Source organism: Pelodiscus sinensis, chromosome 12 (assembly GCF_052426305.1).
Source record: "Pelodiscus sinensis isolate ZL-2025 chromosome 12, ASM5242630v1, whole genome shotgun sequence".
Classification (NCBI taxonomy): Eukaryota; Metazoa; Chordata; order Testudines; family Trionychidae; genus Pelodiscus; species Pelodiscus sinensis.
Window position 1 is genome coordinate 51,859,039 of NC_143063.1, and position 134,134 is coordinate 51,993,172.

The 134,134-nt window shown below is 75.0% G+C and overlaps 4 protein-coding genes across 11 annotated transcripts; 1 reads left to right on the forward strand and 3 right to left on the reverse strand.

Annotated features, from left to right (window-relative positions):
* The first annotated feature begins 6,206 nt into the window (after positions 1-6,206).
* PMFBP1 (polyamine modulated factor 1 binding protein 1) lies at positions 6,207-28,669 on the forward strand. 2 transcript variants are annotated; one of them, XM_089781578.1, is made up of 21 exons: positions 6,207-6,294; positions 7,277-7,430; positions 12,822-13,064; positions 13,615-13,845; positions 14,176-14,355; positions 16,800-16,922; positions 17,363-17,489; positions 17,798-17,934; positions 18,007-18,253; positions 18,685-18,853; positions 18,962-19,115; positions 19,231-19,398; positions 19,534-19,701; positions 19,770-19,937; positions 20,228-20,383; positions 20,463-20,633; positions 20,783-20,845; positions 20,954-21,063; positions 28,137-28,211; positions 28,395-28,452; positions 28,531-28,669. In XM_089781578.1, exons 2-21 carry the CDS (start codon positions 7,380-7,382, stop codon positions 28,594-28,596), a joined length of 2,865 nt encoding a protein of 954 aa, XP_089637704.1. In that variant the 5' UTR covers positions 6,207-6,294; positions 7,277-7,379; the 3' UTR covers positions 28,597-28,669. The 2 variants fall into 2 exon arrangements, with proteins under 2 accessions (XP_089637704.1, XP_089637705.1); XM_089781579.1 differs by having other exon boundaries at positions 20,466-20,633.
* A 1,160-nt stretch (positions 28,670-29,829) lies between these two features.
* On the reverse strand, positions 29,830-86,398 carry DHX38 (DEAH-box helicase 38). 2 transcript variants are annotated; one of them, XM_089781577.1, is made up of 28 exons: positions 86,249-86,338; positions 82,495-82,561; positions 81,370-81,719; positions 80,279-80,466; positions 80,083-80,193; positions 76,443-76,614; positions 69,763-69,881; positions 69,594-69,670; positions 68,981-69,136; positions 63,479-63,640; positions 63,287-63,394; positions 57,120-57,232; positions 56,903-57,040; positions 56,594-56,780; positions 56,336-56,521; positions 39,378-39,518; positions 39,184-39,294; positions 37,006-37,122; positions 36,775-36,882; positions 36,586-36,698; positions 35,466-35,674; positions 34,049-34,203; positions 32,740-32,895; positions 32,536-32,670; positions 30,654-30,779; positions 30,458-30,553; positions 30,230-30,351; positions 29,830-30,046 (listed from the first exon to the last, which is right to left on the reverse strand). In XM_089781577.1, exons 3-28 carry the CDS (start codon positions 81,690-81,692, stop codon positions 29,962-29,964), a joined length of 3,714 nt encoding a protein of 1,237 aa, XP_089637703.1. In that variant the 5' UTR covers positions 81,693-81,719; positions 82,495-82,561; positions 86,249-86,338; the 3' UTR covers positions 29,830-29,961. The 2 variants fall into 2 exon arrangements, with proteins under 2 accessions (XP_089637703.1, XP_089637702.1); XM_089781576.1 differs by lacking the exon at positions 82,495-82,561 and having other exon boundaries at positions 86,249-86,398.
* Positions 86,399-92,370: 5,972 nt separating this feature from the next.
* On the reverse strand, positions 92,371-113,870 carry LOC149523756 (haptoglobin-like). 3 transcript variants are annotated; one of them, XM_089781580.1, is made up of 5 exons: positions 113,722-113,866; positions 106,953-107,023; positions 97,030-97,131; positions 93,332-93,406; positions 92,371-93,170 (listed from the first exon to the last, which is right to left on the reverse strand). In XM_089781580.1, exons 1-5 carry the CDS (start codon positions 113,724-113,726, stop codon positions 92,422-92,424), a joined length of 1,002 nt encoding a protein of 333 aa, XP_089637706.1. In that variant the 5' UTR covers positions 113,727-113,866; the 3' UTR covers positions 92,371-92,421. The 3 variants fall into 3 exon arrangements, with proteins under 3 accessions (XP_089637706.1, XP_089637708.1, XP_089637707.1); XM_089781582.1 differs by lacking the exon at positions 97,030-97,131 and having other exon boundaries at positions 113,722-113,870; XM_089781581.1 differs by lacking the exon at positions 93,332-93,406 and having other exon boundaries at positions 113,722-113,870.
* A 10,459-nt stretch (positions 113,871-124,329) lies between these two features.
* Positions 124,330-132,636, reverse strand: DHODH (dihydroorotate dehydrogenase (quinone)). Of its 4 annotated transcripts, XM_089781586.1 has the most exons (9): positions 132,480-132,636; positions 131,747-131,959; positions 130,194-130,393; positions 129,749-129,831; positions 128,916-129,103; positions 126,298-126,411; positions 125,867-126,020; positions 125,635-125,794; positions 124,662-124,851 (listed from the first exon to the last, which is right to left on the reverse strand). In XM_089781586.1, the coding sequence occupies exons 1-9, from the start codon at positions 132,495-132,497 to the stop codon at positions 124,797-124,799; spliced, it is 1,185 nt and encodes a 394-aa protein (XP_089637712.1). In that variant the 5' UTR covers positions 132,498-132,636; the 3' UTR covers positions 124,662-124,796. The 4 variants fall into 4 exon arrangements, with proteins under 4 accessions (XP_089637709.1, XP_089637710.1, XP_089637711.1 ...); XM_089781583.1 differs by lacking the exon at positions 125,635-125,794 and having other exon boundaries at positions 124,330-124,851; XM_089781584.1 differs by lacking the exon at positions 125,635-125,794 and having other exon boundaries at positions 124,330-124,851; positions 131,747-131,956; positions 132,480-132,605.
* Between the last annotated feature and the right edge of the window lie 1,498 nt (positions 132,637-134,134).

Consider the following 134,134-nt stretch of genomic DNA (forward strand, 5'->3'; position numbering starts at 1 on the left):
ATTCCAGGCAGCAGGGGAGGCACAAACACTAGAGGAACGTGGCCGCTGCCTTCAGTGCGGATGCTGCTGCCAGGGTACTGGGTGCAAATGAGTGCACAGAAACGGACCTCCAGGCATGAGATGGAAACAAAATTGAGCACAGCCGACCATGCCTACAGCCAGAGAGAGGGGCCAGGCTTCGGTGTATCTCCCTGTCTGTCCGACCACGGCCGGCTGTGCCTACAGCCACAGAGTGTGGCTGAACTTCGGTGTGTCTGCCTGTCTGTCCGACCACGGCCAGCTGTGCCTACAGCCACAGAGTGCGGCTGAGCTTCAACGTGTCTCCCTGTCTGTCCGACCACGGCCGACTGTGCCTACAGCCACAGAGCGCGGCTGAACTTTGGCGTGTCTGCCTGTCTGTCCGACCACGGACGACTGTGCCTACAGCCACAGAGCGTGGCTGAACTTCGGTGTGTCTGCCTGTCTGTCCGACCATGGCCGGCTGTGCCTACAGCCACAGAGCGCGGCTGAACTTCGGTGTGTCTGCCTGTCTGTCCGACCATGTCCGGCTGTGCCTACAGCCACAGAGCGCGGCTGAGCTTCAACGTGTCTCCCTGTCTGTCCGACCACGGCCGGCTGTGCCTACAGCCACAGAGCGCGGCTGAGCTTCAACGTGTCTCCCTGTCTGTCCGACCACGGCCGGCTGTGCCTACAGCCACAGAGCGCGGCTGAACTTTGGCATGTCTGCCTGTCTGTCCGACCACGGCTGGCTGTGCCTACAGCCACAGAGCGCGGCTGAACTTTGGCGTGTCTGCCTGTCTGTCCGACCACGGCCGGCTGTGCCTACAGCCACAGAGCGCGGCTGAACTTTGGCGTGTCTGCCTGTCTGGCCGACCACGGCCGACTGTGCCTACAGCCACAGAGTGTGGCTGAGCTTCAACGTGTCTGCCTGTCTGTCCGACCATGTCCGGCTGTGCCTACAGCCACAGAGCGTGGCTGAGCTTCAACGTGTCTCCCTGTCTGTCCGACCACGGCTGGCTGTGCCTACAGCCACAGAGCATGGCTGAGCTTCAATGTGTCTGCCTGTCTGTCTGACCACGGCCGACTGTGCCTACAGCCACAGAGCGCGGCTGAACTTTGGCGTGTCTGCCTGTCTGTCCGACCACAGCCGGCTGTGCCTACAGCCACAGAGCGTGGCTGAACTTTGGCGTGTCTGCCTGTCTGACCACGGCCGGCTGTGCTTATGGCCAGTGCGTCTGGGCTTCAGGCAACTGTCCCATTCTGTGCTCTCGTTGTTTGTTCCAAGGCCGCTGAAGGCCATTGGGAGGCTGCAGGAGCACCCTGCCAGGCGGCCGAGCCAGCGTCCCTGCTGCTGGTGCCGAGGGACATGCTGAATGCTGCCCGCCTGGGGAGCAGGGGACTAGGGCCTGCCTACACTGTGGGCGCTGGCTGCCGGCAGCCGCCCAGCAGCACGAGGGGACAGAGGAGGTCGCTAGTGGCAGCTCTCACTGCTGCGTTCCCAGAGACCCGCGGGTGGCCCCCAGAAGACGCTCCCCTCAGGCGTGTGGCCGCCCCAGGGTGCCTGTCAGCCGGCTGACGAACTCCAGCAGCATCCATGAGCAGCGGGACTTCCTGGCTCTTGACTGAGGTAAGCCTGCTTGCGTGAGGATAGGGGATTTGGGTGCAGCATGGCTAGGGGATTCAGGTGCACCATGGATAGGGGATTTGGGTGCAGCATGGCTAGGGGATTCAGGTGCACCATGGTTAGGGGATTTGGGTGCAGCATGGCTAGGGGATTCAGGTGCACCATGGATAGGGGATTTGGGTGCAGCATGGCTAGGGGATTCAGGTGCACCATGGATAGGGGATTTGGGTGCAGCATGGATGGGGGATTTGGGTGCAGGGGCATCAAGGCTCAGCTTCAGCCCAGCAGCCCCTGGCTATAGCTGAGTGTGGGGCACCGGGGCTCAGTGCTCCAGCTGCAGGGTCCCGTGGCCCTCCTGAAATGGGGGGTCCCTCCCCTCTGGGTCTCGACACAGCGATGTGCTGCCAGTGGCCCAGGACACGTGGGCTGCCCGCCCGCCCACGCTCTCCCGCTCTCCCTGCCAGCTGGGCAGGGGCCTGTTGGGCAGCTCCCTTCCGTGCTCAGCCTGGCTCTTGCTTCCCCCGTGCCGCCTGCTGCCGCCGCCGGTCAATCCGTTTCGCCGGAGGCCGTCGATGTTCGCACGGGGCCGGGCCGCCTGCGTCTCTACTGGTCTGGCGCCGAGGGGAAGGCCCAGCGCCACGGCTGTCTAAACACGCTTGATCCGTGTGGGGAGCCGCCGCCAGGCAGCGCGTGACGGGATGGACTGTGCGGTGCCGACAGCGGGTCGGGCATTTCCACCCTTTGCCAAGGAGCCACAGGGCGCGAGGGTGAGGCCGCTAGCTCTGCCAGGCGCTCGCCCGCTCCTGCTAGGCCCCTCCCTGGCGGGGGCTGGGGGAAAGAGCCAGGCTCCCAGCTCTGCAGGGACCCTGGAGCAGGCTGGCAGGTCCCCGCCCCGGACTTTCTGCCCTGCCACCCGTGCTCCTGTGGCCGTGCGGGCTGCAGCGAGGCGGGAGCCAAGCACAGCGGAGCAGGATGGGACCGTCTGGGTGCCGCAGAGCCCCTGGAGACAAGGCAGCGCGCCGAGGGGCAGGCCCAGCGGCGTCGGGCTGGCGGAGGCCAGGCCACTGTTCCCAGGGAGGACTGGCTGGAGAAGGCTCCTCCGGCTCCATGGAGATGCGCCAAGGGAGCAAGGGAAATCTGGCGGCAGCACCTGGCCCCTGCTGCTCCCTGTCCTGCTGTTGGCCCTCTGCGCAGGGCTCCTCCCCGGGACCTGGCCTGCTGGGCTGCTTGTCGCTCTGGGCCCAGGGAGCCCCGGGGGTGGCCTCAGCCGGGCCGCGCTGTGTAATGCCCACGGGCACGGGGCCAGGGCGCAAGATCCCGTCAGCCTCTCCTGAAGGCAGCTGGGTCAGTGGCACCGGCACGCCCCGAACCCCACGCACTGCTCTGGCTCCTGCCACTTCCTGGGCGTGTCCCAGCACGGCTGGGCCCTGCCTTGCGACCCCGGGCTGAACACCAAGGCCCTGTACCTGCTGCACCGGGCCTGCAGCCCCTTCTGCCCGCAGAGGCTCCCAGCTGCCCCCACCCCGCTCGCCTGCCTCTGCTGCGGGGCCAGGGACCCGCCAAGCCCGTCAGGAATCACCAGCCACACACCGGACTGACTGCCATGGCATGGACATTGGGGGAGCAGGGTCAGCCCCGTGCGTGCTCCCTGCACCCGCCCCCGCCCCCGCGCCGGGCATGAGAGCTGAGAGGCTGCCGGCACGGCACAGCCACAGACAGGAGGGCAGTGGGTGAGCGCCAGCCCGGTCGCTGGGCTGACAGCCCCTCCGCCACCATCCCCAGTGGATCAACTAGGCAGCAGCCCCACAACCGCACACCCCGCCTGCGCCTCGACTCCCGCCCCCCCACCCACACCTGGGGCTGCTCGCCAGCTCTGCACCAAACGTCTCCGGCCATTTAATTCCTGCACTGCTGGAGGCCACGCAGCCGGGCTGGGTGTAAATCTCTCTGCCGGGGGGGCCCTTGGAGGACGCCCCAGAAAGCTGCTGGCTCTGCCACTGACTTAGAGATCGGCCCTTTGTACCCAGCACAGGCCTCTGGCCGCGGCGCCTGTCCGAGCTGTACGGGCCGTACGGGTCCCTGGGGGCTGCCGCGAGCCGGGCCCAGGCCTTTGAGCGGATTGCTCGCAACAGGACAAGTTCACAATAGCAAAAGCAATTGCTTGTAGTTACCAGTCAGCGCTCTCAGACCAGGGCCGGGCGGCGGGACGGAGGCCGGGGGCGGAGGCCGGGGCTGGGAGGCAAGATGGAGGCCGGGGCCGGGGCGGTGCGACAGAGGCCGGGGCTGGGTGGTGGGCGGTGGGGCTGGGCGGTGGGGCTGGGCAGTGGGACAGAGGCCGGGGGCGGAGGCCGGGGCCGGGAGGCAGGATGGAGGCCGGGGCCTGGGCGGTGCGACCGAGGCCGGGCAGCTTTAGCCCTGCTGCGTGGTCTGGTTTCCTGGGGTCTCGCTGAGGGTGACGCAGCAGGAGAGCTGATCAGTGACACGGACTCGCTCTGCTTCCTTGTTGCACGGGGGATTCTGCAGCCTTAGCCCTGGGGGCTGCACCTGTGGGGACCAGAGTTACAGTCCCCGAGCCCCAGCCCCCCTCCCCCCCCGCTTTCTGCAGGATGCTGCCAGCTGAACTCAGCATTCTGTGCAGCTCCCGTCAGTACCCAGCAGGTGGCGGCAGCGCACGGGAATCGTTCTCAGTGTCGCTTGGAGCCGGGTGGATTTACTGGTCTCCGGCCTGCGCCGCCCTCCGCCACCCTGGGTGGACAGAGGCAGCCCAGCCTCGCGGGGCGCTGGCCGCACACCCAGAAAACAGCAGGCTCCAGCTTGGCGGCCTGCAAGTGCCCCAAGGCAACCACCTCCAGGTCCCCGCTCACTGTCTGCGTCCACCAGCAGAGAAATGTTTGCTGGGTGCACTGAGGCATGTGCGGCTGTGCACCACCACTAGAAACACCCACTGCGGGCTGTGCACCACCACTAGACACACGCGCTGCCGGCTGTGCACCACCACTCGAAACACCCACTGCCAGCTGTGCACGGCCATGCGAAACACCTGCTGCACGACCACTAGACACACCCGCTGCTGGCTGTGTACCACTAGAAGCACCCTCTGCTGGCTGTGCACCGCCACTTGAAACACCCGCTGCCGGCTGTGCACCACCACGCGAAACACCACCTGCCGGCTGTGCACCGCCACTCGAAACACCCACTGCTGGCTGTGCACCACCACGCGAAACACCCACTGCTGGCTGTGCACCACCACGCGAAACACCCACTGCCAGCTGTGCATGGCCATGCAAAACACCCACTGCCGGCTATGCACGACCACTAGACACACCCGCTGTTGGCTGTGTACCACTAGAAACACCCGCTGCCAGCTGTGCACCACCACGCGAAACACCCACTGCCAGCTGTGCACGGCCACGCGAAACACCCGCTGCCGGCTGTGCATGACCACTAGACACATCCGCTGCTGGCAGTGTACCACTAGAAACACCCGCTGCTGGTTGTGCACCACCACTAGACACACCCGCTGCCGGTTGTGTACCGCCACTCAAAACACCCGCTGCCGGCTGTGCACCACCACTAGACACACCCGCTGCTGGTTGTGCACCGCCACTCGAAACACTCGCTGCCGGCTGTGCACCACCACTAGACACACCCGCTGCTGGCTATGTACCACTAGAAACACCTGCTGCCGGCTGTGCACCACCACTCGAAACACTCGCTGCAGGTTGTGTACTGCCACTTGAAACACCCGCTGCCAGCTGTGCAGGCTGTGACCTCTGCTACTCCGCGGGGCAGCTTCCGACTCACCCCTGGCCAGGTGACCCCTGGTGACGGCGCGTCGGGGACCCCCACCCCTGCACCCCTTGTGCAGCAAGATGAGACCCCACCGGCCATTGGAATGGGAGTTACTGCTGCTCCAGGGCACAGCCCAGCCTAGACGTGCTCTGGATACAGGAGTCAGGGCCCTTGGGGCAGGGGGGGGCGCAGACCCCTGAACCCCCAGCACTCGGCTCCGTCTCCCTCTTCATGTTTTCCAAGCCTAGACAGCCCGTCTCCAAGCCACCCCCTCCCTGTGTTCAGACCCTGCCCTGGCTGGGCGAGAGCTGTCTGGGCAGTGCTACAGACGCAGGCCAGTAGGTCGCCCACAGCCCACACAGCGCCCAGGGATGCCCCCCAGCATGTACCCCAAACCCCCACATCTCACCCCTTTTGCCCAAGGAAGGGGACACAGGAGGGAGCAGGGCTGGTTGTGTGTGTGGGGGGGGGGTCTGGGTGCGCTTGGGTGTAGGGAAGGGGGCCAGGCCTTGGCTCTGGGCCCCTCCCTCCAAGCCAGGCTGCCCTGTGCCGACCCGTCTGTGCCGCGCTGGGTCCCTGTGATCCAAGAACCCCCCTTTGCCCCCGCCAGCTGGGAGCCCCTCTGGCTGGGGGGGCAGGGCCCGGTGGCTCCCCACCTCTGCGGGCTGCCTGGGCCTGAGCCCCCCTTGCCGTGGCTGCCACGTGGGGCGGCTGGTGCCAGGCGTGGGCGGAACGGAGCCGGGCGTTCCGAGTTCTAAGCATTATCCCCAGAACGGCCCCAGCGCGGCCGGTCAGCAGCCACGGGCCTTGCAGCTGGGAGCCGCGACCGGGCCCTCGGGACGCTGCGGGCGCGTGGGGTGGGCGAGCAGGAGCATGAGGTGAGCGGGGGGGCTCTGGCTGGCTGATGGGGCGTGGCGGGGCCGGCGCAGTCGGCAGCAGCTGCACGGGGGCGGGGGCCCCGGCCACGACTAATCACTGAATCGGTTAAATGTAGCGGTTCCCGGGTAGCTGACGAGGGGGGATTTCCCGGGACGCTGCCGGGGGGGGCAGAGGGCATGGAGCTGCCCTGGAGCAGCAGTGACCGCACCAGGCACCCAGCCGCAGCCCCTCGCTGAACAAAGCGCTGGCGCCCACCGGGCCTTTCCCGCGACCCAGCGCGCAGGGCGGCTCGAAGCAACGGCGCTCGGCTGGGCACGTGACAGCCAGCGGCCCCTCGGGCCTGGGCACCGCACTCGCCACGGTCCGCTACGCTGGACACTGCTCTGCCCCTAGTGGAGCTGTGCGGCCATGGAGCACTGGTGCGAAGCGAGACCCGCTGGTGCAAAGCAACACCCGCTGGTGCGAGGCGGCCTAGGCTGGCACTAGTGGGAGCCCCTGGTGGAGCTGTGCGGCCACGGAGCACTGGTGCGAAGCGAGACCCGCTGGTGCGAGGCGGCCTAGGCTGGCACTAGCGGGAGCCCCTGGTGGAGCTGTGCGGCCACGGAGCACTGGTGCGAAGCGACACCCACTGGTGCGAGGCGGCTGAGGCTGGCACTAGTGGGAGCCCCTGGTGGAGCTGTGTGGCCACGGAGCGCTGGTGCGAAGCGACACCCACTGGTGCGAAGCGGCACCCGCTGGTGCGAGGCGGCCTAGGCTGGCACTAGTGGGAGCCCCTGGTGGAGCTGTGCGGCCACGGAGCGCTGGTGCGAAGCGACACCCGTTGGTGCGAGGCGGCCTAGGCTGGCACTAGTGGGAGCCCAGCAGAGTGGCTGAAGCAGGGGTGTGCACACGGGGCCCTCGTGCCAGCGCTCATGCCCTGCACCCCCCTGGCACCGGCCCATTGCCTCGCCCGGGCCTGTGACACGTGCGTGGTGCTGCCAGGGGGAGGAGGGTGCTGTGGAGAGCAGCGGCCTGGAGGGAAGGCGCCACCGGCCGCAGGACGACGTGAGGAGCCCGCAGGACACCAGGGAGCAGCAGGGAAGCCATGGCGGAGCCGGCCAGCCCCACGCAGGAGCAGGAGACCTGCACCGCCCAGGTGAGAGCTTAGCTGGCCCCGGCAGCGTCCACCAAGCTACTGCCTGTGGGGTGGCCGTGGGCTGGGGCCGTGCCCAGCGGGCAGGGCTCCCGTGCTCCCCGCTGCTGGCCGGCCTGCGCCACTGCTGAGCCAAGGGGGGTTCAAGCCCCGCCCAGCCCGTCTGCCAAACTCCTGCCCCCACCCGCCCCCTTCTCCCTCCCACCTACCTGGCCCCTTCCACCCCTTGTCCCTCCCACCCTGCCTCTTCCTGCCCCCGGCTCATCGGCGCCCTCCCCCGGCTAAGACAAGAGGGATTCTGGGGACACCGCTGAGAGTTCAATCAGGGAGAATTACTGAGAACCAGGGCGACTTCCAGCCCGGCCTGGGGCCTTCCTCTGTAAAGCACCGAACCAGCCCCCCAAGCCCTCTGGTCCCCACACAAGCCATCCCCTCGGACACCCCAGTGCTCCCTGTGCCCCCCAGCCTCCCCCACACAGGGGAGAGGTTATAACCCATCCCCCACCTCCCCTCAGACACCCCAGTGCTCCCTGTGCCCCCCAGCCCCCCTCACACAGGGGAGAGGTTCTAACCCATCCCCCCCCTCCCCTCGGACACCCCAGCGCTCCCTGTGCCCCCCAGCCCCCCTTACACAGGGGAGAGGTTCTAACCCATCCCCCACCTCCCCTCACACACCCCAGTGCTCCCTGTGCCCCCCAGCCTCCCCACACAGGGGAGAGGTTATAACCCATCCCCCACCTCCCCTCAGACACCCCAGTGCTCCCTGTGCCCCCCAGCCTCCCCCACACAGGGGAGAGGTTATAACCCATCCCCCCCCTCCCCTCAGACACCCCAGTGCTCCCTGTGCCCCCCAGCCCCCCTCACACAGGGGAGAGGTTCTAACCCATCCCCCCCCTCCCCTCGGACACCCCAGCGCTCCCTGTGCCCCCCAGCCCCCCTTACACAGGGGAGAGGTTCTAACCCATCCCCCACCTCCCCTCACACACCCCAGTGCTCCCTGTGCCCCCCAGCCTCCCCACACAGGGGAGAGGTTATAACCCATCCCCCACCTCCCCTCAGACACCCCAGTGCTCCCTGTGCCCCCCAGCCCCCCTTACACAGGGGAGAGGTTATAACCCATCCCCCGCCTCCCCTCAGACACCCCAGTGCTCCCTGTGCCCCCCAGCCCCCCCTTACACAGGGGAGAGGTTATAACCCATCCCCCACCTCCCCTCAGACACCCCAGTGCTCCCTGTGCCCCCCAGCCCCCCTTACACAGGGGAGAGGTTATAACCCATCCCCCACCTCCCCTCAGACACCCCAGTGCTCCCTGTGCCCCCCAGCCCCCCCTCACACAGGGGAGAGGTTATAACCCATCCCCCACCTCCCCTCACACACCCCAGTGCTCCCTGTGCCCCCCAGCCCCCCTTACACAGGGGAGAGGTTATAACCCATCCCCCACCTCCCCTCACACACCCCAGTGCTCCCTGTGCCCCCCAGCCCCCCTCACACAGGGGAGAGGTTATAACCCATCCCCCACCTCCCCTCAGACACCCCAGTGCTCCCTGTGCCCCCCAGCCCCCCTTACACAGGGGAGAGGTTATAACCCATCCCCCACCTCCCCTCAGACACCCCAGTGCTCCCTGTGCCCCCCAGCCCCCCTCACACAGGGGAGAGGTTATAACCCATCCCCCACCTCCCCTCAGACACCCCAGTGCTCCCTGTGCCCCCAGCCCCCCTCACACAGGGGAGAGGTTATAACCCATCCCCCCCCTCCCCTCACACACCCCAGTGCTCCCTGTGCCCCCCCAGCCCGCCTTACACAGGGGAGAGGTTATAACCCATCCCCCACCTCCCCTCACACACCCCAGTGCTCCCTGTGCCCCCCAGCCCCCCCTCACACAGGGGAGAGGTTATAACCCATCCCCCACCTCCCTTCACACACCCCAGTGCTCCCTGTGCCCCCCAGTCCCCCTTACACAGGGGAGAGGTTATAACCCATCCCCCACCTCCCCTCAGACACCCCAGTGCTCCCCGGGCCCCCCAACCCCCCTTACACAGGGGAGAGGTTATAACCCATCCCCCACCCCCCTCACACACCCCAGTGCTCCCTGTGCCCCCAGCCCCCCTCACACAGGGGAGAGGTTATAACCCATCCCCCACCTCCCCTCAGACACCCCAGTGCTCCCTGTGCCCCCCAGCCCCCCTTACACAGGGGAGAGGTTATAACCCATCCCCCACCCCCCTCAGACACCCCAGTGCTCCCTGTGCCCCCCAGCCCCCCCTCACACAGGGGAGAGGTTATAACCCATCCCCCACCTCCCCTCAGACACCCCAGTGCTCCCTGTGCCCCCAGCCCCCCTCACACAGGGGAGAGGTTATAACCCATCCCCCACCTCCCTCACACACCCCAATGCTCCCTGGGCCCCCCAGCCCCCCTTACACAGGGGAGAGGTTATAACCCATCCCCCACCTCCCCTCAGACACCCCAGTGCTCCCTGGGCCCCCCAGCCCCCCTCACACGGGGGAGGTTATAACCCATCCCCCCACCTCCCCTCAGACACCCCAGTGCTCCCTGTGCCCCCCAACCCACCTTACACAGGGGAGAGGTTATAACCCATCCCCCCCCCTCACACACCCCAGTGCTCCCTGTGCCCCCCAGCCCTCCTTACACAGGGGAGAGGTTATAACCCATCCCCCCACCTCCCCTCAGACACCCCAGTGCTCCCTGTGCCCCCCAGCCCTCCTTACACAGGGGAGAGGTTATAACCCATCCCCCACCTCCCCTCAGACACCCCAGTGCTCCCTGTGCCCCCAGCCCCCCTTACACAGGGGAGAGGTTATAACCCATCCCCCACCTCCCCTCACAGACCCCCGTGCTCCCTGTGCCCCCCAGCCCCCCTTACACAGGGGAGAGGTTATAACCCATCCCCCGCCTCCCCTCAGACACCCCAGTGCTCCCTGTGCCCCCCAGCCCCCCCTTACACAGGGGAGAGGTTATAACCCATCCCCCACCTCCCCTCAGACACCCCAGTGCTCCCTGTGCCCCCCAGCCCCCCTTACACAGGGGAGAGGTTATAACCCATCCCCCACCTCCCCTCAGACACCCCAGTGCTCCCTGTGCCCCCCAGCCCCCCCTCACACAGGGGAGAGGTTATAACCCATCCCCCACCTCCCCTCACACACCCCAGTGCTCCCTGTGCCCCCCAGCCCCCCTTACACAGGGGAGAGGTTATAACCCATCCCCCACCTCCCCTCACACACCCCAGTGCTCCCTGTGCCCCCCAGCCCCCCTCACACAGGGGAGAGGTTATAACCCATCCCCCACCTCCCCTCAGACACCCCAGTGCTCCCTGTGCCCCCCAGCCCCCCTTACACAGGGGAGAGGTTATAACCCATCCCCCACCTCCCCTCAGACACCCCAGTGCTCCCTGTGCCCCCCAGCCCCCCTCACACAGGGGAGAGGTTATAACCCATCCCCCACCTCCCCTCAGACACCCCAGTGCTCCCTGTGCCCCCAGCCCCCCTCACACAGGGGAGAGGTTATAACCCATCCCCCCCCTCCCCTCACACACCCCAGTGCTCCCTGTGCCCCCCCAGCCCGCCTTACACAGGGGAGAGGTTATAACCCATCCCCCACCTCCCCTCAGACACCCCAGTGCTCCCTGTGCCCCCCAGCCCCCCTCACACAGGGGAGAGGTTATAACCCATCCCCCACCTCCCCTCAGACACCCCAGTGCTCCCTGTGCCCCCAGCCCCCCTCACACAGGGGAGAGGTTATAACCCATCCCCCCCCTCCCCTCACACACCCCAGTGCTCCCTGTGCCCCCCCAGCCCCCCTCACACAGGGGAGAGGTTATAACCCATCCCCCACCTCCCCTCACACACCCCAGTGCTCCCTGTGCCCCCCAGCCCCCCCTCACACAGGGGAGAGGTTATAACCCATCCCCCACCTCCCTTCACACACCCCAGTGCTCCCTGTGCCCCCCAGTCCCCCTTACACAGGGGAGAGGTTATAACCCATCCCCCACCTCCCCTCAGACACCCCAGTGCTCCCCGGGCCCCCCAACCCCCCTTACACAGGGGAGAGGTTATAACCCATCCCCCACCCCCCTCACACACCCCAGTGCTCCCTGTGCCCCCAGCCCCCCTCACACAGGGGAGAGGTTATAACCCATCCCCCACCTCCCCTCAGACACCCCAGTGCTCCCTGTGCCCCCCAGCCCCCCTTACACAGGGGAGAGGTTATAACCCATCCCCCACCCCCCTCAGACACCCCAGTGCTCCCTGTGCCCCCCAGCCCCCCCTCACACAGGGGAGAGGTTATAACCCATCCCCCACCTCCCCTCAGACACCCCAGTGCTCCCTGTGCCCCCAGCCCCCCTCACACAGGGGAGAGGTTATAACCCATCCCCCACCTCCCTCACACACCCCAATGCTCCCTGGGCCCCCCAGCCCCCCTTACACAGGGGAGAGGTTATAACCCATCCCCCACCTCCCCTCAGACACCCCAGTGCTCCCTGGGCCCCCCAGCCCCCCTCACACGGGGGAGGTTATAACCCATCCCCCCACCTCCCCTCAGACACCCCAGTGCTCCCTGTGCCCCCCAACCCACCTTACACAGGGGAGAGGTTATAACCCATCCCCCCCCCCCCTCACACACCCCAGTGCTCCCTGTGCCCCCCAGCCCTCCTTACACAGGGGAGAGGTTATAACCCATCCCCCCACCTCCCCTCAGACACCCCAGTGCTCCCTGTGCCCCCCAGCCCTCCTTACACAGGGGAGAGGTTATAACCCATCCCCCACCTCCCCTCAGACACCCCAGTGCTCCCTGTGCCCCCAGCCCCCCTTACACAGGGGAGAGGTTATAACCCATCCCCCACCTCCCCTCACAGACCCCCGTGCTCCCTGTGCCCCCCAACCCACCTTACACAGGGGAGAGGTTATAACCCATCCCCCACCTCCCCTCACACACCCCAGTGCTCCCTGTGCCCCCAGCCCCCCTCACACAGGGGAGAGGTTCTAACCCATCCCCCACCTCCCCTCACACACCCCAATGCTCCCTGGGCCCCCCAGCCCCCCTTACACAGGGGAGAGGTTATAACCCATCCCCCACCTCCCCTCAGACACCCCAGTGCTCCCTGGGCCCCCCAGCCCCCCTTACACAGGGGAGAGGTTATAACCCATCCCCCACCTCCCCTCAGACACCCCAGTGCTCCCTGGGCCCCCCAGCCCCCCTTACACAGGGGAGAGGTTATAACCCATCCCCCACCTCCCCTCAGACACCCCAGTGCTCCCTGGGCCCCCCCAGCCCCCGGCAGGGCTCAGACCGGCTCCCCGGGGCTGGGGACAGGCGCCCGGCGGGGCTCGCCTGGCCCGGCTCGTGCAGACCGCCGGGGCGGCTCTGTGTCCTAGGGCCAGGCGCAGGCGCTGCCGGTGGAGCCGCAGCCAGGAGAGCTCAGGGCCTGCGAGCCAGGCCGCCAGCCAGAGCTGGAGCAGCTGAGGGCCAAGCTGCAGCACCTTCAGCAGGAGCTGGACGCCTGCAAAGGGCAGAACCAGGAGACGCGGAGCCACCTGCAGCAGCGGGCGAGCGCCATGGAGCAGCAGCGCGGGGACCTGGAGTTCCTGCTGCGGCAGTGCCAGGCGCGGGAGGAGGAGGTGCGGCGCCGGGGGAGCCAGTGGGCAGCCAGAGCTGGGCGCAGGGATCTCGCGGCAGCGGGCGAGTGCCGAGTCCGGCAGGCCAGGGGCTGCACAGCAGGAGGGCCTGGCGCCGGCTCGGCTGGCTCTGGTTAGCACCTGCCCCGGCTAGTAACTACCTTGTGCCAGGAGCACCCTGCTGCCCCAGCCGTGTCCTGCTGCCGCGGAGCCTGGGCCAGTGCTGAGAGCTGGGGGCCGACAGGCGCGCCAGCCCCTGGCAAGGTGGGGGTGGCTCTGTGCCCCCCAGAAGGGGAAGGGGAAGGGCTGGGACCAGCGCCCCCCCGGCAGCCTCCGTGCCGCTCGGAGCGAGGTGCACAAGCTCCTGCGGTGTCAAAGGGCCCTCGCGCCCAGGAGCCCCGGGGCGACTGCCCTGGCCCACTGGCAGCCTGCTGAGCAGAGCGGGGCGGGAGGGAGCCAGAAGTCCCCTGCCAGGAGCTGTGCCCAGCCGGGGCGCTCTGGGGGAGACCTGAGCCCTGAGGCTGGGCCCTGCCGGTCTGTGCTGCTGCGCCAGGTGCTGTACTACGAGGAGGTGGTGCAGAAGCAGGAGCGGGAGCTGAGCCAGCAGCAGCAGCAGCTCCGGGAGGCGCGGGAGCATCTGGCCGCAGCCGAGGGCAAGAGCAGCTCCGCCGAGAGCAGCCTGGGTCTGTGCAAGCAGCAGCACCGGGCCGCCCTGGCCAGGGCTGGCGAGCTGCAGGGCACGGTGCAGCGCCTGGAGGAGCAGCTCCGGGCCATGAGCAGCCAGGTGGGCCCTGCGCCAGCGGTGCGCTCCCTTCCTGCCTTCGCCCCGTGGCACTCCGAGAGCCTCCCCCAGCCCGGCTGTGCCAGCCCTTCCCCCCGCGCAGCGGGGCCAGGGCTCCCCCCAGGGATCTGTGGCTTGTGGCAGGGCGGGTGGGGCGACGCGTAGGACCTCCAGCTGCCACGGCTGGCTGGTGCTGCCCCAGGTCAGTGGCCGCAGGCTGCCCCCCGGCCCTCCCGTCGCTCAGCAGGAGCCAGGCCGCAGCACGGCCGGGCGGGGTCTGCGCTGGAGCCCTGGGCCGGCCCTGCCGCGAGCTGCTCCTCCTCCGGGCTGCAGGTGAGGGAGCTGGGCTCGCGGCGGGAGGTGCAGGACAGGTGTAACCAGCTGGCCGTTGAGCAGCTGAGCCAGGAACTGGAGGCGACGCGCGAGGAGCTGGCCAGGAGCCTGCAGCACACGCAGCAGAGCAAGCAGAGCGCCCGGGAGCTACGCGCGCAGCTGGCTGCCAGTCACACCAAGGTGAGCCCGGGGGGCGCTGGCCTGGCTCTCCCTCTCCCGGCAGGGCTGGCACGTGGCCAGCGCTTGAGAGAGCCACGTACCCGCCTCCCTGCACGCAGCACCCACACTGAGCTGCCCGCCCCGGGCCAGCCCACAGACTGCTCCGACCACTGAGCCTGCCTGCCTGCCCTCGGGGGCGCCCCCACCCTGTCCCGCTGGGCCGGAAGCTCTGGCCTGCGCGCCCCCAGCCAAGGTAGCAGCCCCCGGAGTGTAACAGACACTGAGCTCAGCCCCACACGGACCAGCCCGCATCAGCCTGTCTCCTCCTGCACCAACTGGTTACCCAGCGAAAGCCCCCCCAGTGACGGACACGCACAGCTGCCCCCCCCCGCCAGTGACGGACACGCACAGCTGCCCCCCCCCGCCAGTGACGGACACACACAGCTGCCCCCCCCCCCAGTGACGGACACGCACAGCTGCCCCCCCCCCCAGTGACGGACACGCACAGCTGTCCCCCCCCCGCCAGTGACGGACACGCACAGCTGCCCCCCCCCGCCAGTGACGGACACACACAGCTGTGTCCCCCCCCGCCAGTGACGGACACACACAGCTGCCCCCCCCCCCCAGTGACGGACACGCACAGCTGCCCCCCCCCGCCAGTGACGGACACACACAGCTGTGTCCCCCCCCGCCAGTGACGGACACACACAGCTGTCCCCCCCCCGCCAGTAACGGACACGCACAGCTGCCCCCCCCCCCCCCGCCAGTGACGGACACGCACAGCTGCCCCCCCCCCCGCCAGTGACGGACACGCACAGCTGTCCCCCCCCGCCAGTGATGGACACGCACAGCTGCCCCCCCCGCCAGTGACGGACACGCACAGCTGTCCCCCCCCCGCCAGTGACGGACACGCACAGCTGTCCCCCCCCCGCCAGTGACGGACACGCACAGCTGCCCCCCCCCGCCAGTGACGGACACGCACAGCTGCCCCCCCCCGCCAGTGACGGACACGCACACAGCTGTCCCCCCCCCGCCAGTGACGGACACGCACAGCTGTCCCCCCCCCCCCCCGCCAGTGACGGACACGCACAGCTGTCCCCCCCCGCCAGTGACGGACACGCACAGCTGTCCCCCCCCGCCAGTGACGGACACGCACAGCTGCCCCCCCCCGCCAGTGACGGACACGCACAGCTGTCCCCCCCCGCCAGTGACGGACACGCACAGCTGCCCCCCCCCGCCAGTGACGGACACGCACAGCTGCCCCCCCCCGCCAGTGACGGACACACACAGCTGTTCTGAAGTACAGCAAGTGGCTGGCGGGATGTGGCGCGGCGGCCACCAGCGCTCGGCCAGGCCCTACACTCACGCGAGCCTCATACCCGCAGGCGGCGTGTTACTCGCCATGTTCCCACCCGCGACCCGGCCGAGCGCGCCGCCCGCCAGCACTGCCCCTTCCCCTGGCCTGGCCCCGCCCAAGTGGCCGCGTGTTCTCCTCGGGCGGCGAGGCCCAGACCCCGGCCCGCAGGCCAGCCCTGGTTCACGGGGATTGCCCCGGCGGCTTCCACCTCTCTACCTGCCCCTCTGCTGGGCCGGGCAACGGCAGCTCCCGCCGGCTGCGGGTCACCATGGGGGCAGCGGGAAGCAGAGCCCTGATCCGCGCAGCTCCCTGCAGCCCCCATTGGCCGGGAAAGGCGATCCGCAGCCAACGGGTGCTGCGAGGTGCCGCGGGAATAAGCTGCAGGAGCCCACCAGGGGCTACCCCGGCAAACTGCCGCCGCCTTATGGCCCACCCCCGCCTTAGCTAGAATGGCCTCAGGGCGGGACGTCTTGGTCCTGTGGAGAGCTTCCCAATTCAAGATGGATTCCAGCCCCAGGTGGCCTGGTCACATGTCTGTGAAGGACCAAGAGTTTGAGTCCACAGGAAAGACAAACCCAGTCACTGATCATTGCCTTGAGCACCAGGCCATTAAGCTCCTTAAGGCCCACCAAGGGCTTGCTCCAGATGACGTCGAATTATTCAACCAGGTTTCCACTCCCTGACTTCCCGCCCGTGAGAGACGGACCTGCACCAGGTGATGGCCCCGTTTTGCATATTCCTAGCCAAACCCCGTTTGCATCACAGTGACGGCTGCGGGGTGGCACCTCATCGCCCCAGAGGCCAGCTCGTTCCTGCTGGGGCTGCCTGAGCTCTGCTGACTGTGGGCTCAGCATGGCCCCCATGCAAGGAGCCACCAGCCCCTGGTCAGCCAGGCTGTGCCAAGCGTCCCCTCCCCCTGCCTGGACAGAGCCCGCTTGGCGCTCGGGGCGGAGCCAGGCTGCACACAAGGGGCTGAGTCCAGCCGCACCTCCTCCCCCGCACAGCTCAAGGACGGCCGGCACCGCTGCCTGGTCTCCCACTGGTCTCTGCCCCACCTGGGCAGCCAGGGACACAGGCGCCCACCGCTGTCCTGCTGCGGCGCTTGCAGGGCCTGGAAGCAGAGGAGATGCTGGTGAAAGTGCAGACGGAGTTGGCCTCCTACATAGCCACCCACAGTCACTCCAACGCCAGCTACGAGAGCCAAGCAGCCAGAGTGGAGACCCTCCAGCAGGTAGGAAGCCCCCGCCCATACCGCCGGCAGCAGGCAGGCCAGGCTGATCCAGAGCCCCCAGGGCCTGCCTGCCCAGGGCTTGGGACCAGCCCACCCCGGGACCCGCCCGCCCTGCCCGGGGCTCGCAACCAGCCCACCTTGCCCAGGGCTCGGGACCCACCCGCCCCGGGACCCGCCCGCCTTGCCCGCCTTGCCCAGGGCTCGGGACCCACCCGCCCCGGGACCCGCCCGCCTTGCCCAGGGCTCAGGACCCGCCCGCCCCGGGACCCGCCCGCCTTGCCCAGGGCTCGGGACCCACCCGCCCCGGGACCCGCCCGCCTTGCCCGCCTTGCCCAGGGCTCAGGACCCGCCCGCCCCGGGACCCGCCCGCCTTGCCCAGGGCTCGGGACCCGCCCGCCCCAGGACCTGGGCTGAGCTGGGCTGCGACGTTGCCTGTCTAGCAGCTGCTGCAGGCCGAGGAGGAGAGCACTGCGCGCAGCCAGCGGGCTGAGGAGTACCAGTGCCTGGCGCAGGACTTGAAGCTGGAGCTGGCCCGGGTGGCTGAGCAGAACAGCAGCTCCATGGAAGGTAGAGCAAGGGGCGGCTGCTCCTGCCTGCTGGGGCCCTGCAGACGCCCCCGCTGGCTTCATGCCCCTTCAGCCCCAACGCTCCTCCCCAGGGGCTGCTCAGCCTGCGGGCTAAGCCCGGCGGGAGGCTGGGCCACAGTGCCTGGCCATGACACAGGCAGGGCAAGGACAGCACCGCTAGGGCGCCACTGCCCTGCGAGGTGCTGCAGCCCGGCACCGCCCCCTCGGAGCCCAGGTGCACAGCGAGTGGGCACGCCCCTGGGGCGCTGGGGTGCAGCCCAGTGGCACTAGCCTGGCCCCACTTCGCAGCCCTCGGGGCGCTGGAGCTGGAGGCGCAGAGTCTGAGGCAGGACATGGCAGCCGAGCGGGAGCGGCAGCAGCTGGAGGCGGCCAGGCTGGAGGCCAAGCTGCGGGAGAGCAGCAGGCTGTGCGCGCGGAAGGAGCAGGTGAGCAGGGGCCATGGGGCAGCGGGACGGGGGGAGCGTCCGGGCCCCGTGTCTAACAGGCTCTTGGCACAGCTCACGCGGAGGATGGAGGAGCAGCTCCACCAGGCACAAGCCTCCATGCAGCAGGCTCGCTGCGCCCTGCAGGAGAAGGGGCTGGAGGTGGAGCAGCAGCGCGCCGAGGCCCGGAGCCTGGACGCCCGCCTGCGGCAGGCCCAGCAGGAGCGGGAGCAGAGCCAGGCGGCCAGCAGCGCCCTGCAGGAGGAAATCCAGCGGCTGCGCCAGAGCCTGCAGGACAGCCAGCAGCAGCAGCAGGCGGCTGGTGAGCGGGGCGGCTGCTGGCCCGGGAAGGGGGGCGGGACGCTGCCCTGCTGGGAATCCACCGGGCCCAGCGCGGCCCAGCTCCCCTGCTGTGGCACACGCCTGCGCCCGCCCTCCGCAGAGCTCCCCAGAAGCCCCGGGGCTGGGCAGCCTTGGCTCCAGGCTGGACACGGGCACCTCCGGGCCAAGCCCCTCTGTGCTGGCCAGCAGGGCCTGGGCCCTGGGCTCTGCGCTGCCAGCCAAGGAACGTCGAGCCACCCCCGCGCCCACCTGCGGCCCCTTCCAGGCAGCGCTGCCCGCGCAGGGCTCGGCCCCAGCCACCTCCCCCGGGCACAGCCTGGTGGGACTCCGGAGCTGCACTCGGTGCGGGGGGCCCAGGGAGCCTCGCTGGGGGCAGCGCCGGGCCACGCGCAGGTCTCCCTGTCCCGGCAGCGCGGGAGCTGGCGCAGCAGGAGGAGCAGGCGCTGCTGGCCCAGAGCAGCCTGCAGAGCACGCGAGAGCGACTGAGCGAGCGCACGGCCCAGCTGGTGCAGCTGGAGGCGGAGCAGCGGGCGCTGCAGGAGCAGGTGGCCAGCAGCGAGGCTGAGGTGGAGCAGAGCAGGTAGGGAGCAGCCCCATGGCCCCAGGGAAGCCATAGCCCTGCCTGGGGCGCCCTCGGCCTCGTGCGGCAGGAGGGGAAGAGGCTGCAGCCGCGTCTCGGCCCTTGCAGGACGCTGGTGGGGCAGCTGAAGGCAGAGCTGAGCCAGTGGAGGCAGCGGCACCAGGAGGCCGTGCAGCAGGGGCTGCAGCATCGGCAGGTGGCAGCTACGCTGGAGCTGAAGCTGGGGAGCAGCCAGGAGCAGGCGAGAGCCCTGCAGCAGCAGGTACCGGCCCAGCTGGGCTGCATCTGACCCCTGCCCCAGCCCTGCCCAACACCTCGACCGTGCCCCTGCTGCTGAGGGGAGCCCCGGCCTCGCCCCTCAGGCCCCTCTCGCTTAGCTCCAGGAGCAGGACTCCAGCCAGCGGGCCCTGCGGGAGGAACTGAGCCGGCTGCAGGGCCAGGAGGATGAGCTCCAGCAGCAGCTGCAGAGAGCCCAGCAGCGGGAGAGCGCGCTGGCCGGCGAACGCGAGGAGCTGCAGCAAACGCTGCACAGCAGCGAGCGAGCGGTGAGAGGAGACACGGCTGCGCTGGGGCGTGTGGGGAGGTGGGGCAGAGCTGGAGGGGCAGGTGGAAGTGGGGCAGGGCCAGGGGGCCTGGGCCCGGCGGGCGCGTGCCTTGCTGACGGGCCGGCCTGGCGCCAGGCGCGGGAGCAGGAGCAGAGGAGCCGGGGGCTGCAGGGCAGCGTGACGCAGCTGGAGGAGGGGGCCCAGCGCCTACAGGAGCAGCTGCAGCAGTGCAGGGCCCAGCTGGAGAGCACCAGCAGCAGCCTGAGCCGAGCCCAGCAGCGACTGCAGCAGCAGGCCAGTGAGGTGAGCGCCCAGCCCCCAGGCCCCAGGCGCCCAGCCCCAGGGCCCGGCTGACGGCGCTGCCCCTGCAGGCCACGCGGCAGGAGACGGCCCTGGCCCAGCTGCAGGCGGCGCTGGGAGCGGCCGAGGCCAGAGCGCGGCAGAGCATCCGCCAGCGGGCTGCCACGGAGGAGACGGTCCGGGAGCTGACGCGCACAGCGGCAGCCGCTCAAGAGAAGCAGAGGGAGGCGCTGGAGCAGGTAGGGCACCGGCAGGGCAGCGCGAGGGGCTGGGAACAGGCAGGTTGCAGCCCCGTGGGATCTTGCAGCCCCCGGCAGGCCCAGCCAGCCACACTGCCCAGGCTGGGTGAAGGGGTCCTGCATCGGGCCGGAGCCCGGCCAGGGGGCGTTCGCCCCAGTGGCCCCCCAGCACCTGCTGTACCCAGGAGCCCCCGCCCAGCCAGCTTGCCTGCCTCGGCCCCCAGCTGCCCTCCTGAGCACGGGGGGGCGGTGCCTGGCCCAGGCCCTCACTGCTCCGTGCCGCGTGGCAGCTCGGCGCGAGGGCGCAGGAGGGCGCGGCCCTGCGGGCGGAGCTGGCGCGGATGCAGCGCAGGGTGGCCCAGCTGGAGCAGGAGGCGGCCGCCCAGGAGGAGCGGCTGAGGCAGCTCGAGGGGGAGCGGAGGAAGCTGCAGGATTTCCAGCAGCAGGTGAGTGACCCCAGGGCAGCTGCTGCCCGGAGCACCCAGGCCCCCGCTCCTGCCCCTGAGCCTGCCCCCGCTCGCCCAGCAGGCCCGGGCCCTGGAGGAGCAGCTGGGGGAGCGGAGCAGCCAAGCGCAGCACTGGCAGCGGCGGTGGGCGCAGAGCCGGCAGGCCCGGGCGCAGTGCGACGAGGAGCTGGTGGTGGCCAAGGTGGAACTGGCCTCGCTGCGGGAGAAGCTCCACGGGGCCACTGCCCAGGTGTGTGGTGGGGCGGGGGAGCGAGGGGCCGGGGCGGACACGGAGCAAGGCCCTGGCTGCTGCTCTGCGTCCCTCGGCACCCGGGGCTGGGCGGGGAGCTCCGGGGCCCAGCCCCCCGGCAGGGAGCACTGACCCGCCCCCCTTGGCAGAGAGACGACCTGCAACAGGAGCTCAACGTCTTAAGGCAGAAATTCGCGGCCTGCAGCAGCGAGGTGAGTGCCTGCAGGGGGGCTGCTGGGCGGGGGAGTCGCTCGCTGCCCCATGGGGCTCCCGGCCACCCCACTGCAGCCCAGGGCTGGTCTGTGTCCCTGCCCTTGCAGGCGGAGGCGCTGCGCTCCTCGCTGGGGGCGGCCCGCACAGACAGCCGCCGGCTGCACCAGGAGAGCGAGCTGCTGCTGGCTCACGTCAGCCAGTGGGCGAAGGAGCAGAAGTAAGTGGGGGGGGAGCCAGGCCTGGCCCTGCACTGCCGCCCAGCCCCACTCCCACCCCTCCCCCAGCCAGCACAGGCACCGGGCGCTGGGCCTGGCCACAGCGAGAGGATGGCAGGAGCTGGCTCAGCTGCACAGCGGCCCCGCCGCACCGCCAGCTCCCCGCCCCGCGGAACCGGCCCCGCTGCACCGCCAGCTCCCCGCCCCCGGGAACCGGCCCCGCTGCACCGCCAGCTCCCCGCCCCGAGGAACCGGCCCCGCTGCACCGCCAGCTCCCCGCCCCGAGGAACCGGCCCCGCTGCACCGCCAGCTCCCCGCCCCCGGGAACCGGCCCCGCTGCACCGCCAGCTCCCCGCCCCCGGGAACCGGCCCCGCTGCACCGCCAGCTCCCCGCCCCGAGGAACCGGCCCCGCTGCACCGCCAGCTCCCCGCCCCCGGGAACCGGCCCCGCTGCACCGCCAGCTCCCCGCCCCCGGGAACCGGCCCCGCTGCACCGCCAGCTCCCCGCCCCGAGGAACCGGCCCCGCTGCACCGCCAGCTCCCCGCCCCCCGGGAACCGGCCCCGCTGCACCGCCAGCTCCCCGCCCCGAGGAACCGGCCCCGCTGCACCGCCAGCTCCCCGCCCCCGGGAACCGGCCCCGCTGCACCGCCAGCTCCCCGCCCCGAGGAACCGGCCCCGCTGCACCGCCAGCTCCCCGCCCCCGGGAACCGGCCCCGCTGCACCGCCAGCTCCCCGCCCCGAGGAACCGGCCCCGCTGCACCGCCAGCTCCCCGCCCCGAGGAACCGGCCCCGCTGCACCGCCAGCTCCCCGCCCCGAGGAACCGGCCCCGCTGCACCGCCAGCTCCCCGCCCCGAGGAACCGGCCCCGCTGCACCGCCAGCTCCCCGCCCCCGGGAACCGGCCCCGCTGCACCGCCAGCTCCCCGCCCCGAGGAACCGGCCCCGCTGCACCGCCAGCTCCCCGCCCCCGGGAACCGGCCCCGCTGCACCGCCAGCTCCCCGCCCCAGGGAACCGGCCCCGCTGCACCGCCAGCTCCCCGCCCCGAGGAACCGGCCCCGCTGCACCGCCAGCTCCCCGCCCCGAGGAACCGGCCCCGCTGCACCGCCAGCTCCCCGCCCCCGGGAACCGGCCCCGCTGCACCGCCAGCTCCCCGCCCCGGGGAACCGGCCCCGCTGCACCGCCAGCTCCCCGCCCCGAGGAACCGGCCCCGCTGCACCGCCAGCTCCCCGCCCCGAGGAACCGGCCCCGCTGCACCGCCAGCTCCCCGCCCCCGGGAACCGGCCCCGCTGCACCGCCAGCTCCCCGCCCCCGGGAACCGGCCCCGCTGCACCGCCAGCTCCCCGCCCCGAGGAACCGGCCCCGCTGCACCGCCAGCTCCCCGCCCCCGGGAACCGGCCCCGCTGCACCGCCAGCTCCCCGCCCCCGGGAACCGGCCCCGCTGCACCGCCAGCTCCCCGCCCCGAGGAACCGGCCCCGCTGCACCGCCAGCTCCCCGCCCCCGGGAACCGGCCCCGCTGCACCGCCAGCTCCCCGCCCCGAGGAACCGGCCCCGCTGCACCGCCAGCTCCCCGCCCCCGGGAACCGGCCCCGCTCCCCGCCCCGAGGAACCGGCCCCGCTGCACCGCCAGCTCCCCGCCCCCGGGAACCGGCCCCGCTGCACCGCCAGCTCCCCGCCCCGAGGAACCGGCCCCGCTGCACCGCCAGCTCCCCGCCCCGAGGAACCGGCCCCGCTGCACCGCCAGCTCCCCGCCCCGAGGAACCGGCCCCGCTGCACCGCCAGCTCCCCGCCCCGAGGAACCGGCCCCGCTGCACCGCCAGCTCCCCGCCCCCGGGAACCGGCCCCGCTGCACCGCCAGCTCCCCGCCCCGAGGAACCGGCCCCGCTGCACCGCCAGCTCCCCGCCCCCGGGAACCGGCCCCGCTGCACCGCCAGCTCCCCGCCCCAGGGAACCGGCCCCGCTGCACCGCCAGCTCCCCGCCCCGAGGAACCGGCCCCGCTGCACCGCCAGCTCCCCGCCCCCGGGAACCGGCCCCGCTGCACCGCCAGCTCCCCGCCCCCGGGAACCGGCCCCGCTGCACCGCCAGCTCCCCGCCCCGAGGAACCGGCCCCGCTGCACCGCCAGCTCCCCGCCCCGGGGAACCGGCCCCGCTGCACCGCCAGCTCCCCGCCCCGGGGAACCGGCCCCGCTGCACCGCCAGCTCCCCGCCCCGAGGAACCGGCCCCGCTGCACCGCCAGCTCCCCGCCCCGAGGAACCCGCCCCGCTGCACCGCCAGCTCCCCGCCCCCGGGAACCGGCCCCGCTGCACCGCCAGCTCCCCGCCCCCGGGAACCGGCCCCGCTGCACCGCCAGCTCCCCGCCCCCGGGAACCGGCCCCGCTGCACCGCCAGCTCCCCGCCCCGGGGAACCGGCCCCGCTGCACCGCCAGCTCCCCGCCCCGAGGAACCGGCCCCGCTGCACCGCCAGCTCCCCGCCCCGGGGAACCGGCCCCCTGCACCGCCAGCTCCCCGCCCCGGGGAACCGGCCCCGCTGCACCGCCAGCTCCCCGCCCCGGGGAACCGGCCCCGCTGCACCGCCAGCTCCCCGCCCCGAGGAACCGGCCCCGCTGCACCGCCAGCTCCCCGCCCCGAGGAACCCGCCCCGCTGCACCGCCAGCTCCCCGCCCCAGGGAACCGGCCCCGCTGCACCGCCAGCTCCCCGCCCCAGGGAACCGGCCCCGCTGCACCGCCAGCTCCCCGCCCCAGGGAACCGGCCCCGCCGCACCGCCAGCTCCCCGCCCCGAGGAACCCGCCCCGCCGCACCGCCAGCTCCCCGCCCCCGGGAACCCGCCCCGCCGCACCGCCAGCTCCCCGCCCCGGGGAACCGGCCCCGCCGCACCGCCAGCTCCCCGCCCCGGGGAACCGGCCCCGCCGCACCGCCAGCTCCCCGCCCCGAGGAACCCGCCCCGCCGCACCGCCAGCTCCCCGCCCCGAGGAACCCGCCCCGCCGCACCGCCAGCTCCCCGCCCCGAGGAACCCGCCCCGCCGCACCGCCAGCTCCCCGCCCCGAGGAACCCGCCCCGCCGCACCGCCAGCTCCCCGCCCCGAGGAACCGGCCCCGCCGCACCGCCAGCTCCCCGCCCCGAGGAACCGGCCCCGCCGCACCGCCAGCTCCCCGCCCCGAGGAACCGGCCCCGCCGCACCGCCAGCTCCCCGCCCCGAGGAACCGGCCCCCCTGCACCGCCAGCTCCCCGCCCGGAGGAACCGGCCCCCCTGCACCGCCAGCTCCCCGCCCCGAGGAACCGGCCCCCCTGCACCGCCAGCTCCCCGCCCCGGGGAACCGGCCCCGCTGCACCGCCAGCTCCCCGCCCCGGGGAACCGGCCCCCTGCACCGCCAGCTCCCCGCCCCGGGGAACCGGCCCCGCTGCACCGCCAGCTCCCCGCCCCGAGGAACCGGCCCCGCTGCACCGCCAGCTCCCCGCCCCGGGGAACCGGCCCCCTGCACCGCCAGCTCCCCGCCCCGGGGAACCGTCCCCGCTGCACCGCCAGCTCCCCGCCCCGGGGAACCGGCCCCGCTGCACCGCCAGCTCCCCGCCCCGAGGAACCCGCCCCGCCGCACCGCCAGCTCCCCGCCCCGGGGAACCGGCCCCGCCGCACCGCCAGCTCCCCGCCCCGGGGAACCGGCCCCGCCGCACCGCCAGCTCCCCGCCCCGGGGAACCGGCCCCGCCGCACCGCCAGCTCCCCGCCCCGGGGAACCGGCCCCGCCGCACCGCCAGCTCCCCGCCCCGCCGCACCGCCAGCTCCCCGCCCCGAGGAACCCGCCCCGCCGCACCGCCAGCTCCCCGCCCCGAGGAACCCGCCCCGCCGCACCGCCAGCTCCCCGCCCCGAGGAACCCGCCCCGCCGCACCGCCAGCTCCCCGCCCCGAGGAACCCGCCCCGCCGCACCGCCAGCTCCCCGCCCCGAGGAACCGGCCCCGCCGCACCGCCAGCTCCCCGCCCCGAGGAACCGGCCCCGCCGCACCGCCAGCTCCCCGCCCCGAGGAACCGGCCCCCCTGCACCGCCAGCTCCCCGCCCCGAGGAACCGGCCCCCCTGCACCGCCAGCTCCCCGCCCCGAGGAACCGGCCCCCCTGCACCGCCAGCTCCCCGCCTCGAGGAACCGGCCCCCCTGCACCGCCAGCTCCCCGCCCCGGGGAACCGGCCCCGCTGCACCGCCAGCTCCCCGCCCCGGGGAACCGGCCCCCTGCACCGCCAGCTCCCCGCCCCGGGGAACCGGCCCCGCTGCACCGCCAGCTCCCCGCCCCGAGGAACCGGCCCCGCTGCACCGCCAGCTCCCCGCCCCCCGGGAACCGGCCCCGCTGCACCGCCAGCTCCCCGCGGCACCGCCAGCTCCCCGCCCCGGGGAACCGGCCCCGCTGCACCGCCAGCTCCCCGCCCCGGGGAACCGGCCCCGCCGCACCGCCAGCTCCCCGCCCCGCTGAACCGGCCCCGCCGCACCGCCAGCTCCCCGCCCCGGGGAACCGGCCCCGCCGCACCGCCAGCTCCCCGCCCCGGGGAACCGGCCCCGCCGCACCGCCAGCTCCCCGCCCCGGGGAACCGGCCCCGCCGCACCGCCAGCTCCCCGCCCCGGGGAACCGGCCCCGCCGCACCGCCAGCTCCCCGCCCCGAGGAACCGGCCCCGCCGCACCGCCAGCTCCCCGCCCCGAGGAACCGGCCCCGCTGCACCGCCAGCTCCCCGCCCCGAGGAACCGGCCCCCTGCACCGCCAGCTCCCCGCCCCAGGGAACCGGCCACGCTGCACCGCCAGCTCCCCGCCCCGAGGAACCGGCCCCGCCGCACCGCCAGCTCCCCGCCCCGAGGAACCGGCCCCGCTGCACCGCCAGCTCCCCGCCCCGAGGAACCGTCCCCCTGCACCGCCAGCTCCCCGCCCCAGGGAACCGGCCACGCTGCACCGCCAGCTCCCCGCCCCGAGGAACCGGCCCCCCTGCACCGCCAGCTCCCCGCCCCGGGGAACCGGCCCCGCTGCACCGCCAGCTCCCCGCCCCGGGGAACCGGCCCCGCTGCACCGCCAGCTCCCCGCCCCCGGGGAACCGGCCCCGCTGCACCGCCAGCTCCCCGCCCCGGGGAACCGGCCCCGCTGCACCGCCAGCTCCCCGCCGCACCGCCAGCTCCCCGCCCCGGGGAACCGGCCCCGCCGCACCGCCAGCTCCCCGCCCCACTGAACCGGCCCCGCTGCACCGCCAGCTCCCCGCCCCGGGGAACCGGCCCCGCCGCACCGCCAGCTCCCCGCCCCGGGGAACCGGCCCCGCCGCACCGCCAGCTCCCCGCCCCGGGGAACCGGCCCCGCCGCACCGCCAGCTCCCCGCCCCGAGGAACCGGCCCCGCTGCACCGCCAGCTCCCCGCCCCGAGGAACCGGCCCCCTGCACCGCCAGCTCCCCGCCCCGAGGAACCGGCCCCCCTGCACCACCAGCTCCCCGCCCCGGGGAACCGGCCCCGCTGCACCGCCAGCTCCCCGCCCCGAGGAACCGGCCCCGCTGCACCGCCAGCTCCCCGCCCCCCGGGAACCGGCCCCGCTGCATCGCCAGCTCCCCGCCCCGGGGAACCGGCCCCGCTGCACCGCCAGCTCCCCGCCCCAAGGAACCGGCCCCGCTGCACCGCCATCTCCCCGCCCCAGGGAACCGGCCCCGCTACACCGCCAGCTCCCCGCCCCGAGGAACCGGCCCCGCTGCACCGCCAGCTCCCCGCCCCGGGGAACCGGCCCCGCTGCACCGCCAGCTCCCCGCCCCGGGGAACCGGCCCCGCTGCACCGCCAGCTCCCCGCCCCGAGGAACCGGCCCCCCTGCACCACCAGCTCCCCGCCCCGGGGAACCGGCCCCCTGCACCGCCAGCTCCCCGCCCCGAGGAACCGGCCCCGCTGCACCGCCAGCTCCCCGCCCCGAGGAACCGGCCCCGCTGCACCGCCAGCTCCCCGCCCCGAGGAACCGGCCCCGCTGCACCGCCAGCTCCCCGCCCCGGGGAACCAGCCCCGCTGCACCGCCAGCTCCCCGCCCCGGGGAACCAGCCCCGCCGCACCGCCAGCTCCCCGCCCAAAGGAACCAGCCCCGCCGCACCGCCAGCTCCCCGCCCAAAGGAACCAGCCCCGCCGCACCGCCAGCTCCCCGCCCCCGGGAACCAGCCCCGCTGCACCGCCAGCTCCCCCCCCCCGGGAACCGGCCCCGCTGCACCGCCAGCTCCCCGCCCCCGGGAACCGGCCCCGCTGCACCGCCAGCTCCCCGCCCCCCGGGAACCGGCCCCGCCGCACCGCCAGCTCCCCGCCCCACTGAACCGGCCCCGCCGCACCGCCAGCTCCCCGCCCCGGGGAACCGGCCCCGCCGCGCCGCCAGCTCCCCGCCCCGGGGAACCGGCCCCGCCGCGCCGCCAGCTCCCCGCCCCGGGGAACCGGCCCCGCCGCGCCGCCAGCTCCCCGCCCCGGGGAACCGGCCCCGCCGCGCCGCCAGCTCCCCGCCCCGGGGAACCGGCCCCGCCGCGCCGCCAGCTCCCCGCCCCGGGGAACCGGCCCCGCCGCGCCGCCAGCTCCCCGCCCCGAGGAACCGGCCCCGCCGCACCGCCAGCTCCCCGCCCCCGGGAACCGGCCCCGCCGCACCGCCAGCTCCCCGCCCCCGGGAACCGGCCCCGCCGCACCGCCAGCTCCCCGCCCCACGGAACCCGGCCCCGCCGCACCGCCAGCTCCCCGCCCCGGGGAACCAGCCCCGCCGCGCCGCCAGCTCCCCGCCCCACGGAACCCGGCCCCGCTGCACCGCCAGCTCCCCGCCCCGGGGAACCGGCCCCGCTGCACCGCCAGCTCCCCGCCCCGGGGAACCAGCCACGCTGCACCGCCAGCTCCCCGCCCCGGGGAACCGGCCCCGCTGCACCGCCAGCTCCCCGCCCCACGGAACCCGGCCCCGCCGCACCGCCGGCTCCCCGCCCCGAGGAACCGGCCCCGCTGCGCCGCCAGCTCCCCGCCCCGGGGAACCAGCCCCGCCGCACCGCCAGCTCCCCGCCCCAAGGAACCCGCCACGCTGCGCCGCCAGCTGACCTGCGGCTCCGGCCTGTTCCAGGCAAGCCAACGAGAAGCTGGGCCACAAGATGCGGGAGCAGCTCAAGCAGGCGGCGCAGCTCAGCGGCGAGAAGCAGTAAGTGGGCTGAGCCGGGCTGGGCCTCAGGCTGACGGGCTCTGCGCTGCCTCCAGGAGCAGGCTTCTCCCACCAGGCAAGGGCGCAGGGTCCTGCTGGCGCGGAGCCCCCCCTCCAAGGGGGTGGCCGTGGATGGGGGCCCACCCCCAGCTCAGCCCCTTGTCCCCCTGCCCTTCCCCACAGGCACCTGCAGGAGGCGCTGGCAAGGCTGCAGCAGGAGAACAGGCGGCTGGAAGGCGAGGTGGGGAGCTGAGTGCGAGCGGCTGAGGGGGGCCCGTGGGGCTCCAGGGGCGGCTGCTGATCTTCTGCCTTGTCCCAGGTGCTGCAGGGCTGCGGCTGGGACACAGCGACTGGGCTGGGGCAGTGGCGCCGTGGCGAGGAGTGAGGGGCCCGCGCGACGGAGCAGGACGTACCTGGGCAGGCCTGGCCCCTGCCCCACCACAGCTGCCCGGTGTGGGCCTGGCCAGGGCCAGGGGCACAGGCCGTCTCCAGCCCGTGTGAGCTGGCCACGCAGCAGGGCGGGGCTGCCGGCCTGTGGGGCCAGCCCCCTTGCGTGTCAGCCATTAAAGGCCTTTCCCACACGTCGTCCTGGGCCCCGGCGCTCTGTGCTGCCCATTCCCCGAGGGGGCGAGGCTCCGGGCGCACCTGGCTCCACCGGCCTGGCGCAGGGACGCGCAGCTGGGCCCCACCAGCCCCAGGCTGAGCACCGACTCCCATGGGCAAGGCCGTTCCAGGGGCGCCAGGCCCGGCCACAGCAAGCCCCACGCGCCTGGGGGCAGCAGCCACCCAACCAGGGGGACACCCTGCCCCTCCGGCCAAGGGCACCTGCAGCGGGCCCTGCTGGGCCGCAGCCACACGGCATGGGCGGGGCTCTCGCCTGCGCACTGCCAATTCGCCGGCTCCGCCCCAGGGCGCGGGCCCCTCCGCCCCGCCGGCTCCGCCCCAGGGCGCGGGCCCCTCCGCCCCGCCGGCTCCGCCCCAGGGCGCGGGCCCCTCCGCCTCGCCGGCTCCGCCCCAGGGCGCGGGCCCCTCCGCCTCGCTGGCTCCGCCCCAGGGCGCGGGCCCCTCCGCCCCGCCGCCTCCGCCCCAGGGCGCGGGCCCCTCCGCCCCGCCTCCGCCCCGCCGGCTCCGCCCCAGGGCAAGGGCCCCTCCGCCCCGCCGGCTCCGCCCCAGGGCACGGGCCCCTCCGCCCCGCCGGCTCCGCCCCAGGGCACGGGCCCCTCCGCCCCGCCGGCTCCGCCCCAGGGCACGGGCCCCTCCGCCCCAGGGCACGCCCCGCCTCTGCCCCGCCTCCGCCCCAGGGCACGGGCCCCTCAGCCCCGCCTCCACCCCGTTGGCTCCACCTCAGGGCACGGGCCCCACAGCCCCGCCTCCACCCCGTTGGCTCCGCCCCAGGGCACGGGCCCCTCCGCCCCAGGACATGCCCCGCCTCTGCCCCGCCTCCACCCCGTTGGCTCCGCCCCAGGGCACGGGCCCCTCAGCCCCGCCTCCACCCCGTTGGCTCCGCCCCAGGGCACGGGCCCCTCAGCCCCAGCAGAGCCGCCCGTTGCCAGGGGCGGGCGCCTCGCGCACACGTGGGTAGCCAGCAGCCTGGGCCGCAGGGACGCACAAACCACCATTTGTACAAATAAAAGTATTTCTCCTCTGTAGCAAACAGTGCCCAGGGCGCCCCCCACAGTCGCATTCGCCCCCGGGCCGGGCGCCCTGCCGGGACTGCGGTAGCCTCAGGCCTGCCCGGGGAAGCCGCTGCTCACAGGCCGAAGCGGGCAGGGGTGCGGCGCGGGGTCATGGGCTCCCCCTGCTCCTTGCGCCCCGGCGTGTAGATCTTCGCAGACCTGGGAGGGAGAGCCAGGGCCATCAGCTAGAGCCCCGCCCGGAGGCCCCGGCCCGGAGCCCCCGCCTGGAGCCCCCGCCCGGAGCCCCCGGCCCGGAGCCCCCGCCCTGGGCTACACACGGCAATCCCAGCCTCCTGCAAGACACCCCCACAGGCAGGCCTGGGCCAGGCCCCCAGCACCCACCTCGTGCTGCCCAGGGGGTTGCGGCGCTCCTGCTCTTCCCGGCGCGCTCGCAGCTGCTCCTCAGCCAGAGCCATCTCCTCCTCCATGGCCGACACCTCCTCCTTGGCCCGGCGCCGGCTCTCCTGCGGGGCAGCAAGGGGGCGGCTCACGCCCGGCCCATCTCCCGGGCACGCAGCGGGCCCAGCCTGGTCGGAGCTACTGGCCTGCCCCCGGCAGCCGGGGCCTTACCTGGCGCGACTTCCCTGCGTGCTTGATGCTGTAGAACATGGGGCCCAGCTCCGCCAGCCACTCTCCGTCCACGGCCGTCACGCACTGCATGTACTCCTGGGGGCGGGGCAAGGGCACGGTCAGGCCACGCCCCGCGGCACCACGGCCCCGAGCAGAACCCAGGGCCCGGGGCCGCCCGCGAGGCGCCGCCGCTCACCTTGGTGGTCATGACCAGCTCGTGGTAGACGATGTAGTCGGGCGTGTAGCCCATGCCGAAGAGCGAGCTGGTGGGGTGCAGGTGGCAGGGCATGCCGGTGCGGATGTTCACGTACTCCCCGATGCCCTGCCGCAAGAGCTGGGTTAGCACGGCCCTGCGCCCGGCCCTCACGCCCGCCCGCCCCCCCTCCTACCCGCCAGCTGTCCGCCCGCTTCCTGCCCGCCCGCCCCTCCCTCCTGCCCACCAGCTGTCCGCCCACTTCCTGCCCTCCTGCCCGCCCACCCCTCCTGCCTGCACGCCCTGCACCTGCCCGCCCGCCCTGCGCCCACCCCTCACACTTGCCCGCCCCTCCCTCCTGCCCGCCCGCCCTGCGCCCGCCCCTCACGCCCGCCCGCCCTGCGCCCGCCCCTCACGCCCAACCGCCCTGCGCCCGCCCCTCACGCCCGACCGCCCTGCGCCCGCCCCTCACGCCCGCCCGCCCTGCGCCCGCCCCTCACGCCCGCCCGCCCTGCGCCCGCCCCTCACGCCCGCCCGCCCTGCGCCCGCCCCTCACGCCCAACCGCCCTGCGCCCGCCCCTCACGCCCGACCGCCCTGCGCCCGCCCCTCACGCCCAACCGCCCTGCGCCCGCCCCTCACGCCCGACCGCCCTGCGCCCGCCCCTCACGCCCGCCCGCCCCCCCTCCCTCCTGCCCGCCAGCTGTCCGCCCACTTCCTGCCCTCCTGCCCGCCCACCCCTCCTGCCTGCACGCCCTGCACCTGCCCGCCCGCCCTGCGCCCGCCCCTCACGCCCGACCGCCCTGCGCCCGCCCCTCACGCCCGCCCGCCCTGCGCCCGCCCCTCACGCCCAACCGCCCTGCGCCCGCCCCTCACGCCCGACCGCCCTGCGCCCGCCCCTCACGCCCGCCCGCCCCCCCTCCTACCCGCCAGCTGTCCGCCCACTTCCTGCCCTCCTGCCCGCCCACCCCTCCTGCCTGCACGCCCTGCACCTGCCCGCCCGCCCTGCGCCCACCCCTCACACTTGCCCGCCCCTCCCTCCTGCCCGCCCGCCCTGCGCCCGCCCCTCACGCCCGCCCGCCCTGCGCCCGCCCCTCACGCCCAACCGCCCTGCGCCCGCCCCTCACGCCCGACCGCCCTGCGCCCGCCCCTCACGCCCGACCGCCCCCCCTCCTGCCCGCCAGCTGTCCGCCCGCTTCCTGCCCGCCTGCCCGCCCGCCCCTCACGCCCGCCCGCCCCTCCCTCCTGCCCGCCAGCTGTCCGCCCACTTCCTGCCCGCCCACCCCTCCCTCCTGCCCGCCAGCTGTCCGCCCACTTCCTGCTCTCCTGCCCGCCCGCCCCTCGCGCCCGCCCCTCCTGCCCGCCCAGCCCTGCACCTGCCCGCCCGCCCCTCGCGCCCGCCCCTCCTGCCCGCCCAGCCCTGCGCCCGCCCCTCGCGCCCACCTCTCCTGCCCGCCCACCCTGCACCTGCCCGCCCACCCCTCGCGCCCGCCCCTCCTGCCCGCCCCCCGCCCGCCCGCCCGCCCTGCCCCTCCTGCCCACTTCCTGCCCGCCGGCCCGCGCCCGCCCCTCCCGCCCACCCACTGCGCCCACCCGCCCTGCGCACGCCCCTCCTGCCCGCTCTCCCCTCGCGCCCGCCGGCCGTCTGCCCGCTTCCTGCCCGCCCCTCCTCCGCCTGCTTCCTGCCTGCCCCTCCTCCGCCTGCCCAACCCTCCTCGTCCTCCTGCCCCTCCTCCGCCTGCTCGCCCCTCCTCATCCTCGTGCCCCTCCTCTGCCCACCTACCCCCAGCCTGCCCCTCCTCCACCCACCCTCTGCCCGCCCCTCTTCATCCCACCAACCCTCTGCCTGCCCGCCCCCAGCGCGCCCCTCCTCCACCCACCCCCCACCTTCAGCTTGGCGGCCTGGTGGAAGTAGGCGGCGCAGATGCACTTCCGGACCACGTCCCAGTCGGAGCCGCAGGAGGCCAGGCTCATGCGCTGCTGCACCATGATGTCCTTCAGCTGGGCACGCACCTCCCGCACCTGCAAGAGCACACGCCTGTCAGGCCCCGCCCCCCAGGCCAGGCCCCGCCCCCCCAGGCCCGGCCCCACCTTCCGCATGGCCTTGGCGTGGATGAAGTGCTGGTTGCACCACAGCATGGAGTAGCTGTTGTTCTTCCACTGCAGGTAAACGTTCAGGTAGGTCAGGTGATCGCTCTCCGGCACAGCAAACTTCTCCCGCACCTGGTCGCTCTCCTCCTCCCGGCCCTAGGGCGAGGGGCAGGGTTACAGCGGGCGGGCGGGGGGAGGGCCCGGCCCCAGAGCGAGGGGGAGCTGGTGGGAGGGAGGGTCCAGCCCCAGGGAGAGGGGGAGGCGGGGGGAAGAGAGGGCGAGCAGGCGGGAAGGAGGGCCCGGCCCCAGGGCGGGGGGAGCCGGCGGGGGGCGCGGGCGGGGGGAGCCGGCGGGGGGGAGCAGGCGGGGGGAAGGGCCCGGCCCCAGGGCGGGGGGGCGCGGGCGGGAGGAGGGGCCCGGCCCCAGGGCGGGGGGTAGCCGGCGGGAGGGAGGGCCCGGCCCCAGGGCGGGGGGAGCCGGCGGGAGGGAGGGCCCGGCCCCAGGGGGAGGGGGAGCCGGCGGGAGGGAGGGCCCGGCCCCAGGGCGGGGGGGAGCCGGCGGGAGGGAGGGCCCGGCCCCAGGGCGGGGGGAGCCGGCGGGAGGGAGGGCCCGGCCCCAGGGGGAGGGGGAGCCGGCGGGAGGGAGGGCCCGGCCCCAGGGCGGGGGGGAGCCGGCGGGAGGGAGGGCCCGGCCCCAGGGCGGGGGGGAGCCGGCGGGAGGGAGGGCCCGGCCCCAGGGGGAGGGGGAGCGGCGGGGGGAGGGCCGGCGGGCGGGGGGGAGGGAGGGAGGGCCCGGCCCCAGGGCGGGGGGTAGCCGGCGGGAGGGAGGGCCCGGCCCCAGGGGGAGGGGGAGCCGGCGGGAGGGAGGGCCCGGCCCCAGGGCGGGGGGGAGCCGGCGGGAGGGAGGGCCCGGCCCCAGGGCGGGGGGGAGCCGGCGGGAGGGAGGGCCCGGCCCCAGGGGGAGGGGGAGCCGGCGGGAGGGAGGGCCCGGCCCCAGGGCGGGGGGGAGCCGGCGGGAGGGAGGGCCCGGCCCCAGGGCGGGGGGAGCCGGCGGGAGGGAGGGCCTGGCCCCAGGGGGAGGGGGAGCCGGCGGGAGGGAGGGCCTGGCCCCAGGGGGAGGGGGAGCAGGCGGGAGGGAGGGCCCGGCCCCAGGGCGGGGGGGAGCCGGCGGGAGGGAGGGCCCGGCCCCAGGGCGGGGGGGAGCCGGCGGGAGGGAGGGCCTGGCCCCAGGGGGAGGGGGAGCAGGCGGGAGGGAGGGCCCGGCCCCAGGGCGGGGGGAGCCGGCGGGGGGCGCGGGCGGGGGGGCACACCTTGGGCCGGTAGAAGATGGCCGGCACAGAGAGCATGGAGACGATGAGCAGGATCTCGGAGCTGCAGCCCATGTCGCAGGAGACGATGAGCATCTTGGAGAGGGCCGGGTCCAGCGGGAACTCGACCATCAGGCGCCCGGTCGCCGTCAGCCCCCCTGCCGGCGCAGCACAGGGACCGGTCGCCAGGGCAGCCCCAGGGCCGGGAGCCAGGGAAGGGCAGCGCCCCCCACGCCACTAGTGCCCCAGCAGCCCAGCCCCCAACCCTAGCGCCCCATCCCCCCGCTCTAGCACCCCAGCCCCCATCCCTAGCCCCCCATCCCCCCGCTCTAGCACCCCAGCCCCCATCCCTAGCGCCCCATCCCCCCGCTCTAGCACCCCAGCCCCCATCCCTAGCCCCCCATCCCCCCGCTCTAGCACCCCAGCCCCCATCCCTAGCGCCCCATCCCCCCGCTCTAGCACCCCAGCCCCCATCCCTAGCGCCCCATCCCCCCGCTCTAGCACCCCAGCCCCCATCCCTAGCGCCCCATCCCCCCGCTCTAGCACCCCAGCCCCCATCCCTAGCGCCCCATCCCCCCGCTCTAGCACCCCAGCCCCCATCCCTAGCGCCCCATCCCCCCGCTCTAGCACCCCAGCCCCCATCCCTAGCGCCCCATCCCCCCGCTCTAGCACCCCAGCCCCCATCCCTAGCCCCCCATCCCCCGCTCTAGCACCCCAGCCCCCATCCCTAGCCCCCCATCCCCCCGCTCTAGCACCCCAGCCCCCATCCCTAGCGCCCCATCCCCCCGCTCTAGCACCCCAGCCCCCATCCCTAGCGCCCCATCCCCCCGCTCTAGCACCCCAGCCCCCATCCCTAGCCCCCCATCCCCGCTCTAGCACCCCAGCCCCCAGCCCTAGCCCCCCATCCTCCCGCTCTAGCACCCCAGCCCCCATCCCTAGCGCCCCATCCCCCCGCTCTAGCACCCCAGCCCCCATCCCTAGCGCCCCATCCCCCCGCTCTAGCACCCCAGCCCCATCCCTAGCGCCCCATCCCCCCGCTCTAGCACCCCAGCCCCCATCCCTAGCGCCCCATCCCCCCGCTCTAGCACCCCAGCCCCCATCCCTAGCGCCCCATCCCCCCGCTCTAGCACCCCAGCCCCCATCCCTAGCGCCCCATCCCCCCGCTCTAGCACCCCAGCCCCCATCCCTAGCGCCCCATCCCCCCGCTCTAGCAACCCAGCCCCCATCCCTAGCGCCCCATCCCCCCGCTCTAGCGCTCCAGCCCCCATCCCTAGCGCCCCATCCCCCCGCTCTATCGCCCCAGCGGCCCGGCCACCCCCCGCTCTAGCGGCCCAGTGCCCCCCCCGCTCTAGCGCCCCTGCGCCCCCCCGCTCTAGCGCCCCTGCGCCCCCCCCGCTCTAGCGCCCCCGCGCCCCCTTGCCTGTGTTGTCCATGGCTCCCAGGATCCACAGCTGGTACATGGAGTTGAGCATGTTGTCCTCCGGGGGCGGGTCCATGAAGTGGAACTGCAGCAGGTCCTGCACGCCCAGGGACTTGAGCAGCAGCACCACGTTGGCCAGGTTGGTGCGCTGGATCTCGGGCACCGTGGTGGTCAGCAGCTCGCTCTTGTAGGCGCTCTGGGTGTAGAGCCTGGCGGACCGAGCCGGTGAGCCCAGCGCTCGAGAGCGGGGTACTGGCCACGAGGGGCGGCTCACGCTCCCCCAGCCACCACGCTCCCCAGGGCCGACACGGGAGCACCCCTCCAATCCGGAGCATTTCCACGGAGCCCGGCCACGCTCCCCAGGGCCGACACAAGAACACCCCTCCAATGCGGAGCACTTCCACGGAGCCCGGCCACGCTCCCCAGGCCAGACACGGGAGCACCCCTCCAATGCGGAGCACTTCCACGGAGCCCAGCCACGCTCCCCAGGGCCGACACGGGAGCACCCCTCCAATCCGGAGCACTTCCACGGAGCCCAGCCACGCTCCCCAGGGCCGACACGGGAGCACCCCTCCAATCCGGAGCACTTCCACGGAGCCCAGCCACGCTCCCCAGGGCCGACACGGGAGCACCCCTCCAATCCGGAGCACTTCCACGGAGCCCAGCCACGCTCCCCAAGGCCGACACGGGAGCACCCCTCCAATGCGGAGCACTTCCACGGAGCCCAGCCACGCTCCCCAGGGCCGACACGGGAGCACCCCTCCAATCCGGAGCACTTCCACGGAGCCCAGCCACGCTCCCCAAGGCCGACACGGGAGCACCCCTCCAATGCGGAGCACTTCCACGGAGCCCGGCCACGCTCCCCAGGCCAGACACGGGAGCACCCCTCCAATGCGGAGCATTTCCGCGGAGCCCAGCCACACTCCCCAGGCCAGACACGGGAGCACCCCTCCAATGCGGAGCATTTCCGCGGAGCCTGGCCACGTTCCACAGGCCAGACACGGAAGCACCCCTCCAATGCGGAGCATTTCCGCGTAGCCTGGCCACACCCTCCCCTGCCCCTTCCCACAAGCGCCACGACCCGTCCCGCCGAGGGACTAGAGCTGCAGCAGGCGCCTACCTGAAGCACTGACCTGGGCCCGTCCGGCCAGCGCGCCCCGACCGCTGGTTGGCGTTGGCTTGGCTGATGGGGTAGATCTGCAGGGCGTCCATCCCGATGCGGGGGTTGAAGACCTAGCGGGGTAGAGGGCGGGAGTCAGGGCCTGAAAAGCGGCTGCGGGGAGCAGGCTCCGCCCCGGACCCCCCTCACCTTGAGTTTGCAGTAGCCCGAGTCGATGACAAACATGATGCCATCCACGGTCAGCGAGGTCTCTGCAATGTTGGTGGCAACGATGCATTTCCTGACCCCGTCCGGAGCCTGCAAGACACCGGGCTCAGTGCGGGCAGCAGCCAGGCCCCCAGGACCCAGCCCTGGGGCGCCCCGCACACGCAGGCCTGGCCCTGGCCACCTTCACGCCCAGCCTCCAGTGCCACCTGGTACCTTCTGGAAGATCTTGGCCTGCAGGTCAGAGGGCAGCTGAGAGTAGATGGGCAGCACAGCCAGAGCCGGAGCCTTTTCCAGTTCTTCCAGATGCTCCACAATCTGCTCCGAGGCCACCTGGGCACAGAGAGGGGAGTGGAGGCAGGCCTGGGGGCAAGGCTGGGACCTGGGGGTGCCTGGCGCCGCCCAGGGAGGGGAAAGGGGGGGCCGGAGGGGTGCCTGGCGCCGCCCGGGGAGGGGAGAAGGGGGGCCGAGGGGTGCCTGGCGCCGCCCGGGGAGGGGAGAAGGGGGGCCGAGGGGTGCCTGGCGCCGCCCGGGGAGGGGAGAAGGGGGGCCGGAGGGGTGCCTGGCGCCCCCCGGGGAGGGAGAAGGGGGGCCGAGGGGTGCCTGGCGCCGCCCGGGGAGGGGGAAGGGGGGCCGAGGGGTGCCTGGCGCCGCCCGGGGAGGGAGAAGGGGGGCCGGAGGGGTGCCTGGCGCCGCCCGGGGAGGGAGAAGGGGGGCCGGAGGGGTGCCTGGCGCCGCCCGGGGAGGGAGAAGGGGGGCCGGAGGGGTGCCTGGCGCCGCCCGGGGAGGGGGAAGGGGGGGCCGGAGGGGTGCCTGGCGCCGCCCGGGGAGGGGAGAAGGGGGGCCGAGGGGTGCCTGGCGCCGCCCGGGGAGGGAGAAGGGGGGCCGAGGGGTGCCTGGCGCCGCCCGGGGAGGGGAGAAGGGGGGCCGAGGGGTGCCTGGCGCCGCCCGGGGAGGGGAGAAGGGGGGGCCGAGGGGTGCCTGGCGCCGCCCGGGGAGGGAGAAGGGGGGGGGGCCGAGGGGTGCCTGGCGCCGCCCGGGGAGGGAGAAGGGGGGCCGAGGGGTGCCTGGCGCCGCCCGGGGAGGGGAGAAGGGGGGCCGAGGGGTGCCTGGCGCCGCCCGGGGAGGGGAGAAGGGGGGCCGAGGGGTGCCTGGCGCCGCCCGGGGAGGGGAGAAGGGGGGCCCAGGGGTGCCTGGCGCCGCCCGGGGAGGGGAAGGGGGGCGAGGGGTGCCTGGCGCCGCCCGGGGAGGGAGAAGGGGGGCCGAGGGGTGCCTGGCGCCGCCCGGGGAGGGGAGAAGGGGGGCCGAGGGGTGCCTGGCGCCGCCCGGGGAGGGGAGAAGGGGGGGCCGGAGGGGTGCCTGGCGCCGCCCGGGGAGGGGAGAAGGGGGGCCGAGGGGTGCCTGGCGCCGCCCGGGGAGGGGAGAAGGGGGGCCGAGGGGTGCCTGGCGCTGCCCGGGGAGGGGGAAGGGGGGCCGGAGGGGTGCCTGGCGCCCCCCGCGGAAGGGAAAGGGGGACCGGAGGGTGCCTGGCGCCCCCCGGGGAGGGGGAAGGGGGGCCGGAGGGGGTCTGGCGCCCCACGGGGAGGAGGAAGGGGGGGCCGGAGGGGGCCTGGCCTGGGGGAGGGGCAAAGGGGGGCCGGAGGGTGCCTGGTGCCCCCCGGGGAGGGGGAAGGGGGGGCCGGAGGGGGTCTGGCGCCCCCCGGGGAGGGGGAGGGGGAGGGGGGGCTGGAGGGGGGTCTGGGGAGGGGGACGGGGGGGCCTGGCCCAGGGGAGGGGGAAGGGGGGCCGGAGGGGGTCTGGCGCCCCCCGGGGAGGGGGAGGGGGAAGGGGGGCCGGAGGGTGCCTGGCGCCCCCCGCGGAAGGGAAAGGGGGACCGGAGAGGGTCTGGCGCCCCCCGGGGAGGGAGAAGGGGGGCCGGAGGGTGCCTGGCGCCTCCCGGGGAGGGGGAAGGGGGGCCGGAGGGGGTCTGGTGCCCCCCGGGGAGGGGGAAGGGGGGCCGGAGGGGGTCTGGCGCCCCCCGGGGAGGGGGAAGGGGGGCCGGAGGGGGTCTGGCGCCCCCCGGGGAGGGGGAAGGGGGGCCGGAGGGGGTCTGGCGCCCCACGGGGAGGAGGAAGGGGGGGCCGGAGGGGGCCTGTCGCTGCCTGGGGAGGGGCAAAGGGGGGCCGGAGGGTGCCTGGCGCCCCCCGGGGAGGGGGAAGGGGGGCCGGAGGGTGCCTGGCGCCCCCCGGGGAGGAGGAAGGGGGGCCGGAGGGTGCCTGGTGCCCCCCGGGGAGGGGGAAGGGGGGCCGGAGGGTGCCTGGTGCCCCCCGGGGAGGGGGAAGGGGGGCCGGAGGGGGTCTGGCGCCCCCCGGGGAGGGGGAAGGGGGACAGCACCACCAGGCACGTGCAAGTCACCTCAATGTCCTCCTGGCCCGGCATGAAGATGAGGATGTCTCCCGGGGCACCAGACAGATGCACCTGCAGGGCCTGCTTCACTGCGGCCTCCACGTAGTCCTCCTGCGGGGTCTGAAAGGCAGAGACGGTTCCAGGAGGGGCCTCGCTGTCCCCGTGGCTCCCCCCAGCCGGCCAGGCCTGCCCGCCCAGCGCACCTTGCTGAACAGGACGTCCACAGGGAAGGTGCGGCCAGGAATGTGGAAGATGGGAACGTTCCCAAAGAAGGAGGCAAACTTCTCCGAGTCCATGGTGGCCGAGGTGACGATGAGCTTCAGGTCTGCGCGGCGCGCCACCACCTGCAGAGACAGACGGCGAGGGCAGCGGGGCAGGCGCAGGGCCCCCCGACAGTGCGAGGGCAGCGGGGGCAGGCACAGGACCCCCCGACAGTGCGAGGGCAGCGGGGCAGGCGCAGGACCCCCGACAGTGCGAGGGCAGCGGGGGCAGGCGCAGGACCCCCCCGACAGTGCGAGGGCAGCGGGGCAGGCGCAGGACCCCCCCGACAGTGCGAGGGCAGCGGGGCAGGCGCAGGGCCCCCCGACAGTGCGAGGGCAGCGGGGCAGGCGCAGGACCCCCCGACAGTGCGAGGGCAGCGGGGCAGGCGCAGGACCCCCCGACAGTGCGAGGGCAGCGGGGCAGGCGCAGGACCCCCCGACAGTGCGAGGGCAGCGGGGCAGGCGCAGGACCCCCCCGACAGTGCGAGGGCAGCGGGGCAGGCGCAGGACCCCCGACAGTGCGAGGGCAGCGGGGCAGGCGCAGGACCCCCCCGACAGTGCGAGGGCAGCGGGGCAGGCGCAGGACCCCCCGACAGTGCGAGGGCAGCGGGGCAGGCGCAGGACCCCCCGACAGTGCGAGGGCAGCGGGGCAGGCGCAGGACCCCCCGACAGTGCGAGGGCAGCGGGGCAGGCGCAGGACCCCCCGACAGTGCGAGGGCAGCGGGGCAGGCGCAGGACCCCCGACAGTGCGAGGGCAGCGGGGCAGGCGCAGGAGCCCCCGACAGTGCGAGGGCAGCGGGGGCAGCGCGCAGGACCCCCCGACAGTGCGAGGGCAGCGGGGCAGGCGCAGGACCCCCCGACAGTGCGAGGGCAGCGGGGCAGGCGCAGGACCCCCCGACAGTGCGAGGGCAGCGGGGCAGGCGCAGGACCCCCCGACAGTGCGAGGGCAGCGGGGCAGGCGCAGGACCCCCCGACAGTGCGAGGGCAGCGGGGCAGGGCGCAGGACCCCCCCACAGTGCGAGGGCAGCGGGGCAGGCGCAGGACCCCCCGACAGTGCGAGGGCAGCGGGGCAGGCGCAGGACCCCCCGACAGTGCGAGGGCAGCGGGGCAGGCGCAGGACCCCCCCGACAGTGCGAGGGCAGCGGGGCAGGGCGCAGGACCCCCCCACAGTGCGAGGGCAGCGGGGGCAGGGCGCAGGACCCCCCGACAGTGCGAGGGCAGCGGGGCAGGCGCAGGATCCCCCCGACAGTGCGAGGGCAGCGGGGCAGGCGCAGGACCCCCCCGACAGTGCGAGGGCAGCGGGGGCAGGCGCAGGACCCCCCCGACAGTGCGAGGGCAGCGGGGGCAGGCGCAGGACCCCCCGACAGTGCGAGGGCAGCGGGGCAGGCGCAGGACCCCCCCGACAGTGCGAGGGCAGCGGGGCAGGCGCAGGACCCCCCCACAGTGCGAGGGCAGCGGGGCAGGGCGCAGGACCCCCCCGACAGTGCGAGGGCAGCGGGGCAGGCGCAGGACCCCCCGACAGTGCGAGGGCAGCGGGGCAGGCGCAGGACCCCCCCGACAGTGCGAGGGCAGCGGGGCAGGCGCAGGACCCCCCCGACAGTGCGAGGGCAGCGGGGGCAGGCGCAGGACCCCCCCGACAGTGCGAGGGCAGCGGGGCAGGCGCAGGACCCCCCCGACAGTGCGAGGGCAGCGGGGGCAGGCGCAGGACCCCCCGACAGTGCGAGGGCAGCGGGGCAGGCGCAGGACCCCCCCGACAGTGCGAGGGCAGCGGGGCAGGCGCAGGACCCCCCCGACAGTGCGAGGGCAGCGGGGCAGGCGCAGGACCCCCCCACAGTGCGAGGGCAGCGGGGCAGGCGCAGGACCCCCCCGACAGTGCGAGGGCAGCGGGGCAGGCGCAGGACCCCCCGACAGTGCGAGGGCAGCGGGGCAGGCGCAGGACCCCCCCGACAGTGCGAGGGCAGCGGGGGCAGGCGCAGGACCCCCCCGACAGTGCGAGGGCAGCGGGGGCAGGCGCAGGACCCCCCGACAGTGCGAGGGCAGCGGGGCAGGCGCAGGACCCCCCCGACAGTGCGAGGGCAGCGGGGCAGGCGCAGGACCCCCCCGACAGCGCGAGGGCAGCGGGGCAGGCGCAGGACCCCCCCGACAGTGCGAGGGCAGCGGGGCAGGCGCAGGACTCCCCGACAGTGCGAGGGCAGCGGGGCAGGCGCAGGACCCCCCCGACAGTGCGAGGGCAGCGGGGCAGGCGCAGGACCCCCCCGACAGTGCGAGGGCAGCGGGGCAGGCGCAGGACCCCCCGACAGTGCGAGGGCAGCGGAGCAGGCGCAGGACCCCCCGACAGTGCGAGGGCAGCGGGGCAGGCGCAGGACCCCCCCGACAGTGCGAGGGCAGCGGGGCAGGCGCAGGACCCCCCGACAGTGCGAGGGCAGCGGGGGCAGGCGCAGGACCCCCCGACAGTGCGAGGGCAGCGGGGCAGGCGCAGGACCCCCCCGACAGTGCGAGGGCAGCGGGGCAGGCGCAGGACCCCCCCGACAGTGCGAGGGCAGCGGGGCAGGGCGCAGGACCCCCCCACAGTGCGAGGGCAGCGGGGCAGGGCGCAGGACCCCCCCGACAGTGCGAGGGCAGCGGGGCAGGCGCAGGACCCCCCGACAGTGCGAGGGCAGCGGGGCAGGCGCAGGACCCCCCCGACAGTGCGAGGGCAGCGGGGGCAGGCGCAGGACCCCCCCGACAGTGCGAGGGCAGCGGGGGCAGGCGCAGGACCCCCCGACAGTGCGAGGGCAGCGGGGCAGGCGCAGGACCCCCCCGACAGTGCGAGGGCAGCGGGGCAGGCGCAGGACCCCCCCGACAGCGCGAGGGCAGCGGGGCAGGCGCAGGACCCCCCCGACAGTGCGAGGGCAGCGGGGCAGGCGCAGGACTCCCCGACAGTGCGAGGGCAGCGGGGCAGGTGCAGGACCCCCCCGACAGTGCGAGGGCAGCGGGGCAGGCGCAGGACCCCCCCGACAGTGCGAGGGCAGCGGGGCAGGCGCAGGGCCCCCCGACAGTGCGAGGGCAGCGGGGCAGGCGCAGGACCCCCGACAGTGCGAGGGCAGCGGAGCAGGCGCAGGACCCCCCGACAGTGCGAGGGCAGCGGGGCAGGCGCAGGACCCCCCCGACAGTGCGAGGGCAGCGGGGCAGGCGCAGGACCCCCCCGACAGTGCGAGGGCAGCGGGGGCAGGGCGCAGGACCCCCCCGACAGTGCGAGGGCACCGGGGCAGGCGCAGGACTCTCCGACAGTGCGAGGGCAGCGGGGCAGGCGCAGGGCCCCCCGACAGTGCGAGGGCAGCGGGGCAGGCGCAGGTCTCCCCGACAGTGCGAGGGCAGCGGGGCAGGGCGCAGGACCCCCCCACAGTGCGAGGGCAGCGGGGCAGGGCGCAGGACCCCCCGACAGTGCGAGGGCAGCGGGGGCAGGGCGCAGGACCCCCCCGACAGTGCGAGGGCAGCGGGGGCAGGACCCCCCGACAGTGCGAGGGCAGCGGGGGCAGGGCGCAGGACCCCCCCGACAGTGCGAGGGCAGCGGGGCAGGCGCAGGGCTCCCCGACAGTGCGAGGGCAGCGGGGCAGGCGCAGGACCCCCCCGACAGTGCTAGGGCAGCGGGGCAGGCGCAGGACCCCCCGACAGTCCGAGGGCAGCGGGGCAGGCGCAGGACCCCCCCGACAGTGCGAGGGCAGCGGGGGCAGGCGCAGGACCCCCCCGACAGTGCGAGGGCAGCGGGGCAGGCGCAGGACCCCCCCGACAGTGCTAGGGCAGCGGGGCAGGCGCAGGACCCCCCGACAGTCCGAGGGCAGCGGGGCAGGCGCAGGACCCCCCCGACAGTGCGAGGGCAGCGGGGGCAGGCGCAGGACCCCCCCGACAGTGCCAGGGCAGCGGGGCAGGGCGCAGGACCCCCCCGACAGTGCGAGGGCAGCGGGGCAGGCGCAGGACCCCCCCGACAGTGCGAGGGCAGCGGGGCAGGCGCAGGACCCCCCGACAGTCCGAGGGCAGCGGGGGCAGGCGCAGGACCCCCCCGACAGTGCGAGGGCAGCGGGGCAGGCGCAGGACCCCCCCCGACAGTGCGAGGGCAGCGGGGCAGGCGCAGGACCCCCCGGACAGTGCGAGGGCAGCGGGGCAGGCGCAGGACCCCCCGACAGTGCGAGGGCAGCGGAGCAGGCGCAGGACCCCCCCGACAGTGCGAGGGCAGCGGGGCAGGCGCAGGACCCCCCCGACAGTGCGAGGGCAGCGGGGCAGGCGCAGGACCCCCCCGACAGTGCGAGGGCAGCGGGGCAGGCGCAGGACCCCCCCGACAGTGCGAGGGCAGCGGGGCAGGCGCAGGACCCCCCCACAGTGCGAGGGCAGCGGGGCAGGCGCAGGACCCCCCCGACAGTGCGAGGGCAGCGGGGCAGGCGCAGGACCCCCCCGACAGTGCGAGGGCAGCGGGGCAGGCGCAGGACCCCCCCGACAGTGCAAGGGCAGGCGCAGGACCCCCCCGACAGTGCGAGGGCAGCGGGGCAGGCGCAGGACCCCCCCGACAGTGCAAGGGCAGGCGCAGGACCCCCCGACAGTGCGAGGGCAGCGGGGCAGGCGCAGGACCCCCCCGACAGTGCGAGGGCAGCGGGGCAGGCGCAGGGCCCCCCGACAGTGCGAGGGCAGGCGCAGGACCCCCCGACAGTGCGAGGGCAGCGGGGGCAGGGCACACGCCCCCCCCAACAGTGTGAGGGCAGCGGGGCAGGCGCAGGACCCCCCCGACAGTGCGAGGGCAGCGGGGCAGGCGCAGGACCCCCCGACAGTGCGAGGGCAGCGGGGCAGGCGCAGGACCCCCCGACAGTGCGAGGGCAGCGGGGGCAGGCGCAGGACCCCCCCGACAGTGCGAGGGCAGCGGGGGCAGGCGCAGGACCCCCCCGACAGTGCGAGGGCAGCGGGGCAGGCGCAGGACCCCCCCGACAGTGCGAGGGCAGCGGGGCAGGCGCAGGGCCCCCCCGACAGTGCGAGGGCAGCGGGGCAGGCGCAGGGCCCCCCCGACAGTGCGAGGGCAGCGGGGCAGGCGCAGGACCCCCCCGACAGCGCGAGGGCAGCGGGGCAGGCGCAGGACCCCCCCCGACAGTGCGAGGGCAGCGGGGCAGGCGCAGGACCCCCCGACAGTGCGAGGGCAGCGGGGGCAGGGCGCAGGACCCCCCGACACTGCGAGGGCAGCGGGGGCAGGGCGCAGGGCCCCCCGACAGTGCGAGGGCAGCGGGGGCAGGGCACAGGCCCCCCCCGACAGTGCGAGGGCAGCGGGGCAGGCGCAGGACCCCCCCGACAGTGCGAGGGCAGGGTGCAGGACCCCCCCGACAGTGCGAGGGCAGCGGGGGCAGGGTGCAGGACCCCCCCGACAGTGCGAGGGCAGCGGGGGCAGGGCGCAGGACCCCCCCGACAGTGCGAGGGCAGCGGGGGCAGGGCGCAGGACCCCCCCGACAGTGCGAGGGCAGCGGGGCAGGCGCAGGACCCCCCGACAGTGCGAGGGCAGCGGGGCAGGCGCAGGACCCCCCGACAGTGCGAGGGCAGGCGCAGGACCCCCCGACAGTGCGAGGGCAGGCGCAGGACCCCCCGACAGCGCGAGGGCAGCGGGGCAGGCGCAGGACCCCCCGACAGCGCGAGGGCAGCGGGGCAGGGCGCAGGACCCCCCAGACAGTGCGAGGGCAGCGGGGCAGGCGCAGGACCCCCCCGACAGTGCGAGGGCAGCGGGGCAGGCGCAGGACCCCCCCGACAGCGCGAGGGCAGCGGGGCAGGGCGCAGGACCCCCCAGACAGTGCGAGGGCAGCGGGGCAGGCGCAGGACCCCCCCGACAGTGCGAGGGCAGCGGGGGCAGGGCGCAGGACCCCCCCGACAGTGCGAGGGCAGCGGGGCAGGCGCAGGACCCCCCCGACAGTGCGAGGGCAGCGGGGCAGGCGCAGGACCCCCCCGACAGTGCGAGGGCAGCGGGGGCAGGCGCAGGACCCCCCCGACAGTGCGAGGGCAGCGGGGGCAGGCGCAGGACCCCCCGACAGTGCGAGGGCAGCGGGGGCAGGCGCAGGACCCCCCCGACAGTGCGAGGGCAGCGGGGCAGGCGCAGGACCCCCCGACAGTGCGAGGGCAGCGGGGCAGGCGCAGGATCCCCCCGACAGTGCGAGGGCAGCGGGGCAGGCGCAGGACCCCCCGACAGTGCGAGGGCAGCGGGGGCAGGGCGCAGGACCCCCCGACACTGCGAGGGCAGCGGGGGCAGGGCGCAGGACCCCCCAGACAGTGCGAGGGCAGCGGGGGCAGGCGCAGGACCCCCCCGACAGTGCGAGGGCAGCGGGGCAGGCGCAGGACCCCCCCGACAGTGCGAGGGCAGCGGGGCAGGCGCAGGACCCCCCGACAGTGCGAGGGCAGCGGAGCAGGCGCAGGACCCCCCCGACAGCGCGAGGGCAGCGGGGGCAGGCGCAGGGCCCCCCCGACAGCGCGAGGGCAGCGGGGGCAGGCGCAGGACCCCCCAGACAGTGCGAGGGCAGCGGGGGCAGGCGCAGGACCCCCCCGACAGTGCGAGGGCAGCGGGGGCAGGCGCAGGACCCCCCGACAGTGCGAGGGCAGCGGGGCAGGCGCAGGACCCCCCCGACAGTGCGAGGGCAGCGGGGCAGGGCGCAGGACCCCCCGACAGTGCGAGGGCAGCGGGGGCAGGGCGCAGGACCCCCCCGACAGTGCGAGGGCAGCGGGGGCAGGGCGCAGGACCCCCCGACAGTGCGAGGGCAGCGGGGGCAGGGCGCAGGACCCCCCCGACAGTGCGAGGGCAGCGGGGGCAGGCGCAGGACCCCCCCGACAGTGCGAGGGCAGCGGGGCAGGCGCAGGACCCCCCCCGACAGTGCGAGGGCAGCGGGGGCAGGCGCAGGACCCCCCCCGACAGTGCGAGGGCAGCGGGGCAGGCGCAGGACCCCCCGACAGTGCGAGGGCAGCGGGGCAGGCGCAGGACCCCCCCGACAGCGCGAGGGCAGCGGGGCAGGCGCAGGACCCCCGACAGTGCGAGGGCAGGCGCAGGACCCCCCCGACAGTGCGAGGGCAGCGGGGCAGGCGCAGGACCCCCCCGACAGTGCTAGGGCAGCGGGGCAGGCGCAGGACCCCCCGACAGTCCGAGGGCAGCGGGGGCAGGCGCAGGACCCCCCGACAGTGCGAGGGCAGGGCGCAGGACCCCCCGACAGTGCGAGGGCAGCGGGGCAGGCGCAGGACCCCCCCGACAGTGCGAGGGCAGCGGGGGCAGGCGCAGGACCCCCCCGACAGTGCGAGGGCAGCGGGGCAGGCGCAGGACTCCCCGACAGTGCGAGGGCAGCGGGGCAGGCGCAGGACCCCCCGACAGTGCGAGGGCAGCGGGGGCAGGGCACACGCCCCCCCGACAGTGCGAGGGCAGCGGGGCAGGCGCAGGACCCCCCCGACAGTGCGAGGGCAGCGGGGCAGGCGCAGGACCCCCCCGACAGTGCGAGGGCAGCGGGGCAGGCGCAGGACCCCCCGACAGTGCGAGGGCAGCGGGGGCAGGCGCAGGACCCCCCCGACAGTGCGAGGGCAGCGGGGGCAGGCGCAGGACCCCCCCGACAGTGCGAGGGCAGCGGGGCAGGCGCAGGGCCCCCCCGACAGTGCGAGGGCAGCGGGGCAGGCGCAGGACCCCCCGACAGTGCGAGGGCAGCGGGGCAGGCGCAGGACCCCCCCGACAGCGCGAGGGCAGCGGGGCAGGCGCAGGACCCCCCCGACAGCCAGAGGGCAGCGGGGCAGGCGCAGGACCCCCCCGACAGTGCGAGGGCAGCGGGGCAGGGCGCAGGACCCCCCGACAGTGCGAGGGCAGCGGGGTAGGCGCAGGACCCCCCCGACAGTGCGAGGGCAGCGGGGGCAGGACCCCCCGACAGTGCGAGGGCAGCGGGGCAGGCGCAGGACCCCCCCGACAGCGCGAGGGCAGCGGGGCAGGCGCAGGACCCCCCCGACAGTGCGAGGGCAGCGGGGCAGGCGCAGGACCCCCCCGACAGCGCGAGGGCAGCGGGGCAGGCGCAGGACCCCCCCGACAGCGCGAGGGCAGCGGGGCAGGGCGCAGGACCCCCCGACACTGCGAGGGCAGCGGGGGCAGGCGCAGGACCCCCCGACAGTGCGAGGGCAGCGGGGCAGGCGCAGGACCCCCCGACAGTGCGAGGGCAGCGGGGGCAGGGCGCAGGACCCCCCGACACTGCGAGGGCAGCGGGGGCAGGGCGCAGGGCCCCCCGACAGTGCGAGGGCAGCGGGGGCAGGCACAGGACCCCCCCGACAGTGCGAGGGCAGCGGGGCAGGCGCAGGACCCCCCCGACAGTGCGAGGGCAGGGTGCAGGACCCCCCGACAGTGCGAGGGCAGCGGGGGCAGGGTGCAGGACCCCCCCGACAGTGCGAGGGCAGCGGGGGCAGGGCGCAGGACCCCCCCGACAGTGCGAGGGCAGCGGGGCAGGCGCAGGACCCCCCCGACAGTGCGAGGGCAGCGGGGCAGGCGCAGGACCCCCCCGACAGTGCGACGGCAGCGGGGCAGGCGCAGGACCCCCCGACAGTGCGAGGGCAGCGGGGCAGGCGCAGGACCCCCCGACAGCGCGAGGGCAGCGGGGCAGGGCGCAGGACCCCCCAGACAGTGCGAGGGCAGCGGGGCAGGCGCAGGACCCCCCGACAGTGCGAGGGCAGCGGGGGCAGGCGCAGGACCCCCCCGACAGTGCGAGGGCAGCGGGGCAGGCGCAGGACCCCCCCGACAGCGCGAGGGCAGCGGGGCAGGCGCACGACCCCCCGACAGTGCGAGGGCAGCGGGGGCAGGGCGCAGGACCCCCCGACACTGCGAGGGCAGCGGGGGCAGGGCGCAGGACCCCCCAGACAGTGCGAGGGCAGCGGGGGCAGGACGCAGGACCCCCCCGACAGTGCGAGGGCAGCGGGGCAGGCGCAGGACCCCCCCGACAGCGCGAGGGCAGCGGGGCAGGCGCAGGGCCCCCCCACAGCGCGAGGGCAGCGGGGCAGGCGCAGGACTCCCCCGACAGTGCGAGGGCAGCGGGGGCAGGCGCAGGACCCCCCCCGACAGTGCGAGGGCAGCGGGGGCAGGCGCAGGGCCCCCCCGACAGCGCGAGGGCAGCGGGGCAGGCGCAGGACCCCCCGACAGTGCGAGGGCAGCGGGGCAGGCGCAGGACCCCCCGACAGCGCGAGGGCAGCGGGGGCAGGGCGCAGGACCCCCGACAGTGCGAGGGCAGCGGGGGCAGGGCGCAGGGCCCCCCGACAGTGCGAGGGCAGCGGGGGCAGGGCGCAGGACCCCCCCGACAGTGCGAGGGCAGCGGGGCAGGCGCAGGCCCCCCCGACAGTGCGAGGGCAGCGGGGCAGGCGCAGGACCCCCCGACAGTGCTAGGGCAGCGGGGCAGGCGCAGGACCCCCCGACAGTGCGAGGGCAGCGGGGGCAGGCGCAGGACCCCCCCGACAGTGCGAGCGCAGCGGGGCAGGCGCAGGACCCCCCGACAGTGCGAGGGCAGCGGGGCAGGCGCAGGACCCCCCGACAGTGCGAGGGCAGCGGGGCAGGCGCAGGACCCCCCGACAGTGCGAGGGCAGCGGGGCAGGCGCAGGACCCCCCGACAGTGCGAGGGCAGCGGGGCAGGCGCAGGACCCCCGACAGTGCGAGGGCAGCGGGGCAGGCGCAGGACCCCCGACAGTGCGAGGGCAGCGGGGCAGGCGCAGGACCCCCCGACAGTGCGAGGGCAGCGGGGCAGGCGCAGGACCCCCACAGTGCGAGGGCAGCGGGGCAGGCGCAGGACCCCCCCGACAGTGCGAGGGCAGCGGGGCAGGCGCAGGACCCCCCCGACAGTGCGAGGGCAGCGGGGCAGGCGCAGGACCCCCCCGACAGTGCGAGGGCAGCGGGGCAGGCGCAGGACCCCCCGACAGTGCGAGGGCAGGGGGGCAGGCGCAGGACCCCCCCGACAGTGCGAGGGCAGCGGGGGCAGGCGCAGGACCCCCGGACAGTGCGAGGGCAGCGGGGCAGGCGCAGGACCCCCCGACAGTGCGAGGGCAGCGGGGCAGGCGCAGGACCCCCCGACAGTGCGAGGGCAGGCGCAGGACCCCCCCGACAGTGCGAGGGCAGCGGGGGCAGGGCACACGCCCCCCCCAACAGTGTGAGGGCAGCGGGGCAGGCGCAGGACCCCCCCGACAGTGCGAGGGCAGCGGGGCAGGCGCAGGACCCCCCCGACAGTGCGAGGGCAGCGGGGCAGGCGCAGGACCCCCCGACAGTGCGAGGGCAGCGGGGGCAGGCGCAGGACCCCCGACAGTGCGAGGGCAGCGCGGGCAGGCGCAGGACCCCCCCGACAGTGCGAGGGCAGCGGGGCAGGCGCAGGGCCCCCCGACAGTGCGAGGGCAGCGGGGCAGGCGCAGGGCCCCCCGACAGTGCGAGGGCAGCGGGGCAGGCGCAGGACCCCCGACAGTGCGAGGGCAGCGGGGCAGGCGCAGGACCCCCCGACAGTGCGAGGGCAGCGGGGGCAGGGCGCAGGACCCCCGACAGTGCGAGGGCAGCGGGGGCAGGGCACAGGGCCCCCCGACAGTGCGAGGGCAGGGTGCAGGACCCGCCCGACAGTGCGAGGGCAGCGGGGGCAGGGTGCAGGACCCCCCCGACAGTGCGAGGGCAGCGGGGCAGGCGCAGGAGCCCCCCGACAGTGCGAGGGCAGCGGGGCAGGCGCAGGACCCCCCCGACAGTGCGAGGGCAGCGGGGCAGGCGCAGGACCCCCCCGACAGTGCGAGGGCAGCGGGGCAGGCGCAGAGCCCCCCGACAGTGCGAGGGCAGCGGGGCAGGCGCAGGACCCCCCGACAGTGCGAGGGCAGGCGCAGGACCCCCCGACAGTGCGAGGGCAGCGGGGGCAGGGCACACGCCCCCCCCAACAGTGTGAGGGCAGCGGGGCAGGCGCAGGACCCCCCCGACAGTGCGAGGGCAGCGGGGCAGGCGCAGGACCCCCCCGACAGTGCGAGGGCAGCGGGGCAGGCGCAGGACCCCCCGACAGTGCGAGGGCAGCGGGGGCAGGCGCAGGACCCCCCCGACAGTGCGAGGGCAGCGGGGCAGGCGCAGGGCCCCCCCGACAGTGCGAGGGCAGCGGGGCAGGCGCAGGGCCCCCCCGACAGTGCGAGGGCAGCGGGGCAGGCGCAGGACCCCCCCGACAGCGCGAGGGCAGCGGGGCAGGCGCAGGACCCCCCGACAGTGCGAGGGCAGCGGGGGCAGGGCGCAGGACCCCCCGACACTGCGAGGGCAGCGGGGGCAGGGCGCAGGGCCCCCAGACAGTGCGAGGGCAGCGGGGGCAGGGCGCAGGCCCCCCCCGACAGTGCGAGGGCAGCGGGGCAGGCGCAGGACCCCCCGACACTGCGAGGGCAGCGGGGGCAGGGCGCAGGGCCCCCCGACAGTGCGAGGGCAGCGGGGGCAGGGCACACGCCCCCCCCGACAGTGCGAGGGCAGCGGGGCAGGCGCAGGACCCCCCCGACAGTGCGAGGGCAGCGGGGGCAGGCGCAGGACCCCCCCGACAGTGCGAGGGCAGCGGGGGCAGGCGCAGGCCCCCCCCGACAGTGCGAGGGCAGCGGGGCAGGCGCAGGACCCCCCCGACAGTGCGAGGGCAGCGGGGCAGGCGCAGGACCCCCCGACAGTGCGAGGGCAGCGGGGCAGGCGCAGGACCCCCCCGACAGCGCGAGGGCAGCGGGGCAGGCGCAGGACCCCCCCGACAGTGCGAGGGCAGCGGGGCAGGCGCAGGACCCCCCCGACAGTGCGAGGGCAGCGGGGGCAGGCGCAGGACCCCCCCGACAGTGCGAGGGCAGCGGGGCAGGCGCAGGACCCCCCCGACAGTGTGAGGGCAGCGGGGCAGGCGCAGGACCCCCCCGACAGTGCGAGGGCAGCGGGGCAGGCGCAGGACCCCCCCGACAGTGCGAGGGCAGCGGGGCAGGCGCAGGACCCCCCGACAGTGCGAGGGCAGCGGGGGCAGGGCGCAGGACCCCCCGACAGTGCGAGGGCAGCGGGGGCAGGGCGCAGGACCCCCCGACACTGCGAGGGCAGCGGGGGCAGGGCGCAGGACCCCCCAGACAGTGCGAGGGCAGCGGGGGCAGGCGCAGGACCCCCCCGACAGCGCGAGGGCAGCGGGGCAGGCGCAGGACCCCCCCGACAGTGCGAGGGCAGCGGGGCAGGCGCAGGACCCCCCCGACAGCGCGAGGGCAGCGGGGCAGGCGCAGGACCCCCCCGACAGTGCGAGGGCAGCGGGGCAGGCGCAGGACCCCCCCGACAGTGTGAGGGCAGCGGGGCAGGGCGCAGGACCCCCCGACAGTGCGAGGGCAGCGGGGGCAGGGCGCAGGACCCCCCGACAGTGCGAGGGCAGCGGGGGCAGGGCGCAGGACCCCCCGACACTGCGAGGGCAGCGGGGGCAGGGCGCAGGACCCCCCAGACAGTGCGAGGGCAGCGGGGGCAGGCGCAGGACCCCCCCGACAGCGCGAGGGCAGCGGGGCAGGCGCAGGACCCCCCCGACAGCGCGAGGGCAGCGGGGCAGGCGCAGGGCCCCCCGACAGCGCGAGGGCAGCGGGGCAGGGCGCAGGACCCCCCAGACAGTGCGAGGGCAGCGGGGGCAGGCGCAGGACCCCCCCGACAGTGCGAGGGCAGCGGGGCAGGCGCAGGACCCCCCCGACAGTGCGAGGGCAGCGGGGCAGGCGCAGGACCCCCCCGACAGTGCGAGGGCAGCGGGGGCAGGCGCAGGACCCCCCCGACAGTGCGAGGGCAGCGGGGCAGGCGCAGGACCCCCCCGACAGTGCGAGGGCAGCGGGGGCAGGGCGCAGGACCCCCCGACAGTGCGAGGGCAGCGGGGGCAGGGCGCAGGACCCCCCGACAGTGCGAGGGCAGCGGGGGCAGGGCGCAGGACCCCCCCGACAGTGCGAGGGCAGCGGGGGCAGGGCGCAGGACCCCCCGACAGTGCGAGGGCAGCGGGGGCAGGGCGCAGGACCCCCCCGACAGTGCGAGGGCAGCGGGGCAGGCGCAGGGCCCCCCGACAGTGCGAGGGCAGCGGGGCAGGCGCAGGACCCCCCCGACAGTGCTAGGGCAGCGGGGCAGGCGCAGGACCCCCCGACAGTCCGAGGGCAGCGGGGCAGGCGCAGGACCCCCCCGACAGTGCGAGGGCAGCGGGGGCAGGCGCAGGACCCCCCCGACAGTGCGAGGGCAGCGGGGCAGGCGCAGGACCCCCCCGACAGTGCGAGGGCAGCGGGGCAGGCGCAGGACCCCCCCGACAGTGCGAGGGCAGCGGGGCAGGCGCAGGACCCCCCCGACAGTGCGAGGGCAGCGGGGCAGGCGCAGGACCCCCCCGACAGTGCGAGGGCAGCGGGGCAGGCGCAGGACCCCCCCGACAGTGCGAGGGCAGCGGGGCAGGCGCAGGACCCCCCCACAGTGCGAGGGCAGCGGGGCAGGCGCAGGACCCCCCCGACAGTGCGAGGGCAGCGGGGCAGGCGCAGGACCCCCCGACAGTGCGAGGGCAGCGGGGCAGGCGCAGGACCCCCCCACAGTGCGAGGGCAGCGGGGCAGGCGCAGGACCCCCCCGACAGTGCAAGGGCAGGCGCAGGACCCCCCCGACAGTGCGAGGGCAGCGGGGCAGGCGCAGGACCCCCCCGACAGTGCGAGGGCAGCGGGGCAGGCGCAGGGCCCCCCGACAGTGCGAGGGCAGCGGGGCAGGCGCAGGACCCCCCGACAGTGCGAGGGCAGGCGCAGGACCCCCCGACAGTGCGAGGGCAGCGGGGGCAGGGCACACGCCCCCCCCAACAGTGTGAGGGCAGCGGGGGCAGGCGCAGGACCCCCCCGACAGTGCGAGGGCAGCGGGGCAGGCGCAGGACCCCCCCGACAGTGCGAGGGCAGCGGGGCAGGCGCAGGACCCCCCGACAGTGCGAGGGCAGCGGGGCAGGCGCAGGACCCCCCCGACAGTGCGAGGGCAGCGGGGCAGGCGCAGGACCCCCCCGACAGTGCGAGGGCAGCGGGGGCAGGCGCAGGACCCCCCCGACAGTGCGAGGGCAGCGGGGCAGGCGCAGGACCCCCCCGACAGTGCGAGGGCAGCGGGGCAGGCGCAGGACCCCCCCGACAGTGCGAGGGCAGCGGGGCAGGCGCAGGGCCCCCCCGACAGTGCGAGGGCAGCGGGGCAGGCGCAGGGCCCCCCGACAGTGCGAGGGCAGCGGGGCAGGCGCAGGACCCCCCCGACAGCGCGAGGGCAGCGGGGCAGGCGCAGGACCCCCCGACAGTGCGAGGGCAGCGGGGGCAGGGCGCAGGACCCCCCGACAGTGCGAGGGCAGCGGGGCAGGCGCAGGACCCCCCGACAGTGCGAGGGCAGCGGGGCAGGCGCAGGACCCCCCGACACTGCGAGGGCAGCGGGGGCAGGGCGCAGGGCCCCCCGACAGTGCGAGGGCAGCGGGGGCAGGGCACACGCCCCCCCCGACAGTGCGAGGGCAGCGGGGCAGGCGCAGGACCCCCCCGACAGTGCGAGGGCAGGGTGCAGGACCCCCCCGACAGTGTGAGGGCAGCGGGGGCAGGGTGCAGGACCCCCCCGACAGTGCGAGGGCAGCGGGGGCAGGGCGCAGGACCCCCCCGACAGTGCGAGGGCAGCGGGGCAGGCGCAGGACCCCCCGACAGTGCGAGGGCAGCGGGGCAGGCGCAGGACCCCCCGACAGTGCGAGGGCAGCGGGGCAGGCGCAGGACCCCCCCGACAGTGCGAGGGCAGCGGGGCAGGCGCAGGACCCCCCGACAGTGCGAGGGCAGCGGGGCAGGCGCAGGACCCCCCCGACAGTGCGAGGGCAGCGGGGCAGGCGCAGGACCCCCCCGACAGTGCGAGGGCAGCGGGGCAGGCGCAGGACCCCCCGACAGTGCGAGGGCAGCGGGGCAGGCGCAGGACCCCCCCACAGTGCGAGGGCAGCGGGGCAGGCGCAGGACCCCCCCACAGTGCGAGGGCAGCGGGGCAGGCGCAGGACCCCCCCGACAGTGCAAGGGCAGGCGCAGGACCCCCCCGACAGTGCGAGGGCAGCGGGGCAGGCGCAGGACCCCCCCGACAGTGCGAGGGCAGGCGCAGGACCCCCCGACAGTGCGAGGGCAGCGGGGCAGGCGCAGGACCCCCCCACAGTGCGAGGGCAGCGGGGCAGGCGCAGGACCCCCCCACAGTGCGAGGGCAGCGGGGCAGGCGCAGGACCCCCCCGACAGTGCAAGGGCAGGCGCAGGACCCCCCCGACAGTGCGAGGGCAGCGGGGCAGGCGCAGGACCCCCCGACAGTACGAGGGCAGCGGGGCAGGCGCAGGGCCCCCCGACAGTGCGAGGGCAGCGGGGCAGGCGCAGGGCCCCCCGACAGTGCGAGGGCAGCGGGGCAGGCGCAGGGCCCCCCCGACAGTGCGAGGGCAGCGGGGCAGGCGCAGGACCCCCCCGACAGTGCGAGGGCAGCGGGGCAGGCGCAGGGCCCCCCGACAGTGCGAGGGCAGCGGGGCAGGCGCAGGACCCCCCGACAGTGCGAGGGCAGCGGGGCAGGCGCAGGACCCCCCCGACAGTGCGAGGGCAGGCGCAGGACCCCCCGACAGTGCGAGGGCAGCGGGGCAGGCGCAGGACCCCCCGACAGTGCGAGGGCAGCGGAGCAGGCGCAGGACCCCCCCGACATTGCGAGGGCAGCGGGGCAGGCGCAGGACCCCCCCGACATTGCGAGGGCAGCGGGGCAGGCGCAGGACCCCCCGACAGTGCGAGGGCAGCGGGGCAGGCGCAGGACCCCCCCGACAGTGCGAGGGCAGCGGGGGCAGGCGCAGGACCCCCCCGACAGTGCGAGGGCAGCGGGGCAGGCGCAGGGCCCCCCGAAAGTGCGAGGGCAGCGGGGCAGGCGCAGGACCCCCCCGACAGTGCGAGGGCAGCGGGGCAGGCGGCAGGACCCCCCGACAGTGCGAGGGCAGCGGGGCAGGCGCAGGACCCCCCCGACAGTGCGAGGGCAGCGGGGCAGGCGCAGGACCCCCCCGACAGTGCGAGGGCAGCGGGGCAGGCGCAGGACCCCCCCGACAGTGCGAGGGCAGCGGGGCAGGCGCAGGACCCCCCCGACAGTGCGAGGGCAGCGGGGCAGGCGCAGGACCCCCCCGACAGTGCGAGGGCAGCGGGGCAGGCGCAGGACCCCCCGACAGTGCGAGGGCAGCGGGGCAGGCGCAGGACCCCCCCGACAGTGCGAGGGCAGCGGGGCAGGCGCAGGACCCCCCGACAGTGCGAGGGCAGCGGGGCAGGCGCAGGACCCCCCCGACAGTGCGAGGGCAGCGGGGGCAGGCGCAGGACCCCCCCGACAGTGCGAGGGCAGCGGGGCAGGCGCAGGACCCCCCCGACAGTGCGAGGGCAGCGGGGCAGGCGCAGGACCCCCCCGACAGTGCGAGGGCAGCGGGGCAGGCGCAGGACCCCCCGACAGTGCGAGGGCAGCGGGGGCAGGCGCAGGACCCCCCCGACAGTGCGAGGGCAGCGGGGGCAGGGCGCAGGACCCCCCGACAGTGCGAGGGCAGCGGGGCAGGCGCAGGACCCCCCCGACAGTGCGAGGGCAGCGGGGGCAGGGCGCAGGACCCCCCGACAGTGCGAGGGCAGCGGGGCAGGCGCAGGACCCCCCCGACACTGCGAGGGCAGCGGGGCAGGCGCAGGGCCCCCCGACAGTGCGAGGGCAGCGGGGGCAGGGCGCAGGACCCCCCCGACAGTGCGAGGGCAGCGGGGCAGGCGCAGGACCCCCCCGACAGTGTGAGGGCAGCGGGGCAGGCGCAGGACCCCCCGACAGTGCGAGGGCAGCGGGGCAGGCGCAGGACCCCCCCGACAGTGCGAGGGCAGCGGGGCAGGCGCAGGATCCCCGCCCCAGCAGGGCGCTGTGCTGACCCCGTGCTGGTCCCCGCGCACTGACCTCCCGCAGCAGGCCGAAGAGCACGTCCGTGTTGAGTGAGCGCTCGTGCGCCTCGTCCATGATGATGGCGCTGTAGTGGTCCAGGTCGGCCTCGCGCAGCGACTCGCGCAGCAGGATCCCGTCCGTCATGTACTTGATGACGGTGTTCTCCGAGGTGCAGTCCTCAAAGCGGATGGCGTAGCCCACCTACGGAGTGGAGCGGAGCGTCAGCCGGCGCCGGCGCCCCGCGCCCCCACCCGCCCGCTGGCCGCCACTCACCTCCTCGCCCAGGCTCACGCCCATCTCCTCGCTCACCCGCTTGGCCACCGACATGGCGGCCACCCTGCGGGGCTGGGTGCAGCCAATCATGCCGTAGTCCGTGTAGCCGTCCTCGTGCAGGTACTGCGTCAGCTGGGTGGTCTTGCCGCTGCCCGTCTCCCCCACCACGATGACAATGCTGTTATCCCTGGGGCAGGCAAAGAGGGTCTCAGCGACGGGGCCGAGCACGGAGCCCCGCCCGGCGCTGGCCAAGCAAGGCCCCAGGCCCCAGGCGGGTTCTCCGGCCCGCGTTGCCTCGGCTGCCGGTACCTGATGATGGTGAGCAGCTCCTGTTGCACGGCAAAGATGGGCAGGTACTGCCTCTGCTCCACGATCGACTTCTTCTTGGCAAACTCGCTGCTGGCCTCGCTCTTCTCCTTCATGTGCTCCGCAAACTTCTGCTCCGTCCTGGGGACACAGCAGCCTGAGCAATGCCCTGGCCCCCCGGCCCCGGCCCCGGGCACAGCGCCCCCAAGCAGCCTCCTACCTGTAATCCACCTTCCCGTCGGCCGTCAGCGTCTGCTCCGGCTCCTCCTCTTTCTTGATGCCCATGATGTCGCCCAGCTTGGTGCCAGCCAGCTCCCAGTGCTTGTGCTGAGCCTGAAAGGCAGCCAGCAAGTGCCAGCTCAGCAGCAGCAGTCAGCCAGCCCCCTCAGCCCCAGCCCAGAGGGGACCTCCCCCCAACTCCTACGGGGAGCCACAGCCCAGCGCTTAGGCCGGGGCTGGAGAACCACCCCCTCTCTCAGCAAGTTGTTCCTGCGGTTCCGTCTCCCTGGGCCAACGCTCATGCCTTATTTCCAGCCTGAACTGTAGCTCCTCGTCTCCCAGCCTCTGGATCTTAACAAACCCTAACTAGCTGCCTCGTGCACAGAGGGACAAGGGGACCCTCCCGAGTTCTCTCTCGAGGCCCAGAAAGTCAACCACGAGAAGGCTGCTCCTTACAAAACCACCTAGCGCAGCGGGTGCGTCAGTCACCCTGCACCCCCAGCGGCAGCCAGGCGGGACCGCGGCAAGCAGAACAGAAGGGCTATTCGCTGGCAGGGACACAGCACCGCACAGCCAACAGCGGAGTGACCAGCGGGGACAGGAGCGGACAAGCCCCCAGCACGTCCAGCGGGGAAGAACCGCAGCCCTGAGCAGGCGCGCCCGCGATCTCCCCCAGGGCGTCCAGCGAGGAAGAACCGCAGCCCTGAGCAGGCGCGCCCGCGATCTCCCCCAGGGCGTCCAGCGAGGAAGAACCGCAGCCCTGAGCAGGCGCGCCCGCGTTCTCCCCCAGGGCGTCCAGCGAGGAAGAACCGCAGCCCTGAGCAGGCGCGCCCGCGTTCTCCCCCAGGGCGTCCAGCGAGGAAGAACCGCAGCCCTGAGCAGGCGCGCCCGCGTTCTCCCCCAGGGCGTCCAGCGAGGAAGAACCGCAGCCCTGAGCAGGCGCGCCCGCGTTCTCCCCCAGGGCGTCCAGCGGGGAAGAACCGCAGCCCTGAGCAGGCGCGCCCGCGTTCTCCCCCAGGGCGTCCAGCGAGGAAGAACCGCAGCCCTGAGCAGGCGCGCCCGCGTTCTCCCCCAGGGCGTCCAGCGAGGAAGAACCGCAGCCCTGAGCAGGCGCGCCCGCGATCTCCCCCAGGGCGTCCAGCGAGGAAGAACCGCAGCCCTGAGCAGGCGCGCCCGCGTTCTCCCCCAGGGCGTCCAGCGAGGAAGAACCGCAGCCCTGAGCAGGCGCGCCCGCGTTCTCCCCCAGGGCGTCCAGCGAGGAAGAACCGCAGCCCTGAGCAGGCGCGCCCGCGTTCTCCCCCAGGGCGTCCAGCGGGGAAGAACCGCAGCCCTGAGCAGGCGCGCCCGCGATCTCCCCCAGGGCGTCCAGCGGGGAAGAACCGCAGCCCTGAGCAGGCGCGCCCGCGTTCTCCCCCAGGGCGTCCAGCGAGGAAGAACCGCAGCCCTGAGCAGGCGCGCCCGCGTTCTCCCCCAGGGCGTCCAGCGAGGAAGAACCGCAGCCCTGAGCAGGCGCGCCCGCGTTCTCCCCCAGGGCGTCCAGCGGGGAAGAACCGCAGCCCTGAGCAGGCGCGCCCGCGTTCTCCCCCAGGGCGTCCAGCGGGGAAGAACCGCAGCCCTGAGCAGGCGCGCCCGCGATCTCCCCCAGGACGTCCAGCGAGGAAGAACCGCAGCCCTGAGCAGGCGCGCCCGCGATCTCCCCCAGGGCGTCCAGCGAGGAAGAACCGCAGCCCTGAGCAGGCGCGCCCGCGTTCTCCCCCAGGGCGTCCAGCGAGGAAGAACCGCAGCCCTGAGCAGGCGCGCCCGCGTTCTCCCCCAGGACGTCCAGCGAGGAAGAACCGCAGCCCTGAGCAGGCGCGCCCGCGATCTCCCCCAGGGCGTCCAGCGGGGAAGAACCGCAGCCCTGAGCAGGCGCGCCCGCGATCTCCCCCAGGGCGTCCAGCGAGGAAGAACCGCAGCCCTGAGCAGGCGCGCCCGCGTTCTCCCCCAGGGCGTCCAGCGAGGAAGAACCGCAGCCCTGAGCAGGCGCGCCCGCGTTCTCCCCCAGGGCGTCCAGCGAGGAAGAACCGCAGCCCTGAGCAGGCGCGCCCGCATTCTCCCCCAGGGCGTCCAGCGAGGAAGAACCGCAGCCCTGAGCAGGCGCGCCCGCGATCTCCCCCAGGGCGTCCAGCGAGGAAGAACCGCAGCCCTGAGCAGGCGCGCCCGCGTTCTCCCCCAGGACGTCCAGCGAGGAAGAACCGCAGCCCTGAGCAGGCGCGCCCGCGTTCTCCCCCAGGGCGTCCAGCGAGGAAGAACCGCAGCCCTGAGCAGGCGCGCCCGCGATCTCCCCCAGGGCGTCCAGCGAGGAAGAACCGCAGCCCTGAGCAGGCGCGCCCGCGTTCTCCCCCAGGGCGTCCAGCGGGGAAGAACCGCAGCCCTGAGCAGGCGCGCCCGCGATCTCCCCCAGGGCGTCCAGCGAGGAAGAACCGCAGCCCTGAGCAGGCGCGCCCGCGTTCTCCCCCAGGGCGTCCAGCGAGGAAGAACCGCAGCCCTGAGCAGGCGCGCCCGCGTTCTCCCCCAGGGCGTCCAGCGAGGAAGAACCGCAGCCCTGAGCAGGCGCGCCCGCGATCTCCCCCAGGGCGTCCAGCGGGGAAGAACCGCAGCCCTGAGCAGGCGCGCCCGCGTTCTCCCCCAGGGCGTCCAGCGAGGAAGAACCGCAGCCCTGAGCAGGCGCGCCCGCGTTCTCCCCCAGGGCGTCCAGCGAGGAAGAACCGCAGCCCTGAGCAGGCGCGCCCGCGATCTCCCCCAGGGCGTCCAGCGAGGAAGAACCGCAGCCCTGAGCAGGCGCGCCCGCGATCTCCCCCAGGGCGTCCAGCGAGGAAGAACCGCAGCCCTGAGCAGGCGCGCCCGCGATCTCCCCCAGGACGTCCAGCGAGGAAGAACCGCAGCCCTGAGCAGGCGCGCCCGCGTTCTCCCCCAGGGCGTCCAGCGAGGAAGAACCGCAGCCCTGAGCAGGCGCGCCCGCGTTCTCCCCCAGGGCGTCCAGCGAGGAAGAACCGCAGCCCTGAGCAGGCGCGCCCGCGTTCTCCCCCAGGGCGTCCAGCGAGGAAGAACCGCAGCCCTGAGCAGGCGCGCCCGCGTTCTCCCCCAGGGCGTCCAGCGAGGAAGAACCGCAGCCCTGAGCAGGCGCGCCCGCGATCTCCCCCAGGGCGTCCAGCGAGGAAGAACCGCAGCCCTGAGCAGGCGCGCCCGCGTTCTCCCCCAGGGCGTCCAGCGAGGAAGAACCGCAGCCCTGAGCAGGCGCGCCCGCGTTCTCCCCCAGGGCGTCCAGCGAGGAAGAACCGCAGCCCTGAGCAGGCGCGCCCGCGTTCTCCCCCAGGGCGTCCAGCGAGGAAGAACCGCAGCCCTGAGCAGGCGCGCCCGCGTTCTCCCCCAGGACGTCCAGCGAGGAAGAACCGCAGCCCTGAGCAGGCGCGCCCGCGTTCTCCCCCAGGACGTCCAGCGAGGAAGAACCGCAGCCCTGAGCAGGCGCGCCCGCGTTCTCCCCCAGGACGTCCAGCGAGGAAGAACCGCAGCCCTGAGCAGGCGCGCCCGCGTTCTCCCCCAGGGCGTCCAGCGAGGAAGAACCGCAGCCCTGAGCAGGCGCGCCCGCGTTCTCCCCCAGGGCGTCCAGCGAGGAAGAACCGCAGCCCTGAGCAGGCGCGCCCGCGATCTCCCCCAGGACGTCCAGCGAGGAAGAACCGCAGCCCTGAGCAGGCGCGCCCGCGATCTCCCCCAGGACGTCCAGCGAGGAAGAACCGCAGCCCTGAGCAGGCGCGCCCGCGATCTCCCCCAGGGCGTCCAGCGAGGAAGAACCGCAGCCCTGAGCAGGCGCGCCCGCGTTCTCCCCCAGGACGTCCAGCGAGGAAGAACCGCAGCCCTGAGCAGGCGCGCCCGCGTTCTCCCCCAGGGCGTCCAGCGAGGAAGAACCGCAGCCCTGAGCAGGCGCGCCCGCGTTCTCCCCCAGGGCGTCCAGCGAGGAAGAACCGCAGCCCTGAGCAGGCGCGCCCGCGATCTCCCCCAGGATGCTCCATGCAGGCGGATGCAAAGCGCTACGCTCAGGAAGGGACAGTCAGCAGCGCGCACAATGGGAAGCGCCTGTCCAGGCAGGACCACAAACTAAACACGAGTCCCGAAGGACAACGACCGTTCTTGGCCCTCTGGAAGGCGCCCGGCTGGGCCCCACCGACCCGACCCCGCCACGGCCACGTCACCGGGAAATCAGCGGCTGCCTTGCCAGCGCGCTCCCAGGGCACCAGGCTATCCGGCAGAAAAGTAACCACGCGGGCGGGCCGAGGGCAGGCTGACGCTCTGGGGCCGGCAGTGCAAGCAGGATGCTGATCCGCGGGAGGGTTCAGAGGAGCCACAGGCTGGACCCAGCTCAGCAGGGGCGAGTGCGAGGCGGGGCCGCTTGTTCCGCGACAGGCCCGGAGAGCGGTGGCTGGGCGCGGAGGCCAGACAAGGCAGAGCAGGTTCGCGCATCCAGCCATCTGGAAACCAAGCCTGGGCCTGGCTCAGATGACGCGACAATGGGAGCTGGACGGAAGGCACACGGGTCCCTGCCCCTTTCGACCTCCACCATTCCCCCAAGGGCTCTCGGTGCAAGGGCTGGGGCAGGAGCCCAGGGAACAGCACAGTCCCCAGCAGCCAGCCTCCCCTTCCCAGCTGACTCGTGCCCTGGGACAGCGCTCCCACTCGCCTGCCCCCACCAGCCAGGCCTCTCCCTCCCCGGCCTCCACCTGGGCTCTTCTCAGCGGTCCCACCTCGCACTCGGGTTTGACCTTCCTGGTTTCCAGCCCCCGACGTCTGGTCTGCGGGCAGCCCGCTGCTCTCCCGTGGATCCCCGCGCTGAGTGCCACCAGGGCTGTCCTGTGCCATTCCAGGCTCTCCCGTCCCTCCCTAGCCACGAGATCCACCCCAATCTCCCAGCCACGGGTCACCCACAGCGTCCCTTCCGCCCCGCCACATCGCCGCCATCCCACTGCCCCAGGGCCAGCCAAAGCCTCCGCCCCCCGCCCCGCCCCAGTTCTTCGGACAGACAAAGCACACCGTCCCCGCCTTTCTTATGGAAATGTGCTCTGCAGTATGGCGTTATATTCCGCACGCCGAGGCAGGCAGCACTGACCCTGCATGGGCCTGGTGACGGGCTTGCCGAGGCCTGCACTGAGCCCGGCCAGACTGCCCCCGCTCTCCCAGCACTGGGGCGGGACGGTCAGGACCGACACAGAGTCTGGCAGGGCTCTGACAATCCATCTGGAGAAGAGGCGGGGCCAAGCAAGGCCGGGGACGAGCGGCTGTCAGCCACTGGCGCCACGGTCCCGGCAGCCTACCACAGCCCGTAGGGGCGGAGCCCCAACCCCCGCGCGTAGCATCCCAGAGCATAGAGACGCCGGGGGGGCGGGGCCACGCGCCATGATGGACCTTGGCGGGCCACTTGAAAAAGCTCCGAGGAGGAAGTAATGGGGCGGCTCGCGGCACGGGAGTCGCTGGGCACCCTGGACGGGGGGGGGGGGGGGGAGGAGACGCTTTACCACACCCAGGTGGAGGAACCGCCAGAGCCTTCCTGGGGGCCGGAGCAGCGAGACGGGGACCCGAGAGAGCGACAGAGCGGTAAGCTCCACGGGCTCATCCAGAGGGACCGTCGCAAGGGGAGGGGGCAGGAAGCAGCCTGGGGCAGAGCACTTCTGGCGCCCGTGGGCTGACACGCCTCAGGGTGGAACCCCGTCAGCCAGGTAAGGGTAAGGCTGGGACCCGGTGGAGAGGGCGGGCCCGGGTCCCCCTCCTGCCACGCTCGGAGTAAAGCGTGCTACCGCAAAGCCCTAAGCAGGGGCAGGATCTAGGGGCCGAGGGACCCCAGGGATTCCCCTTTTCCTTCCTCCCCTCCAGACCTTCGGAGACAGTGGGCTCGCCGGGCCCCATCCTCCTCCCGGAGGGGGGAGCTCGCGCCCTTAAGTTCGTTACACGGGGTAAACTGAGGCAGTGGGCCCGCAGGGCCTCATCCTCCGGCTGCAGAGGGAACTCGCGCCCATAATCCTGCCACACAGCCCATCTGGCCTACGTTTGGCTCAGTGGGGCCTGTGTAGCGCCCAGCCCAGGCAGGCTGGGTCCATCGCCAGCGTGGCTGTAAAAGAGACGGCCACGCCCAGCGCCTACCTTCTTGCGCTCCTTCTGTTCCCTGTGCTTGCGCACCAGCTGGCTGCCTTTGCGGGCAATGATGGCCAGGTCCGACGTGGCGTCCTTCACCGGGATGACTGGCTCTGGCTGGAGGGGCAAAGGGAGGGCAGGTTGCAAATCAGCACACACAGCTTCCTGGCAGGGCCCGGCGGCTCCCCAGCTGCGCCCTACCTGCTTGGTGAAGACGATCCTCCCGTCCAGGAACGGCGGCACCAAGTTGTGCACCAGCAGGTGCACTTTGGCTGCGTTATCCTCCTCAAAGTCCTCATCCACCTCCAGGCGCTGGACCACCCCACTGGTCAGCATGCGGTTGGTCTCCCAGCGCTCGTTGTCCTGAAGGAGCACAGGGGCAGTGTCACAGGCCCGCGCCGCCTGCAGGGAGGGCACAGTGCCCGAGCCCCCTCCTCAGCCTGCCACACCACGGCTGCCGAAGGGATGCCTCGGAGCGGGGCTCCCCCCACAGGGAGCCCACGGACCGCTCTGGCTAGGCACCGCCAGGACAGGAAGACAGTGACACGGCAGAGGGGCTGCAGCACGGGGCGGGCTCAGCCAGGCCAGTCGCTCTGGGAGAAAGCTGGCAGGCTCCATGGGAAGGAGCTAGAAGCTGCGCGCCCTGGACACTGAGCAACGGGGAGAGGTTCCAGGGCGCCCGTAGCCGGGACAGAACAGCGGAGTCGATTAACCGACAAGAAAAGCGTCTAGGTTAATGCTACAGACGACAGGCACCCCCCGACCCTGGCAAATCTATTAGCAGGCGGGTCGGCAGCCTGGCTCTGTCACGGCTCACTGCGCCTCTGCATTGAAAGTGAGTTAGGAGCCGGGGGGGTCGGCAGCCTGGCTCTGTCCCGGCTCACTGCGCCTCTGCATTGAAAGTGAGTTAGGAGCCGGGGGGGTCGGCAGCCTGGCTCTGTCCCGGCTCACTGCGCCTCTGCATGAAAGTGAGTTAGGAGCCGGGGGGGTCGGCAGCCTGGCTCTGTCCCGGCTCACTGCGCCTCTGCATTGAAAGTGAGTTAGGAGCCGGGCGGGTCGGCAGCCTGGCTCTGTCCCACCTCGCTGCACCTCTGCATGAAAGTGAGTTAGGAGCCGGGCGGGTCGGCAGCCTGGCTCTGTCCCACCTCGCTGCGCCTCTGCATGAAAGTGAGTTAGGAGCCGGGCGGGTCGGCAGCCTGGCTCTGTCCCACCTCGCTGCGCCTCTGCATTGAAAGTGAGTTAGGAGCCGGGCGGGTCGGCAGCCTGGCTCTGTCCCACCTCGCTGCGCCTCTGCATGAAAGTGAGTTAGGAGCCGGGGGGTCGGCAGCCTGGCTCTGTCCCACCTCGCTGCGCCTCTGCATGAAAGTGAGTTAGGAGCCGGGGGGGTCGGCAGCCTGGCTCTGTCCCACCTCGCTGCGCCTCTGCATGAAAGTGAGTTAGGAGCCGGGGGGGTCGGCAGCCTGGCTCTGTCCCGGCTCACTGCGCCTCTGCATGAAAGTGAGTTAGGAGCCGGGGGGATCGGCAGCCTGGCTCTGTCCCGGCTCACTGCGCCTCTGCATGAAAGTGAGTTAGGAGCCGGGGGGGTCGGCAGCCTGGCTCTGTCCCGGCTCACTGCGCCTCTGCATGAAAGTGAGTTAGGAGCCGGGCGGGTCGGCAGCCTGGCTCTGTCCCGGCTCACTGCGCCTCTGCATTGAAAGTGAGTTAGGAGCCGGGGGGATCGGCAGCCTGGCTCTGTCCCACCTCGCTGCACCTCTGCATGAAAGTGAGTTAGGAGCCGGGGGGGTCGGCAGCCTGGCTCTGTCCCGGCTCACTGCGCCTCTGCATTGAAAGTGAGTTAGGAGCCGGGGGGGTCGGCAGCCTGGCTCTGTCCCACCTCGCTGCACCTCTGCATGAAAGTGAGTTAGGAGCCGGGGGGGTCGGCAGCCTGGCTCTGTCCCGGCTCACTGCGCCTCTGCATTGAAAGTGAGTTAGGAGCCGGGCGGGTCGGCAGCCTGGCTCTGTCCCACCTTGCTGCACCTCTGCATTGAAAGTGAGTTAGGAGCCGGGCGGGTCGGCAGCCTGGCTCTGTCCCACCTTGCTGCACCTCTGCATTGAAAGTGAGTTAGGAGCCGGGCGGGTCGGCAGCCTGGCTCTGTCCCGGCTCACTGCGCCTCTGCATTGAAAGTGAGTTAGGAGCCGGGGGGATCGGCAGCCTGGCTCTGTCCCACCTCGCTGCACCTCTGCATGAAAGTGAGTTAGGAGCCGGGCGGGTCGGCAGCCTGGCTCTGTCCCACCTCGCTGCACCTCTGCATGAAAGTGAGTTAGGAGCCGGGCGGGTCGGCAGCCTGGCTCTGTCCCACCTCGCTGCGCCTCTGCATTGAAAGTGAGTTAGGAGCCGGGCGGGTCGGCAGCCTGGCTCTGTCCCACCTCGCTGCGCCTCTGCATGAAAGTGAGTTAGGATCCGGGGGGATCGGCAGCCTGGCTCTGTCCCGGCTCACTGCACCTCTGCATTGAAAGTGAGTTAGGAGCCGGGGGGGTCGGCAGCCTGGCTCTGTCCCACCTCCCTGCACCTCTGCATTGAAAGTGAGTTAGGAGCCGGGCGGGCCGGCAGCCTGGCTCTGTCCCACCTCGCTGCGCCTCTGCATTGAAAGTGAGTTAGGAGCCGGGCGGGTCGGCAGCCTGGCTCTGTCCCACCTCGCTGCACCTCTGCATGAAAGTGAGTTAGGAGCCGGGGGGGTCGGCAGCCTGGCTCTGTCCCACCTCGCTGCACCTCTGCATGAAAGTGAGTTAGGAGCCGGGGGGGTCGGCAGCCTGGCTCTGTCCCACCTCGCTGCGCCTCTGCATGAAAGTGAGTTAGGAGCCGGGGGGGTCGGCAGCCTGGCTCTGTCCCACCTCGCTGCGCCTCTGCATGAAAGTGAGTTAGGAGCCGGGCGGGTCGGCAGCCTGGCTCTGTCCCACCTCGCTGCACCTCTGCATGAAAGTGAGTTAGGAGCCGGGGGGGTCGGCAGCCTGGCTCTGTCCCACCTCGCTGCACCTCTGCATGAAAGTGAGTTAGGAGCCGGGGGGGTCGGCAGCCTGGCTCTGTCCCACCTCGCTGCGCCTCTGCATGAAAGTGAGTTAGGAGCCGGGGGGGTCGGCAGCCTGGCTCTGTCCCACCTCGCTGCGCCTCTGCATGAAAGTGAGTTAGGAGCCGGGCGGGTCGGCAGCCTGGCTCTGTCCCACCTCGCTGCACCTCTGCATTGAAAGTGAGTTAGGAGCCGGGGGGGTCGGCAGCCTGGCTCTGTCCCACCTCGCTGCGCCTCTGCATTGAAAGTGAGTTAGGAGCCGGGCGGGTCGGCAGCCTGGCTCTGTCCCACCTCGCTGCGCCTCTGCATGAAAGTGAGTTAGGAGCCGGGGGGGTCGGCAGCCTGGCTCTGTCCCACCTCGCTGCGCCTCTGCATGAAAGTGAGTTAGGAGCCGGGGGGGTCGGCAGCCTGGCTCTGTCCCACCTCGCTGCACCTCTGCATGAAAGTGAGTTAGGAGCCGGGGGGGTCGGCAGCCTGGCTCTGTCCCGGCTCACTGCGCCTCTGCATGAAAGTGAGTTAGGAGCCGGGGGGGTCGGCAGCCTGGCTCTGTCCCACCTCGCTGCACCTCTGCATTGAAAGTGAGTTAGGAGCCGGGGGGATCGGCAGCCTGGCTCTGTCCCACCTCGCTGCACCTCTGCATGAAAGTGAGTTAGGAGCCGGGGGGGTCGGCAGCCTGGCTCTGTCCCACCTCGCTGCGCCTCTGCATGAAAGTGAGTTAGGAGCCGGGGGGATCGGCAGCCTGGCTCTGTCCCACCTCGCTGCGCCTCTGCATGAAAGTGAGTTAGGAGCCGGGCGGGTCGGCAGCCTGGCTCTGTCCCGGCTCACTGCGCCTCTGCATTGAAAGTGAGTTAGGAGCCGGGGGGGTCGGCAGCCTGGCTCTGTCCCACCTCGCTGCGCCTCTGCATGAAAGTGAGTTAGGAGCCGGGCGGGTCGGCAGCCTGGCTCTGTCCCGGCTCACTGCGCCTCTGCATTGAAAGTGAGTTAGGAGCCGGGCGGGTCGGCAGCCTGGCTCTGTCCCGGCTCGCTGCGCCTCTGCATTGAAAGTGAGTTAGGAGCCGGGCGGGTCGGCAGCCTGGCTCTGTCCCACCTCGCTGCGCCTCTGCATGAAAGTGAGTTAGGAGCCGGGGGGGTCGGCAGCCTGGCTCTGTCCCACCTCGCTGCGCCTCTGCATGAAAGTGAGTTAGGAGCCGGGGGGATCGGCAGCCTGGCTCTGTCCCACCTCGCTGCGCCTCTGCATGAAAGTGAGTTAGGAGCCGGGCGGGTCGGCAGCCTGGCTCTGTCCCGGCTTGTGCTGCGTCCACGAGCTCAGACCCACCCGAGAGGGGGCTGCTGCCACTCTGCACTACGGCCTGTCTGAGAGGCAGCAGTGCTGGGCGACAGGCAGCCAGTCCGTGAGTGGTTTTTAAACTGGCTTCCCCCCAGGACCAGGTCCTGCCTGGCCCCCCGCGCTGCTACCTCTGGTACCGAGGGAGTGGGGCCGGAGGGCACTGGGTGCGAGCCCCACCTCTGGGGACTACAGACTGGCCGCGTAACCGGTCGGGATTCACGAGGCCCATCGACTATCAGCTCACCGCTGTGCACCCCCCGCACCACTGCTCAGCTCAGCTCTGTGCTCTCTGGGCGGTGCACACACAAACATCCTTCCGCACAGGAATGGAACAGATTAGCAGGAACGCTGGCTGGAAGCCGCCTCTGACCGCGGCGCGCCAACCGCCAGAGAGTCCTTCCCATAATAGAAGGACTAGAGAACACCACATGAAATTAATGGGGAGCAGGTTTAAAACTAATAAGTGAAAGCTCTTCTTGAGCACAGTGTCAACCTGTGGAACTCCCTGCCAGAGGAGGCTGTGAAGGCTTGGAGTATAACAGAGTTTAAAAAAGAGGGAGCTAAATTCATGGAGGTTAGGGCCATAACAGGCTGGGTAAGGAAGGGTGCCCTGGCCTCTGTTTGTCAGAGGCTGGAGAGGGATGGCAGCAGACAAATCGCTCGATCATTGTCTTCGGTCCACCCTCTCTGGGCACCTGGCGCTGGCAGAAACCATGGGCTAGCCGAGCCCGTTGAAAGGAGGAGCCATGGGAGTGGTGCAGGAGCGGGAAGGGCCGAGCTGCGGGAGAGGCAACGGCACAGGTGCATGCCGCCCGGGGGGGGGAAGCCGGGCTACCAGGGAGGCAGGCTGGTGGGTAGAACGGTGCCCAGGGGAGGCCCCGGCACTGGGTGCTGTGGGACAGGCTCTCTGTGGATCGCCCCCCAGTTCAGGCCGCCGCAGGGGCCCTGCAGTAGCCAGGGGCAAGGCAGCACCCCAGTGTTACTGCGGGGCCATGCGGCGCGACCGGGAGAGCGCAGGATTCCTGCCCCGCCCAGATTTCTTTGCTCCCCTAGAGGTGGGAGACCAGCCCCAGCCCCTCCGCCCCGCCGGGGGCATGGACCTCTGGGACGGGCCACCCGCCTTGCTGAATGCGGGGGTGGCTGGCTGCAGCTTGGGCTCCCCACGGCCACACTGGACCCTGCAGGTGGTGCTGACGTCTGGGCGCAACTTGCCAGGAGCGCGCAGGCTGAATTCCCTCGGGAGCCGGGCCCAGCGCTCCAGACCGACCCCGGCCGGCAAGTGCCAGCACACAGGGCCCTGCCCGCCCCTCCCGGCCCCGCCTCGCGCTCTACCTCGTTGATCTGCCGCCGCTGCGCAGAGATGCGCTTCTGCTTCTGCTTGTGCAAGTGCTGCTCCCGCTTCCGCACGTACTCCTCGGACGAGTAGGCCAGGGGGTTGTGGAACTCGTCGTAGCCCTCGTCCATCATGTACCAGTCCCGGTCCGCTTGCTGGGGGAACGGCCAGCGCTGCAGCTCGGGGGGCTGCCCTCCACGCGCCCTGAGGCTGGGGCTGGGGCGGGGCTCAGGCGGCGCTGGCCAGGCCTGTCCGCAGCCACTCAGCCCCGCCGCTGGGGGAGCCAGCCGCTCGGAACAGGCCCAGGCAGGGCTCAGCCACGTGTGGGGAGCGAGTGTCCGGATCTCCACGTGGCCCTGCCACCCCGCCCCACGGGCCGCCCCCCACAACGGACAGGGGCCCCGCCCCGTCACCGCAGCTTCCCCCGAGCACCCTGCGCCAGACCCACCGCGGGGCGCGCCAGGCCCGTGCTGAGAGCCCTCTGCCCAGCAGGCCCCCACAGGCCCGGCCCCACCGCCCGCGGGCCCGGCCCCACCGCCCACAGGCCCGGCCCCGCCGCCCGCAGGCCCGGCCCCACCGCCCACAGGCTGCCGACGCCCGAGCGCCTCTTACCCGTTGGTCGTCCTCCCACTGCTGCCGCTCCTCCTCCGTGTCAAAGGAGATCCCCTCCTCCGCCTCGTCCCGCCTCCCTGCACGGAGGAAGCAGCCGTCAGCCACGGGCCGCCCCAGCCCTGCCGCTCCCAGGGGACGGGGCAGGCAGCCGGTCGCGCCGCAGCCTCACCTTTGCCCCTGGAAAGCCGCGGGGTGGCCCCCAGGTGCCTCCGCTCGTCGGCCCAGTCGTTGTACTTGTAGGACGGGGTGGGCAGCGGCGTCTCCTCCGGGTACTTGCTCCTCACTGACCTGCAGAGGCAGCCGAGGGCAGGAACGACTGAGGGGAACGGCGCGCTGGGGCGTCACGGTCACGGCCCCCCCGGGAGTCCCCCGGCCACGGCCCCCCCGGGAGTCCCCCGGCCACGGCCCCCCCGCCTTCACAGCCCCCCCGCGAGTCCCCCAGCCACGGCCCCCCCGCCTTCACAGCCCCCCCGCGAACCCCCCAGCCACGGCCCCCCCGCGAGTCCCCCAGCCACGGCCCCCCGCCTTCACGGCCCCCCGCGAGTCCCCCAGCCACGGCCCCCCCGCCTTCACGGCCCCCCCGCGAACCCCCCAGCCACGGCCCCCCCGCCTACACGGCCCCCCCGTGAACCCCCCAGCCACGGCCCCCCGCGAGTCCCCCAGCCGCGAGTCCCCCGCCTTCACGGCCCCCCGCGAGTCCCCCAGCCACGGCCACGGCCCCCCCGCCTTCACAGCCCCCCCGCGAACCCCCAGCCACGGCCCCCCCGCCCCCCGCGAGTCCCCCAGCCACGGCCCCCCCGCCTTCACAGCCCCCCCGCGAACCCCCCGCCCCCCAGCCACGGCCCCCCCCCCGCGAGTCCCCCAGCCACGGCCCCCCCGCCTTCACAGCCCCCCCGCGAACCCCCCAGCCACGGCCCCCCCGCGAGTCCCCCAGCCACGGCCCCCCCGCCTTCACAGCCCCCCCGCGAACCCCCCAGCCACCCCCCCCCGCCCCCCCGCGAGTCCCCCAGCCACGGCCCCCCCGCCTTCACAGCCCCCCCGCGAACCCCCCAGCCACGGCCCCCCCGGCCCCCCCAGCCACGGCCCCCCCGCCTTCACAGCCCCCCCGCCCCCCAGCCCCCCCCCCGCCCCCCAGCCACGGCCCCCCCGCCTTCACAGCCCCCCCGCGAGTCCCCCAGCCACGGCCCCCCCGCCTTCACAGCCCCCCCGCAAACCCCCAGCCACGGCCCCCCCGCCTTCACAGCCCCCCCGCGAGTCCCCCAGCCACGGCCCCCCCGCCTTCACAGCCCCCCCGCAAACCCCCCAGCCACGGCCCTCCCGCCTTCACAGCCCCCCCGCGAGCCCCCCAGCCGCGACCCCCCCAGCCGCGAGCCCCCCGCCTTCACAGCCCCCCCGCAAGCCCTCCAGCCACGGCCCCCCCGCCTTCACAGCCCCCCCGCGAGCCCCCCAGCCACGGCCCTCCCGCCTTCACAGCCCCCCCGCGAGCCCCCCAGCCGCGAGCCCCCCAGCCGCGAGCCCCCCGCCTTCACAGCCCCCCCGCGAACCCCCCAGCCACGGACCTCCTGCCTTCACAGCCCCCCCTCTGTAACCTCCCGGCCACGGACCTCCACCTTCACGGCCCCCTCTAACTCTCCGGCCACGGCCCTCCCGCCTTCACAGTCTCCCAGCCACGGACCTCCACCTTCACAGCCCCCGCGTAACCCCCAGCCACGGCCCCCCTGCCTTCACAGCCCCCCTGCAGCCCCCAGCCACGGACCTCCGCCTTCACGGCCCCCTGTAATCCCCGGGCCACGGCCCCCCCGCCTTCACAGCCCCCCCTGCAGCCCCCAGCCACGGACCTCCACCTTCACAGCCCCCCCACGAAGCCCCCAGCCATAGACCTCCACCTTCATGGCCCCCGTGAAACCCCCCGGCCACGGACCTCCCCCTTCACAGCCCCCTGTAACCCCCCGGCCACGGACCTCCACCTTCACAGCCCCCTGTAACCTCCAGCCACGGACCTCCACCTTCACAGCCCCCTGTAACCCCCCGGCCACGGACCTCCACCTTCACAGCCCCCTGTAACCCCCCGGCCACGGACCTCCACCTTCACAGCCCCCTGTAACCCCCCGGCCACGGACCTCCACCTTCACAGCCCCCTGTAACCTCCAGCCACGGACCTCCACCTTCACAGCCCCCTGTAACCCTCCAGCCACGGACCTCCACCTTCACAGCCCCCCCACGAAGCCCCCAGCCATAGACCTCCACCTTCATGGCCCCCATGAAACCCCCAGCCACGGACCTCCACCTTCACAGCCCCCTGTAACCTCCAGCCACGGACCTCCACCTTCATGGCCCCCTGCGAGTCCCCCAGCCATGGCCCCCCCGCCTTCACAGCCCCCCTGCAGCCCCCCAGCAGCCCACCAGCCACGGACCTCCACCTTCACAGCCCCCTGTAACCCCCCGGCCACGGCCCCCCTGCCTTCACAGCCCCCCTGCAACCCTCCAGCCACGGTCCTCCACGTTCATGGCCCCCGTGAAACCCCCAGCCACGGACCTCCACCTTCACAGCCCCCCCAGCCACAGACCTCCACCTTCACAGCCCCCCCCCAGCCACAGACCTCCACCCTCATGGTCCCCCTGCAATTCCCCAGCCACGGACACCCACCTTCACAGCCCTCCAGCCATGGCCACCTCACCTTCACAGCCCCCCTGAAGCCCCCAGCTATGGACCCCACCTAGGCACCCCCCCAGCCATGGACCCCCACATAGGTGCCCTCCAGCCACGGCCCCCCGCCTTCATGGCCCCCCAGCCATGGGCCTGCTGTCACGTTACTGGATTTGAAGGGGAGCAGCCAGGTCACTGCTGCGCCCGGGCGGTGCCCCAAAGTCTGTCCAAAGGGGCCGTGTGAGGTGCTACACGAAAGCTTCTGTTCTCCTGTGTGTGTGACTGTGACGGCGTGTCCGGAAGCCCCCGACCCTGCCCCCGTGGCAGCGAGAACAGACGCCGCCAGCCAGTAGAACAGAGCGTTTCTCACTTCTCCAGGGGACAGCCCCGCCTAGACGGGAGGTGGCTACAGGAGCCAGGGCCAAGATGCCTCAGCCCCCTTGGGTAGGGTCTGTTGCCCCCCAGCCCTCAGCACCCAGCTGAGTCTGTTCCCTTCATGATTCCAGCCAGAACTGCCCCTTCCCCCTTGTTCCCTCCCCTCCCTTAACCGGTAGGACCGGTTTGGTCACTGTCCTGGGCCCTCCTGGCGCCCCCGCTGGCCAGTAGGGGTCACCCACAGCCCAAGCCCGGCACGGCACTGACACTGTGTCACAATGCTACGCGTGTTCCTGTGCGGGGGGTGAGTCTGGGCTCTGGGCGGACACTGTCGTCAAGGAGGCTTGTTCCCTCGCCGACTATGCCAATCAGCACAGCCCCAGGGACACAGGCTGAGTGTGGCTGGGAACATGCAACCCAGCCAGGGCAAAATGGCGGCTGACAGGAAACAGACAGGTCGCTGGGCCGTGGGACTGCTCCTCTTGGAAGGTACCAGGGATGGCTCAAGCGCCGTGAGGCAGATTCCATCTGCTCTCCGATCCCGCTCCTGAGCCCAGCTGCAGCCTTGCCAGGGGCGAGCCGGGGAGGGGGGCCGACCCCCTGGCATAGGGGGGCCTCCAGACACTCCTAAGATGGCTGTTTGGAACTTCCCTGCTGCGCGCCTGAGCCCAGAACCTGGTGCCTGGTGCGTGTGACGGGCTCTCCTCAGCCTCGCGCGCCGCCTTTTCCCTCTTAGTAAGAGCCCTGCCCATGGCAGACTCGCAGCGTGAGCTCCAGTGTGAACTGACCGGGGACTGGGGCTGGTTCTTTGGGACCGGGAGAACCATTGGGGGTGGGTGAGATGGGTCCGAGAACCCCTCCCCTGTGTTAGGCCTGGGGCTGAGTGGGGCACAGGGAGAGCTGGGTGTCCGAGGGGTTTTGCTCGTGAGGTTCCTGCTGGCCGGATCGGCAGCTGCAGCGCTCGGTGTGACCGGTGTGTGGCCTGTTTGGAAGGTCTCCAGGCCGGGGCTGTAAGCGGCCCTGGTTTGAGCAATTCGCCCGGAGGGGACGCCCTCAGCCATGCCCAGACCCGGCCCCGTCCGTCACCCCCCAGCCATGGACCCCCACCTTCACAGCTCCCCTGCACCCCCACCTACGCGCCCCCCAGCCATGGACCCCCACCTTCACAGCTCCCCTGCACCCCCACCTACGCGCCCCCCAGCCATGGACCCCCACCTACGCGCCCCCCAGCCATGGACCCCCACCTTCACAGCTCCCCTGCACCCCCACCTACGCGCCCCCCAGCCATGGACCCCCACCTTCACAGCTCCCCTGCACCCCCACCTACGCGCCCCCCAGCCATGGACCCCCACCTTCACAGCCCCCCTGCACCCCCACCTACGCGCCCCCCAGCCATGGACCCCCACCTTCACAGCTCCCCTGCACCCCCACCTACGCGCCCCCCAGCCATGGACCCCCACCTTCACAGCTCCCCTGCACCCCCACCTACGCGCCCCCCAGCCATGGACCCCCACCTTCACAGCTCCCCTGCACCCCCACCTACGCGCCCCCCAGCCATGGACCCCCACCTTCACAGCCCCCCTGCACCCCCACCTACGCGCCCCCCAGCCATGGACCCCCACCTTCACAGCTCCCCTGCACCCCCACCTACGCGCCCCCCAGCCATGGACCCCCCACCTTCACAGCTCCCCTGCACCCCCACCTACGCGCCCCCCAGCCATGGACCCCCCCCCACCTTCACAGCTCCCCTGCACCCCCACCTACGCGCCCCCCAGCCATGGACCCCCACCTTCACAGCTCCCCTGCACCCCCACCTACGCGCCCCCCAGCCATGGACCCCCCCACCTTCACAGCTCCCCTGCACCCCCACCTACGCGCCCCCCAGCCATGGACCCCCACCTAGGCACTCCCCAGCCACAGGTCCCCCCACCTTCACAGCCCCCCTGCAGCCCCACCTAGGCACTCCCCAGCCACAGGCCCCCCACCTTCATAGCCCCCCTGCACCCCCACCTAGGCACTCCCCAGCCACAGGTCCCCCACCTTCACAGCCCCCCTGCATCCCCACCTAAGCACTCCCCAGCCACAGACCCCCCACCTTCACAGCCCCCCTGCAGCCCGACCTAGGCACTCCCCAGCCACAGGCCCCCCACCTTCACAGCCCCCCCCCCACCCCCACCTAGGCACTCCCCAGCCACAGGCCCACCTTCACAGCCCCCCTGCAGCCCGACCTAGGCACTCCCCAGCCACAGGCCCCCCACCTTCACAGCCCCCCTGCACCCCCACCTAGGCACTCCCCAGCCACAGGCCCCCCACCTTCACAGCCCCCCCGCACCCCCACCTAGGCACTCCCCAGCCACAGGCCCCCCACCTTCACAGCCCCCCTGCACCCCCACCTAGGCACTCCCCAGCCACAGGCCCCCCACCTTCACAGCCCCCCCGCACCCCCACCTAGGCACTCCCCAGCCACAGGTCCCCCACCTTCACAGCCCCCCCGCACCCCCACCTAGGCACTCCCCAGCCACAGGTCCCCCACCTTCACAGCCCCCCCGCACCCCCACCTAGGCACTCCCCAGCCACAGGTCCCCCCACCTTCACAGCCCCCCCGCACCCCCACCTAGGCACTCCCCAGCCACAGGTCCCCCACCTTCACAGCCCCCCCGCACCCCCACCTAGGCACTCCCCAGCCACAGGCCCCCCACCTTCACAGCCCCCCCGCACCCCCACCTAGGCACTCCCCAGCCACAGGTCCCCCACCTTCACAGCCCCCCCGCACCCCCACCTAGGCACTCCCCAGCCACAGGTCCCCCACCTTCACAGCCCCCCCGCACCCCCACCTAGGCACTCCCCAGCCACAGGCCCCCCACCTTCACAGCCCCCCTGCAGCCCCACCTAGGCACTCCCCAGCCACAGGCCCACCTTCACAGCCCCCCCGCACCCCCACCTAGGCACTCCCCAGCCACAGGCCCCCCACCTTCACAGCCCCCCGCAGCCCCACCTAGGCACTCCCCAGCCACAGGTCCCCCCACCTTCACAGCCCCCCCGCACCCCCACCTAGGCACTCCCCAGCCACAGGTCCCCCACCTTCACAGCCCCCCCGCACCCCCACCTAGGCACTCCCCAGCCACAGGTCCCCCCACCTTCACAGCCCCCCCGCACCCCCACCTAGGCACTCCCCAGCCACAGGTCCCCCACCTTCACAGCCCCCCCGCACCCCCACCTAGGCACTCCCCAGCCACAGGTCCCCCACCTTCACAGCCCCCCCCGCACCCTCACTTAGGCACTCCCCAGCCACAGGCCCCCCACCTTCACAGCCCCCCTGCAGCCCCACCTAGGCACTCCCCAGCCACAGGCCCACCTTCACAGCCCCCCCGCACCCCCACCTAGGCACTCCCCAGCCACAGGCCCCCCACCTTCACAGCCCCCCCGCACCCCCACCTAGGCACTCCCCAGCCACAGGCCCCCCACCTTCACAGCCCCCCCGCACCCCCACCTAGGCACTCCCCAGCCACAGGCCCCCCACCTTCACAGCCCCCCCGCACCCCCACCTAGGCACTCCCCAGCCACAGGCCCCCCACCTTCACAGCCCCCCCGCACCCCCACCTAGGCACTCCCCAGCCACAGGTCCCCCCACCTTCACAGCCCCCCTGCAGCCCCACCTAGGCACTCCCCAGCCACAGGCCCACCTTCACAGCCCCCCTGCAGCCCCACCTAGGCACTCCCCAGCCACAGGCCCCCCACCTTCACAGCCCCCGTGCAGCCCCACCTACACGGCACTGCCAGGAGCCCCACACAGCAGGCAGCCCCCTGCCCGCCCAGCCCGGCTCTACCTGTCCCGGTCCCTCCTGTCTGTGTCCCGGGCTGCGGGTGCCCGATGGCTGCGCTCGCGCTCGGAGTCCCTATGGGAGGGTGTGGGGGAGGGGGACTCCCACTGGGAACGCCGGGAGCTGCCATAACCGCTCTCCTCTTCCTCCCAGCTGGAGCGGGACGGCGTGGCTGCATCTGGGGGGAGAGTGGGTCTCATGCCTCGTGCCGGCCAAGCTAGGCCCCTGCCAGCGGCAGCCAAGGCCTGGAACCTTCAGCAGGGAAAGCGAAACCCCACAAGCCTCACCGACCTGACCCCCAGCGAGGAGAAACCCCTCAGAGGCGACCCCCACCTGAAGAGCTGAAAAGAGGCACTCCCTTCACACTCGCCCCACGGGAGGCAGGGGGGAGGGGCCTCCTCCCAGAGCCCAGGGTTAACTCTTCCAGGGGCCCACAGCAAGTGGATTTGGTAGGGCTGCCCAGGCTCTGGGGTGGGGCCAAACACGGGGGGTGCCGTGTGCGGGAAGGGCTGCCAGAGAGCAGGCTAAGGGTGGGAGTGCAGGGTCGGGGGGGTACAGGAGCAGGCTGGGGGTTGCAGGGTCTGGGCAGGAGGGTGCAGGAGCAGGCCAGGGAGGGTGCAGGGTCGGGGGGGGGGAGGGTGCAGGAGCGGGCCAGGGAGAGGGTGCAGGGTCTGGGGGGGAGGGTGCAGGAGCAGGCTGGGGGGAGGGTGCAGGAGCGGGCCAGGGGGAGGGTGCAGGGTCTGGGGGGGAGGGTGCAGGAGCAGGCTGGGGGGAGGGTGCAGGAGCGGGCCAGGGAGAGGGTGCAGGGTCTGGGGGGGAGGGTGCAGGAGCAGGCCGGGGGGAGGGGGTCCACGGTCTGGGGGTGCAGGAGCAAGCTGGGGGGAGGGTGCAGGAGCAGGCCGGCGGGGAGGGGTGCAGGGTCTGGGGGTACAAGAGCAGGCCGGGGGGAGGGTGCAGGAGCAGGCCGGGGGGGAGGGTGCAGGGTCTGGGGGTACAAGAGCAGGCTGGGGGGAGGGTGCAGGAGCAGGACGGGGGGGGAGGGTGCAGGGTCTGGGGGTACAAAGAGCAGGCTGGGGGGAGGGTGCAGGAGCAGGCTGGGGGGGGAGGGTGCAGGAGTAGGCCGGGGGGGAGGGTGCAGGGTCTGGGGGTACAAGAGCAGGCTGGGGGGAGGGTGCAGGAGCAGGCCGGGGGGGGGGAGGGTGCAGGGTCTGGGGGTACAAGAGCAGGCTGGGGGGAGGGTGCAGGAGCAGGACGGGGGGGAGGGTGCAGGGTCTGGGGGTACAAAGAGCAGGCTGGGGGGAGGGTGCAGGAGCAGGGGGGGGGGAGGGTGCAGGGTCTGGGGGTACAAAGAGCAGGCTGGGGGGAGGGTGCAGGAGCAGGCCGGGGGGAGGGTGCAGGGTCTGGGGGTACAAAGAGCAGGCTGGGGGGAGGGTGCAGGAGTAGGCCGGGGGGGAGGGTGCAGGGTCTGGGGGTACAAGAGCAGGCTGGGGGGAGGGTGCAGGAGCAGGACGGGGGGGGAGGGTGCAGGGTCTGGGGGTACAAAGAGCAGGCTGGGGGGAGGGTGCAGGAGCAGGCCGGGGGGAGGGTGCAGGGTCTGGGGGTACAAAGAGCAGGCTGGGGGGAGGGTGCAGGAGCAGGCCGGGGGGAGGGTGCAGGGTCTGGGGGTACAAAGAGCAGGCTGGGGGGAGGGTGCAGGAGTAGGCCGGGGGGGAGGGTGCAGGGTCTGGGGGTACAAGAGCAGGCTGGGGGGAGGGTGCAGGAGCAGGCCGGGGGGGGGGAGGGTGCAGGGTCTGGGGGTACAAGAGCAGGCTGGGGGGAGGGTGCAGGAGCAGGCTGGGGGGGGAGGGTGCAGGAGCAGGCCGGGGGGGAGGGTGCAGGGTCTGGGGGTACAAAGAGCAGGCTGGGGGGAGGGTGCAGGAGCAGGCCGGGGGGGAGGGTGCAGGGTCTGGGGGTACAAGAGCAGGCTGGGGGGAGGGTGCAGGAGCAGGACGGGGGGGAGGGTGCAGGGTCTGGGGGTACAAAGAGCAGGCTGGGGGGAGGGTGCAGGAGCAGGCCGGGGGGAGGGTGCAGGGTCTGGGGGTACAAAGAGCAGGCTGGGGGGAGGGTGCAGGAGCAGGCCGGGGGGGGGAGGGTGCAGGGTCTGGGGGTACAAAGAGCAGGCTGGGGGGAGGGTGCAGGAGTAGGCCGGGGGGGAGGGTGCAGGGTCTGGGGGTACAAGAGCAGGCTGGGGGGAGGGTGCAGGAGCAGGCCGGGGGGGAGGGTGCAGGGTCTGGGGGTACAAAGAGCAGGCTGGGGGGAGGGTGCAGGAGCAGGCTGGGGGGAGGGTGCAGGAGCAGGCCGGGGGGGAGGGTGCAGGGTCTGGGGGTACAAAGAGCAGGCTGGGGGGAGGGTGCAGGAGCAGGCCGGGGGGGAGGGTGCAGGGTCTGGGGGTACAAGAGCAGGCTGGGGGGAGGGTGCAGGAGCAGGCTGGGGGGGAGGGTGCAGGAGCAGGCCGGGGGGGAGGGTGCAGGGTCTGGGGGTACAAGAGCAGGCTGGGGGGAGGGTGCAGGAGCAGGATGGGGGAGGGTGCAGGAGCAGGCTGGGGGGGAGGGTGCAGGAGCAGGCCGGGGGGGAGGGTGCAGGGTCTGGGGGTACAAGAGCAGGCTGGGGGGAGGGTGCAGGAGCAGGCCGGGGGGGAGGGTGCAGGGTCTGGGGGTACAAGAGCAGGCCGGGGGGAGGGTGCAGGAGCAGGCCGGGGGGAGGGTGCAGGGTCTGGGGGTACAAGAGCAGGCTGGGGGGAGGGTGCAGGTTCTGGGGGTACAAGAGCAGGCCGGGGGGAGGGTGCAGGAGCAGGCCGGGGGGGAGGGTGCAGGGTCTGGGGGTACAAGAGCAGGCCGGGGGGAGGGTGCAGGAGCAGGCCGGGGGGGGGAGGGTGCAGGGTCTGGGGGTACAAGAGCAGGCTGGGGGGAGGGTGCAGGAGCAGGCCGGGGGGGGGGGTGCAGGGTCTGGGGGTACAAGAGCAGGCCGGGGGGAGGGTGCAGGAGCAGGCTGGGGGGGGGAGGGTGCAGGAGCAGGCCGGGGGGGGGGGTGCAGGGTCTGGGGGTACAAAGAGCAGGCTGGGGGGAGGGTGCAGGAGCAGGCCGGGGGGGGGAGGGTGCAGGGTCTGGGGGTACAAGAGCAGGCCGGGGGGAGGGTGCAGGAGCAGGCCGGGGGGAGGGGTGCAGGAGCAGGCCGGGGGGAGGGTGCAGGAGCAGGCCGGGGGGAGGGTGCAGGAGCACAGTGGGTGTGAGCGGGGTGCGCTGGAGGTGCAGCGTCTGGACGAGAAGAGGCAGGGGATCGGGGCGCCTGCCTGGCCCAGATACCGGGGGGGGGGGGGGGGCAGGGCCCAGGCGTCTCCGCATGGCTCACGCTGCAGGGAAGCGCTCCCTGCAGACACCAGCCCCCCGCTCCCACTGGCCACGGTTCCGAGCACGCCCTGTGCCAGCCCGCGCGGCTCGGGGCTCCCCACCCCCAGCGCCGGCTCGGCCCAGCCCAAGGCAAGCCACAGGCCAGAGCAGATCCCCCGCCCCGGTGTCCAGGGCACAGGCTCAGCGATCCCCCCGCCCCGCGCCCCGGGAAAGCTGCACTCTGAGGTCCCCCCAGCCTAGCGCCTCGCAGCGGCTCCTACCCTTCGGCCGGTGTCTGGGGCTCTCCGGTTCGCCCCTCCTGCTGCTGCCCCTCTCGGACGAGCCCTCCTTCTCGGAGCGGCTGCTGCTGTGGCGGCTCCTGTCCCGCTCCTCTGCCAAGAGACGGCAAGTCAGCCTGCAGCCCAGACCCCGGGCCGGAGCCGGGGTCCCAAGCACAGAGGGCGGAAGGGCGGTCACCTCGGTCCCGCTTGCGGTCGTGGTCCCGCTCTCTGGTGCGGCCCCGCTTGTGCTCCTTCTCCTCCTTGGAGGAGGCGTAGACGCCGTGCTCACGCCGCTCCCGCTCCCGCTGCCGGCTGCGCTCCCAGAACTCCTCGCTGACCCCCCCCGTGTGGGACGGCGTCTCCACGTGGGCAGGGCGGTAGTGCCTGGGGGGCGACGGGCGGCTCAGCAGGGCCAGCAACGTACACGGGCCTGGCCTCATTCACTGCCAGCCTGGCAAGCAGCTGAGCCGAGCACAGCGACCTCCCCTCCGCCCCAGGGCATCTGCAAGGGAGCCCACTGCCCCGCCAGCCGGCTTCAGTGCACCCGGGGGACAGCACCAGCCTCCCGTGCTGAGACCCAGGAGCAAACCCTGCCAGTCGGGATGTTAGGTATCGGCTAACTGACTCGTTGATTACTCGACTGGTCGATAGTCCCCGGGGGCGGGGCTGGCAGCCAGCGCGCTCCAGCCCCACGCCCGGAGCCCCTGCCCCCCCACGCGGCTGCCTCTGTCCGGGGGGCCCGAGTTCCAACTCGCGCTGGGCCCAGGCCTGAGCCGGGCTGCCTGCCCACCTGGCTCCCAATACACTGCAAACGCAGAGCCGCAGCGGGGGTGGGCCCCGGGCCGGGCTGCTAACCAGTGGACTGGCAGGGGAGGCCTGTCGTCTGGAGCGGTGGCTTGGCGGCTAATGGACTCCACTCTTCCATCCCTTCCCCGAGGCCTTGGGGTGGGACAGGGCCGTGCCTGAGGCACACCTGGCTCCTGGCTGAGAGATGCATGTGGAACCAGGCTTGTCTCCACCCAAGTCTCCTTCCTCTCACCCCATGCAGGCGCCTTCGCTCTGCTAGACAGAGCTCAGCCGCCCACAGCTCCCGGGCCAGGGAAAGGCTCCGTCTCTCTGCTCCACAGGCACCTGGACCCGGTTTCTATCCTACGTGCCCCGGATCCAGGAATCAGCCCCGCTGCCTTCAGGCACTGGCGCCAAGCCCCTTCCTGAAAAGGAGGACCTCTGGCACCCAAAGGCTGGGGGAGGCCCTAACTCCCCCCCCCCCACCCCCAGGACCTTCACCTGTCCTGCCGGCTGCTCCTGCTGGTCCTATCGCTCCCCTCCTCCTCAGAGCAACTCAAGTCATCTTTGGCCTCCTCCCAGTCTTTGTAGGAGGAGACTTTGGACTTCTTCTTGTCCTCCGTGTCTTCCTTCTCCTCGCGCTCCCTGCGCTTCTGGGCAGCAAGCAAGTCCAGCCCCAGCAGGGAGGTGCGGGGGGCCGGAGCTTTGAAGACATGCTGCTCGTTGCAGGCACTTTTCTTCTTGATGATCAAGCCTCCAACCTGGGACTCCAGGTCTGTCCCTTCCAGCCGGTGCAGCGAAGTGTCCTCAGAGACATCCTCCATCGCTAGGGTCCTGTGGCCCGGGGCTCTCTGGAAGGCACACAATCAGGCACTGGGATGAGCCGACTCTTGGGGGGCTCCTAAGGAACTAACAAGAGAGGAGGCAAGGCACATACACGGGGCTCCCTGAACTGCTCGGCCCACAGAAAAGCAAGCCCCTCGCTGCCACGGGAGACATGAGGCCGGAGCGTCTGCTGGGAGGGGCTGATCCACCACCCGTCTCTGGAGTCAAAGCCCCAAGACGCCCCTGGGAACATTGACAGTCAGGCTGACACCTAGGAGCTTTGCAAGGCCAAAGCCCAGAGAGTTCATCTGAGCACCAGACACCTGGTGGGTGAAAGCTCCTTCGGCTGGAGAAAAAAGACCCCTGACACTTTTAGAAAACCAGCAGACCCCCCCCCAGACACACTTCCCCACACCCTCACCAAGCTCAATCTCTGGATTACAGACCTCAGGCGTCCCACGCCATGCTCCACACAAAGCAGCCCCGCAGCACGCTCACCCAGGAACACACCCCTGCAAGCAACCCCCATTGCCAACTCTGCCACACAGCTACACTAGCAACACCATCCCAGGGCCTAACCACAAAGGCCGCCACACCAGAGGCTCATACAGGGGCACGTCCTCCAATGGGATCTATGCCATCAAGTGCCAGCCATGCCCCCTGCCACGCGCACTCGCCAAACCGGACAGTCTCTGCAGCAAAGGATTAATGGACACAGATCAGATATTCCAAAAGGTAACACATGGACGCCTGCTGGGAACAGGCACTCACTAACAGAGCTAAAAGTGACAGTATCATTACCAGGCAATCGCAAAACCTCGCTGGAGAGAGAAGCTGCAGAACTTGATTTCATTCACAAGTTTGACACCTGCAACAGACATTTAAACTAGGGATGTGAAATATCGCTTAAATGCATAGAGAGTAACTTCCTGAATTCTTATTGGTGACTCGACTGCTCCACGGCGCCCGGGGGTGGGCCCTGGCCCCACCCCCAGGGAGCCCCCTGCCCCTCTGCCGCAGAGGCAGCAGTGCGGGGGGCCAGGCGGGAGCTGGTCCGTGAGGGGAGCCAGTTTAAAAACCGGCTCCCCTCAGACCGGCCGCCTGTCTCCCTCACAGTGACGCACACACACAGATGGACACGCAGGCCTGGCTCTCCCACCGGGAAGGGCCGGGACCATGTCAGTCAGCAACAGCCTCTCATGACCCCCCACAACCAGGGAGAGGAGGGCTGGGGCCTCTCGATTTCCCCTCCGCCTCTTGCACCTGCCCCCCCCAGTCACAGCTCTGGACTTCCGGCCTCCCCCGAGGGTGACACTCACCCGTTAACCGTTCACACCCTGCGCGGACACCCCCAAACACTGTCTGCTCCCCACCCTGCGTGCACACACGCACTGTGCGTGTCAACATGTCAGCGTGAGTGTCACACAGTGACAGACTGACGGACACCCCCGACACACACACGCACACGCACACCCCGACACACACACACCCCGACACACACACACGCACACCCCGACACACGCACACCCCGACACACGCACGCACACGCACACCCCGACACACGCACGCACACGCACACCCCGACACACACGCACACCCCGACACATGCACACCCCGACACACGCACCCCCCGACACACGCACACACCCCCCGACACACACCCCCACACACACACACCCCCCCCGACACGCACACACACCCCCCCGACATGCACACACACCCCCCCGACACGCACACACGCACCCCGACACACACCCCCCCCCCCCACACACACACACACCCCGACACACACACACCCCCCCCACACACACACCCCGACACACACACGCACACCCCGACACACGCACACCCCCGACACACACGCGCACCCCGACACACGCACCCCCCGACACACGCACCCCCCGACACACACACGCACCCCCCGACACACACACCCCGACACACACCCCGACACACACACACACCCCCCGACACACACACACGCACCCCCGACACACACACACGCACCCCCCGACACACACACACACACCCCGACACACACACACACACACCCCGACACACACACACACACACCCCGACACACACACACACACCCCGACACACACACACACACCCCGACACACACACACACACACCCCGACACACACACGCACCCCGACACACACACACACACCCCCGACACACACACACACACACCCCGACACACACGCACACCCCGACACACACACACACACACCCCGGCACACACACCCCGACACACACACACACACACCCCGACACACACACACCCCGACACACACACACACCCCGGCACACACACACACACACCCCGGCACACACACCCCGACACACACACACACACACCCCGACACACACACACACACCCCCCCACACACACGCACACCCCCACACACACGCACACCCCGACACACACACGCACACACCCCGACACACACACACACGCACCCCCACACACACACACACCCCGACACACACACACACACCCCGACACACACACACACACACCCCGACACACACACACACCCCGACACACACACACACCCCGACACACACACACACACACCCCGACACACACACACACACACCCCGACACACACACACACACACCCCGGCACACACACCCCGACACACACACACACACACCCCCGACACACACACACACACACCCCGACACACACACACACCCCGACACACACACACACACACCCCGACACACACACACACCCCGCACACACACACACACACCCCGGCACACACACACACACACCCCGGCACACACACCCCGACACACACACACACACACCCCCGACACACACACCCCGACACACACACACACACACCCCGACACACACACACCCCGACACACACACACACCCCGGCACACACACACACACACACCCCGGCACACACACCCCGACACACACACACACACACCCCGACACACACACACACACCCCGACACACACACACACCCCGACACACACACACACACCCCACCCACACACACACACACCCCGACACACACACACGCACACCCCCCCCCCCCCCACACACACGCACACCCCCCCACACACACGCACACCCCCCCACACACACGCACACCCCGACACACACACACACACGCCCCGACACACACACACACACGCCCCGACACACACACACACACGCCCCGACACACACACACACACGCCCCGACACACACACACACACGCCCCGACACACACACACGCACACCCCGACACACACACACACACGCCCCGACACACACACACACACGCCCCGACACACACACACACACACCCCGACACACACACACACACGCCCCGACACACACACACACACGCCCCGACACACACACACACACGCCCCGACACACACACACGCACACCCCGACACACACACACACACACCCCGACACACACACACACACGCCCCGACACACACACACACACGCCCCGACACACACGCACACACGCCCCGACACACACACACACACACCCCGACACACACACACACACGCCCCGACACACACACACACACACACACCCCGACACACACACACACACACACGCCCCGACACACACACACACACACCCCCGACACACACACACACACGCCCCGACACACACACACACACCCCGGCACACACACCCCGACACACACGCACACACACCCCGACACACACACACACACACACCCCCCCACACACACGCACACCCCGACACACACACACACACCCCCGACACACACACACACACCCCGACACACACACACACACCCCGACACACACACACACACGCCCCGACACACACACACACGCCCCGACACACACACACACACACCCCGACACACACACACACACACGCCCCGACACACACACACACACGCCCCGACACACACACACACACGCCCCGACACACACGCACACACACCCCGACACACACACACACACGCCCCGACACACACACACACACACACACCCCGACACACACACACACCCCGACACACACACACACACGCCCCGACACACACACACACACACACACCCTGACACACACACACACCCCGACACACACACACACACACACACACGACACACACACACACACCCCGACACACACACACACACGCCCCGACACACACACACACACACACACCCCGACACACACACACACACCCCGACACACACACACACACACCCCGCACACACACACACACGCCCCGACACACACACACACACACACACACACCCCGACACACACACACACCCCGACACACACACACACACGCCCCGACACACACACACACACACACACCCCGACACACACACACACACGCCCCGACACACACACACACACACACACCCCGACACACACACACACACGCCCCGACACACACACACACACAGACACACACACACACACACACAGACACACACACACCCCGACTCTCTCTCTCCCCGCGGGGGCGGGCCCGGGGCGGTTGGGGGACGCGCCCGGAGACCCGGCCCTGCCCCCGCCCGGCCCCCCCTCACCTCTCGGCCCCGCCGCCTCAGCCGCGCCGGCCCCGCTGGGGGAGCGCCGCCATGCCCGTCCCACAATGCCCCGCGACAGCCGCCGCTCTGCCCGGCCCCGCCCATAGAGACGAGCCGGGAGACTCGCGCTCACCATAGAGCGCGGCCGGGGGCTAGAGCGGAGCCGGCCCCGCTTCCGGCCGCTCTCGCGGGGCACGTGGTACAGGCTGCCCGGAAGGGGAAACGCCGCGTGCGAGGGGACAGGCTGCCCAGGCCGGGGGCGCGAGAGCGCCGGGCACGTGGGCGGGGCTGAGCCTGCAGCGCCCCCTGCCCAGCCCGTGTGCAGCGCCCGGCTCAGTGTCGGGGGCGGGGCTTAGCGTTTGGGGGCGGGGCTCACTATGCAGGGATGGGGGGGGTTACCAGATGGTTTAAAAAGATACCGGACACACTTGATCTCAGATGGGGGGGGGAGCAAGGGCCGCGCAGGGTCGGGGGAGGGGAGAGCAGGAGGCGGGAACAGTCTGGCGGGAGGGGGTCGGGGGAGAGGGGCTGGCGGGAGGGGGTCGGGGGAGCAGGGCTGGCGGGAGGGGGTCGGGGGAGAGGGGCTGGCTGGGAGGGGGTCGGGGGAGAGGGGCTGGCTGGGAAGGGGTCGGGGGAGAGGGGCTGGCCGGGAGGGGGTCGGGGGAGAGGGGCAGGGCTGGCCGGGAGGGGGTCGGGGGAGCAGGGCTGGCCGGGAAGGGGTTGGGGGAGGGGGCTGGCCGGGAGGGGGTGGGGGAGAGGGGCTGGCTGGGAGGGGGTCGGGGGAGAGGGGCTGGCCGGGAGGGGGTCGGGAGGAGAGGGGCTGGCTGGGAGGGGGTCGGGGGAGAGGGGCTGGCTGGGAAGGGGTTGGGGGAGAGGGGCTGGCCGGGAGGGGGTCGGGGGAGAGGGGCTGGCCGGGAGGGGGTCGGGGGAGAGGGGCTGGCTGGGAAGGGGTTGGGGGAGAGGGGCTGGCTGGGAGGGGGTCGGGGGAGAGGGGCTGGCTGGGAAGGGGTTGGGGGAGAGGGGCTGGCCGGGAGGGGGTCGGGGGAGAGGGGCTGGCCGGGAGGGGGTCGGGGGAGAGGGGCTGGCTGGGAAGGGGTTGGGGGAGAGGGGCTGGCCGGGAGGGGGTCGGGGGAGAGGGGCTGGCCGGGAAGGGGTTGGGGGAGAGGGGCTGGCTGGGAAGGGGTTGGGGGAGAGGGGCTGGCCGGGAGGGGGTCGGGGAGAGGGGCTGGCTGGGAGGGGGTCGGGGGAGAGGGGCTGGCTGGGAAGGGGTTGGGGGAGAGGGGCTGGCCGGGAGGGGGTCGGGGGAGAGGGGCTGGCTGGGAAGGGGTTGGGGGAGAGGGGCTGGCTGGGAAGGGGTTGGGGGAGAGGGGCTGGCCGGGAGGGGGTCGGGGGAGAGGGGCTGGCGGGAGGGGGTCGGGGGAGCGGGGCTGGCTGGGAAGGGGTTGGGGGAGAGGGGCTGGCCGGGAGGGGGTCGGGGGAGCGGGGCTGGCCGGGAGGGGGTCGGGGGGAGAGGGGCTGGCCGGGAGGGGGTTGGGGGAGGGGGTTGGGGGAGGGGGCTGGCTGGGAGGAGGTCTGGGGGAGCAGGGCTGGCTGGGAGGGGTTCTGGGGGGAGCGGGGCTGGCCGGGAGGGGGTTGGGGAGAGGGGCTGGCCGGGAGGGGGTCGGGGGAGCGGGGCTGGCCGGGAGGGGGTCGGGGGAGAGGGGCTGGCCGGGAGGGGGTCGGGGGAGCAGGGCTGGCGGGAGGGGGTTGGGGGAGCGGGGCTGGCCAGGAGGGGGTTGGGGGAGAGGGGCTGGCCAGGAGGGGGTTGGGGGAGCGGGGCTGGCCGGAGGGGGTTGGGGGGAGCGGGGCTGGCGGGAGGGGGTCGGGGCTGGGGGAGGGGGTCGGGGGAGCGGGGCTGGCGGGAGGGGGTCGGGGGAGCGGGGCTGGCGGGAGGGGGGGTTGGGGGAGCGGGGCTGGCCAGGAGGGGGTCTGGGGGAGCGGGGCTGGCGGGAGGGGGTCGGGGGAGGGGGCTGGCCGGGAGGGGGTCGGGGGAGAGGGGCTGGCCGGGAAGGGGTTGGGGGGAGTGGGGCTGGCTGGGAGGGGGTTGGGGGAGAGGAGCTGGCCGGGAGGGGGTCTGGGGGAGCAGGGCTGGCGGGAGGGGGTCGGGGGAGCAGGGCTGGCGGGAGGGGGTCGGGGGAGCAGGGCTGGCTGGGAGGAGGTTGGGGGGAGCGGGGCTGGCCAGGAGGGGGTTGGGGGAGAAGGGCTGGCAGGAGGGGGTCGGGGGAGCAGGGCTGGCGGGAGGGGGTCGGGGGAGCAGGGCTGGCTGGGAGGAGGTTGGGGGGAGCGGGGCTGGCCAGGAGGGGTTGGGGGAGAGGGGCTGGCAGGAGGGGGTCGGGGGAGCGGGGCTGGCGGGAGGGGGTCGGGGGAGCAGGGCTGGCGGGAGGGGGTCGGGGGAGAGGGGCTGGCCGGGAGGGGGTCGGGGGGAGAGGGGCTGGCCGGGGAGGGGGTTGGGGGAGAGGGGCTGGCTGGGAGGAGGTCTGGGGGAGCAGGGCTGGCTGGGAGGGGTTCTGGGGGAGCGGGGCTGGCCGGGAGGGGGTTGGGGGAGAGGGGCTGGCCGGGAGGGGGTCGGGGGAGCGGGGCTGGCGGGAGGGGGTCGGGGGAGCGGGGCTGGCCGGGAGGGGGTCGGGGGAGAGGGGCTGGCCGGGAGGGGGTCGGGGGAGCAGGGCTGGCGGGAGGGGGTTGGGGGAGCGGGGCTGGCCAGGAGGGGGGTTGGGGGAGAGGGGCTGGCCAGGAGGGGGTTGGGGGAGCGGGGCTGGCGGGAGGGGGTCGGGGGAGCGGGGCTGGCCGGAGGGGGTCGGGGGAGCGGGGCTGGCGGGAGGGGGTCGGGGGAGCGGGGCTGGCGGGAGGGGGTCTGGGGGAGCGGGGCTGGCGGGAGGGGGTCGGGGGAGCAGGGCTGGCGGGAGGGGGTTGGGGGAGCGGGGCTGGCCAGGAGGGGGTCTGGGGGAGCGGGGCTGGCGGGAGGGGGTCGGGGGGAGAGGGGCTGGCCGGGAGGGGGTCGGGGGAGAGGGGCTGGCCGGGAAGGGGTTGGGGGGAGTGGGGCTGGCTGGGAGGGGGTTGGGGGAGAGGAGCTGGCCGGGAGGGGGTCTGGGGGAGCAGGGCTGGCGGGAGGGGGTCGGGGGAGCAGGGCTGGCGGGAGGGGGTCGGGGGAGCAGGGCTGGCTGGGAGGAGGTTGGGGGGAGCGGGGCTGGCCAGGAGGGGGTTGGGGGAGAAGGGCTGGCAGGAGGGGGTCGGGGGAGCAGGGCTGGGCGGGAGGGGGTCGGGGGAGCGGGGCTGGCTCGGGCTCACGCAGATCCCGGGGTGCTGCCTGTCCTGCGCACAGTCCCAGTGGGGTGCATGGGCAAGTCCGGCCCTGGGGATTCCATCCTGCCCCAGCGCTGCCCCCACCCACTTCCTCTCTGCTGCGTAGTTGCGTCCTGCCTGGCTGGTTCGCGCTGCGCGGATACTCCTGATAACAACAGAACTTACTTCATTAGAAAATACCATTTCTAGGTCCGGTATTTTCTCAATTTGTTTCCCAGACAGAAACCTCAAATATCAGACTGTCCAGTTGAAAACCTGGCAACTCCAGGGGCAGGGCCGGGCTCAGTGTGGGGGGAGGCGGGCCGGGCTCAGTGTGGGGGGAGGCGGGCCGGGCTCAGTGTCAGGGAGGGAGGGCAGGGCCGGGCTCAGTGTGGGGGGAGGCGGGCCGGATTTAGTGTCGGGGAGGGGCAGGGCTCAGTGTCGAGGGAGGGAGGGCAGGGCTGGGCTCAGTGTGGGGGGAGGCGGGCCGGATTTAGTGTCGGGGAAGGGCAGGGCTCAGTGTCGAGGGAGGGAGGGCAGGGCTGGGCTCAGTGTGGGGGGAGGCGGGCCGGATTTAGTGTCGGGGAGGGGCAGGGCTCAGTGTCGAGGGAGGGAGGGCAGGGCTGGGCTCAGTGTGGGGGGAGGCGGGCCGGATTTAGTGTCGGGGAGGGGCAGGGCTCAGTGTCAGGGAGGAGCCGGGCTCAGTGTCAGGGAGGGAGGGCAGGGCTGGGCTCAGTGTGGGAGGAGGGGGGCAGGGCTGGGCTCAGTGTGGGGGGAGGGGGGCAGAGTCACATTACTGGATATTAAGGGGAGCAGCCAGCAGCAGGGGGGTGCCCTCAAGTGTGTACTCAGGGGCCATGTGAGGTGTCACAGGAAAGCTTGTGTTCTCCTGGTTCTATATGTGCTATCCATGTGCTTGTGTGCTCGCTGTATGTGCAGTTATAAACATGGCCTCTGCAGGGATGCGCAGCCGCTGGCTCGGCTACTAGCGAGGAGACAGTGGGTCTCTAGGTGCCAGTACACACCTCAGGAATGTGACTGATACCGAAGAGCTACCAGCAGGGAGCACAGGGAGAGGCCGTGGGCCAGGTGACCTGCTGCCCAAGAAGATGCCAGGAGAGGTCTATAAGCGCCATGTGGCACCCTCCATCTTGGTCTTCAGCTCAGCTCTCGATCCCCAAGGCAGCCTCGCAGGAACCACGAGCCGGGAAGAACCGTGGACCCGTGTTGACATAGGATGTAACCAGAGACTTGTAAGCCAGGAGCTAGAACGTCCCTGCTACGAGCCTGTGTCGAGAACTGGGAGAGTCGATGCAGGTGACGGATTCTCCTCAACCTCACTCTCAGGCTTTTCTTTCTTCGTAATAAAGCTCTAGGTGGTAGATGCTGAAGGACTGGCCCAGCGTGGTGTGTGGGTGGGATCCAGAGTGTAAATTGACTGGGACTGGTGGCTGGTTTCTTGGCATGGGGGTGGGTGAGATGGGTCCGAGAACCCCTCCCCTGTGTTAGGCCTGGGGCTGAGTGGGGCACAGGGAGAGCTGGGTGTCCGAGGGGTTTTGCTCGTGAGGTTCCTGCTGGCCGGATCGGCAGCTGCAGCGCTCGGTGTGACCGGTGTGTGGCCTGTTTGGAAGGTCTCCAGTCTAGAGCTGTACGGAACCCCAAGTTTGAGCAATTCGCCCTGAGCGGATGCCCTCAGCTGTGCCCAGACCTGGCCCGGCCCGTCACACGGGGCGGAGCTCAGTGTGGGGTGGGGCTCAGTGTCGGGGGAGAGAAGGCAGGGCTGGACTCAGTGTGGGGGGGGGCAGGCTCAGTGAGGGGGGCACACTGTCGGAGGAGGGGGGCAGAGCAGGGCTCAGTGTCAGAGGAGGGGGGACAGGGCCAGTGGGGGCGGATGCTCAGTGTTGGAGGGAAGGGGACAGAGGGGGGCTCGGTGTCGGAAGAGGGGGAGCAGGGTTGGACTCAATGGAGGGGGTGGGCTCAGTTGGAGGGGGGGGGCAAAGCCAGACTCAGTGGAGGGGTGGGGCCGGACTCTGGGGGGGGGCTCAGTGTCAGAGGGCAGAGCCAGACTCAGTGGGGTGGGGCGGACTAATGTCAGAGGGGCAGGGCCAGACCGGGGGGGGGGGTTCAGAAACAGAGGAGGGGGGAGCTCAGTGTCAGGGGGGCAGGGCAAGACTCGCGGGGGGCAGAATCAGTGTCGGGGGGGCAGAGCCAGACTCAGTGGGGGGGCGGGGCCAGGGCTGGACTCAGTGTGAGGGGGACAGGCTCTGACACACCCCGGCCGTGCGCTGCCACCCTGCACGGAGGGGGAGGGAGGCGCCCGGCTCCCCCAGCCGCTCTGCACGTTGGCCTCTCGGGCCCGGCCCCCTGGCCCCCAGCCCCAGAGCCGGGTGCTCACAGGGGCTTGGCAGGGGAGGTGCTGCCTTCCCAAGCCGCCAGCCTGGCCCCGCCCACAGCATCCTCCCCGTGCGCAGGGCCAGGGCCCGGGCACCTCCCCGTGGCCTCAGTGTCCCCCGGCTGGTGTAAAGAGCAAAGCGCGCCCCGGCTGCACGGAGAGCTGTGCCGCGAGGACAAGGCCTTGGCCATTGTCAGCCCGTTGCAGCGAGCGGCCCTGGACCCCCACCCGCCCCTGGGACCCATTGCTCCCGCTCCCCACTGTGCACGACAGCCCCCGCAGGGGCCTGGCTCGGAGGCAGGGAGCTCCTTGCATCTCTCCGTGGGCGCAGGAAGGAGCCGGGGACCCGAGGGGGGCAGGACGGGGAGCAGGCGCGTGCCACAGGCCCCCCGTGGGAGCGACGAGTGCCAGCAGCCGGCAGAGGAGAGGGCTTTATTGCTCAGGGCGGTGCCCGGGGCGGGGCTCAATGGATGCCCGTGGTCTCCTGGATCCAGTCCAGGACACTGAGCACCCGCACGTAGACGCCGTACTTGGTAGCCCGGCAGCTGCGGTCAAAGCTGAGGATCCCGGCCGCGTACCACGTGTCGTCCTCAGGGTCGTGGACGGCGAAGGCGCCGCCGGCGTCCCCGAGGCAGGTGGCCTCCCGCCACTGGCTCATGCCGACGCAGAAGGTGTGGTTGTTGAGCAGCGGCTGCGGGACGTGCGCCCGGTAGTACTCCTGGCAGCTGCTGCTGGCGGCCACAGGCAGCATGACGTACTTGAGGTGCGTGGGCTGCTCCAGGAGGGCGTTCAGGCCCCAGCCCGAGACGTAGCCCACCCGGCCCGCCTGGGCGTAGTCCTGCTGGGCCAGGCAGATGGGCATCACGGCCTCCCCGAGGGGCACCTTGTCCTTGAGCTGGAGCAGGGCCAGGTCCACGGCCCCCGGGAACTGGGGGTGCAGGACGATGCGCTGCACGGGCCCGGCCGGCGAGCCCCGGCCCAGGAGCAGCCGGAGGGTGGGGGCGATCTCCTCCAGCGAGGCGTTGGCGCTGTGGCCCAGGAACAGGTTCTGGCCCGTGGTCAGCAGCCACTGGTCGCTGAGGAGCGTGGCGCCCGCCGTGTGGTTGTGGCGGCTCAGCAGCCGGGCCTGCCAGGGGAAGCTGTCCTTGGCCGCCATGGTGCCGCCGATGATGCGCTGCACCGGGAGGGCCGGGTTGGCGGGCTTCCCGCACACTGGCGAGGGCAGAGACCCACGTGAGCCTGGGGCCGAGGGACCAGCACCAGCCACGGGGCAGCAGGGGCCGTGGCCTGGGCCTGTCTGCGGCAGCCCCAGCGCCGGGGCCAATGGGAGAGCAGAGGCTTCCTGCCCTCGGCTTGCAGACCCCCCCCCTCACCTGGCTCACACACGGGCAGCTCCTCTCCCGCTGCTTCGTTCACCCACACGCCCCGCTGGTGACATCGGTACAGGCCTGCGGGCGAGACCAGTCAGGGCCAGCCCCGGGCAAGGCCCCACGCCTGGCCCCTCGGAGACCCCTATGTGTGTCCCCTTGGGGGGCGGGGCCCCACGCATGGCCCCTCGGAGACCCCTATGTGTGTCCCCTTGGGGGGCGGGGCCCCACGCCTGGCCCCTCGGAGACCCCTATGTGTGTCCCCTTGGGGGGCGGGGCCCCACGCCTGGCCCCTCGGAGACCCCTATGTGTGTCCCCTTGGGGGGCGGGGCCCCACGCCTGGCCCCTCGGAGACCCCTATGTGTATCCCCTTGGGGGGCGGGGCCCCACGCCTGGCCCCTCGGACACCCCTATGTGTGTCCCCTTGGGGGGCGGGGCCCCACGCCTGGCCCCTCGGAGACCCCTATGTGTATCCCCTTGGGGGGCGGGGCCCCACGAATGGCCCCTCGGGGACCCCTATGTGTGTCCCCTTGGGGGGCGGGGCCCCACGCCTGGCCCCTCGGACACCCCTATGTGTATCCCCTTGGGGGGCGGGGCCCCACGCCTGGCCCCTCGGACACCCCTATGTGTGTCCCCTTGGGGGGCAGGGCCCCACGCCTGGCCCCTCGGACACCCCTATGTGTGTCCCCTTGGGGGGCGGGGCCCCACGCCTGGCCCCTCGGAGACCCCTATGTGTATCCCCTTGGGGGGCGGGGCCCCACGAATGGCCCCTCGGGGACCCCTATGTGTGTCCCCTTGGGGGGCGGGGCCCCACGCCTGGCCCCTCGGACACCCCTATGTGTGTCCCCTTGGGGGGCGGGGCCCCACGAATGGCCCCTCGGGGACCCCTATGTGTGTCCCCTTGGGGGGCGGGGCCCCACGCCTGGCCCCTCGGACACCCCTATGTGTGTCCCCTTGGAGGGCGGGGCCCCACGCCTGGCCCCTCGGAGACCCCTATGTGTGTCCCCTTGGGGGGCGGGGCCCCACGCCTGGCCCCTCGGAGACCCCTATGTGTGTCCCCCTGGGGGGGGGGGCCCCACGCCTGGCCCCTCGGAGACCCCTATGTGTGTCCCCTTGGAGGGCGGGGCCCCACGCCTGGCCCCTCGGAGACCCCTATGTGTGTCCCCTTGGGGGGCGGGGCCCCACGCCTGGCCCCTCGGAGACCCCCTATGTGTGTCCCCTTGGGGGGCGGGGCCCCACGCATGGCCCCTCGGAGACCCCTATGTGTGTCCCCTTGGAGGGCGGGGCCCCACGCCTGGCCCCTCGGAGACCCCTATGTGTGTCCCCTTGGAGGGCAGGGCCCCACGCCTGGCCCCTCGGAGACCCCTATGTGTGTCCCCTTGGAGGGCAGGGCCCCACGCCTGGCCCCTCGGAGACCCCTATGTGTGTCCCCTTGGGGGGCGGGGCCCCACGCCTGGCCCCTCGGAGACCCCTATGTGTGTCCCCTTGGGGGGCGGGGCCCCACGCCTGGCCCCTCGGAGACCCCTATGTGTATCCCCTTGGGGGGCAGGGCCCCACGCCTGGCCCCTCGGACACCCCTATGTGTATCCCCTTGTGGGGGCGAGGCCCCACGCGTATCCCCTCGGGGACCCCTATGTGTATCCCCTTGGGGGGCAGGGCCCCACGCCTGGCCCCCTCGGACACCCCTATGTGTATCCCCTGGGGGGCAGGGCCCCACGCCTGGCCCCTCGGACACCCCTATGTGTGTCCCCTTGGAGGGCAGGGCCCCATGCCTGGCCCCTCGGACACCCCTATGTGTATCCCCTGGGGGGGCGGGGCCCCACGCCTGGCCCCTCGGACACCCCTATGTGTGTCCCCTGGGGGGCGGGGCCCCACGCATGGCCCCTCGGAGACCCCTATGTGTATCCCCTTGGGGGGGCGAGGCCCCACGCATGGCCCCTCGGAGATCCCTATGTGTGTCCCCTTGGGGGGCGGGGCCCCACGCCTGGCCCCTCGGACACACCTATGTGTATCCCCTGGGGGGGCGGGGCCCCACGCCCGGCCCCTCGGAGACCCCTATGTGTGTCCCCTTGGGGGCAGGGCCCCACGCCTGGCCCCTCGGAGACCCCTATGTGTATCCCCTTGGGGGGCAGGGCCCCACGCCTGGCCCCTCGGAGACCCCTATGTGTGTCCCCTGGGGGGCGGGGCCCCACGCCTGGCCCCTTGGACACCCCTATGTGTGTCCCTGGGGGGCAGGGCCCCCTGCCTGGCCCCTCGGAGACCCCTATGTGTATCCCCTGGGGGGCAGGGCCCCACGCCTGGCCCTCGGAGACCCCTATGTGTGTCCCCTTGGGGGGCGGGGCCCCACGCCTGGCCCCTCGGACACCCCTATGTGTATCCCCTTGGGGGGGGCGAGGCCCCACGAATGGCCCCTTGGGGACCCCTATGTGTATCCCCTTGGGGGGCAGGGCCCTATGCATGGCCCCTCGGAGACCCCTATGTGTGTCCCCTTGGGGGGCGGGGCCCCACGCATGGCCCCTCGGAGATCCCTATGTGTATCCCCTTGGGGGCAGGGCCCTATGCATGGCCCCTCGGAGACCCCTATGTGTATCCCCTTGGGGGCAGGGCCCTATGCATGGCCCCTCGGAGACCCCTATGTGTATCCCCTTGGGGGGCAGGGCCCTATGCATGGCCCCCGGAGACCCCTATGTGTATCCCCTGGGGGGCGGGGCCCCACGAATGGCCCCTCGGGCACCCCTATGTGTATCCCCTGGGGGGCGGCCCCACGCGTATCCCCTCGGGGACCCCTATGTGTATCCCCTTGGGGGGCGGGGCCCCACGAATGGCCCCTCGGGCACCCCTATGTGTATCCCCTTGGGGGGGCGGGGCCCCACGCGTATCCCCTCGGGGACCCCTATGTGTATCCCCTTGGGGGGCGGGGCCCCACGCCTGGCCCCTCGGAGACCCCTATGTGTATCCCCTTGGGGGGCAGGGCCCTATGCATGGCCCCTCGGAGACCCCTATGTGTATCCCCTTGGGGGCAGGGCCCTATGCATGGCCCCTCGGAGACCCCTATGTGTATCCCCTTGGGGGGCAGGGCCCTATGCATGGCCCCTCGGAGACCCCTATGTGTATCCCCTTGGGGGGCGGGGCCCCACGAATGGCCCCTCGGGCACCCCTATGTGTATCCCCTTGGGGGGCAGGGCCCTATGCATGGCCCCTCGGAGACCCCTATGTGTATCCCCTTGGGGGGCAGGGCCCTATGCATGGCCCCTCGGAGACCCCTATGTGTGTCCCCTTGGGGGGGCGGGGCCCCACGCATGGCCCCTCGGACACCCCTATGTGTATCCCCTTGGGGGGCAGGGCCCTATGCATGGCCCCTCGGAGATCCCTATGTGTATCCCCTGGGGGCGGGGCCCCACGCCTGGCCCCTCGGAGACCCCTATGTGTATCCCCTTGGGGGGCGGGGCCCCACGAATGGCCCCGGGCACCCCTATGTGTATCCCCTTGGGGGGCGGGGCCCCACGCGTATCCCCTCGGGGACCCCTATGTGTATCCCCTGGGGGGCGGGGCCCCACGCCTGGCCCCTCGGAGACCCCTATGTGTATCCCCTGGGGGCGGGGCCCCATGCACATCTTCTTGGGGGCCTGCATAGATCCCCGAGAGGGAGGGGAGGGGAGGGCCTGTCCCCCGTGGGGGGGGCTCTGCGGGGGGGCACGTCTCACCGTCGCCACGGCTGCGCAGCCGGTAGTGGGGGTCACACTGGTAGCGGGCCAGGTGCTCTGCCTGCCCCTGCGCGATGCCCTCGGGGGCCGGGCAGTCCTGGCCTGAGGCAAGGAGAGACCCCTTAGCATGGCTCCCCGCCCCACGGCCCCCGACCCCCCCCACTGGGCACCCCTCCCCACCCCACGGCCCCCGACCCCCCACTGGGCACGGCTCCCCGCCCCACGGCCCCCGACCCCCCCCCTGGGCACCCCTCCCCGCCCCACGGCCCCCGACCCCCCCACTGGGCACCCCTCCCCGCCCCACGGCCCCCGACCCCCCCCACTGGGCACCCCTCCCCGCCCCACGGCCCCCGACCCCCCCCACTGGGCACCCCTCCCCGCCCCACGGCCCCCGACCCCCCCCACTGGGCACCCCTCCCCGCCCCACGGCCCCCGACCCCCCCACTGGGCACCCCTCCCCGCCCCACGGCCCCCGACCCCCCCCACTGGGCACCCCTCCCCGCCCCACGGCCCCCGACCCCCCCCACTGGGCACCCCTCCCCGCCCCACGGCCCCCCACCCCCCCACTGGGCACCCCTCCCCGCCCCACGGCCCCCGACCCCCCCCCACTGGGCACCCCTCCCCGCCCCACGGCCCCCGACCCCCCCACTGGGCACCCCTCCCCGCCCCACGGCCCCCGACCCCCCCCACTGGGCACCCCCTCCCCGCCCCACGGCCCCCGACCCCCCCACTGGGCACCCCTCCCCGCCCCACGGCCCCCGACCCCCCCACTGGGCACCCCTCCCCGCCCCACGGCCCCCGACCCCCCCACTGGGCACCCCTCCCCGCCCCACGGCCCCCGACCCCCCCACTGGGCACCCCTCCCCGCCCCACGGCCCCCGACCCCCCCCACTGGGCACCCCTCCCCGCCCCACGGCCCCCGACCCCCCCACTGGGCACCTCCCCGCCCCACGGCCCCCGACCCCCCCACCCCTCCCCCCACCCCCCCCTGGGCACCCCTCCCGCCCCACGGCCCCCGACCCCACTGGGCCCCTCCCCGCCCCACGGCCTGACTCCCCACTGCACCCCCCGCCCCACGGCTCCTGACCCCCCCACGGGCACCCGCCCCACGGCCCCCGACCCCCCCCACTGGGCACCCCACCGCCCCACGCCCCTCCCCCCTACTGGGCACCCCTCCCCGCCCCACGGCCCCTGACTTCTCACTGGGCACCCCTCCCCGCCCCCACGGCCCCGGGACCCCCCCCCACTGGGCACCCCTCCCCGCCCCCGGCCCCCGACCCCCCCACTGGGCACCCCTCCCCCGCCCCCACGGCCCCCGACCCCTCCACTGGGCACCCCTCCCCGCCCCACGGCCCCCGACCCCCCCCACTGGCACCCCTCCCCGCCCCACGGCCCCCGACCCCCCCCTACTGGGCACCCCTCCCCGCCCCACGGCCCCCGACCCCCCTACTGGGCACCCCTCCCCGCCCCACGGCCCCCGACCCCCCCTACTGGGCACCCCTCCCCGCCCCACGGCCCCCGACCCCCCCCACTGGGCACCCCTCCCCGCCCCACGGCCCCCGACCCCCCACTGGGCACCCCTCCCCGCCCCACGGCCCCCGACCCCCCCACTGGGCACCCCTCCCGCCCCACGGCCCCCGACCCCCCCCACTGGGCACCCCTCCCCGCCCCACGGCCCCCGACCCCCCCCACTGGGCACCCCTCCCCGCCCCACGGCCCCCGACCCCCCCTACTGGGCACCCCTCCCCGCCCCACGGCCCCACCCCCCACTGGGCACCCCTCCCCGCCCCACGGCCCCCGACCCCCCACTGGGCACCCCTCCCCGCCCCACGGCCCCCACCCCCCCACTGGGCACCCCTCCCCGCCCCACGGCCCCCGACCCCCCCCACTGGGCACCCCTCCCCGCCCCACGGCCCCCGACCCCCCCTACTGGGCACCCCTCCCCGCCCCACGGCCCCCGACCCCCCCCACTGGGCACCCCTCCCCGCCCCACGGCCCCCGACCCCCCTACTGGGCACCCCTCCCCGCCCCACGGCCCCCGCCCCCCCACTGGGCACCCCTCCCCGCCCCACGGCCCCCGACCCCCCCCACTGGGCACCCCTCCCCGCCCCACGGCCCCCGACCCCCCACTGGGCACCCCTCCCCGCCCCACGGCCCCCGACCCCCACTGGGCACCCCTCCCCGCCCCACGGCCCCCGACCCCCCCACTGGGCACCCCTCCCCGCCCCACGGCCCCCGACCCCCCCCCTACTGGGCACCCCTCCCCGCCCCACGGCCCCCGACCCCCCCCACTGGGCACCCCTCCCCGCCCCACGGCCCCCGACTCCCCCTACTGGGCACCCCTCCCCGCCCCACGGCCCCCGACCCCCCCTACTGGGCACCCCTCCCGCCCCACGGCCCCCGACCCCCCCTACTGGGCACCCCTCCCCGCCCCACGGCCCCCGACCCCCCCCACTGGGCACCCCTCCCCCCCCCCCCTGACCTCCCCTCCCCCCCCCACGGCCCCCGACCCCCCCACTGGGCACCCCTCCCCGCCCCACGGCCCCCCCCCGAGCCCCCCCCTCCTACCACCCCCTCCCCGCCCCACGGCCCCCGACCCCCCTACTGGGCACCCCTCCCCGCCCCGGCCCCCGACCCCCCCACTGGGCACCCCTCCCCGCCCCACGGCCCCCGACCCCCTACTGGGCACCCCTCCCGCCCCAGACCCCCCCCCCCTACTGGGCACCCCTCCCCGCCCCACGCCCCCGACCCCCCACTGCACCCCTCCCTCCCCCACGGCCCCCGACCCCACTGCACCCCTCCCGCCCCCGGCCCCCCCTATTGGGCACTCCTCCCCGCCCCACGGCCCCCGACCCCCCACTGGGCACCCCTCCCCGCCTCCACGGCCCCCGATCCCCCCCTACTGGGCACCCCTCCCCGCCCCACGGCCCCCGACCCCCCCCACTGGGCACCCCTCCCCGCCCCACGGCCCCCGACCCCCCCACTGGGCACCCCTCCCCGCCCCACGGCCCCCGACCCCCCCACTGGGCACCCCTCCCCGCCCCACGGCCCCCGACCCCCCCACTGGGCACCCCTCCCCGCCCCACGGCCCCCGACCCCCCCCACTGGGCACCCCTCCCCGCCCCACGGCCCCCGACCCCCCACTGGGCACCCCTCCCCGCCCCACGGCCCCCGACCCCCCCCCTACTGGGCACCCCTCCCCGCCCCACGGCCCCCGACCCCCCCCCTACTGGGCACCCCTCCCCGCCCCACGGCCCCCGACCCCCCCTACTGGGCACCCCTCCCCGCCCCACGGCCCCCGACCCCCCCTACTGGGCACCCCTCCCCGCCCCACGGCCCCCGACCCCCCCCACTGGGCACCCCTCCCCGCCCCACGGCCCCCGACCCCCCTACTGGGCACCCCTCCCCGCCCCACGGCCCCCGACCCCCCCTACTGGGCACCCCTCCCCGCCCCACGGCCCCCGACCCCCCCCACTGGGCACCCCTCCCCGCCCCACGGCCCCCCGACCCCCCCACTGGGCACCCCTCCCCGCCCCACGGCCCCCCTGACCCCCCCCCTACTGGGCACCCCTCCCGCCCCACGGCCCCCGACCCCCCCCCTACTGGGCACCCCTCCCCGCCCCACGGCCCCCGACCCCCCCCCTACTGGGCACCCCTCCCCCCCCCACGGCCCCCGACCCCCCCTACTGGGCACCCCTCCCCGCCCCACGGCCCCCGACCCCCCCACGGGGCACCCCTCCCCGCCCCACGGCCCCCGACCCCCCCCCCTACTGGGCACCCCTCCCCGCCCCACGGCCCCCGACCCCCCCCACTGGGCACCCCTCCCCGCCCCACGGCCCCCGACCCCCCCACTGGGCACCCCTCCCCGCCCCACGGCCCCCGACCCCCCCCTACTGGGCACCCCTCCCCGCCCCACGGCCCCCGACCCCCCCCCTACTGGGCACCCCTCCCCGCCCCCCCCCACGGCCCCCCGACCCCCCCCTACTGGGCACCCCTCCCCGCCCCACGGCCCCCGACCCCCCCCCCCCTACTGGGCACCCCTCCCCGCCCCACGGCCCCCGACCCCCCCCACTGGGCACCCCTCCCCGCCCCACGGCCCCCGACCCCCCCACTGGGCACCCCTCCCCGCCCCCCGGCCCCCACGGCCCCCCCCCCCACTGGGCACCCCTCCCCGCCCCACGGCCCCCGACCCCCCCTACTGGGCACCCCTCCCCGCCCCACGGCCCCCGACCCCCCCCACTGGGCACCCCTCCCCGCCCCACGGCCCCCGACCCCCCCCTACTGGGCACCCCTCCCCGCCCCACGGCCCCCGACCCCCCCCCTACTGGGCACCCCTCCCCGCCCCACGGCCCCCGACCCCCCCCACTGGGCACCCCTCCCCGCCCCACGGCCCCCGACCCCCCCTACTGGGCACCCCTCCCCGCCCCACGGCCCCCGACCCCCCCCCCCTACTGGGCACCCCTCCCCGCCCCACGGCCCCCGACCCCCCCTACTGGGCACCCCTCCCCGCCCCACGGCCCCCGACCCCCCCTACTGGGCACCCCTCCCCGCCCCACGGCCCCCCCCGACCCCCCCCTACTGGACACCCCCGCCCCACGGCCCCCCGCCCCCCCCCCTACTGGGCACCCCTCCCCGCCCCACGGCCCCCGACCCCTCCCCTACTGGGCACCCCTCCCCGCCCCACGGCCCCCGACCCCTCCCCTACTGGGCACCCCTCCCCGCCCCACGGCCCCCGACCCCCCTACTGGGCACCCCTCCCCGCCCCACGGCCCCCGACCCCTCCCCTACTGGGCACCCCTCCCCGCCCCACGGCCCCCCGACCCCTCCCCTACTGGGCACCCCTCCCCGCCCCACGGCCCCCCGACCCCTCCCCTACTGGGCACCCCTCCCCGCCCCACGGCCCCCGACCCCCTCCCTACTGGGCACCCCTCCCCGCCCCACGGCCCCCGACCCCTCCCCTACTGGGCACCCCCTCCCGCCCCACGGCCCCCGACCCCCCCACTGGGCACCCCTCCCCGCCCCACGGCCCCCGACCCCCCCCTGGGCACCCCTCCCTGGCCCCACGGCCCCCGACTTCTATTGGCACCCCTCCCGCCCCGCCCCCCGACCCCACTGGGCACCCCTCCATGCCCACGCCCCACACTGGGCACCCCTCCCCGCCCCACGGCCCCGACCCCTTGCTGGGCATCTTCCTCACGACGGCCCCCGACCCCCCCACGGGCACCCTCCCCACCCCACGGCCCCCGACCCCCCTACTGGGCACCCCTCCCCGCCCCACGGCCCCTCCCCTACTGGGCACCCCTCCCCGCCCCACGGCCCCCGACCCCCCTACCGGGCACCCTCCCCGCCCCACGGCCCCCGACCCCCCCTACTGGGCACCCCTCCCCGCCCCACGGCCCCCGACCCCCCCTACTGGGCACCCCTCCCCGCCCCACGGCCCCCGACCCCCCCCCTACTGGGCACCCCTCCCCGCCCCACGGCCCCCGACCCCCCCCGCCGGGGCACCCCTCCCCGCCCCACGGCCCCCGACCCCCCCCCTACTGGGCACCCCTCCCCGCCCCACGGCCCCCGACCCCTTCCCAGTGCCCCTCCCCGCCCCACGGCCCCCGACCCCCCCTACTGGGCACCCCTCCCCGCCCCACGGCCCCCCACCCCCCCCTACTGGGCACCCCTCCCCGCCCCACGGCCCCCGACCCCCCCCCCTACTGGGCACCCCTCCCCGCCCCACGGCCCCCGACCCCCCCCCTACTGGGCACCCCTCCCCGCCCCACGGCCCCCGACCCCCCCTACTGGGCACCCCTCCCTGCCCCACGGCCCCCCGACCCCTTCCCAGTGCCCCTCCCCGCCCCACGGCCCCCGACCCCCCCCCTACTGGGCACCCCTCCCCGCCCCACGGCCCCCGACCCCCCCTACTGGGCACCCCCTCCCCGCCCCACGGCCCCCGACCCCCCCTACTGGGCACCCCTCCCCGCCCCACGGCCCCCGACCCCCCCTACTGGGCACCCCTCCCCGCCCCACGGCCCCCGACCCCCGCCACCCCTCCCCGCCCCACGGCCCCCGACCCCCCCCCTACTGGGCACCCCTCCCCGCCCCACGGCCCCCGACCCCCCCCTACTGGGCACCCCTCCCCGCCCCACGGCCCCCGACCCCTCCCCTACTGGGCACCCCTCCCCGCCCCACGGCCCCCGACCCCCCTACTGGGCACCCCTCCCTGCCCCACGGCCCCCGACCCCTTCCCAGTGCCCCTCCCCGCCCCACGGCCCCCGACCCCCCCTACTGGGCACCCCTCCCTGCCCCACGGCCCCCGACCCCTTCCCAGTGCCCCTCCCCGCCCCACGGCCCCCGACCCCCCTACTGGGCCCCCTCCCTGCCCCACGGCCCCCGACCCCTTCCCAGTGCCCCTCCCCGCCCCACGGCCCCCGACCCCCCCTACTGGGCACCCCTCCCTGCCTTCACGGCCCCCGACCCCTTCCCAGTGCCCCTCCCCACCCCACGGCCCCCGACCCCTTCCCAGTGCCCCTCCCCGCCCCACGGCCCCGACCCCTTCCCAGTGCCCCTGCCCGCCCCACGGCCCCCGACCCCTTCCCAGTGCCCCTCCCCGCCCCACGGCCCCCGACCCCTTCCCAGTGCTGCCCCCCCGCCCCACGGCCCCGACCCCTCCCCTACTGGGCACCCCTCCCCGCCCCACGGCCCCCGACCCCTCCCCCGCTGGGCCCCCTCCCTGCCCCACGGCCCCCGACCCCTTCCCAGTGCTCCTCCCCGCCCCACGGCCCCCCGATCCCCCCTACTGGGCCCCCCTCCCTGCCCCACGGCCCCCGACCCCTTCCCAGTGCCCCTCCCCGCCCCACGGCCCCCGACCCCTTCCCAGTGCCCCTCCCTGCCATACGGCCCCCGACCCCCCTGCCCCACGGCCCCCCGACCCCTTCCCAGTGCCCCTCCCCGCCCCACGGCCCCCGACCCCTCCCCTACTGGGCACCCCTCCCTGCCCCACGGCCCCCCGACCCCTCCCCTACTGGGCACCCCGCCCTGCCCCACGGCGCCCGACCCCTTCCCAGTGCCCCTCCCCGCCCCACGGCCCCCGACCCCTCCCCTTGTCCCTGCCCCACGGCCCCCGACCCCTTCCCAGTGCCCCTCCCCGCCCCACGGCCCCCGACCCCTTCCCAGTGCCCCTCCCCGCCCCACGGCCCCCGACCCCTCCCATACTGGCACCCCTCCCTGCCCCACGGCCACTGGCCCTTCCCATGCCCCCTCCCCGCCCCACGGCCCCCGACCCCTCCCCTACTGGGCACCCCTCCCCGCCCCACAGCCCCCAACCCCTCCCCTACTGGGCACCCTCACGCCCCACGGCCCCCGACCCCTCCCCTACTGGGCACCCCTCCCCGCCCCACGGCCCCCGACCCCTCCCCTACTGGGCACCCCTCCCTGCCCCATGGCCCCCCGACCCCTTCCCAGTGCCCCTCCCTGCCCCACGGCCCCCGACCCCCCCTACTGGGCACCCCTCCCTGCCCCACGGCCCCCGACCCCTCCCCTACTGGGCACCCCTCCCTGCCCCACGGCCCCCCGACCCTTCCCAGGCCCCTCCCTGCCCCACGGCCCCCGACCCCCCCTACTGGGCACCCCTCCCTGCCCCACGGCCCCCGGCCCCTCCCCTACTGGGCACCCCTCCCTGCCCCACGGCCCCCCGACCCCTTCCCAGTGCCCCTCCCCGCCCCACAGCCCCCGACCCCTTCCCTACTGGGCACCCCTCCCCGCCCCACGGCCCCCGACCCCTTCCCAGTGCCCCTCCCCGCCCCACGGCCCCCGACCCCTCCCCTACTGGGCACCCCTCCCCGCCCCACGGCCCCCGACTCCCTCCCCACACCCCTCCCTGCCCCACGGCCCCCGACCCCTTCCCAGTGCCCGTCCCCACCCCACGGCCCCCGATCCCCCCCACTGGCACCCCTCCCTGCCCCACGGCCCCCGACCCCTCCCCTACTGGGCACCCCTCCCTGCCCCACGGCCCCCGACCCCTTCCCAGTGCCCCTCCCCGCCCCACGGCCCCGGATCCTCCCCTACTGGGCACCCCTCCCCGCCCCCACGGCCCCCGACCCCTCCCCTACTGGGCACCCCTCCCTGCCCCATGGCCCCCCGACCCCTTCCCAGTGCCCCTCCCTGCCCCACGGCCCCCGACCCCCCCCTACTGGGCACCCCTCCCTGCCCCACGGCCCCCGACCCCTCCCCTACTGGGCACCCCTCCCTGCCCCACGGCCCCCCGACCCCTTCCCAGTGCCCCTCCCTGCCCCACGGCCCCCGACCCCCCTACTTCACCCTCCCAGCCCCACGGCCCCCGACCCCTCCCCTACTGGGCACCCCTCCCTGCCCCACGGCCCCACCCCTTCCAGTGCCCCTCCCCGCCCCACAGCCCCCGACCCCTTCCCTACTGGGCACCCCTCCCCGCCCCACGGCCCCCGACCCCTTCCCAGTGCCCCTCCCCGCCCCACGGCCCCCGACCCCTCCCCTACTGGGCACCCCTCCTGCCCCACGCCCCCACCTCCCCTACTGGGCACCCCTCCCTGCCCCACGGCTCCCTGGACCCTTCCCATGCCCGTCCCTGCCCCACGGCCCCCGATCCCCCCCTTGGGCACCCCTCCCTGCCCCACGGCCCCCGACCCCTCCCCTACTGGGCACCCCTCCCTGCCCCACGGCCCCCCCACCCCTTCCCAGTGCCCCTCCCCGCCCCACGGCCCCCGACCCCTCCCCTACTGGGCACCCCTCCCTGCCCCACGGCCCCGACCCCCTACTGGGCACCCCTCCCCGCCCCACGGCCCCCGACCCCTCCCCTACTGGGCACCCCTCCCTGCCCCATGGCCCCCCGACCCCTTCCCAGTGCCCCTCCCTGCCCCACGGCCTGACCCCCTACTGGGCACCCCTCCCTGCCCCACGGCCCCCGACCCCTCCCCTACTGGCACCCCTCCCTGCCCCACGGCCCCCGACCCCTTCCCAGTGCCCCTCCCCCCCACTGCCCCGCCCCCCCCACTGGGCACCCCTCCCTGCCCCACGGCCCCGACCCCTCCCCTACTGGGCACCCCTCCCTGCCCCACGGCCCCCGACCCCTTCCCAGTGCCCCTCCCCGCCCCACAGCCCCCGACCCCTTCCCTACTGGGCACCCCTCCCCGCCCCCACGGCCCCCCCCGCCCCCACCCCCCGACCCCTCCCAGCCCCCTCCCCGTCCCACGGCCCCCGACCCCTCCCCTACTGGGCACCCCTCCCCGCCCCACGGCCCCCGACCCCTCCCCTACTGGGCACCCCTCCCTGCCCCACGGCCCCGGGCCCCTCCCGCCCCACGGCCCCCGACCCCTCCCCTACTGGGCACCCCTCCCTGCCCCACGGCCCCCCGACCCCTCCCCGCCCCACGGCCCCTCCCCGCCCCACGGCCCCCGACCCCTCCCCTACTGGGCACCCCTCCCCGCCCCAGTGCCCCTCCCCACCCCACGGCCCCCGACCCCTCCCCTCACCCCTCCCTGCCCCACGGCCCCCCGACCCCTCCCCCCTCCACCCCTCCCCGGGCCACCCGACCCCTCTCCTACTGGGCACCCCTCCCCGCCTTCCTAGAGCCCCTCCCCGCCTACTGGCCCCTAACTCTTCCCCTACTGGGCACCCCTCCCTGCCCCATGGCCCCCCTCCCTACTGGGCACCCCTCCGCCTTCCTAGTGCCCCTCCCTGCCTACTGGCCCCCTGACCCTTCCCCTACTGGGCACCCCTCCTCCTTCCCAGTGTCCCTCCCTGCCCCATGGAACCGACCCCTCCCCCTACTGGGCACCCCTCCGCTTTCCCAGTGCCCCTCCCTGCCCCATGGCCTCCTAACCCCTCCCCCTACTGGGCACCCCTCCCTCTACTGGGCACCCCTCCGCTTTCCCAGTGCCCCCCCGCCCCCTGCCCTGTACCGTTGCTGAGGCTGGTGTGGGTGGAGGCAAGAGCCACCCAGAGCAAGCTGGTGACCAGCAGCACGGGCGCCCTGCCGGGAAAGGAGCCGCTGTGAGCCACCAGCCCCGCGGGTCGGGCAAGCCGGAGCAGTGAGCTTCCTCCCGGCAGGGTCACAGCAGAAGCCAGCTCCCCCAGCCAGGTGCTAGGGCCCGGTGATTGCAGCCCTGCTGCCAGGGACGGGAGCTGGGCGGGGCCTGGCAGGCGGAGACGCCCCCGTGGGGCACTGGGCGGGGCCTGGCAGGCGGAGACGCCCCCGCGGGGCACTGGGCGCGGGCCTGGCGGGGGAGACGCCCCCGCGGGGCACTGGGCGCGGGCCTGGCGGGGGGAGACGCCCCCGTGGGGCACTGGGCGGGGCCTGGCAGGCGGAGACGCCCCCGCGGGCACTGGGCGGGGCCTGGCGGGGGGAGACGCCCCCGTGGGGCACTGGGCGGGGGCCTGGCGGGGGGAGACGCCCCCGTGGGGCACTGGGCGGGGCCTGGCAGGCGGAGACGCCCCCGCGGGGCACTGGGCGGGGGCCTGGCGGGGGGAGACGCCCCGTGGGGCACTGGGCGGGGGCCTGGCAGGCGGAGACGCCCCCGTGGGGCACTGGGCGCGGGCCTGGCAGGCGGAGACGCCCCCGTGGGGCACTGGGCGGGGGCCTGGCGGGGGAGACGCCCCCGCGGGGCACTGGGCGGGGCCTGGCGGGGGGAGACGCCCCCGTGGGGCACTGGGCGGGGGCCTGGCGGGGGGAGACGCCCCCGTGGGGCACTGGGCGGGGGCCTGGCGGGGGGAGACGCCCCCGTGGGGCACTGGGCGGGGGCCTGGCGGGGGGAGACGCCCCCGTGGGGCACTGGGCGCGGGCCTGGCGGGGGGAGACGCCCCCGTGGGGCACTGGGCGGGGGCCTGGCGGGCGGAGACGCCCCCGTGGGGCACTGGGCGCGGGCCTGGCAGGGGGAGACGCCCCCGCGGGGCACTGGGCGGGGGCCTGGCGGGGGGAGACGCCCCCGTGGGGCACTGGGCGGGGGCCTGGCGGGGGGAGACGCCCCCGTGGGGCACTGGGCGGGGGCCTGGCGGGCGGAGACGCCCCCGTGGGGCACTGGGCGGGGGCCTGGCGGGGGGAGACGCCCCCGCGGGGCACTGGGCGCGGGCCTGGCGGGGGGAGACGCCCCCGCGGGGCACTGGGCGGGGGCCTGGCGGGGGGAGACGCCCCCGCGGGGCACTGGGCGGGGGCCTGGCGGGGGGAGACGCCCCCGTGGGGCACTGGGCGGGGCCTGGCGGGGGGAGACGCCCCCGTGGGGCACTGGGCGGGGGCCTGGCGGGCGGAGACGCCCCGTGGGGCACTGGGCGGGGGCCTGGCGGGGGGAGACGCCCCCGTGGGGCACTGGGCGGGGGCCTGGCGGGGGGAGACGCCCCCGTGGGGCACTGGGCGGGGGCCTGGCGGGCGGAGACGCCCCCGCGGGGCACTGGGCGGGGGCCTGGCGGGGGGAGACGCCCCCGTGGGGCACTGGGCGGGGGCCTGGCGGGGGGAGACGCCCCCGTGGGGCACTGGGCGGGGGCCTGGCGGGGGAGACGCCCCCGCGGGGCACTGGGCGCGGGCCTGGCGGGGGGAGACGCCCCCGCGGGGCACTGGGCGCGGGCCTGGCGGGGGGAGACGCCCCCGCGGGGCACTGGGCGGGGGCCTGGCGGGGGGAGACGCCCCCGCGGGGCACTGGGCGGGGGCCTGGCGGGGGGAGACGCCCCCGTGGGGCACTGGGCGCGGGCCTGGCGGGCGGAGACGCCCCCGCGGGGCACTGGGCGCGGGCCTGGCGGGGGGAGACGCCCCCGTGGGGCACTGGGCGCGGGCCTGGCGGGGGAGACGCCCCCGTGGGGCACTGGGCGGGGGCCTGGCGGGGGGAGACGCCCCCGCGGGGCACTGGGCGCGGGCCTGGCGGGGGGAGACGCCCCCGTGGGGCACTGGGCGCCGGCCTGGCGGGGGAGACGCCCCGTGGGGCACTGGGCGCGGGCCTGGCGGGCGGAGACGCCCCCGCGGGGCACTGGGCGCGGGCCTGGCGGGGGGAGACGCCCCCGTGGGGCACTGGGCGCGGGCCTGGCGGGCGGAGACGCCCCCGCGGGGCACTGGGCGCGGGCCTGGCGGGGGGAGACGCCCCCGTGGGGCACTGGGCGCCGGCCTGGCGGGGGGAGACGCCCCCGCGGGGCACTGGGCGCCGGCCTGGCGGGGGGAGACGCCCCCGTGGGGCACTGGGCGCGGGCCTGGCGGGCGGAGACGCCCCCGCGGGGCACTGGGCGCGGGCCTGGCGGGGGGAGACGCCCCCGCGGGGCACTGGGCGGGGGCCTGGCGGGGGGAGACGCCCCCGCGGGGCACTGGGCGCGGGCCTGGCGGGCGGAGACGCCCCCGCGGGGCACTGGGCGCGGGCCTGGCGGGGGGAGACGCCCCCGCGGGGCACTGGGCGGGGGCCTGGCGGGGGGAGACGCCCCCGTGGGGCACTGGGCGGGGGCCTGGCGGGGGGAGACGCCCCCGTGGGGCACTGGGCGCGGGCCTGGCGGGGGGAGACGCCCCCGTGGGGCACTGGGCGGGGGCCTGGCGGGCGGAGACGCCCCCGTGGGGCACTGGGCGGGGGCCTGGCGGGGGGAGACGCCCCCGTGGGGCACTGGGCGGGGGCCTGGCGGGGGGAGACGCCCCCGTGGGGCACTGGGCGCGGGCCTGGCGGGGGGAGACGCCCCCGTGGGGCACTGGGCGCGGGCCTGGCGGGGGGAGACGCCCCCGTGGGGCACTGGGCGCGGGCCTGGCGGGCGGAGACGCCCCCGTGGGGCACTGGGCGCGGGCCTGGCGGGGGGAGACGCCCCCGCGGGGCACTGGGCGGGGGCCTGGCGGGGGGAGACGCCCCCGCGGGGCACTGGGCGGGGGCCTGGCGGGGGGAGACGCCCCCGTGGGGCACTGGGCGCTGGCCTGGCGGGGGGAGACGCCCCCGCGGGGCACTGGGCGGGGGCCTGGCGGGGGGAGACGCCCCCGTGGGGCACTGGGCGGGGGCCTGGCGGGGGGAGACGCCCCCGTGGGGCACTGGGCGCGGGCCTGGCGGGGGGAGACGCCCCCGTGGGGCACTGGGCGGGGGCCTGGCGGGCGGAGACGCCCCCGCGGGGCACTGGGCGCGGGCCTGGCGGGGGGAGACGCCCCCGCGGGGCACTGGGCGCGGGCCTGGCGGGGGGAGACGCCCCCGTGGGGCACTGGGCGCGGGCCTGGCGGGGGGAGACGCCCCCGCGGGGCACTGGGCGGGGGCCTGGCGGGGGGAGACGCCCCCGCGGGGCACTGGGCGGGGCCTGGCGGGGGGAGACGCCCCCGCGGGGCACTGGGCGCGGGCCTGGCGGGGGGAGACGCCCCCGTGGGGCACTGGGCGCGGGCCTGGCGGGGGGAGACGCCCCCGCGGGGCACTGGGCGCGGGCCTGGCGGGGGGAGACGCCCCCGCGGGGCACTGGGCGCGGGCCTGGCGGGGGAGACGCCCGCGGGGCACTGGGCGCGGGCCTGGCGGGGGGAGACGCCCCCGTGGGGCACTGGGCGCGGGCCTGGCGGGGGGAGACGCCCCCGCGGGGCACTGGGCGCGGGCCTGGCGGGGGGAGACGCCCCCGCGGGGCACTGGGCGGGGGCCTGGCGGGCGGAGACGCCCCCGCGGGGCACTGGGCGGGGGCCTGGCAGGGGGAGACGCCCCCGCGGGGCACTGGGCGCGGGCCTGGCGGGGGGAGACGCCCGCGGGGCACTGGGCGCGGGCCTGGCGGGGGGAGACGCCCCCGCGGGGCACTGGGCGCGGGCCTGGCGGGGGGAGACGCCCCCGTGGGGCACTGGGCGGGGCCTGGCGGGGGAGACGCCCCCGTGGGGCACTGGGCGCGGGCCTGGCGGGGGAGACGCCCCCGTGGGGCACTGGGCGCGGGCCTGGCGGGGGGAGACGCCCCCGCGGGGCACTGGGCGCGGGCCTGGCGGGGGGAGACGCCCCCGTGGGGCACTGGGCGCGGGCCTGGCGGGGGGAGACGCCCCCGCGGGGCACTGGGCGGGGGCCTGGCGGGGGGAGACGCCCCCGCGGGGCACTGGGCGGGGGCCTGGCGGGGGAGACGCCCCCGCGGGGCACTGGGCGCGGGCCTGGCGGGGGGAGACGCCCCCGCGGGGCACTGGGCGCGGGCCTGGCGGGGGGAGACGCCCCCGCGGGGCACTGGGCGCGGGCCTGGCGGGGGAGACGCCCCCGCGGGGCACTGGGCGCGGGCCTGGCGGGGGGAGACGCCCCCGCGGGGCACTGGGCGCGGGCCTGGCGGGGGGAGACGCCCCCGCGGGGCACTGGGCGCGGCCTGGCGGGGGGAGACGCCCCCGCGGGGCACTGGGCGGGGGCCTGGCGGGCGGAGACGCCCCCGCGGGGCACTGGGCGGGGCCTGGCGGGCGGAGACGCCCCCGTGGGGCACTGGGCGCGGGCCTGGCGGGGGGAGACGCCCCCGCGGGGCACTGGGCGCGGGCCTGGCGGGGGGAGACGCCCCCGCGGGGCACTGGGCGCGGGCCTGGCGGGGGGAGACGCCCCCGCGGGGCACTGGGCGCGGGCCTGGCGGGGGGAGACGCCCCCGCGGGGCACTGGGCGCGGGCCTGGCGGGGGGAGACGCCCCCGCGGGGCACTGGGCGCGGGCCTGGCGGGGGGAGACGCCCCCGCGGGGCACTGGGCGCGGGCCTGGCGGGGGGAGACGCCCCCGCGGGGCACTGGGCGCGGGCCTGGCGGGGGGAGACGCCCCCGCGGGGCACTGGGCGCGGGCCTGGCGGGGGGAGACGCCCCCGCGGGGCACTGGGCGCGGGCCTGGCGGGGGGAGACGCCCCCGCGGGGCACTGGGCGGGGGCCTGGCGGGCGGAGACGCCCCCGCGGGGCACTGGGCGCGGGCCTGGCGGGGGGAGACGCCCCCGCGGGGCACTGGGCGGGGGCCTGGCGGGCGGAGACGCCCCCGCGGGGCACTGGGCGGGGGCCTGGCGGGCGGAGACGCCCCCGCGGGGCACTGGGCGCGGGCCTGGCGGGCGGAGACGCCCCCGCGGGGCACTGGGCGCGGGCCTGGCGGGCGGAGACGCCCCCGCGGGGCACTGGGCGCGGGCCTGGCGGGGGGAGACGCCCCCGTGGGGCACTGGGCGCGGGCCTGGCGGGGGGAGACGCCCCCGCGGGGCACTGGGCGGGGGCCTGGCGGGCGGAGACGCCCCCGCGGGGCACTGGGCGCGGGCCTGGCGGGGGAGACGCCCCCGTGGGGCACTGGGCGGGGGCCTGGCGGGGGGAGACGCCCCCGTGGGGCACTGGGCGCGGGCCTGGCGGGGGGAGACGCCCCCGCGGGGCACTGGGCGCGGGCCTGGCGGGGGGAGACGCCCCCGCGGGGCACTGGGCGCGGGCCTGGCGGGGGGAGACGCCCCCGCGGGGCACTGGGCGCGGGCCTGGCGGGGGGAGACGCCCCCGCGGGGCACTGGGCGGGGGCCTGGCAGGGGGAGACGCCCCCGTGGGGCACTGGGCGGGGCCTGGCGGGCGGAGACGCCCCCGCGGGGCACTGGGCGCGGGCCTGGCGGGGGGAGACGCCCCCGTGGGGCACTGGGCGCGGGCCTGGCGGGGGAGACGCCCCCGCGGGGCACTGGGCGCGGGCCTGGCGGGGGGAGACGCCCCCGTGGGGCACTGGGCGCGGGCCTGGCGGGGGGAGACGCCCCCGCGGGGCACTGGGCGGGGGCCTGGCGGGGGGAGACGCCCCCGTGGGGCACTGGGCGGGGGCCTGGCGGGGGGAGACGCCCCCGTGGGGCACTGGGCGGGGCCTGGCGGGGGAGACGCCCCCGTGGGGCACTGGGCGGGGGCCTGGCGGGCGGAGACGCCCCCGCGGGGCACTGGGCGCGGGCCTGGCGGGGGGAGACGCCCCCGCGGGGCACTGGGCGCGGGCCTGGCGGGGGGAGACGCCCCCGTGGGGCACTGGGCGGGGCCTGGCGGGGGGAGACGCCCCCGCGGGGCACTGGGCGCGGGCCTGGCGGGGGGAGACGCCCCCGTGGGGCACTGGGCGGGGGCCTGGCGGGGGGAGACGCCCCCGCGGGGCACTGGGCGCGGGCCTGGCGGGGGGAGACGCCCCCGTGGGGCACTGGGCGCGGGCCTGGCGGGGGGAGACGCCCCCGTGGGGCACTGGGCGGGGGCCTGGCGGGGGGAGACGCCCCCGTGGGGCACTGGGCGGGGGCCTGGCGGGGGGAGACGCCCCCGTGGGGCACTGGGCGGGGGCCTGGCGGGCGGAGACGCCCCCGCGGGGCACTGGGCGGGGGCCTGGCGGGGGGAGACGCCCCCGCGGGGCACTGGGCGCGGGCCTGGCGGGGGGAGACGCCCCCGTGGGGCACTGGGCGCGGGCCTGGCGGGGGGAGACGCCCCCGTGGGGCACTGGGCGGGGGCCTGGCGGGGGGAGACGCCCCCGTGGGGCACTGGGCGCGGGCCTGGCGGGGGGAGACGCCCCCGTGGGGCACTGGGCGAGGGCCTGGCGGGGGGAGACGCCCCCGTGGGGCACTGGGCGGGGGCCTGGCGGGCGGAGACGCCCCCGTGGGGCACTGGGCGCGGGCCTGGCGGGCGGAGACGCCCCCGTGGGGCACTGGGCGCGGGCCTGGCGGGCGGAGACGCCCCCGTGGGGCACTGGGCGCGGGCCTGGCGGGCGGAGACGCCCCCGTGGGGCACTGGGCGCGGGCCTGGCGGGCGGAGACGCCCCCGCTGGACACCACTAGGCACCCGCACTCACCACATTTTCCTGGGGGGCTCTGCTCAGGCGACAGCTCCGAGTCCCGGTGCAAGGTGCTGGCAGCTGGGGCTCACTCTCTGCTTTTATCCCAGCCCACGGCCTGACCTTGGTGGGGTCAGTGACTTTCCCAGCAGTTGGCGCCCGGTCTGGGGGGGCCTGGCAGGGGTGGGGGTTTCCTGGATTTCACAGCAAGTGGCAGGAACTGGGCGTGCTGGCACCAGGGCTACTCTGGGCTTGGCCCGTGGGTATGGCACTTGGGCCGTAGCACAGGGTGCCAGGGCCAGTGGCACGGAGCCGGGTGCAGGGGCCGTAGGGCAGGGCGCAGCGCAGGGCCCCAGGGCCGGTGGCACGGAGCCGGGTGCAGGGGCCGTAGGGAGGGCGCCAGGGCTGGTAGCACGGAGCCGGGTGCAGGGGCCGTAGGGCAGGGCGCAGCGCAGGGCGCCAGGGCCGGTAGCACGGAGCCGGGTGCAGGGGCCGTAGGGAGGGCGCCAGGGCTGGTAGCACGGAGCCGGGTGCAGGGGCCGTAGGGAGGGCGCCAGGGCCGGTGGCACGGAGCTGGGTGCAGGGGCCGTAGGGAGGGCGCCAGGGCCGGTAGCACGGAGCCGGGTGCAGGGGCCGTAGGGAGGGCGCCAGGGCCGGTGGCACGGAGCCGGGTGCAGGGGCCGTAGGACAGGGTGCCAGGGCCGGTGGCACGGAGCCGGGTGCAGGGGCCGTAGGGCAGGGCGCCAGGGCTGGTAGCACGGAGCCGGGTGCAGGGGCCGTAGGGCAGGGCGCCAGGGCTGGTAGCACGGAGCCGGGTGCAGGGGCCGTAGGGAGGGCGCCAGGGCTGGTAGCACGGAGCCGGGTGCAGGGGCCGTAGGGCAGGGCGCAGCGCAGGGCGCCAGGGCCGGTAGCACGGAGCCGGGTGCAGGGGCCGTAGGGAGGGCGCCAGGGCTGGTAGCACGGAGCCGGGTGCAGGGGCCGTAGGGCAGGGCGCAGCGCAGGGTGCCAGGGCCGGTAGCACGGAGCCAGGTGCAGGGGCCGTAGGGAGGGCGCCAGGGCCGGTGGCACGGAGCTGGGTGCAGAGCGCCAGGGCCGGTAGCACGGAGCCGGGTGCAGGGGCCGTAGGGAGGGCGCCAGGGCCGGTGGCACGGAGCCGGGTGCAGGGGCCGTAGGGAGGGCGCCAGGGCCGGTAGCACGGAGCCGGGTGCAGAGGCCGTAGGGAGGGCGCCAGGGCCGGTGGCACGGAGCCGGGTGCAGGGGCCGTAGGGAGGGCGCCAGGGCCGGTAGCACGGAGCCGGGTGCAGGGGCCGAAGGGAGGGCGCCAGGGCCGGTAGCACGGAGCCGGGTGCAGGGGCCGTAGGGAGGGCGCCAGGGCCGGTAGCACGGAGCCGTGTGCAGAGGCCGTAGGGAGGGCGCCAGGGCCGGTGGCACGGAGCCGGGTGCAGGGGCCGTAGGGAGGGCCCCAGGGCCGGTAGCACGGAGCCGTGTGCAGAGGCCGTAGGGAGGGCGCCAGGGCCGGTGGCACGGAGCCGGGTGCAGGGGCCGTAGGGAGGGCGCCAGGGCCGGTGGCACGGAGCCGGGTGCAGGGGCCGTAGGGAGGGCGCCAGGGCCGGTAGCACGGAGCCGGGTGCAGGGGCCGTAGGGAGGGCGCCAGGGCCGGTAGCACGGAGCCGGGTGCAGGGGCCGTAGGGAGGGCGCCAGGGCCGGTAGCACGGAGCCGGGTGCAGGGGCCGTAGGGAGGGCGCCAGGGCCGGTGGCACGGAGCGGGGTGCAGGGCGCCAGGGCCGGTAGCACGGAGCCGGGTGCAGGGGCCGTAGGGAGGGCGCCAGGGCCGGTGGCACGGAGCCGGGTGCAGGGCACCAGGGCCGGTAGCACGGAGCCGGGTGCAGGGGCCGTAGGGAGGGCGCCAGGGCCGGTGGCACGGAGCCGGGTGCAGGGGCCGTAGGGCAGGGCACAGCACAGGATGCCAGGACCGGTGGCACGGAGCCGGGTGCAGGGGCCGTAGGGAGGGCGCCAGGGCCGGTGGCACGGAGCCGGGTGCAGGGGCCGTAGGGAGGGCGCCAGGGCCGGTGGCACGGAGCCGGGTGCAGGGGCCGTAGGGAGGGCGCCAGGGCCGGTGGCACGGAGCCGGGTGCAGGGGCCGTAGGGCAGGGCGCAGCGCAGGGCGCCAGGGCTGGTGGCACGGAGCCGGGTGCAGGGGCCGTAGGGAGGGCGCCAGGGCCGGTGGCACGGAGCCGGGTGCAGGGGCCGTAGGGAGGGCGCCAGGGCCGGTGGCACGGAGCCGGGTGCAGGGGCCGTAGGGCAGGGCGCAGCGCAGGGCGCCAGGGCTGGTGGCACGGAGCCGGGTGCAGGGGCCGTAGGGAGGGCGCCAGGGCCGGTGGCACGGAGCCGGGTGCAGGGGCCGTAGGGCAGGGCACAGCGCAGGGTGCCAGGGCCGGTGGCACGGAGCCGGGTGCAGGGGCCGTAGGGCAGGGCGCAGCGCAGGGCGCCAGGGCTGGTGGCATGGAGCCGGGTGCAGGGGCCGTAGGGAGGGCGCCAGGGCCGGTGGCACGGAGCCGGGTGCAGGGGCCGTAGGGCAGGGCACAGCGCAGGGTGCCAGGGCCGGTGGCACGGAGCCGGGTGCAGGGGCCGTAGGGCAGGGCACAGCACAGGATGCCAGGGCCGGTAGCACGGAGCCGGGTGCAGGGGCCGTAGGGAGGGCGCCAGGGCCGGTGGCACGGAGCCGGGTGCAGGGGCCGTAGGGAGGGCGCCAGGGCCGGTGGCACGGAGCCGGGTGCAGGGGCCGTAGGGAGGGCGCCAGGGCCGGTGGCACGGAGCCGGGTGCAGGGGCCGTAGGGAGGGCGCCAGGGCCGGTGGCACGGAGCCGGGTGCAGGGGCCGTAGGGAGGGCGCCAGGGCCGGTGGCACGGAGCCGGGTGCAGGGGCCGTAGGGAGGGCGCCAGGGCCGGTGGCACGGAGCCGGGTGCAGGGGCCGTAGGGAGGGCGCCAGGGCCGGTGGCACGGAGCCGGGTGCAGGGGCCGTAGGGAGGGCGCCAGGGCCGGTGGCACGGAGCCGGGTGCAGGGGCCGTAGGGCAGGGCGCAGCGCAGGGCGCCAGGGCTGGTGGCACGGAGCCGGGTGCAGGGGCCGTAGGGAGGGCGCCAGGGCCGGTGGCACGGAGCCGGGTGCAGGGGCCGAAGGGAGGGCGCCAGGGCCGGTGGCACGGAGCCGGGTGCAGGGGCCGTAGGGAGGGCGCCAGGGCCGGTGGCACGGAGCCGGGTGCAGGGGCCGTAGGGCAGGGCGCAGCGCAGGGCGCCAGGGCCGGTGGCACGGAGCCGGGTGCAGGGGCCGTAGGGAGGGCGCCAGGGCCGGTGGCACGGAGCCGGGTGCAGGGGCCGAAGGGAGGGCGCCAGGGCCGGTGGCACGGAGCCGGGTGCAGGGGCCGTAGGGAGGGCGCCAGGGCCGGTGGCACGGAGCCGGGTGCAGGGGCCGTAGGGAGGGCGCCAGGGCCGGTGGCACGGAGCCGGGTGCAGGGGCCGTAGGGAGGGCGCCAGGGCCGGTGGCACGGAGCCGGGTGCAGGGGCCGTAGGGAGGGCGCCAGGGCCGGTGGCACGGAGCCGGGTGCAGGGGCCGTAGGGCAGGGCGCAGCGCAGGGCGCCAGGGCTGGTGGCACGGAGCCGGGTGCAGGGGCCGTAGGGAGGGCGCCAGGGCCGGTGGCACGGAGCCGGGTGCAGGGGCCATAGGGAGGGCGCCAGGGCCGGTGGCATGGAGCCGGGTGCAGGGGCCGTAGGGAGGGCGCCTGGGCCGGTGGCACGGAGCCGGGTGCAGGGGCCGTAGGGCAGGGCGCCAGGGCCGGTGGCACGGAGCCGGGTGCAGGGGCCGTAGGGAGGGCGCCAGGGCTGGTAGCACGGAGCCGGGTGCAGGGGCCGTAGGGCAGGGCGCAGCGCAGGGCGCCAGGGCTGGTGGCACGGAGCCGGGTGCAGGGGCCGTAGGGAGGGCGCCAGGGCCGGTGGCACGGAGCCGGGTGCAGGGGCCGTAGGGCAGGGCACAGCGCAGGGTGCCAGGGCCGGTGGCACGGAGCCGGGTGCAGGGGCCGTAGGGCAGGGCGCAGCGCAGGGCGCCAGGGCTGGTGGCACGGAGCCGGGTGCAGGGGCCGTAGGGAGGGCGCCAGGGCCGGTGGCACGGAGCCGGGTGCAGGGGCCGTAGGGAGGGCGCCAGGGCCGGTGGCACGGAGCCGGGTGCAGGGGCCGTAGGGAGGGCGCCAGGGCCGGTGGCACGGAGCCGGGTGCAGGGGCCGTAGGGAGGGCGCCAGGGCCGGTGGCACGGAGCCGGGTGCAGGGGCCGTAGGGAGGGCGCCAGGGCCGGTGGCACGGAGCCGGGTGCAGGGGCCGTAGGGAGGGCGCCAGGGCCGGTGGCACGGAGCCGGGTGCAGGGGCCGTAGGGAGGGCGCCAGGGCCGGTGGCACGGAGCCGGGTGCAGGGGCCGTAGGGCAGGGCGCAGCGCAGGGCGCCAGGGCTGGTGGCACGGAGCCGGGTGCAGGGGCCGTAGGGAGGGCGCCAGGGCCGGTGGCACGGAGCCGGGTGCAGGGGCCATAGGGAGGGCGCCAGGGCCGGTGGCATGGAGCCGGGTGCAGGGGCCGTAGGGCAGGGCGCCAGGGCCGGTGGCACGGAGCCGGGTGCAGGGGCCGTAGGGAGGGCGCCAGGGCTGGTAGCACGGAGCCGGGTGCAGGGGCCGTAGGGCAGGGCGCAGCGCAGGGCGCCAGGGCCGGTGGCACGGTGCCGGGTGCAGGGGCCGTAGGGAGGGCGCCAGGGCCGGTGGCACGGAGCCGGGTGCAGGGGCCGTAGGGAGGGCGCCAGGGCCGGTGGCACGGAGCCGGGTGCAGGGGCCGTAGGGAGGGCGCCAGGGCCGGTGGCACGGAGCCGGGTGCAGGGGCCGTAGGGAGGGCGCCAGGGCCGGTGGCACGGAGCCGGGTGCAGGGGCCGTAGGGAGGGCGCCAGGGCCGGTGGCACGGAGCCGGGTGCAGGGGCCGTAGGGCAGGGCGCAGCGCAGGGCGCCAGGGCTGGTGGCACGGAGCCGGGTGCAGGGGCCGTAGGGAGGGCGCCAGGGCCGGTGGCACGGAGCCGGGTGCAGGGGCCGTAGGGAGGGCGCCAGGGCCGGTGGCACGGAGCCGGGTGCAGGGGCCGTAGGGTGGGCGCCAGGGCCGGTGGCACGGAGCCGGGTGCAGGGGCCGTAGGGAGGGCGCCAGGGCCGGTAGCACGGAGCCGGGTGCAGGGGCCGTAGGGCAGGGCGCAGCGCAGGGCGCCAGGGCCGGTGGCACGGAGCCGGGTGCAGGGGCCGTAGGGAGGGCGCCAGGGCCGGTGGCACGGAGCCGGGTGCAGGGGCCGTAGGGAGGGCGCCAGGGCCGGTGGCACGGAGCCGGGTGCAGGGGCCGAAGGGAGGGCGCCAGGGCCAGTGGCACGGAGCCGGGTGCAGGGGCCGTAGGGAGGGCGCCAGGGCCGGTGGCACGGAGCCGGGTGCAGGGGCCGTAGGGAGGGCGCCAGGGCCGGTGGCACGGAGCCGGGTGCAGGGGCCGTAGGGAGGGCGCCAGGGCCGGTGGCACGGAGCCGGGTGCAGGGGCCGTAGGGAGGGCGCCAGGGCCGGTGGCACGGAGCCGGGTGCAGGGGCCGTAGGGAGGGCGCCAGGGCCGGTGGCACGGAGCCGGGTGCAGGGGCCGTAGGGCAGGGCGCAGCGCAGGGCGCCAGGGCTGGTGGCACGGAGCCGGGTGCAGGGGCCGTAGGGAGGGCGCCAGGGCCGGTGGCACGGAGCCGGGTGCAGGGGCCGTAGGGAGGGCGCCAGGGCCGGTGGCACGGAGCCGGGTGCAGGGGCCGTAGGGAGGGCGCCAGGGCCGGTGGCACGGAGCCGGGTGCAGGGGCCGTAGGGAGGGCGCCAGGGCCGGTGGCACGGAGCCGGGTGCAGGGGCCGTAGGGAGGGCGCCAGGGCCGGTGGCACGGAGCCGGGTGCAGGGGCCGTAGGGAGGGCGCCAGGGCCGGTAGCACGGAGCCGGGTGCAGGGGCCGTAGGGAGGGCGCCAGGGCCGGTAGCACGGAGCCGGGTGCAGGGGCCGAAGGGAGGGCGCCAGGGCCGGTGGCACGGAGCCGGGTGCAGGGGCCGTAGGGAGGGCGCCAGGGCCGGTGGCACGGAGCCGGGTGCAGGGGCCGTAGGGAGGGCGCCAGGGCCGGTGGCACGGAGCCGGGTGCAGGGGCCGTAGGGAGGGCGCCAGGGCCGGTGGCACGGAGCCGGGTGCAGGGGCCGAAGGGAGGGCGCCAGGGCCGGTGGCACGGAGCCGGGTGCAGGGGCCGTAGGGAGGGCGCCAGGGCCGGTGGCACGGAGCCGGGTGCAGGGGCCGTAGGGAGGGCGCCAGGGCCGGTGGCACGGAGCCGGGTGCAGGGGCCGTAGGGAGGGCGCCAGGGCCGGTGGCACGGAGCCGGGTGCAGGGGCCGTAGGGAGGGCGCCAGGGCCGGTGGCACGGAGCCGGGTGCAGGGGCCGTAGGGAGGGCGCCAGGGCCGGTGGCACGGAGCCGGGTGCAGGGGCCGTAGGGAGGGCGCCAGGGCCGGTGGCACGGAGCCGGGTGCAGGGGCCGTAGGGAGGGCGCCAGGGCCGGTGGCACGGAGCCGGGTGCAGGGGCCGTAGGGCAGGGCGCAGCGCAGGGCGCCAGGGCTGGTGGCACGGAGCCGGGTGCAGGGGCCGTAGGGAGGGCGCCAGGGCCGGTGGCACGGAGCCGGGTGCAGGGGCCATAGGGAGGGCGCCAGGGCCGGTGGCATGGAGCCGGGTGCAGGGGCCGTAGGGAGGGCGCCTGGGCCGGTGGCACGGAGCCGGGTGCAGGGGCCGTAGGGCAGGGCGCCAGGGCCGGTGGCACGGAGCCGGGTGCAGGGGCCGTAGGGAGGGCGCCAGGGCTGGTAGCACGGAGCCGGGTGCAGGGGCCGTAGGGCAGGGCGCAGCGCAGGGCGCCAGGGCCGGTGGCACGGTGCCGGGTGCAGGGGCCGTAGGGAGGGCGCCAGGGCCGGTGGCACGGAGCCGGGTGCAGGGGCCGTAGGGAGGGCGCCAGGGCCGGTGGCACGGAGCCGGGTGCAGGGGCCGTAGGGAGGGCGCCAGGGCCGGTGGCACGGAGCCGGGTGCAGGGGCCGTAGGGAGGGCGCCAGGGCCGGTGGCACGGAGCCGGGTGCAGGGGCCGTAGGGAGGGCGCCAGGGCCGGTGGCACGGAGCCGGGTGCAGGGGCCGTAGGGCAGGGCGCAGCGCAGGGCGCCAGGGCTGGTGGCACGGAGCCGGGTGCAGGGGCCGTAGGGAGGGCGCCAGGGCCGGTGGCACGGAGCCGGGTGCAGGGGCCGTAGGGAGGGCGCCAGGGCCGGTGGCATGGAGCCGGGTGCAGGGGCCGTAGGGAGGGCGCCAGGGCCGGTGGCACGGAGCCGGGTGCAGGGGCCGTAGGGAGGGCGCCAGGGCCGGTAGCACGGAGCCGGGTGCAGGGGCCGTAGGGCAGGGCGCAGCGCAGGGCGCCAGGGCCGGTGGCACGGAGCCGGGTGCAGGGGCCGTAGGGAGGGCGCCAGGGCCGGTGGCACGGAGCCGGGTGCAGGGGCCGTAGGGAGGGCGCCAGGGCCGGTGGCACGGAGCCGGGTGCAGGGGCCGAAGGGAGGGCGCCAGGGCCAGTGGCACGGAGCCGGGTGCAGGGGCCGTAGGGAGGGCGCCAGGGCCGGTGGCACGGAGCCGGGTGCAGGGGCCGTAGGGAGGGCGCCAGGGCCGGTGGCACGGAGCCGGGTGCAGGGGCCGTAGGGAGGGCGCCAGGGCCGGTGGCACGGAGCCGGGTGCAGGGGCCGTAGGGAGGGCGCCAGGGCCGGTGGCACGGAGCCGGGTGCAGGGGCCGAAGGGAGGGCGCCAGGGCCAGTGGCACGGAGCCGGGTGCAGGGGCCGTAGGGAGGGCGCCAGGGCCGGTGGCACGGAGCCGGGTGCAGGGGCCGTAGGGCAGGGCGCAGCGCAGGGCGCCAGGGCTGGTGGCACGGAGCCGGGTGCAGGGGCCGTAGGGAGGGCGCCAGGGCCGGTGGCACGGAGCCGGGTGCAGGGGCCGTAGGGAGGGCGCCAGGGCCGGTGGCACGGAGCCGGGTGCAGGGGCCGTAGGGAGGGCGCCAGGGCCGGTGGCACGGAGCCGGGTGCAGGGGCCGAAGGGAGGGCGCCAGGGCCAGTGGCACGGAGCCGGGTGCAGGGGCCGTAGGGAGGGCGCCAGGGCCGGTGGCACGGAGCCGGGTGCAGGGGCCGTAGGGAGGGCGCCAGGGCCGGTGGCACGGAGCCGGGTGCAGGGGCCGTAGGGAGGGCGCCAGGGCCGGTGGCACGGAGCCGGGTGCAGGGGCCGTAGGGAGGGCGCCAGGGCCGGTAGCACGGAGCCGGGTGCAGGGGCCGTAGGGAGGGCGCCAGGGCCGGTAGCACGGAGCCGGGTGCAGGGGCCGAAGGGAGGGCGCCAGGGCCGGTGGCACGGAGCCGGGTGCAGGGGCCGTAGGGAGGGCGCCAGGGCCGGTGGCACGGAGCCGGGTGCAGGGGCCGTAGGGAGGGCGCCAGGGCCGGTGGCACGGAGCCGGGTGCAGGGGCTGTAGGGAGGGCGCCAGGGCCGGTGGCACGGAGCCGGGTGCAGGGGCTGTAGGGAGGGCGCCAGGGCCGGTGGCACGGAGCCGGGTGCAGGGGCCGTAGGGAGGGCGCCAGGGCCGGTAGCACGGAGCCGGGTGCAGGGGCTGTAGGGAGGGCGCCAGGGCCGGTAGCACTGATCCGGGTGCAGGGGCCGTAGGGAGGGCGCCAGGGCCGGTAGCACGGAGCCGGGTGCAGGGGCTGTAGGGAGGGCGCCAGGGCCGGTGGCACGGAGCCGGGTGCAGGGGCTGTAGGGAGGGCGCCAGGGCCGGTAGCACGGAGCCGGGTGCAGGGGCCGTAGGGAGGGCGCCAGGGCCGGTAGCACGGAGCCGGGTGCAGGGGCCGTAGGGAGGGCGCCAGGGCCGGTAGCACGGAGCCGGGTGCAGGGGCCGTAGGGAGGGCGCCAGGGCCGGTAGCACGGAGCCGGGTGCAGGGGCCGTAGGGAGGGCGCCAGGGCCGGTAGCACGGAGCCGGGTGCAGGGGCTGTAGGGAGGGCGCCAGGGCCGGTAGCACTGATCCGGGTGCAGGGGCCGTAGGGAGGGCGCCAGGGCCGGTGGCAGAGTCCAGGATCCTAGGGATGACTCCCATGGCCGGCGGGGGGAGGGTAGCCTGGCGTTCTCCTGCCGAAGGGAAGGAGCGGAGCTGCCCTTCCTGCTGCCAAACCCAGCCAGACCCACCCACACCAGGCCCCTCCCCAGCCACCTCTGGCCTCGCTCCAGCCCCCTTTGCTCCCACAGGCAGGGGCGCCCTGTGCCAAGTTACTGGAACCTGCAGAGCCCGGCCATGGAGCAACCGTCCACCCCCACCCGCCCTGAGCCGGCCCAGGGAGCTGAGTTGCTCCGGGCACCGAGACTCTTCGGGGCAGCATAGGGCCTGGGGCGCAGGCAGAGGCCAGCACAGGGCACAGGGGACGACCCGGCGGGGCCCCGTCCCAGCCCCCCGTCCCCAGCCAGACGGGACGCGCAGCCGGCCCGCAGAGCGGAAGGTTTGTTGGTTCGCAGAGACCCGGCCTCCCGCAGGGGACGGCAGCCAGCCTTGTTCCTCCATGGGCCCCGGGGTTCCCCCAGCGCCCAGGCCCTGCGCCCCGCCTCCCTTCTCCCTCCGGGAAGAGCCTTATCTGCTCAGGCTGGGCCTGGGTGTCTGGGCCAGTCCACACGTGGGTGAGTCCGTGGGGATCACAGCCCAGCCAGGAGAGAGCCGGGTCCCAGCCAGCCCCCCCCACTACAGCACACCGGGAAGTGGGGGCTGGGAGGCCCCTCTGCTCCCCCAGAAGGGGTGTCCAGCTGGGCTGCCACATGCCCCTGGGCCTGGCTCTCAGCCCCCCAGCCCCACACATCCCCTGGGAAGAGCACCACCGGGGCAGCTCTGCCTGCCAGGGAGAGCCCCCGGCTCAGGGCCCTGCGGGAAGTTTTCCCTGGCAGGCCTGGGAGCCCCGGGCCAGAGCCCAAGGCCTGCTGCTGGCTGGCTGGCTGCCCAGGGACCGTGTTCCTGCTGCACGGACACCCCAGCCCCTTGTGCCATTGCCCTCCAGCAGCACTCGAGGCATCTGGCGCCTGCTCGTCGGGCCAGCCCCTGCCCACGGAGCACACGAGGGGGGCCAGGCCCAGCCCCCCAGGCAGCTGCCTGCCACGAGCCCTGGGCGACCTTTGCCCAGGAGCAAAGCCGACGCATCCTGAGCGGGGAACCAGCTCGTGCAGCCTCGACTCCAGCTCCCCTGCTCGGCCACCCAGGGCGCTACCGCACGCAGCCGGCTCCACCCACTAGGCCCGCAGCCCCTCCGACCACGCCAGGGCAGAGTCCCCCAGCAGGGGCGGTACCTGCCCAGCCCGCCCCTACAGAGCGGGGGAGCGGCCCCCCGGACGCAGGCAGCTCTGCCCGTGCCCTCGGCTCAGCCCCTCCGGCAGCAGCAGGCCGAGCTCTTCCCTGCCGCCTGGAGAGGGCCCCGGGCCCCTCCCTGCCTCCCCGAGCGGCACAGGGCCCGGCGCAGCCCACAAGGGAGGTGAGACTGAACGGGCAGCAGGTTTACTGAGAGGCAGAGCCCCAGGCTACAGCACAGGCAGGGCCAGAGCAGGGCCCGGTGGCCACGCAGCGGCATGGAGCAGGGCTGCGTGACGCTCCTCGGCCCCGGGGAGAGCGGGGCAAGTCCCTTCCCACGGAACCGGCCTCACCCGCCTGCCAAGGCTCCTGGGTCCGCTTCACAGGGCGGGGCCTTGGCTGCCCCACCCTGCCAGCACCGCTCAGCGGGGCCAGGCCTTGCTCAGGCGCCGGGAGCCCTCCCCACACGCCCAGGGCAGCAAGCAGAGGCCTCAGTGGGTCACTAGCCCCTCGCCCAGACCCGCGGGGGCAGCTCAGTGCAGAGCCCCGGCTTGTCCCACGCCAGGGAGGTGCCCGACGGTCCTGGGGCGCTGCCGCCGCTCCCGGTCCACTGCCGGCGCCGCCCAGCGGGCAGGGCCAGCCCCAGCCCCCCACGCTGTCAGCTCCGGTGATCGGCTCCGACGGCCTCGGCGACGCTCCGGAATCCCTGCTCCCTGGCCGAGAACAAAGCGCTGTGAGCTCTCCCCCGCCACCGGCACCGCCCCCCACCCCCTCCTCCCCCGCCGCCCCGGCCTCCGTCCCCCGCCCCCACCCCCTCCGCCTCCTTCCCCGCCGCCCCGGCCTCCGGCCTCCTCCCCGCCGCCGCCCCCCACCCCCTCCGCCTCCTCCCCCGCCGCCACCCCGGCCTCCGTCCCCCGCCCCCACCCCCCTCCGCCTCCTTCCCCGCCGCCCCGGCCTCCGGCCTCCTCCCCCGCCACCCCCTCCCCGCCACCGGCGCCGCCCCATCCCCCGCCCCCTCCCCTGCCACCAGCGCTGCCCTGGCCTCCGTCCCCCGCCCCCTCCCCCGCCACCAGCGCCGCCGTCCCCCGCGTCGCCCCGGCCTCTGTCCCCCACCCCCCAGCACCACCCCGGGCGCCGTCCCTGTCCCCTCCCCCGCTGCCCCGTTTCCCCCCCCCCAGCCTCTGTCCTCTCCAGCCTCCATCCCCTGCCCCCTCCCCCACCGCTGGCGCTGCCCCGGCCTCCGTCCCCTGCCCCCTCCCCCAGCGCCACCCTGGCCTCCATCCCCCGCCGCCGCCCCAGCCTCCGTCCCCGCGCCCTCCCCCGCTGCCGGTGTCGCCCCGTCCCCCGCCGACCCCGGGGCAGAGAACGTTCCACTTGCAGCCGCACAGGCCCCGGGACGTCAGCCGCAGCAGCAGCAGCCCCGCACCCCGGGGGCTGGAGCCAGGCGCCCGCCTCTCGTACCCAGAGCACCCAGGGCAGCCCGGCCCCACACGCACCTCAGCAGGGCCTCCAGCTCCCGTTTCACAGCCCCCACCACAGGGGGCCCCCGGTAGGTGAGCGCCGTGTACAGCTGCACCAGGGAGGCCCCGGCTCGGATCTTCTCCAGGGCGTCCTGCCCGCTGCTCACCCCGCCCACGCCGATGATGGGCACCCGGCCTGGAAGGAGGAGGGGCGTGAGGGGCGGCGCGGGCCCGGCGTGGGGCGGGGCAGGGCGGGGCGCCCCCTTACCTTGGGTGAGGGCGTACATCTCGCGGACGGTCTGCGTGGAGAGCGCTCGCAGGGGCTGCCCGCTGAGCCCGCCGGCCTCGGCCCGCAGGGCGCCCCGCAGGCTGCTGGGACGGCGCGTGGTGGTGTTGGTGACGACCAGCCCGTCCACACCTAGCTGAGTCACGGAGGGCACACGGTGGCAGGAGAGCTCCCGGCCGGCGTCCTGCCCAGCCCTCCCCAGGGGGGCTCAGGAGTGAGACGGCTCCATCCATCGAAAGCCGCTGTGGAGGGGGTGCCCCCAGCTCCTGGCCGCGCCCTCCTCTCCCGTTCTCCTCCCTGCCCCTCTCCCCAGCGCCCTCCTCCAGGCCTACCACTTCCCCCTCCCCGCCAGCCCTGCCTGCCCGCCCCCTGGGTACCACGAGGCCCGCACCGCAGCGCCAGCCTGCCCCTACCTCGGTCACCACGCTGGCTATGTCCCGCTTGTCCTGGGCACTCAGGTCAGGGGCGATCTTCACCAGGACGGCCGGCTTGCGCTCACACGGCAGGGCATCCCTCTCCGCCAGCACCTGCGGGGCGACACCGGGGCCGAGCGGCTGCAGCGAGCGACGCCCCTCGACTCAGCTCCGCCAGGCGCAGCGCGTGGCCGGCTCCCGGCTGGCTTGCGAGGGGAAGAGGCAGGTCCTGGCCCTGCTCGCCCTGCACGCACCTTCCAAAGCCGGCCCGGCCCGGCGCAGTCGAGCACTGCCAGCCGCTGGCCGGGCGGAGCAGTAGGGGCTCTGGGGGCGGGTCCGCTACCGGATTTTGGTAAGAAAACGCAGAGCCCGGCTGTGCGGTGCCAGGGGAGCCTGGGAGGGGCTATTGAAAGCTGCGCTGTTGCCCTCAGGCACGTCTGGCTCGCTGTACCTTTTACAGGCGCCCGCCACCGACTGGGAGGGGCACCTGGGCATGCCAGGGCTCCTGGCCTAGAAAGGACATAGGCTGGTCCTCATGGGATCAGCCCCACTGTGGGAGGCCCCAGCCCCCCGGAGAACAGTGGAGTCCCCGCCGCATGGGCAAGGGGATACAGGGTCCTGGGGGTGCGTCCGTCTGGGTCTTTGCTCCCGCCCTTGGCTCCAGAAGCACCTTGCTAGGGACGAGGCCGGGACGGACTCCCGCCCCCAGCCTAGCACGGGGCAGGCTCCAGGCTGCCAAGCCAGCACTTCCCATCTCTGCTAAGAGCCTGCCCCGAGCTCTTGGGGACTGGCGTGTGCGATGGGCTTGCTGTAACCAGCCTGCCCTGGCTGTTACTGATAAACCTCTGCATGGCCCGCGCGCTCCTCGGGCCAGAGCCCAGGTCTACATTGCCCTGGGCCTGGCGCTGCTCCTTCGGGCCTGGGGGAACCTGTCGGGAGTGGGGGATGGGTTAGAACAGTGGTCCCCAACATGGGGCGCATGGTGCCGGCCCCGGGTGCGCAGAGGACGCGCAGCAGCCCCAAAAGGTTGGGGTCCACTGGGTTATAACCTCTCCCCTGTGTGGGGGGGGGCTGGGGGGTCACAGGGAGCACTGGGGTGTCTGAGGGGAGGTGGGGGATGGGTTATAACCTCTCCCCTGTGTGAGGGGGGCTGGGGGGTCACAGGGAGCACTGGGGTGTCTGAGGGGAGGTGGGGGATGGGTTATAACCTCTCCCCTGTGTGAGGGGGCGCTGGGGGGCACAGGGAGCACTGGGGTGTCTGAGGGGAGGTGGGGGGTGGGTTATAACCTCTCCCCTGTGTAAGGAGGGCTGGGGGGCACAGGGAGAACTGGGGTGTCTGAGGGGAGGTGGGGGATGGGTTATAACCTCTCCCCTGTGTGAGGGGGGCTGGGGGGCACAGGGAGCACTGGGGTGTCTGAGGGGAGGTGGGGGATGGGTTATAACCTCTCCCCTGTGTAAGGGGGGCTGGGGGGCACAGGGAGCACTGGGGTGTCTGAGGGGAGGTGGGGGATGGGTTATAACCTCTCCCCTGTGTAAGGGGGGCTGGGGGGCACAGGGAGCACTGGGGTGTCTGAGGGGAGGTGGGGGATGGGTTATAACCTCTCCCCTGTGTAAGGGGGGCTGGGGGGCACAGGGAGCACTGGGGTGTCTGAGGGAGGGGGGGGATGGGTTATAACCTCTCCCCTGTGTAAGGGGGGCTGGGGGCACAGGGAGCACTGGGGTGTGTGAGGGAGGGGGGGGATGGGTTATAACCTCTCCCCTGTGTAAGGGGGGCTGGGGGCACAGGGAGCACTGGGGTGTCTGAGGGGAGGGGGGATGGGTTATAACCTCTCCCCTGTGTAAGGAGGGCTGGGGGGCACAGGGAGCACTGGGGTGTGTGAGGGAGGGGGGGGATGGGTTATAACCTCTCCCCTGTGTAAGGGGGGCTGGGGGCACAGGGAGCACTGGGGTGTCTGAGGGGAGGGGGGATGGGTTATAACCTCTCCCCTGTGTGAGGGGGGCTGGGGGGCACAGGGAGCACTGGGGTGTCTGAGGGGAGGTGGGGGATGGGTTATAACCTCTCCCCTGTGTGAGGGGGGCTGGGGGGCACAGGGAGCACTGGGGTGTCTGAGGGGAGGTGGGGGATGGGTTATAACCTCTCCCCTGTGTAAGGGGGGCTGGGGGGGCACAGGGAGCACTGGGGTGTCCGAGGGGAGGTGGGGGTGGGTTATAACCTCTCCCCTGTGTAAGGAGGGCTGGGGGGCACAGGGAGCACTGGGGTGTCTGAGGGGATCTGTTTGTACAGCTTCTTGCTGGCCAGAGCAGTAGCTGACGCGCTCGGTGGGGCTGGTTCGGGGCCTCGTGGGGAAGAGCCCCCAGGTGGGGCTGTAAGTCGCCCTGGTTCTGAGCAATTCGCCCTCATCTGCCCCTCAGAGCGGTGCCCCCGCAGTCCTGGCCCCGCTCCCCTCCCCAGGAAAACAGCACAGCCCCCGGCACTGCAAAGCGAGACCCAGCCCCGGGCGGATTCCCAGCGGGGCAGCAGCCAGGCAGTAGGGGCAATGGGGCCAGCCAGCCCCACCATGCTGCACCCGGAGTCAATGGGGTGGGGCGGGGCGGGGCGGGGCGGGGCAGTCCCCCACCTTGGCCAGCAGGCGGCGCAGCTCGGCTTGGCCCTGCAGGTCCCGCAGCCCCGGCGTGTTCGGACTGGACACGTTCACCACCAGGTAGTCGGCCAGCGGGCCCAGCGTCCGGACCCCGGCCACGTAATCCGCTGCCACGTCCGCCGACCCCTTGTTCTTCCCCAGGTTTACTCCCAGGGGCATCCCCGCTGGAACACACGTGGCCTGCTCAGGAGGGCCCCCCGGCGTGGGGCCCAGCCCCCCGGCGACGCATCGCCACTGCTAGCACGTGCCCAATGGCGGCTGCTGGGCCAGCCCCAGCGGGCCTGGCCAGGCACGAGGCATGCAGCAGCGCGAGGGAGAGGGAGGGCCCCAGACGCCGGCGCTGCCCCGCACGGACGCCAACCCCGTGGCTAACCGAGAGCAGCTGTGCGCGTGCCCGACCCACTGCACCGCCCCCCTGCCATGTGGGCCCGGCCCCTCCAGCTAGCACGCCTCTGCCCACGCTGGGGAGCGCAGGATCGCGGCGGCGGCCCACCCCCACCCATCTGGCGAGCCCGGGGCCCAGCTGCCCCAGGCAACTTGGAGTGGCCACTGCGGAGGCCGGCGACTCCCTCTCCCTCGATGCCGTTATGGAGCCGCCAGCCAGGGACCGGCAAAGCTCTCCCAAGCCACGGCCAGCCGGCTCCTGCCCTGAAGCAAGGGAGGCCAGTGCCCGGAGTCCCAACCTCAAAGCCTCCTCAGAACCCCACCACGCCCAGGGCCTCAGCGAGAGCCTGTGGAACTCCCTGCCACAGGTAAACCCGGCAGCAATATGGCTCTCCTGGGAGCCGGGCTCCGGAACGGAGCTTTACCTTCTGTGAGCCGGAGCTGCGCTCCCTGGCGGCCCCGAAGCCGGCGCTCCACCGCGGCATGCCCGTGGCTGTTAAAGCCGTACCTGCAGGGGCGAGGAGAGGCAGCATGAGCTGCAACCACCCCCGCCCAGGAACCAGGCAGGGAAGGGAGGCCCACAGATTCCTTGCGGGGCAGGGAAGGGGCTGCTGGCTGCCAGGCCTGGGGTCACGAGCCATACCCCTACAGTGAGCCCCCAGCGTGCCGCCCTGCAGTGCCGCTGCTCACTGCCCCCCCCCCCCGCCCCCAAGGCTCAGGGCTCACTCAGCTCCCTCCCTCCTCCAGTCCCCTACCAGCCTCAGCTGCGGCCTTCCTGGCTCTGTGGCTGCAGGACGACGGAGGAGGGAACGGAGAAACGCTGCCCTCACCCGCCGGCCTGACAGCGCAGCCGTCCCCCGCCCAGCCTACCTGTTAATGACGGCCTGGTCCTCGGGCAGCCGGAACACCCGCGGCCTGGGGTTCCCCTCCTGGGGGAGAGGGGTGACACTGCCCACCTCCACAAAGCCAAAGCCCAGCTTGGAGAGCCCGTCCACGGCCTCGCCGTGCTTGTCAAAGCCAGCCGCCAGGCCCACCGGGTTCCGGAACCGCCGGCCCAGCACGCACACCTCCTGGGGGAGCGCACAAGGCCCAGTGACCGCCACGCACAGCGCACAGCACACGGCCCACCCCTCGCACAGCCCGCCCTGCGCCACGCACAGCCCGCGCCCAGCCCGCCCCTCGCACAGCCCACCCCTCGCACAGCCCGCCCTGCGCCACGCACAGCCCGCGCCCAGCCCGCCCCGCGCACAGCCCTCCCCTCGCACAGCCCGCGCACAGCCCGCCCCTCGCACAGCCCACCCTGCGCCACGCACAGCCTGCACCCAGCCCGCCCCTCGCACAGCCCGCGCACAGCCCGCCCCTCGCACAGCCCACCCTGCGCCACGCACAGCCTGCACCCAGCCCGCCCCTCGCACAGCCTGCACCCAGCCCGCCCCGCGCACAGCCCGCACCCACCCCGCCCCTCGCACAGCCCGCCCTGAGCCACGCACAGCCCGCGCCCAGCCCGCCCCTCGCACAGCCCGCCCTGCGCCTCGCACAGCCCGCGCCCAGCCCGCCCCTCGCACAGCCCGCGCCCAGCCCGCCCCTCGCACAGCCCACCCCTCGCACAGCCCGCCCCTCGCACAGCCCGCCCTGCGCCACGCACAGCCCGCGCCCAGCCCGCCCCTCGCACAGCCCACCCCTCGCACAGCCCGCCCTGCGCCACGCACAGCCTGCACCCAGCCCGCCCCTCGCACAGCCCGCACCCAGCCCGCCCCTCGCACAGCCCGCGCCCAGCCCACCCCTCGCACAGCCCGCCCTGCGCCACGCACAGCCCGCACCCAGCCCGCCCCTCGCACAGCCCGCCCTGCGCCACGCACAGCCCGCGCCCAGCCCGCCCCTCGCACAGCCCACCCTGCGCCACGCAAAGCTGGCACCCAGCCCGCCCCTCGCACAGCCCATGCACAGCCGGCCCCTCGTGCAGCCTGCACCCAGCCCGCCCCTCGCACAGCCCATGCACAGCCGGCCCCTCGTGCAGCCTGCACCCAGCCCGCCCCTCGTGCAGCCCGCCCTGCACCACGCACAGCCGGCACCCAGCCCGCCCTACGCCACGCACAACCCGTGCTCAGCCCGCCCCGCACCACGCACAGCCTGCCCCCAGTCTGCCCTGCACCTCCCACAGCCCGCCCTGCACCACGTACCTCGCCCAACCCACCCCGCGCCGCCCACAGCCTGCACCCAGCCCAGCTCCTCGCACAGCCCAGGGGCACCCAGCTCTAGCACTGGGCGTAGCCACGAGAGCAGCTCAGACAGGTTACTGAGCATGGGGGTGCGAGCATCCCCCGCGTGGGGAGAACACGGACCCCACCTCACGCCGGGACCTTCCCCTACAGCCCCCCACGCCCGACAGCCCCCAGGGCTCCCCCAGTCCCCTCGGGACCCACCAGCACGGCGGGGTCACACGTGGCCGCGCGGGGTGCGAGCCCCAGGCTGAGCAGGCGGATGGCGAGCGTGTGGGCGGCCTCGGGCCCCAGCAGCCGCTGCAGCCCTGGCATGAGGCGCTCGGCGTAGAACCGCTCCTCGCCCGCCGCCGCCAGGGACGCGGCGCAGAGAAGGGCGCCCCCGCCAAGCACCACCGCCGCCTCCCGCACACGCTGCTGCAAGGGGGAGCGGTTAGCCACCTGCCCGGGGGCACGGCCTGTGCCCCCCCGCCCCCAGGGCCCCCCAGCGCCCCGCCCCCCAGTGTCCCCCGCCCCACTGCCCCTGCCCCCCAGGGCTCCCCCAGCGCCCCGCCCCCCAGTGTCCCCCGCCCCACTGCCCCTGCCCCCCAGGGCTCCCCCAGCGCCCTGCCCCCCAGTGTCCCCCGCCCCACTTTCCCTACCCCCAAGGCTCCTCCAGCGCCCCGCCCCCCAGTGTCCCCCGCCCCACTGCCCCTGCCCCCCAGGGCTCCCCCAGCGCCCCGCCCCCCAGTGTCCCCCGCCCCACTTTCCCTGCCCCCCAGGCTCCCCCAGCACCCCGCCCCCCCAGTGTCCCCCGCCCCACTGCCCCTGCCCCCCCAGCGCCCCGCCCCCCAGCATCCCCCGCCCCACTGCCCCTGCCCCCCAGGGCCCCCCCAGCGCCCCGCCCCCCAGTGTCCCCCGCCCCCCAGGGCTCCCCCCAGGGCTCCCCCCCGGTCACCCGCAGGGACGGCGCCATCGCTCCGGCGAGTGTCGCACGCGGAGCCACCCCGCCCACAGCGCGCTGACAGGCGGACAGCCCAGCCAATCGCGGTGGAGCCCGAGGGCGGGGCCCGCCTCCGCACAGCCTGGGGCAGCGCCATAGAGCCAGGCGTAAGCCCCGCCTACTGCCCGGAGCCCCGCCCCCCGGGACAGGACCCACGTGTCTGTCGAGTGGCCAGTGGCCGCCCTGGGGCGGGGCAGGGAAGGGGGGGCGGAGCCTGGGGGCGGGGCAGGGAAAAGGGGGGGCGGTGCCTGGGGCGGGACAGGGATGGGGGGGGCGGTGCCTGGGGCGGGGCAGGGAAGGGGGGGCGGTGCCTGGGGCGGGGCAGGGATGGGGGGGCGGTGCCTGGGGCGGGGCAGGGAAGGGGGGGCGGTGCCTGGGGCGGGACAGGGATGGGGGGGGCGGTGCCTGGGGCGGGGCAGGGAAGCGGGGGCGGTGCCTGGGGCCGGGGCAGGGAAGGGGGGCGGTGCCTGGGGCGGGGCAGGGATGGGGGGGCGGTGCCTGGGGCGGGACAGGGATGGGGGGGCGGTGCCTGGGGGCGGGGCAGGGAAGCGGGGGCGGTGCCTGGGGCGGGGCAGGGAAGGGGGGGCGGTGCCTGGGGCCGGGACAGGGAAGGGGGGGCGGTGCCTGGGGCGGGGCAGGGAAGGGGGGCGGTGCCTGGGGCGGGACAGGGAAGCGGGGGCGGTGCCTGGGGCGGGGCAGGGAAGGGGGGGCGGTGCCTGGGGCCGGGACAGGGAAGGGGGGGGCGGTGCCTGGGGCGGGGCAGGGAAGGGGGGGGGGCGGTGCCTGGGGCGGGACAGGGAAGCGGGGGCGGTGCCTGGGGCGGGGCAGGGAAGGGGGGGCGGTGCCTGGGGCGGGACAGGGAAGGGGGGGCGGTGCCTGGGGCGGGACAGGGAAGGGGGGGGCGGTGCCTGGGGCCGGACAGGGATGGGGGGCGGTGCCTGGGCCGGGACAGGGATGGGGGGCGGTGCCTGGGGCGGGGCAGGGAAGGGGGCGGTGCCTGGGGCGGGGCAGGGAAGGGGGGGCGGTGCCTGGGGCGGGACAGGGAAGGGGGGCGGTGCCTGGGGCGGGGCAGGGATGGGGGAGGCGGTGCCTGGGGCGGGGCAGGGGAAGGGGGGGGCGGTGCCTGGGGTCGGGACAGGGATGAGGGGGTGGTGCATGGGGCGGGGCAGGGAAGGGGGGGCGGTGCCTGGGGGCGGGGCAGGGATGGGGGGCGGTGCCTGGGGCGGGGCAGGGATGGGGGGTGGTGCCTGGGGGCGGGGCAGGGATCGGGGGCGGTACCTGGGGCCAGTGCAGGGACGAGGGGGGGCGGTCCCTGGGGCCAGGGCGGGGGGGGGGGGCAGTGCCTGGGGACAGGGTAGGTATGGCGGGAGGGCGGGGGGGCAGGGTGGGCGTCCCAGGCCAGGGTGGGGGCCCAGGGCCGGGCCAAGGATGTCAGGGCGGGGGTGGGGGACACACAAGGAGGGGAGAGGGGCCCAGCCGTTATGCTGGTAAGAAGCAGGCCGGAAAGGCGATGGCAGTGAGTGCCAGGAGCCGGCGCGTGGAAAGCGCGTCCTGCCGGCAGTGCCTGGTGACCGGTCCGTCGGGCGCCGGCGCGTGGAAAGCGCGTCCTG

Coding starts and splice junctions, on each gene's coding strand:
- PMFBP1 (XM_089781578.1), top strand. CDS start 7,380: ATGGCGGAGCCGGCCAGCCCCACGCAGGAGCAGGAGACCTGCACCGCC. Junction 7,431..12,821: donor AGGAGACCTGCACCGCCCAG/GTGAGAGCTTAG, acceptor TCTGTGTCCTAG/GGCCAGGCGCAGGCGCTGCC. Junction 17,490..17,797: donor GAACAGCAGCTCCATGGAAG/GTAGAGCAAGGG, acceptor CCCACTTCGCAG/CCCTCGGGGCGCTGGAGCTG.
- DHX38 (XM_089781576.1), bottom strand. CDS start 86,353: ATGGGCGGGGCCGGGCAGAGCGGCGGCTGTCGCGGGGCATTGTGGGAC. Junction 56,781..56,902: donor GAGCTGCTCACCATCATCAG/GTACCGGCAGCC, acceptor TGCCTGCCCCAG/GGATAACAGCATTGTCATCG. Junction 56,522..56,593: donor GCGTGAGCCTGGGCGAGGAG/GTGAGTGGCGGC, acceptor TCCACTCCGTAG/GTGGGCTACGCCATCCGCTT.
- LOC149523756 (XM_089781580.1), bottom strand. Junction 93,407..97,029: donor GCTGCGCAGCCGTGGCGACG/GTGAGACGTGCC, acceptor TCTCGCCCGCAG/GCCTGTACCGATGTCACCAG. Junction 93,171..93,331: donor GCTGCCCGTGTGTGAGCCAG/GTGAGGGGGGGG, acceptor TGCCCTCGCCAG/TGTGCGGGAAGCCCGCCAAC.
- DHODH (XM_089781583.1), bottom strand. Junction 130,394..131,746: donor CGTGTGACCCCGCCGTGCTG/GTGGGTCCCGAG, acceptor GCGCTCCCCCAG/GAGGTGTGCGTGCTGGGCCG. Junction 126,021..126,297: donor TAGCCAGCGTGGTGACCGAG/GTAGGGGCAGGC, acceptor TCCGTGACTCAG/CTAGGTGTGGACGGGCTGGT.